At 41.7% G+C, this 113,226-nt stretch overlaps 1 protein-coding gene and 1 long non-coding RNA gene across 3 annotated transcripts; one reads left to right on the top strand and one right to left on the bottom strand.

Moving 5' to 3' along the window:
* Positions 1 to 5,726: 5,726 nt before the first annotated feature.
* On the bottom strand, positions 5,727 to 26,159 carry EMP1 (epithelial membrane protein 1). The gene is made up of 5 exons (XM_025995192.2): positions 25,698 to 26,159; positions 11,389 to 11,502; positions 9,021 to 9,117; positions 8,769 to 8,909; positions 5,727 to 8,005 (listed from the first exon to the last, which is right to left on the bottom strand). The coding sequence occupies exons 2-5, from the start codon at positions 11,464 to 11,466 to the stop codon at positions 7,839 to 7,841; spliced, it is 483 nt and encodes a 160-aa protein (XP_025850977.2). The 5' UTR covers positions 11,467 to 11,502; positions 25,698 to 26,159; the 3' UTR covers positions 5,727 to 7,838.
* LOC112917266 (uncharacterized) lies at positions 25,253 to 70,822 on the top strand. Of its 2 annotated transcripts, none has more exons than XR_003234448.2 (5): positions 25,253 to 25,352; positions 27,032 to 27,105; positions 29,842 to 30,271; positions 68,000 to 68,066; positions 68,328 to 70,822. It is a non-coding gene; the product is annotated as an uncharacterized lncRNA (long non-coding RNA). The 2 variants fall into 2 exon arrangements; XR_003234447.2 differs by lacking the exon at positions 25,253 to 25,352 and adding an exon at positions 25,663 to 25,767.
* The last annotated feature ends 42,404 nt before the right edge of the window (positions 70,823 to 113,226 follow it).

Genomic DNA, 113,226 nt, shown 5'->3' on the forward strand with positions numbered 1-113,226 from the left:
AGGAATCGTGAATGATACTTGGGTTTCTGGCCTGTGCATCTAAGTGATAGGCGGTTATTTTCTGAGACTGGGAATACAAAAGAAAGGGGCAGGACCAAATGGGTTCAGTTGAATTTGTAGTTTTTATGGGCCTGGATCCAGAAAATTGGTCTGAGTCAAGATGCAAATTTTAGATTCATTACAAGATAAGTGGTGATTAATTATATGAGTTTTAATTAAGTCATCGTGCAGAATACAGAGATAAATGACTAGAGGGTGAAGAAAAGAAGAAGGAGCAGGAGGAGGAGAGGAAGAAGATACAGATTAAGAGTATTTACTGTGCTATGAAATCTAAAGATACTGTAGGAGAGCAGCAAATGGTGAGAGTAGAAGTAGCTTGGCTTGAATGGGGCCATGAAAGAATGAGTAAGAGGTGAAATGATAGGCCACTGCCCTTAGAGACCAGGTGAGGGGACCTTCACTAGGCCTGTGCCTTCAAGGCTCAGCTCTGACTCTCCTCCAACCACACCTGTCCATTGACTAAAAGTCCTTGGGCTTGGGGCCAAGGAGCAGACCTACTGTAGCCCACACTGTCCTTCAAGATTCTATTCTGATTATCTAGGACCCCAAATTCCCTGCCAAGGTCCTCATGCTCACTTTTAGGCCTCCTTCCCCTGGGCCTAGTCCAGTTTATTCAGAGGTCAAAACATGTCACAGGTGTGCACACTCCCAGAGTGAAATGGCTGAGGAGCAATCATTTGCAGGATGGGGAAGGAATGAGGACTAATCATAGGTATGTGGGCTGGGGTTCTCATATTTATGCACTGTTGGTCTCTCATGATGAGGGATGGAGCCAGAAGTGAACAGCCAGGAAAGCAAGCTATGAGCTGGAGGCCTAGGACCAACTCTCCCCTACAAAACCATGCCCTAGCCCAGAACTCCAAGGACCCTGAGAATACTAAATTTGATCCTGACTTTCTGCATATGCTTATCAAGGTGGAACAATAGGACACATTTATTTAGCAGTTCTCTAACTTGATATATAACTTTTAAATATTTAGACATGTAGTGCACAGCCCTCCATTTGTACTCTTGCCTAAGACCCCATAAATGCCAAGTTGGGGTCCAGGAGAGACATAGACAATAAGCCACACTTCCAATGAGCATGCCTGTGAGGAGACAGCGAGACATAAATTATTAGGATAGAAAAAAGTTGTTTTGTTTTGTTTTACTTACGATGGGATAAACTCACATTTATTTAACCCACAAAAGAAAATTTCCAGTAAAGAGAGAAGTTGGAGATACAGGGAGAAAGGAAGCATCTATAAAGCATTCCCAAGGAAATAAAAGAGTATGAAATTCACAAAATGGTGGTGATGGGCATTCACCACAGAAAGAAGGAGGAGAATTCCTTCCTTCAAGTCAGGAAGAGCAACTCTTGGAATGGGTATGTTCAGGGAAAGGTCATGGGAATGGGTAGGTGAAATGAACTTAAGTTGAACCTTTAAGAGTTGTCTGCATTTACCTTTTATCTGTCCTTCCAGACAAGTATTAAATACAATGAGAAGTAAGGAATGTAAATTACTCCAAAGAAAGAAATTAGCAGTCAGTGCAAGTATGCCATATTGAAGTGAATGAGTTGGTAATTTGGCTTATGGAAAGAAATCTGGATTTAAATATTACTGCCAGAAAGATTTTAACTTTTTAAAAACAAGATGACTAAATGTCAGATTAATTAGTATAATCTACTTCCCTCATAAATCCAGTACTACAATTCTCAAACTTGATTTTGCAATGTCTAGTTACCTCAAGAGCAATTGCAAAATTGTACCTAAATACTCAAAACAGGTTGGATCTTGATTCACCTTAAAACTTATAAATATATCTTCCCTATGTCAGCATTTTGTAAGAGGGAGGAGAAGTTGTTAAATCAAACTAAAATAGTAAGATTTCATAATGCCCAAAGGCATGTTGACTACTATACTAAGGAGTTAGAATCATTCCAAAGGTCTGGATAGACTGGATTGAAGCCATTGATATGATAACACAAGTGTGAAAATTAAGATTGATTTTGAGCCATGAGACCAAGACAGTGGAGCAAGCCGTTCCAGCTTAACACCCAATTTTAAAAACTATATGCTGTGTATGTTTTATAGCCAGACAGAGTCATACTAAACTCCATGTTCTCCTACTCTCAGTGGCAAACTCTGAACATGGCTAAGGTAAAGGGAACAGGCTGCCTTGTCTTCTGAATATGGACCCATATCTATTCTCCATTCCACTCTCCATCAGATATACTCCTGGGTTTAGAAGGATAACAGAGGATTCTAGGTTTCAGAATATAAACTAACTCAGTCCCATTGAAAATAATAATAGTTCAAAAATTATTAAACTTATTTCCAGCCTAGGTTTCAAAAGTCTTTTAGCTCCTATCATAAGCAAACTAATTCTGAATTGTCTCTATGGAAAAATACGCTCTGAGTTTAACCAACAACCGACTTAGGAAAACAGCTTTTGGAACCTGACCCATTCCTATATTGGGAAGGGCTTAACAGTTTGGTCTTGCTTCCCCACCCCCCACTGCTTGTTCAGTTTATCTCTTAATATAATAAAGTCCCTCATTTGTCATATGAAGACAGTCATTCTTGATTTGAGACTCACTCTATAGCCCTTGTTGATCATCATCAGTTAACCAGAAGATTATGAACCTCCCATAAACATTGGCCGTCCTACATGGGAATTCTGGTCCTCCCAGCCCTGGACTGGCTCCCTGGCAGTGATAGAGAAGCATCCATCAACAGCCATCCATCCGGAGAAGTTGGAGAGAGTAGGTGGAGACTAGAGGCCACTGGAATGTTTCCCACCTGCACTTATTCAGATGGAAGACAATGAGAGCCTAGACCAAAAGAATGGCCTTTGGGGCAGGGAGATTTGGGTAGGTAAGAGATGCAGCAGAGGTAAAATCCATAAGGGTTGTCAGCTAATTTCTCATGGGGTGGGATAAGGGCCATGATGAAGAGATGAAGACCTGAAAATCTTCCATCCTCCCCTAAGTGGCAGTGTCTCCATCTCCTCTGTGCTCCCAGAGGATCTCCTTCCATTTTCTTTAGGTATGAGTCTTATCCCCAGGCTAGACTGTAAATGAGATGAAGACAGAAAACATGTCTGCTTGATTTTTCATTCCCTGGCCTCTAGGTACAGCACCTAGCACCCAGTGGTTTATCAATACAAGTGTTTTTTTTTTTTTAAGATTTTATTCATTTATTCATGAGAGACAAAGAGAAAGAGAGAGAGGCAGAGACACAGGCAGAGAGAGAAGCAGGCTCCATGTAGGGAGCCTGATGTGGGACTCGATCTCAGGTCTCCAAGATCATACCCTCAGCGAAAGGCAGGGGCTAAATCGCTGAGCCACCCAGGGTTCCCCTATCAATACAAGTTCTAATGTTCGCCCTCCTGCCCCATGAGGAGGCCCCACATGTTTCTCTTTCAGAAACAGGACTAGGTGAACTCCCAAACACTCCTTTCCTTGGACTCCACATGATCAGCGTACATCCTTCCCTACCTGCTCTATATTCAAGAACTGCATGCGCTCTTGGACTGCAAATACCTCTTTAAAATGAATCAATCCTCTTCAGAATCTACTCCAAAATTTCCAATAAGCTTTTCTCTTTTCATCCTGCTTCCCACACCACTCTACCTCATTCCTCTCTATTCCCCAAAATCTAGCCTTCTTTTAAGCTCAGGTATATTTTTTTTTGCTAGGGAATTTTATCTGTATTTTGTTATATCCTGACTATATCTTGGTAAACATAGGAGAGAGAGCTTCTCTTTTTGTTTAAGTGTGGAGTCCTGTACAATATCCCCTTAGTTTTCATATGCCTTCCTTCAGGGCCCTACTGAAATATTCTTGTGTGCTTTAAAGCCAGTAGGGTTTTGCACTGGGACTGTAATGGCTGAGTCCAATGCAGAATGTATTCCTATTAACCATTTGGCACCTCATGTTTATCACTTATATAAATAAACAAGTTGTCATTTGCCTGCACATCTCATTCTTACATAGTAATGGAGAGCTCTGTAGCTCATCTTCCCTATATTCATGATTTTGAGCCAGTTTCACTTAAGAATATTTTCTTAACCACCTTAATTCAATTTGACCCTATCTAAGACATTGAATCTAACAAATATTTATTAAGCTGCTCTATAAAAGGGACTATGACAACTTCCTGTCTTTTTATAGGATATCCAAGATCATCTTTGAGCCAAGTATCACCTGTAAACATAAAGATTTCCACTGTTTAAGCTTCCTTTAAATTATTTCTGAAAATGTTTGGTAAGCTGGTGCCTTATTCTTAATTAGAATGTTTCCTCCACGATGATTAATTTTATGTGTCATATTGGCTGGGCCATGGTGCCCAGACATGTGGCCAAACATTCTGCTGGATGTTTCTGTAAGGGTGTTTTGGATGAGATTAACATTTAAATCAGTGGACTTTGAGTAAAGCAGATTGCCCTCTATAATGTGTGTGGGTTCAATCAGTTGAATAGAACAAAAGACTGACCACCCCTTCCCTCCAAACAAGGGAGAATTCCGTCAGTAGACAGTCTTTGGACCTCTTACCTGGGTCTCCAGCCCGCCAGCCCTATCCTACCTGCAGATTTTGAAACTGCTTGCCTCCATAACCATGTGAGCCAATTTTTAAAAATAAATTTCCTTCTACGTATAATTTATACATCCTATTGGTCCTATTTCCGCGGAGAATCCTGGAGTAAGACACTGCCATTCACCATTTAGATCTTCGAGATGGAAGATTTCATCTTGGCAGAAGAGAAACTTTGAGTAGTTTTGAGAGCTTATTGAAGATTCTGATTAAAGATCTATAGAAGGAAAGGAAGAAAGGATGCTCTGGAGGTCTGATCCATGACTCGGCAAATGACAAGGAGAAATGAATCCCAGGGAGAACTAAGGGAGAGAAGTAGCCTCTTATGATAGTATCCCAGAAGAGGGCTAAGAAATTACATAGGTCTCTGAGAGGGTATCAATAATCAATGCAATTTGATTAACTGACTTTAAAATATGTTAGAGTTTTATTTTCAGGTTCCATTGTGTATTTTTTGTGTAATTACTCTGTGCAGTTATATTGTCCGAAACCACAGGGGACTGACAAAGCACCAAATCCACATTAAAACCATTTGTATGATCGTGGTGTTTACATGATGCTAGGGTACACAGTATCCACTCTGCTTTTCCACCGTTAATTCCAGTCCTTATTGCTCGCAGAAAGTAGTAAAACTTTCCTTTTCTCATTGCCCCATACAGATATGCCCAATTTATGCAATGAATTGGTTTCTGCAAAGCTAATGTGATGTATACCTTTGTGAATTGCTTTGTATTTTGAAGACACATTAGAGGTGTTGACTATTTCAAAGAAATTTTACAAGTATCTCATTTCTTAATGTCATAAGTCATTCTGATTCAAGACCATAACATCTTCCTGGTGTATTAGCTTATGAAGTTCTATTTTTTGCTTTAGAGGTTTAATTAAAGTAAGCTAAAACTATACCTAATAACATTCATTCGCTTGAAAGAGTTATTGTAGAAATGCCTAATGTATTACCAGAAAGTAGTTTAATGTCTCAAATAAATGCCAAGTTGTTCAAATCACACTGATTTGACAACTTCATTAGGTATAAATGTCATTATTATCCCTACTGTCCTGCATTTTTTAGGAAGAAAACATTCACACAGGGAAGGGAATCAGAATCTATTTTTATATCCCTAGAGTTATAAACATTTGTATCAAAATATTTACAATTATAGTATATGAAATATCAATCTATTAAAGAAAAAGCCAAATACAGTACTAGAACAACCCACCAATGTAATGCAAATTACATGAGACATAAATGTCACAGAAATAAAGTAAAAGACAAGGGAATACATGGTTCATTCCAGTCATAGCTTGACTTTTCAACACAATGTGAGTATCTCTTTTGGGTATATCTGATATGTAAGTATACTTCTGAACATAAAACAGCCTTCTATAATCATGTGATAATTAAATCATAATTAAAAAGTTCATCATCCTACAGTTTTTGCTTGCCATCTCTCTACCCCCAGCCCAGGTAATCTGGTGGCCTACCCTCAATATTCCCTTAACCAGAATGAACATAGAGCAATATACTTAGTCATAGTCCTGTTACATAAATACCAGAAATCATGGCATAACAACTCCCCAAAAAGGAAAGGTATGCAAGAAATGGGATAAGGAGAGCTAGGAGGAAAGTAGGCAAGATGTCTCAGATTCTCCCTGGGGTAGATCTTCTCAGGTAATAAAGGAAATGTCTTCCCAAACCAACACCTTTAGACAGAATCTGAGATGGCTTGAAATAGCTGCTCCAGGCCAGAGCAATGCCTGCTCAACCAGGAATAGCATACTGCTACTAAGTCCTATATAGAAATGCTCCTATGGAAATAGCCCAATTACCAACTGACTGGACACCATAAGAGTTTTTGCTTTTTACTTTTTCTCTTAAAGAAGATATCTGCCCGTCACCTATATCTTTATTTATCTTGTGGGAAATTTCTGATTCTCCTGGGAATGCAGGCACTCTGTTCTAATCGTGACAGGAATCTAGTACGCTTAATACTTGACAATTATATAGCACCTTTCACCAAAGGATCAATTTGGTTTTGGTTTGTGTGTGTTTTCTTATGCTTCCAAAATTGCCCTGCCTCACCTGTGAAATGGGATAGGCAGGGCCCCTGAAAGGCAACAGTTCTAGCCCATGTCAAAGTGAGAACTGCCACTGAGCCTAGGAGTCCTAATCCCCAATGTGGATAATTAACAAAAATGTACTCAAGAGTTATCATTAGAGGGAGAGCAATAAATCATCTTACAAGGAACCATGTCCATTCTCTCTCCCCATATGTTCTTAAAAGAAACACTGACTACATGGACAGGGAGTCCTAAAAACATAACCGTACTGTAGCACTGTCACAAGATTGACCTTTGGTCCTGTAATTTGTGTGGTTCTTTCACCAATGAATTGGTCACTAGGGGCTTTACCAAAATGCCAGAAGAGTTGCTTTGGTTTTAAGCAAGAGGCCTAGCAAAGTCCATAGCAAGAGGTCTCCGTGAGGGGCAGCTGTGTGAGGTCTGGTCTGGGTTCTGACCATCCCCCAGGCCCTCCACTGTGAAAAGTTCTTTCTTGGCTTCACTAACCCACTAATTTGGCCTTAGGACTATATCTCTTTCTCCCATTTCGTCACAAATACCACTGAGTTCCACAGAGTTAAATATCTGTTCTAAAGAGGGATAATGGCTCACTAGTCAAAGCCCTTGTATAGGTCCTTCAGACTGGAATGTCATGTTTTGCTTTGGGTCAGAAAGGCGGGATGGCTTCCAGGCAGGCTTAGCATATTCAACACAAAAACAGTATCTGCTCTTGCTGGAACTTGTACCGCTATTTTAACTTGATGCAATGGGTCTGAGGACCGCAATGCAAGACCCAGAAATCAGCCTTAGGAGTGGAGTCAGTGGTGTGGCAGCCGATGGGGCCCCAGGCAGTGTGTGTAACTGAGAACAGCTGGAGGCCAAGTCTGGTGGCTGGAGAGAGGCTCTCCTGCTGCATCAAGGGAGCAGCAGACTACTAGCCAACTACTTTCTCCCAAGGGCAGGGGCTCGACAGTAGAGAACCTCCTCAAGAATGGTTTGAATTTCAGCCTCTCCCACCCTACTTCCCCTCCCCGCCCCCCCCTCCCCACTCTTGGATTTTCCTGCATAGTATCTTCCACTTCCCGCCCAGATCCAATGGCTTCTTTCTCCCCACCCCCCAGATCCCTGTGAATTTGTTCAGCCTTATTTCTTTCTCAGGACTAGATAGAGAACGCCAATGATGAAGCTAAAGCAGAAGCAGATCCAGGTCAGGATGAAGGAGTAGCCGTGGTGACTGCTCGGGTACTGAGTTCCATAACCATTGGCATAATGATGAGTATAGATGGACACCCCGACCATAATGCACAGCCCTGCAAGAGGAAAAAAAATCATTTGGTTTGTTTGGGCTTTTTTTTTTTTTTTTTTACATTAAAACCAAGAAAACAAATTGTATAACTTTTAAAAGATCCTGTTTTCCTCACTAGCAAAATGGGAAATTTCACTGGGAAAATAAAATCTGGCCATTGAGCCCCAAACCATAGTCTTGTTGATATGCCTTGAACCAACCTCGATAGTTGTATTGATAAACTAGAGGTGTTTGGGTTCTCACATCTGCACTGGTTTGTGTAGCTAAAAGTGTAGAGTAAAAAACACAGACCCTCCTGTCCCTCAACCAGCTTTTCCTTCTGGACCCCAGCATATGTAGGCAGGCCGCCCAGAATGCAAAAGAACACAGCCTTTCACCAAATGGCGTGTGTTTGGGAAGAATGGCAGAAGAATGAGAACAGCACTGCTGGCAAGCCCTGTCGCAGTGGCTTTGTCTCTCTCAGGACTCCCATCCTCCTGCCCTCGAGTGTCTTGTATACAACCACTAGCAACAGATGTGGCCCAGCCACTTGGTAGTTACCAGGGAGCCCTAGGTTTAAACATGGCCATCTGTTTAAAGCAGGTGACAGTACTTATTCCAAACACTGGCAGGGGGTCTCAAAAAGAGAACAATCAGAGGAGAAAATTGTCCAAAGCAGCTTCACTGAGCCATGTGGTCATCTGTCCAAATGGCCAGAAACACCCATGGTAAGACCTACATAAAAGCTTTTCCTGTCTACACCAGAGCCTGCCCCTCAGGATACTCACAGCACACCAGCATGGTGGCCCCGGATAGGAAGAAGCGGTTTCCTTTCTCCATGGTGAAGAGCTGGAACACAAAGACCACGAGGGAGATGACGGAGAAGATGATGGAGAGGATCATGAAGGCCTGCACTGCCTTGAGGGCGTCTGGGGATACAGGATGAGAACAGCGTTATTAGACGGATCCGTCCCCAGCAGGCTGCCTGCTTCCCCAATCACACGAATTGTCGGTACTGAATACGGTCCTTCCATACATACCTTCACTGGCATAGGACAGGACATCATCACAGCCACCACTGGTGCAGTTTTTCCAAAGACCTACTGATGCTTTTGGAAAATCTGAAACCACCCAGACCTGCAACCAAAAGGAAACAAGCAGTTGTTCAAAAGCTGACCCTCTGCTTCTGAAGAAAAAGAAATGGCATTGTCAGATTGGTGTCAGGATCAAATCTTAAGCAATACCCCGTAGTGAGTCACAAATACGGCTGAGCCCCCCATCTCTTGGTGGAAATGAGATCCGGCTAAAACTGAAGTCACGTAAGTCCCAAGAGAAAAGATGCAGGATTGTGTGGCCAAAGAAAAATCACTTAGCTGGGATCCCTGGGTGGCTCAGCGGTTTAGCACCTGCCTTTGGCCCAGGGTATGATCCTGGAGACCTGGGATCGAGTCCCACATCAGGCTCCCTGCATGGAGGCTGCTTCTTCCTCTGCCTGTGTCTCTGGCTCTCTCTCTCTCTCTCTCATAAGTAAATAAAATCATTTTTAAAAAATCACTTAGCATCTCTGGGTTTCACATCCCTGTTACTTAGGGAAAAAATGAAATAATTCAATCACAGTGGCTTAAAATTCTGAGTTCTAAGTAAAAGAAACACTAGATGAGGTGATTGGTTTTAAGTATGCACAACCATACACTCTATCAAGACCATTTCAGGGGCACCTGGGTGGCTCAGTAGTTGAATGCCTGCCTTTGGCTCAGGTCATGATCCTGGGGTCCTGGGATCGAGTCCTGCATTGGGCTCCCCAGAAGGAACCTGCTTCTCCCTCTGCCTATGTCTCTGCCTCTCTGTGTGTGTGTCTCTAATGAATAAATAAATAAATAAATAAAATATTAAAAGAAAAAAAAGACCATTTCATGTAAGGGACTATGGGTGTTATAAAAAAAAAAATGCTCATCTGGAGGCAAATAGGAAGCATATGGACCACTAAGAAAATAGCAGTGAGTTTGGGTGTCAAGAAGCCACTTCCATCTAAACAGAGGGAGGTGGGGGCCCCTGAAAGTAGAAGAGTAATCGAGATGTAATTCCCAAGGCTCACTGTGGTACCACTGTCCCTTCCCACCCAGCCCAAGAAAAGCAATTATTCTCCTGGGAAACACACACCTACCTTGTCCACACAGAGCACCTGTTAGAATGAGCATTGCTGGAAAGACAGGGCCAAGGATGTGTGATCACCTGCCCTCAATTCAGTAAACAACTGTATGCCAAGCCCTATATAGGGGCTGAAAATTCAGTATTCAGCACTCTAGCATCCACCAGGACAGTCTGAAGTCATTTCTCAGGCTTGCTATCCTGAAAGACTTGGGGGCTGGTGCACAGAAAGGCTAACCTGAGGTCCGGAGGAGGCCTCATGGGCAAAGATTCTTAAATTAGCCTTGCTCATGACCCACATCCACCAACGTTAGCAAAACTCTCCTATCTGAACTTCAAAACCCATCAGTCCTTTAGTTGTAACATGGACCTGAACAGATCCTAGAGCCACCGTTTCCCCGTCTAGTGATTGTTGGCCTTGATTTTTGCCTGCAAGGAGCTGTCTTGTTTCTTTGAGAAAAGCACAACAAAGGCAAATTTGATGCTATAAACTACCACTAGAGGTCAGAGTAGCTCAAGGTTCAGAGAGAAAAAGCTACTACTGCCTTCATATTGTTACTGCTTTTTTTTTCTTTCTTTCTTTCTTTCTTTCTTTCTTTCTTTCTTTCTTTCTTTCTTTCTTTCTTTCTTCTTTCTTTCTTTCCTCTCTTCCTTTTCTTTTTGAACTCAAGCTAATTCTTTGGAACCAGGTTAATCTTTCAAAATTCCACCTGCATATGCTACTCGCTACTCAGAATTTGAATGGGTCAGTGTGGCAACCAAAGCTTCTCATCATCTCTCTCCCATCTATCCTTCTAATCAAGGTTCCCAGAAGAAGGAAAGGAAGTTCTGCTCCTGCCACATAGGTGTCCCCATTCTGCCCTGAACAAAGCCTCTCCCTTTTCCCAGGGGACCTTGGCCAGCACTCCTGCCCGGAATGCATCCCTGTGCTCCTTCCAGGATTCATCTTCTGCTAAGAGACCCCTCCCATCTGCCCATCCTCCAAGCTCTACCTCCCGAGAAGGTTCTGTGGGAGACTGAAGAAGCCTCATTGCCTTCTGCAGCCTCTTGATGCCTACAGCCCTGGCAAGGTCACTCGCCAAAGACATTGGCTTTTATCCTCCTGCTATTTGTTTGAAGTGCAAGTGTGTGTTTATTTTTTTTCCACAACTAAACTGTATATTCATGAGGGATAGGGATTGTGTAGCACTTGGTAGCACTTTGTGTAAATATTCGAATAACTTCTGGGTGAATGAATGAACAAAAGAACATGTTACTCACATTGGCAATGGTGGAGACAAATAACATGATGACAGTGGCGATGTGGACCACAAAGATACCAGCCAGTAGTACCAACATCTTGGCTTTTTGATGCCTCAAAGAGCAATGAGAGTTCTGAAAAGAAGAGAAGATAAAGGAGGCCAAAAAAAGGTTACTGTCAGATTCAATCAGACAATTCAGCTTTCCCACACATGTGGACTGTCCACTAAAATCAGGAGTTGCAATAAAAACCATGTCACAATTTCATTATAAATTCCTGAAAACATCTTGTTAACCTAGTTTCCTAAATGCCTATTCATCTATTTATATATATCTAAATATAAACATAATTCTGCTTCTCAAGTATTTATATACTCATCTCTCTAATACAGCCTGTTTGGGGAAAAATTTTTAAAAAACACATGTAATCACTGTTACTGTTTTATTTTGTTTGTGTTTTAAAAACCAAAATAAGACTTGATTTTTAGAAGGCCTTTTCACAGCTGTAATTTCCAGGTTTCTGTGCTACAATGTCATATAAATCCCCATTTTCCACTAGGGAAGTGTCCATGGCTCTATCAAACTGCACATCCAGCGATATTAATAGATGTGGATGCCTTCTGAATAATAGCAGCTATTACTCAGTGCCCATAGACTGAATAGGCGACTAATTTGATCCCAGGTGATATAAAAAATGTGAGAGCCACAACTTCTGTTATTTATAATGCTGTTTGGTATTCAGCAATTATAACAACCTAATTATGGCATAATGGTCTGATTACCTACTGCTTAAACATTTCAGATTTGTATTACTGCACCTGAGCCTTTTGGCTGGATGTGCCTCATGGTGGGGACTCTGCTATTGGTCTAGGGCAACTGTTCGGCCATAATCTCAGCAGAGGAGAAGAAGGGAGCCCACTGATCATTAAGAAAGTATGAAGGATGCACATGGGAGTGCCTATTCCGACTTATGTCAACAGCAGAGGGAGTGCTTCTTCATGCCCAAGATAGTTAGAGTTACGGTGCAATGCAGTCTCAAGGGACTTCAAAAGGAAAGAGCTGGAGGTTATTCACACCGGGGTGGATGTGTGGATGTCCCCACCTAGGGAGGAGATGGCTGGACACATCCTGCAATTGTCCCGCTTCTCCCTCTCACTCCACCTAATTTAATTGAAGCTTTGAGCATGTTTGAGCCACTTTCCTACTGTCCCAGGTATCTAGTGGCAAGACTAATGCTATCATCCCAACATTTCGAGTGCCTTTATCTCCTCTCACTTTCCTCATCAGGTACTCAAAATTAAGAATGCTCTTTCAAAAAAAAAAAAATCTAGAATGTCCTAACGTACACGAAGGGGTCCTGCTCTTTACAGGCCAAGAATTAGAGTCAGACTTTGGCTTCCACCATCTATCCCAACCTGTACCAACAGCCCCTGCCTTCCTTTCCAGTCCTAGTATTTCCCTCCAACCCAGGCTACTTTGTAGGAATTTGTCCAATGTCACTGTGAATGACAAAAATCATGAAGTTTATCCTGCCACCTCAGGGGAGAGCTTGGAGCTTTCATGCCTGCTATTAATAATCTCCCTGCGCATTCAAATATTCAAATTCATTTTTGTTTTCTGCAGATTCGTGCGTACCTCCACAATTTTCTGCTTGACTTTAATGTACAGTGAAAAGAGGTTTTGAATTAAACAGTTTCAGTTAGAATCATCTAGTCATTTTCTTCCATTTTCAGTATCCTCCTATATAAAGTAGGGGCTGCAGTGCTGATCATACAGGGAAATACAAGGGTTATGGACCATGTTCATGAAACTATCACAGTGTCTGCCACATGGTACTAATGGGGCTGCTTTGCTTGTGGTTATTAGTATTACCATTATTAGTCTGTGAAACTGAGAGTAGCTGTTGTCAACATAACAAGTCAGTTAGTCACCAGGCTACCCCTTGTTAATACAAGTAATAGGATACCTGCTACATACTTCACCAGGCAGTATGTATAAACCATTTTGGTCCTCTTAGAAGTTGCCGTTATGTCTAATCCCTGCCCCATGAGTGGGGACACCACTAAGAATACACCCTTGAGAATCAGGAGAAATCTCACTCTTCTCAGTCCTATCCTGACCATCCTCCCTACACCCCCAAAATTCACAACACCACTGGATCCTGATCTTGCCCTTCATGGGGAAAGAAAGAGGCTGACTCTAGGGAATTACAAATATTACATAACAATTTATATGTTTGATCTTCCTTGGTCCCTATAAATGTCTTTTTTATTCCTTTGGCTTCTAACTGACAAACATCCTCCTCCTAATAGAGGGAAGTGATGGAGAGGCCAAGAACAGAATACAATACACCAAGTGAGTCCTCTTAAATGAGGGAGAAGAAATGCTGTGAGTTTTCTGCCTTACATGCTTTTGGGAATCCAGCAGCACTTTCTGTCTCCTTGGTTTGCTATGTAATCCTCTGATTGCTTTCATTCCTGCTCACCCTTTCTATTGGGATGACTTGATTGTTATTGCATTCCACACACCCTTTTCTTACTGCAGCTCACTTGAGCCCATCCACTGCACTCCCAGGCTCTGGATCTCACTCCTGATCTAGAGGGTAATGGCCTTACGAAGGAGAGGAGAGGTTCGACAGTGCCCTGCTGTGGAGTGTCCCCTGTTACCCAGGGCCTGGCACTTCCCCACGTGTGTTGCATGTGCTCTGCTGCTTTGTCCTGGCCACTTTATCCTTCAGGCCAGTTGTCTGAGGAGGCTCTCTTCGCCTGACATGAGAACTGTTTGATCCCTGGGCTGAATGTGGCACATTTTAATTAAGTGTGCTCTGGTCTGCTTATGAAATGAGACCGTTGCCACTGCTCAAGAACCAAGGCTGAATCTCACTCCTGATCTAAACCGAAGCCCCACCTGATCATTATTCCCCTGCCTGCTGCCGGCTAGAGGAGTGGGTGGGAGAATCAAGCAAAGAAGTAACTCTCTTTCATCTTAGGTTCCTGTGATTGTGTCACATCTATCTACCAAGGAAAGGAGAAAATGTCTTGGATTAGCTGGAGCTCTTAATACAGAACACATAATTCCCTCTGCTTTTGGCTGCTGCATCCAGCCAGAAGTAGGGGCTATTTAGCTGGAGCTAGTGCATAATGTACGTAGCTTCTCCATCTTTTCACTGCCCCCAATTTGTCAGGTTTTATTAGTATCATCCATTGTCAGCTTAGAGGTGCTTCCATTGTTTTCAGTGACCCTCCCCAACACCTTTGGAAACAGAATGAACAGTCTTCTTAAATTTCTGACCTAGATTATTATTCTTAGTTAGCCAGACCCTAAAGAGTCCCCAGCAGATTGAAACTCTCAGCGAGAGGTGGGGTACAAGGGCAAGTTTTTGAGATCTTTATAGATAACCATGAGAACTACCTAATAGGTGAATGTCTAGAGATCTATTGAATAGCAGAACATAATAGGGATAAAATAAGGCCTCAGGCTCTTGAAACTTCCACCCACCCACTACTTGCAGCATAACTTACAGGGAGACTCATTCCCTACCCTGGTCTGTATCTTGCATCATACAAAAGCACTGAAAAGAGACCATTTCTGCACATTCATATCATTGGAAGTATTGACTGCTACAACTTTCTTTCTTGGCAATTTGTTTCACTAAACCAGTAATTAGCTACTTCCTCACACCTCTCTAAAATGCTTTGGATGGCACTCTCCAGTGGAAAGCATACCCTTAGTCACAGCTGGGCAACTCAAACCAGGAAGTACAAAATAACAGTATTGCAATCCTGAATACTTTGGTGCAATGCCTGCCCCTCAAAGCATTTGGTGCACTGGGCAGTCCCAGTTTGTCAGTTGGTTATTGGGAACTCCCATAACGTCATTTATGGTACTTCAGCTCTCAGACTCCAGCCCACAGAGCTAGTCCATTCACAGGGTTCTTGAAGAATAGGACATCCACTGATTATTCTATGTGAGGTGCCAGGAACACATTTCTCCACCCATCACTGTAAGCAGAATAGGACTTCTTGGGAGAGGAGTGCTCAGGGCTATCATTGGACTGCGTGAGAAACAGAAAAGTAGAGGAGGCATGAATGTGGACTCTAGGGAGAAATGGAGTATTAAGAGAAAAGGAAGTTAGAGACTTAGAGCCACACCTCAGCTTTCTGATATCCCTTTTCTATTGTTCTTTCTTCCAAATGCACAGGCCAGCCAGTTCCCTTTCCACCACCACCATTTTTTATTCCTGCTCATATTTCTCCTTTTTTTCTCGAATTGCCCAGCCCACAGAGGACAAGCAGTCTCTTTATGCTCCTAGTCCCAATGCAAACCTCAAAATCGCTGACCATTCTAGATTTGGATTCAGTTCTTTCCCCAAAGAAAATCATTATAGTTAGTGGAAATGACCTTGAGAATTACAATTGCTGGTGATTGGAGGTGTAAATGACTAAATAATATGGGGGGGGGGGGGGAATAATTGTCATCTCCACTTGTCTCCATTCACTTAAAACTTAAAACCTTCCTACTCCCCTAAAATATGAAAGAATCAAAGAAACGTAGTTCTGAGACTGCCTTGCACTTCCTCTTTGCCTTTTTTTTTAATGGTACTCTGACCATGAGAAATCAATCAGGACCCTGTGAACACCTTTCCTTTTCTGGTGAGTACCGAATACTGCACAGACCTTGAGAATAATGGACTTCTAAAGACACAGTAGGGGAGTTTAGATGTTCATAATTTAGCTCCATAGTTGTTAAGCTAGGATCAGATAACTTCTTCCTGCCACAGAATATGTGTGTTTACTGAACAGCCACTACCAGAGTCTGGGGGATGCATATCTTTAAGAGTGGTTTAGGTCACAATAATTGGGAACAATACAACAGAATAAAACAATCAAAAACCCACTTCTCCAGCAAAGGAAGTAGTGGAAATCCTGGGCTTGAATCGCTGAAGAAGTAGCCTGAACCTGAGGGTAAAACATAATAGAAAATGGAGGTGGAGGGTGGGAAGGGCAGGGAGGTGGAGGGTGGGAAGGGCAGAGGGGGAGTCTCACAGAGCTCAAATGTTCATGATTCATTTGAGAGTTGGTAAGATTCTCCCAAAGGCACAGTGGAAGCATCCTCTACCAGATGGTGCAAGAGAGCCTTCTGAGAGCATGTGAATCAGCTGGCTAGATAGAAGACAGTTTAGTCATTTTCCTGACCGCCTTGGATAACCCGATCTTCTCTGATGAGAAGAGAGCAGTAATAGTCAGCTGCCAAATTCCCCGTCTCTCCTTCCGCTCAACCCAATTTTATTGCCCAAAGCACAGTCAGGTCATGAGTTCTTCCTTTATTATTTATCCCTCATCTATTCCTTAATTCCTGCTCACATTGTCCTTGCCCAATTCAGATCCTAACCTAGCCCAAGCATCAGCCTCTCGCAGGATCCTCCTTCTGAGCTCCTCCTTCTCTGACATATCTTCCACGCCACTGCATTATCTGAACTTGTCACTCCTCTGCTCAAAATCCTCCAAACATTTCACCACCCCCTCCACCAGTCACTAGGCAAGAGGCTCTAAACACCTTACTCTAGCCCTGGGAATGCTGATAATGTGGTTTCCAAAGTTTCCAAAGACAGCCCTGCTGTCAAGTGTCCTTCCTCCAGGAGCTATCAAAATTTTTTCAAGGAAACTCAAATCCTGCCTCCTCTAGGAAGCCTTCCCAGATACATAGGTCAGAAGTAGTCATTTTCCCCACTATCCTATTATTAAAACCACTAGTGGCAGCCTGCCTGGTAAACTTTTGGAAATATTTGGCTTACCAACCCCTAAGATTCTAAGTTTCTGAAGAGAGAGTCTTATCTATGACAGGTACCAAGTAAACATCCATTCGGTGAGCAAATAAATGTTATTAAGAAGGCAATTTTGTCTTACATACATGAACTTTAGTCCTTAAAATTTTTAGAAATTACGTATACATTACTATTGTTATTTATACATTAATTTAGAATTACTACTAGAAATTATATATTACCACTTACATTATTTCTGTAGAAATTATTTATACATTACTACTATTGCATCTTATTAAATGCAAACTCTGTGTTACATATTCCTATATAAATGCCTTTGTAAACATATGAATATTTCCTGAGTAACTTTGACATTTTAATACGCAAGGGTGTATATATATATATATACAATATATATATTGTATATACTGTGTATATATATAGTATATATATATATATATATATATATATATATATATTGCCTTTTATTTAAGAGGAAATAAGTAGATGCAAAGAAAATACCTTAAATTTCTAAAAACTAATTTGTCAGCAGATTTAACTTTTCTATCTCTTTAAGTTATAGAATCATTGGACTGAGAACAGGGGCCTTAAAATTCCTTCCCAATATATGAATCTCAACTACAAACCTACACCACAGATCTATCTAAGTTATGCTTAAACTCCTCCAATAACAGGGCGCTCACTACTTGCTAAGACCCTCCCACCAGAAAGTCCTTCTGACGATGAATCAGAATTTGCTCTTGGCAAATAACACTCTTGATCTTAGTTCTGCCCTTAATCTAAAGCTGCCTCTTCACACCTTTCCTAGAATGGTCACCTTCTCAGCAGAACTTTCAGGTTACCAGAGAATTACCCAAAGGACATCACCTTAGATCCCCAAATCTCAATCACATCATAACACGGTCTTGATTTTATTCAACCGTTAGATTTTATTCAACTCTCTCTTCTCATTGATTTATATTTTCCCGATTACGAAATCTCCATCTCTTTCTGGAAAACTGTAAATTTTGAAAAAAGTTGTCTCACACCATCTGACCAAAGACATGGTGCTTCCTTCAAGGCACGAGAAAAGATGAGAGACAAAGCTGCCCCTGATCACATGCGCTCCATGAGTCAGCCCCTATCTCTGTGCCATCTCCCTAGCGTGACACCCAGCAGCTGCCACTTCTCCTTAAGGACACCATGTAGAGTGGCAGCACCAACGCCTTTCTATGGTCTCAACCTCAGTATCATTTTGCTTTGGTCAGTTTGTTTTTCATGTGTCTGTGTCCCATCGAGGATCATTTGGGTTGGCAAAGTGGATGTCCATTAAACACAAAAGCAGAAAAGGAAACACTCTCTTTTGGGAGCAGAGAGGATGTATCTGGAAGAGGAAAAGGCTGGGATTAAAAGCAGGTTGAGTGGATGAGACCTTGGATGAGCTTTTCTGGCCATTGTTATTGTTATTTTTTGTCGGGCGTACTTTCCATTCTAAATATTGTTTTTACGTAGGGGTAGGAGAAGGGGATGTTAATTTCTCCGTGGGAAACAGGGGGAGAGAAAGGATCCCAAAGGAGCATTTCCTCCTGCCTCTGGATATCTGATGTTTGGTATGGAAGGAAAGAATTTCAGGTTGTACCTCACCATATCCACGTCATCCTGGGGCCTGATGTTTTTACGTACAGGGCAGTTTTTATGAGCAGGAGAGATATCAGGCATCAAGCCACAAAAGTAACTACATTTTTCCAGGGAAAACAACTATTTTTTCATGGTCTTGGGAGAAGGGAGTTCCATCTCCCAAATGTGGTCTATCAATAATAAATGGAGGTATTATAGAAAGAGTAGTGTGTATCTGCTACTGGTATAAATTAGCACAGACTCTCGCATAATTAGGGATGAAGAACCAGGGGATGGGGAGTGTAGGAACAAGCTTGCTATTAAAAAAAAAGAAAAAGGGAAGAAAGGAAGGAAGGAAGGAAGGAAGGAAGGAAGGAAGGAAGGAAGGAAGGGAAGCACCTATTAGAAAATCAAAATCTCAAAAAAAATTCTGCCTCTGAGTTACTGCTGACTCTGGGAAAATCTCATACCTCTGGCTGGTGGCTCCTACGGAGATAAGAGTACATAGTAGTAAAGAGCATGGGTGCCAGGTTCAAATCCTGCACCACCATTTTTTTTCATTTCAGTGCTGTTGAGGTATAATTGACATATTAAAATTGTAAGATATTTAAAGTATACATTGAGGGGATTTGTTGACTCCAACACTTCTTAACTGCCATCTATAGACCTCAGAGGGCTAGTGTGAGGATTCATGACTGATGAGCAAAGGCTCATCAAAAGGTTGTTGCTTTTTCTTTGATTTCCTTTAAAATGAGAGGCTCCAGGCCAGCAAAATGGGCTTTTAGCTTCTCTGGCAGAATCTGAGGTCCAACACTTATGCTAAAGGCAAACAAGTGGAATGAACCTTGTTTTTGCAAATGCTCCCAAGGAGAATAACCGTTCTCTCTCTCTCTCTCTCTCTCTCTCTCTCTCTCTCATTTCCCCCTTGTCCTCCCTTCCTGTCCAAGGAGGGGGTGGATCTGGCAACATCTGCGAAGGCTCAGGCCAGACCTGGGCCTCATGCCTCTGCCAGCCCACGCCCCCAGACCGCAGCTGGCCAGGCCACTGGGTGGTGTCCCCCGAGGGTGAGGACAGAAGCTGCAGTTGTCCTCTGCTTCTGACACCAGAGGAGTGTTCTGGCCACCAGGACGTCTTCAAGGGAGAGATTGCCAAGACAAAAACCAGGGTTTGGGAGGAAAATCAAGGTGTGTCCCAGGCCTGGCGGCGCTTGGGTGGGTCGACAGTAGGTGGCGACAACATGCTGCACCCAGCAAAGCCGCGGCCCAGCAGCCTGTGGAGCAGGGCGGAGGCAGCCTGCTACCAGAGGCTCTGGGTGGGTGGCAGGGGCTCCTGCTCTTGAGGGCACTTGGTTATTTAGGGATTTAGAGGCATCGAGGTTATTTAGTCTGATCCCTGAACAAAGGAGGGAATGGACCTTCCCTGGAGCTGAACCAGAATCAGAACCCAAGCCTACAATCTCCCATCTTCCATGCCGGGGCCTCTTCCACTCCAGCATGATTTTCTCTCCCGGATTGGCCTCAGGATTCTGCAGACATTCTAGAACCTCTACCAGAGCTACCCTTCACTCTCTTCCTCCCACCAGCTCCTAGTCAATCAGAGGGTCAACACAGCCCCTCAAAAAGGTGCCAAGGGCAGCTGCTTCTTTCTGTCATACAGCTGAGGAGGCCCACCAGCAGAGTCAGCTTGCCTGGCCACCAAAAAGCCCAAACCAGATCCCCACAGTGCAAGTTCTGAGATGTGCTTCCAGCATTCTGTCCTGGCCCCACCCTCAGCACCAGGGTCCCTTCCCCACCAAAGCCATATCCCACAGAGGGAAGATGGAACGCAATCACCAGCCCAACTCACTGTTTCAGGGTAGCAAACCTCTCTCCAGTTCCCCATCATCAGCCCCCTAGGGAGGGACCTTTGATTATTTGAAAGAAGTCAAAGGATCAAGGACTTCATTTTGCTCCTAGCTCTGATCTGACTCTTCTGAAAGGAGGGAAAGCATCAAGGGAGATCACTGCTCTGTTGGCATAAATATCCAATGGAAATTCATATGACACAGAGCATGTATTGACCAATATTTTTTCCTTGGGCAACAAAGATTCTTCAAAGGGGACGAGGAAAAGAATATTTGGCACTACGGACTGTTCTGAAACACTGGGTGGGGGGGGGGGGTCCCCAGACAAGAAGGGAAGGAAATAAGTGGAAATAAGTTGGTTAAGCTTCCACTTCTTGATCTCAGCTCAGGGCTTGATCTCAGGATGGTGAGTTCAAGCCCCATGTTAGGTTCTACACTGGGCGTGGAGTCTACTTAAAAAACGGGGGCAGGAGGAATAAGAGTGGAATCCTCCTCATACTTCTCCTTTACTCTTTGGCTTTCTCCCTGTCTTTCACTTTCCACTTCACTCTTTCTCCCTCTTCTAAGGCTTTCCAGGGGCACCTCTTCTCTCCCTCCACATCTAGGCCTAAGGAAACCCAAGCATTTGCACTTGATCCCTCTCTCCTCCCCTCCTATTCGTTCTCATCCACACCTTTACTGCCGCACCCTCCTGCTGCAGGGTCTCCCTCTCAGAGAAGAGGGTGGAGCTCCTTTCCCAGGACCAGCTCAGTTTCTCTCTGAACCTGGTTTGGTCATCGGTGAATCTCTTGTTGTTGTCCGTATCTTAACAGGCTTATATAAAGTGCCTCTTCTCATCAGAGCTGGCACCCTGGATGTTTTATTAACCAAACCTCTTCCTTGTCTTCCAAGAGCTGGGTGAAATGCTCATTGCTATCTGATGATAAGGCCTAAGGAATCTCAGAGTGGATGAGCAGAGGAGGCTGCCTGGGCCCTCAGTCCTCTGGAAAATGCCCTGCAATGCAACAGGATGCCTCATTTAACTTTTCTACCAATTCCTATGGATTAAACTATTAGCATGAACCGAGGGATTTCTCAAAACGCAATGATAAAATCCCGGAACACTGGAATCTCAAAGTCATGAGGGGCCTTGGAGACCATCCAGTTCAGTGCCTTCAATCAAGAAGACAAGGGATTTGCCCATGCTCCTAAGGCAAAGTCAGGACAAGACCACAAACTTGCCTTGTGCCCTTTCCATCTCCCTATTCAGCCATCTTGCGTTTGCCCTGAGATTCTTGCCACCACTTTCAACCTATGCCTATGTTCTCAAATTTAATGACCCCACTGGAGGGAGAATTCATGAAACAGACTCAGGAAATACAAAAGCTGCCACATCCACATAAAACCCAGCACCAAGAGCAAAGGAGTCCATTTTAGTTCTAGGAAAATGCCTATAACCAGAAAAGGGAAGAAAACGCTGACCCAAATATTTTTAAAAAGGAAGAGAGAGAAACAGCGATCTCCACAAAGGTTTGTACTTTTATCTTTATGCTTATGTCAGTGGATGCCCCAGTTAAATTAAAAGAAATTATTTTACCCATTCAGGACACTGGGGACTGAAGTATTACAAAGAGTGGTCTCCAGACATATGTGTTTGGGGGCTGAGGAATTGTGAATTCAAGTAAACTTCTAATCAGAATAATATTTGGGTTCCTTTGATTACTGACCAGAAGTCCAGGATCATCTAAGCAAAACTAGGAAGAGTACTGGAAAAGAGAAATTTATGATCAGAAAATCCACACTAGCTAAAGATCAAGGACTGACCCATTTTGCAGGCCAGCAATCAGTCTGGGGTTACAATGGTTTGTCGGCTTGTTCTTGTAGTTATCATGACAGGGGCCCCATGGTAAAATGGTAAAAATGTGAAGGTGTGAGCTACAGGAACTATAAACCAAGTTATAGGATCACCCCAACAGGGCCAAGTTAGAAGCCTGCGTCTCTGGTATTGGACTGATTTAACCATGACCTCGTGGGTAGCAAACTGGGTGTGTCCCTCTGAGTGTGCACATCCAAGAGTCCTAAATGTCTCCAAGCTTTTGTGTTAGGCAGCCATGTACATACATGTGGTAAGTGAAAGACAAAGCCATATTCATGTGTGTAGAAAATGAAATACCTCAGAATCAAATCATGTGTGTATGGCTGACACATGTATAGTTTCAAAGCTTTAAAAACACTTCCTGCTATTTCTAAGTCTTAGGTAATAGTAATAAAATTAATAATAATACTGACCCATCAAGTTTTACCATTAAATATTGTTAAGTGTTTAGAGGATAAAGGGCACTGGGTAGAGAAACTACAAATACAGAATAGATCATTTCTGCAGGCCCAGGACTGCAGAAGTATGAACAAAGTATAGAAGTTACAGAGATGCCACTTGTGCTGAATTTAAGAAATTCTAGTAATTAGAGCTATCTAGCAATGTGGTGCCAGGGCAGGGGTGGGGGGCCACAGAGGCACACTCTGAGGTAGGGAGCTCCCCTATTCTGGATATTTTAAGGGAATGTAAAGTGGCCATCTGTCCAAGGAGGGGTAAAAAATAGGATTTCTGCATGTGGTAGGAGAATGAATAAATCGTTCTTCAAATTGAGAATCCTTCCCGAACTGAGAATTTGATGCACGAAATTCAAGATAGAACATAACTAAACTTGCCTTGTGTCCTTCCTGTGGCCATTTTTCAGATATACTCCCCACCAGGCTCTGAGGAGTCTATAGAAAAACATTTTGCTTCATCTGTAAGCCTTCTAGGTCTCTGACTGCTCTCTCTCCACTGATCCCAGTGCATCTGGCATCAACTGAGGCCCCAAGAGCCCCCAGACCCAGCCAAGAGGGTCTGCATTCCAGGGTCTTTATAGAGCCTACTCAAGGCCCCTTGGAGTCTAGAACGCTCTTTCTCCCCCCAGGACCTGGATGGGCCTAAGCTGGTCTCCGGAGGGAAGCAGGAAGAGTTGAGAAAGTCACAGTAAGTCTTTCTGGTCAGTGGAAGGGATGCTTTTCCTTTCCTCAGAGATGTGCCCTGTACTCCTGGGAGGCAGCCAGCATCTGTTTGGGATGTGGTCTGCTCCGGGTTGGCCCCTGATGGCCCTCTGCCAACTCCCAGGACAGTGTAGTGCCCTCAAACAATGTGAAATCTGGGGGGTCCTCTGACCAGGACGCCAGACCGGATGTCCTGCAGCCCTCCAGACAGCACTCCACCCCCGCCCCATTCTTCTGAGTCTGTGGTGGAATTCAATCCGCCTCTGAGGGTGGGAGGCAGCAGGGGGAAAACAGAACCCTCACATTTCAGTGTTTTCAAAGACTTACAGCTGAAATCCAGAAAAACTCCTGCAGCTAAGGAGCTCCCTCACTCTTTCTCTGAGGCAGCAAGGAAAGCAGGAATTCAAAATTGCCCTCAGACTCCAGGAAATAACATACAGCATATTTCCTCACTTAGGGAGCTACAGTGTAATGTGAAATGTTGCACACACACACACACAAAAAAAAAAACAAAAACAAAAAAAAATGCGATTCAGGATGGTCTATATCCCCAGATTTGTCAGTATTTTCTGCCTGTTGACTGGTTCAATATTGCTTATAGTTTTAACTTGCACAGAACTACAAGAAGGTCCGTACTAGATTCATAGAATACCACTACTATCAACTTAATAATGGCTTCCCTTCATCCACATCCATGTAATCTGGAAATAATAAACATTTTAAGCAAATGTGGGAGTTCCCTGCATCTTGAAAAGTTTCCCTTGCACTTAGTTAATCATCCCCTCGAGGGCAGTTTTACGAGGCGCCTTGTCTGTACAATGTACACAGGCTGATTACATTCAAATCTTCTCTTCTAACGAACGGCATTTCTAAAGGAAAAGCCTAATTTTGTCAGACAAGCTGAATCCTGTCATTCCCCTCGTCTTGTTTATGTAGGGAAAAATAAAGCCAGTATCTATGTTGAAATGGGCCACACCTCAAGCAAAATGCTAATGTAAAACAAAAGCAAATAGAAATCATTCTTTTTCCTTTCCCTCCAGATTCACTTTATGATTAGCCCGAGTGTTTGCATTCGCACAACCACATGTTGGAAAAGTGAGAAGATGAATAGTCCAAAACAATCACCGCCTTCCATGCGGAAAAATTCCGCATCCACCTAAAAAATTATCTTATTGTTTCTAATATGTCATCTTTTCACTCAGCACTAAAATTCAGCTGTTTCTGGGGGTGGAAGCACAAAGCCATTCAATATTTATTTTATTTTATTTTTTTATTTTTTATGGGAGCAGATGAAGTTCCCCAACCCCACCTTCTCTTCCAAATCCAGTTTCCCTCCTGCCTGTCCACATCCTCTATCTGGCAAGGAAGGAGAGAGAAGGAGCTCTGGAATCCACATCAGGCTGATTTGCACCAAATGAAACTCTCCCGCATTTTATTTGAAAAACACTAGTTGATATTCACTTCCCCACCTCTCTGTTTTCTTTAAACAAACCAACCCCCTCCTTCCATCCTGAGGGGAGGAAAAAAAAAAGATCTAAATTTTAAGCAGAAGTGAATGAACAAGCTGAAAGAGTAGTAAAAAACTGTAAAAACAATAGCAAAAGTAAACTGAAAAGCACTTATCTCTCCACCACCATCCAAAAAAGACCAGCAAACAACCAACAAGAGAAACAACTCCAGTCCTGAAGCAATCTGAATCAAAACGGACAACCTGGAACACATCTGGCAAGTCAGGATGCCCTTTCAAAGGTATGTAGTGTTTCCTCCATAAAGACTATCATACCCTGGTGGGTTCCAAAGTCCCTGCTCCGGAGCAGAACCCGGTCACTGCAAAGCATAACCGCAGCCCAGTCCTGCTGAATTGCACGAGTCTCCCAACCCCCATCAAAAGGCATTTGTCTGAACCTCATAGAAAAGGTCTGTCTGGGTATCCACTTTTAGCCAGAAGTTTCAAGAGTCCAATTCAGAGAATCGTAGAAAAAATAGCAAAAGAAAAAAAGAAAAAGCAAAGCTTAGATGACTAGGTCAGAAGGACAGCGGAGAAGGAAAGCGAAACTTTGCTGAGCTTCCCCGCAGCTTTGAAAGCTTTCCTACCTGAGGATCCAAGGGACTGATGTGCCCTGAGTGGCCGGAGCTGGTGGCTGCCTGGTCCGCTCTTCTGGAGGTATGTGACCGCAGTGAGGGGAGGGACGTGCCTCCCGAGGTTATAAGTTTCCAGCGCTGGTGTGCTGGGGTGTGTGATGGGTGGTTTCTTTTCACTCTGTTTTAAAGGAGTTTCTATGAATCAGTCTGACTTTAAAAAAAAAAAAAAAAAAAAAGATTTGTTGGTAAAGCTACGCCCTGCTAGGTTGGCAGTTGGTCAAGAGAGGCTGGGAGTGAGCCATCAATTCAAAGAGCCTGTTTAGGCTCTCTCTGACTCACACACATAGACCACAGTGGAAAAAGGAGTGACACTGCTTCAAATGAGTAATAGGAGTCACACAAATAGATCTGTTTACCGAAGCCCATTCCTCCTCACCAAAAAGGAGACTTGGTTACCATGGGCATAGGCAAAACAGAAGTTATCTGTCCAAATGTTCACTTGGGGAGGGGGAGAGAGAGAGGGGGACAGGGCCCTGCCCATTGAAATCCTAGCTAATCATCAAAGGAAATCCTCATTCCTCCTCTCCCATCTAATGCATTGGTAGCTGTCCACTGTCAGGAATGATCAGATTTACTTCTGATTTTCTTCCCCACCTAATCCTGGTGCCCTGTCCTATGGGCAGTTGTAAGACAAGGCCTGGGAACCAGTCCAGAAGAGGACAAGCCGAGATCCTTCATAGCCCTGCCTCTGAATGATGGAGCTTCGGTAAAACAGCACGCTGGTCTTTAATTATACTCTGTGAGTGAATGCCCATGTGGACTCCTCACATCCTGGAGCAAGTGCTCTAGTTGAGAACTTTGATCTCTGGTCTCCTCGTAATAATCATCTGGACCTTGCTCCATACTTGGGCTCCACCGGGAGGGGCCCTGGGAGTCACCTAATCCTACAGCCGAGGCATTCCCAGGAGACAAGAGCTCAGATGCCTGAGTTCAAGCCCTGCTCTCCACTCACTAGCTGTGTGGCTGCGGGCAAATTGACCTCCCCAGGCCTGTGTCCTTGTGCATCAAATGGGGGCAGAACATACCTATCTCACAGAGCTGTGGTTAGAAATACATAGAGAGAGCTTATAATAATGCTCAGCACCTAGAAGGGCTCAATAAATGTTAACTATGATGATTTTACTGAAGGAGAAACTTAGGCCCAGAGAGGGGATATGACATATCCAAGGAGACACCGTGAATTAGCAGAGCCAGCTTGGATCCAAGTTGGCCACATCCAGGCAACTCTATTTCTGTTCTCTGCTGCATTGTGACAACCTATTTTAATTCAAATATTCTTTTTACAGTTACGCGTTTATTCAACCAATACATCTGCACAATGCCACGCATGAGGCACTGTTCAGAGCATTAGGTCCCAGAGGTAAGCGCACGATCCCCGTCCTCCTGGAACTTCTATTCCATAAAAGAATAGGGGATGGACTGTGGCTATTTACCAAAATTTTGATAAAATTAGATGGCAAAATTACAGGTGAATTTCAGTTTCTTCTGGGTCACATATCTGTATTTTCCAAATCTTTTGCAATGAGCCTACATTTCTTCAGTTTTTAGGGAAAATATTTTAAAGAGGAAAGAAGAGAATATTTTCTGAAGTGTGTGCTGGAGAAAACACCACACACACACACACACCGATTTGCTCCTGTATCTTCCCAAGTCCCTGAGAACTGAAGTCTGTCCCTGGAAGGCTGAGACAGTGTAGGTTTTTCATTAAAAACTGGTGATGTGAGGGGGATCCCTGGGTGGCTCAGCAGTTTAGCACCTGCCTTTGGCCCAGGGCACCATCCTGTAGTCCCAGGATCCAGTCCCACATTGGGCTCCCAACATGGAACCTGCTTCTCCCTCCTCCTGTGTCTCTGCCTCTCTCTCTCTCCCTCTCTCTCTCTATCATAAATAAATAAATAAACAAACAAACCAACGAATAAATAAATAAATCTTAAAAAAAAACTGGTGATGTGAAAAAAATATATAAAATATCAATCAATCAATCAATCTGGTGATGTGGGACGCCTAGGTGGCTTAGCAGTTAAGAGTTTGCCTTTGGCCCAGGGCGTGATCCTGGAGTCCCAGGATCCAGTTTCACATTGGGCTTCCCACATGGAACCTGCTTCTCCCTCTGCCTGTGTCTCTGCCTCTCTGTGTGTCTCTCATGAATAATTAAATAAAAACTTTAAAAAGAAAAAAACTGGTGATGTGACACAAGATTGCATCAGTTTCTCATATCTTTCATCCCCTCCCCCTCCCCCATCACTCATTTGATAATAAACGTGCCTGTTTGAGAAAAGCCACTCCCAGGAGTGGGTTAAGAGGCCCTGTGATCTCTGAGCAGCCTAACCCTCCGGGAGGGGAGGATGGTGAGGCCCAAGAATCCTCTCGGGTTGTCACGGCAGAATGACCAGCACATCCTCTTGGAGCTGCAACCTGCCAGGCCTTCACCTCCAAGGCCCTTGGCCAGTTTCAAACTCTGCCCACCCCCCCACCTCCCCCCACCCCCCCACCCCCCCTCACCCTCCGGCGTCCCCTTCCCTCCCCGCAGCATATGAGGCAGACTGGTCTGGGGACAGGGGAGTAGAGTGCTGGGATGCTGAGGAGTATGTGGTCTGGTTGTATTTTTTATAGAGAAATCTGGAGCCAGGAAACATTGGAGAGGAAGCACTCTCTCCCTTGCTTCCCTCTCAGGTTAACAAAGGAGAAAGGCAGAAACTTCACTTAAGGTATTTTGGTAGAGGAGCCATTTGGACCTTCTGGATGCCCACACTGGGTTTGAAAAGGGAGGACAGTGTCCTAGAGACAGGGGTTCTACTTTTCCTCTCCCACACTGCCTGGCAGCAGGGTGACCAAGTGAGCTGCCCTCCTGTATTTCAACTGCAAAGTGAGCCTGTCCTAGCCTTCCAAATGGGCCTAATGAATCTCACCTGCCTGTACACTTTTGCAGATGTTTAGTGTTTGGAGAGAAAAATCTTAAATGCTTTAAGCTCTTAAAACACACACACACACACACACACACACACACAGTGGTTTCATATAAAGCTAAGTTGTGTAAATATTGTTAAAAGATAAATGCCAGGCCAGGATCTCTAAAGGTTCATGATTAACCCTTGAAATCTCACTGAATTTAGTTTATAAAACAAAGTTATCAAGTCGGGGAAGGAAATCAGATCTGTTCTGGCTGAAACTCCAGCTTACTATGCCTCTGGATGTGATTAACATGTTAAGTCTGATTCTTTCCACAGCCATGAGCTTAAGACTGTGGATAGAAAGAGGTCAGGAGTCTAAAAACACCTGGGACCGGAGAATGCAACTCTCTGCTATCTGCACAGATGTTTTTCAAACACTTTGGGGTAATCTGCCTTTCTGCTCTGTGCCCCTCATCTGGAGGGTAGGTTAGACACTTTCATTTTCTGCACAGGTAAAGAACTGGCCAAAGTTTCATTTGACCTCAGTAAAGTCATATATTCTTGGGAAGGAATGTCCCCTCTTGCCCAGTGCCACTGCATTACCCTCAAGTACAAGAATCTCTTTCCCTCCTTCTGAAGCAATGAGAATCAACTTTGGGCACAATGCCATTTGGGGCAGATTTTCAAGTCTGAACTGGTGTAAACACTTTTAATGAATGTATGAATCAAGGGCTTTTAATGACGAGATACAAGGAGAGATCTCCAAAGGTAGGTCTGGCCCCTTATGGCTCCCAGAAAAGAAAACTGCTAAAACCTTAAACATGTTTTCGCTCAAATGCACTTAGCCAAAAGGAATCCCAGCAACGTACCCCAAAGCCATTTTACATGCGGGGGATGTCAGTGTTAATATTAGAAAACACTGCTTGAGAGGTAACTAAGTCAAGAGAAAGATATATAGTGTCTTCCAAAATCAAATGAGTGTTTGTTCTTTGCTACTCCTACTTGAAACTTGAGAATTTACCAGAAATTTCTTCTCTTTTTCCTTCCTGCCACACTTCTGTCCTTAGTTCTCCTTCAGAGAGAACTTTCTTCCCGCCTGGATTGTTTCCTTTCTCAGATCCTTCTCAGTGACATGTAATTCTGATATAATCCCACAAAATGGGAAGGTTCTAAAACCCTCTTAGGCTCCCCCTTTCTTGTTTCAGTGAGCTTGTCCCGAAACTGCTTTTGAAAGATAAAATTCATGAAACTCCAAGAGTGTTCCAAGAATGTGGGCCCTCGGCCTGGCACTTCCAGCCAAGTGGAAAATCTCGCCAACCCAGCGGTGTGATGCTGTAGAAGAGGAAGGGCTGTTGAAGACATCTGAACTTGGCAGGGGAAAGGAGCCAACCCTGCCACCTTGGACAGTTACCAGATTGCTACTAATTACTGTCTTTAAATTCTATGGGCAGCTGGGATGTGTATGGATGTTGGAAATGACTGAAAGAACAGAACTCCTGAGCCGTATCCATATCCCTGCAGCTTCAAAGCCAGAGAAGACTAACTAGCAAACAAATAAGTGGTGATCAAAACAGAAAGTGGAAAGTTCTTTCTCCAGCCGATGGCAATAGCAGTACCAGAAGGTGAATATTAAAGGTATGTTGCCTTCTTCACTTTGCCCCTCATGTTACTGAATGCATTATTACTACTGCTTAACAGACCATTTCAGGTAAAGCACTGGATATTTGTAAGTAATTAAAGAGTGACTATCCCACCCTTTGCGTACAGTAGTGGGAGTATGTCCAGTAAGTAGAGGCTGGTTACATAGCAGTTACTCCATTAAAACCTAGTACGTTTAATTAATGAAGTGTCAGATCCCCAAATCAAAGAATCTCCTGTCCTCCTTCAAGGTTTTCCCCTCCAGTTCGGATGCTAATCAGAGCACCCCAAGGCTAAGCTTCCACAGATGTGAGAAAGCAGTTAGCACATAGCTTTACATTTGCCTGAGGAAAATTGCCAGGGAAGGGGGCACAAGGCAAGACAGCCCAGCCTAGGGCTCTACTGGGACTGTGTGGTCAGCAGGGCATACAAGACATAGTGACACTCTAGAAATGATCTTGAGACCAAGTTAACACTTTCAAGGACATGAATTGTTTCTTGGTGGAAGCAAACAAACGCTAAGTAAAGTGACTCCATTATTCAGCCTCACTGGAAAATGGAGTATCCTCTCCAGTTAAATTTTAGGATAATTGAATATTTTCAAGTCTTACGGGACTAAACAGACATCTTTCAAATCCCTAAGACTCGCACACGTGTGTGCACATGTACACACACAAGATGGCTTTTGCTATTCTAAACACACGGATGCCAGGTCCACGCTACTCTTTGTGGGTGGTATGTAGGAAGGTCTCTCAAGGCCCTGGAACCCGGCAGAGCCTGTGGCCATGGGATTCACAACCGTTCTTCCCTAGCAGGCTTGGTAAATGCTGACAAATACGCAAAGCTCCTTTTCCAACCCTATACTGAGTTTTCAGCCTTCGTTAGCTCACGATGCCTTCAGGCAAATTACAGTGTTATCCAATGCGACTAATTCAGTTTCATTTTGCTTGTTATATTTTTGCTTTAGTTATACTTACATGTGGCTACACTCAAGCATCTTCTTTAGTAAAAGTTAGGGATTTCTGATCACTGCCACCTGTTTGTTCAGGGTGGTCACATCCACAGAGTCTCAAATCAACCACTCTGTTCTTCCTAATTTTTACTCTTAAACAGAGACGTTTTATTAATGTTGTAGGGATATCTTAATGTACCTTTGTACTAACAATTTCTATTTGAAGATCCAAGGCATCATGTGCTCCATGATGTCCTTCCTTCTAGATTGTGTGTTAAGTAGCACTTGCCGATTGCTGAGGGGAAAGCAACTATAAATGAACCAGATATGGTTCCCTGCAAACCTTTGGACTTCACTCCCACCATCCTGAAAACCTCTGAAACTGCAAACAGATATCTGTGATAAAGCGGAGAATGTCCTTTTACTGTTTGGTTTCAGATTATAAAAAAATAATACATGATCTTTGGACGAAATTCCTGCAGCGCATGAAAATGTAAGAACATTAATATTATCCAAAACCTCACCTCTGAGATAATTATTGTAAACATTCTTTCAATAAACATTCTTTCATATATACACATATATAAAATTTTACCCCAGATGGCATACATGCTGCATTGACATGTGCTATCATCACACAAAAGAAAGTCACAAGGGTCCCTCTAGCTCCTCCCCACAGCTTTCCATGTCAATAATAAAGATCTACTTCATTATTTGTAATGGCTACAGACTATTCCATCATGTGCATCTACCATAATGGATATGTGTGTTGCTTTGATTTTTTTGTCACCATAAACAATACCATGGTGAAACTCTTGCTATATTACATATCTGTACACATGATGCATATTTGCCATCTTTTTGAATATTGTGTCCCTCATTCATTGCACTGGCACATAGTACTGATTTTACACTCAATTGTGTACATCGAAGAAAACTTACTTAAGTTCTCTGGATCCTATTCCTCATGATTTTTAGGGTCTCTTCTAGTGTCAACATTTTTTGGTCACTTTGCCAGTTTTAAAAACTTATGCAAAACATGTATAAATGGATGCCAACCAGCTGTCTCTGACCTCTTCCCTCTCTTTTTTTCTTGAGATAAAAACAGTAATTGACAATTCGTATTGTTGTTCTTCTGATCTTTCATCTGAGAACATGGAGCCAAATAGGACTGCCTAACTCTACAGATATAGAGTTGGGTGATTGCCAGGAATTTGAGATTTAAAAGATTCTTTAGTTCTGGCTAAATCTCCATGGGCTGCTCCATTAGTGTTCTCAACTCGACACACCCATTTCCCAAAATTCCAGGCTCATGGCATCATTTCACCCTCATTGTATGTCTTAATCCCATGGCTCAGGATATGACCCTTGTCAGCTCCACAGGCTAGAGTCACACAGAACTCAGAGGGGCAGCAGGAGGTGCATTAGAGATCCATCCCTAATGAACTCCTGGTCCCATGGGATTCTCTCAGCAAACTAGGTGCACTGAAACAAACAAGTCTGTGGTGGTAAAGCTTTTGCCAAGGAATTTCCAATCTTAGCTCAGAAGCAATAAAATGCAAGCTCCGTGCTAGCTGGTAGAAAGCGACAGCTGTACAGATTCCTCAGCCCAGTGCTGACTGCCTGATAGATGCAACAGGGGCTGGCTCACTAGGCATTGGCTGTTGGATGTCTTCAGCCTGTTGAAGGAGAGCTCTTGGCACAATTCTGAGGATTAGGCCTTCATAGTATAAACTTCAGAAGGGAGGCTTGCTAAAAATAATAAGAACAGAGGAGCATCTGGGTGGATTGGTTGATTAGTGTCCAACTCTTGATTTCAGCTCAGATCATGATCTCAGGGTCACGAGATGGAACCCTACATCGGGCTCCATGCTCAGTTCAGAGGCTGCTTGAGCTTCTCTCTCTCTCTCCCTCTCCCTTTGCCCTTCCCTCCTACTTGGGTATGTGCTCTCACTTGCTCTCTCTCAAATAAATAAAATTTTAAAATAATAATAACAAAAAATAATAACAGTAAAGACTTACATTCACATGGCACCTTATGAGCATACATTCCTTGTATTTTAACCTCTTTTTTTTTAGGGCAAAATTTAGGTTCAGAGAGGCCTAATTGTTTGGTCAAAGCCACAGAACTATTGAAGAACAGCGCCTAGTTTTCTTAGGTTTTGGGTTTTGGGTTTTTTTTTTTAACTCTTTGATTTCTGTAAGTTTCTTCTTTCCTCTATATTACTTACCTTTCTGTAGTTCATGGAAACTATAAGAGTTCTGCTGAAGATCCAGAATGGTCCAAAAAAGGTGAAGATTTTCCAGATATGTGATGTGGTTTTGAACTACTGCACTTGGGTGCTATCCAAATTGGAGCTTCCTAGACGTTAATGGAGCAGCTTATGACTTTAAGAGACCCCTTCATCCATGTTCTCTGAGTGCAGAATTCACTGAACCCAAATGACCCCTGCAATGGCTTCTAAGTTCCTCATCCCAGGGTTATCTTTCATTCCCATAAAGCTGGTGAGAACTAACCTCCCTAGGGAAGCTTCCCTGAGTATCTTGCCCCACCAAATTCAGTGAACCATCACAAGCTCGGATTCCAGATACCCTTTGACCATACCCAGAGACTTTCCCCCAGAAAGGATTCTTACTTGAGGACAAAGAATTTAAGGTTATAAGGGCTTTACGACAGAAGGTGTATATCTGGTTAGATTATTGACAAAATTTAAAGTCAAAACATCTTCTAAAAAGAGGACAAAAATTGTTTTCAGGGCATATAGAGGAGCTTCCATCTATGGAATTCCATCTATGGGATCCCAACACATCTAGTTGGGACAGCGGAGCTCCAATTGCCAGTGTAAGGAGATGTTATGCTGTCGACAACCCATGCTAAGAGGATGAAGAGGCTCACCTGATGGAGAACACAACCCCGCTTGTGTGAAGGCTGCAGGAAATATTCTTCTGGCTGGGAGGGGGCCACTCATCTGTGAATATCCCTAAAGAGCAATACAGAAATCAATTATTGCTAAATACTGAGGCTGCATGAGAGTAGGAGTCCATACTTATTCATAGATGCATCACAAGCAGCTAGAACAGTTCCTGGTGCCTGATAACGATTTATTGAATGAATGAAGCAAAACCTTGCCTAGGCTTGAAAAAAGAATATGGGATACTCTCAGGAAGAAGGTGAAGTGACTAAAAACATCTCTTAATTAACCCACCAGACAGTAATAATAATAAAGTAATAATACCTGAAAGAAAGCAAATCATTCACCACAATAGCAATGAGTAAGCTAAAAATAAACAATCAAACAAAAAAAAAAAAAAAAAGAAAACAAGCCCAGGTTAATTTTACAAACATTGCAACGCCTCAGGTGAACAGCTAATGGGAAGGGACCTGGGGAAGACTCCCAACCATGTACCAACTTATGCTGACCATTTTAGTAGAGGACAAAGGGAAAACAGGAGTACAAGAAAGAAATGTGACATATGAGTGAGCAAGCCATCTGGACTTTTAACTATCACAAAATGAAAAGCATCACGGAGTGTACCTGTTCACAGCAACAGCGGGGTTGAAGATAAAGGCTCAGGTCAACAAATCCAAAATCAGATCTATGATCTCTCTCACACATGCAGTGCTCCTGTATTCCTTATCAGCAGAGGCTTCCCTGCCCCCCTGCTTCGTAAGCCTGGGAGGCGTGCCCCCCCATACCCTCAAGTCTCTCTGTGCCTGCCTTCCAACAGACCTCCTCACTAAGTTCTGAGCTCCTTCACACCAAGGCACTGTGTCTTATTCCTTGCTGTATTTCAGCTTCTAACACAGTATCTTGCATATATAGTAAGTAGTTAATAAGTAATTGTCCAGAAATTAAACAAAATTAATGGCTCCATCATCTACCCACTCAACCAAGACTTCTCCCTCTCTTACCCTCCATGTCCAAGGTCACCAAGTCCTAGTTAACCGACTTAAAATGTGTTTCAGGCCTGACCCCTCCTCTTTGGTTGGGTCTTCTTTTGCCTAGACTCTTACAGAGTCCTCCTGACATTGATCTCCTTGCCTCTGAGCACTCTCCATTCCAACCCATCCTCCATAGCACAGGTGGCAAACTAGTAGCCCACATACATAATTTGTTTAGCCCTGAAAATCTTCTAAAAATAATATGAATTAGTTTCCTACATTTTAAAATCAGGACTTTTCAAATAAAATTTTGGTTTTACAATTTCTTTAAAAATCACAGTGACTAGAAACAAAGGCACTTGATTCCCATAGGGCTGCAATGAGCTAGAGGGAGCTGGAGGCACGGAGCCTGCACCCTCCAGCAGGGACATCCCCCTCCTTCCTCCTTGGCCTGCTTCCTTTGGCTTATGGGCCTGTAGGCATGGATGCTTGTGGTACCTCCTCTGTCCTGTCACTGGAGCTATCTGTAAGAAACACAGAGCTCATCAAATTGAATCACATGACTACAATCTAACTTTGCTGGCAAAATAAAATCGTGGTGTACATTCCATACCTATCACACACAGGCTCCATCCACCTTTCAAGCCCAGGCCTTCATTTTTCTCAGCCTGCACCTTGAGTGTGCTGGGCACTTTCCCCATCTCTGAGGCTTTGCTCAAGCTCTGTTCTCTAGCTTGAGTGCCTGGCCGTGTGCTGTAGTGGTCAAAAGAACATGCTGGAATCAGACTGCTTAGGTGCAAATCCTCTCTAAGCCTTCCTTGTCTGTAAAATGGAGATAAGACTAGTTGATGCTTCATGAGGTTATGGGGAGGAACAAATAAGTAATATTTGTAAAATTCTTAACACAGGGCCTGGCACATAGCAAGAGCTTAACAGGTGATCCCTGTGTTGTTGTCACTGTTGTCCTGCCCTTCTGTCCCTGAAGCAATGCTGTTCCACCTCCATAGCCAGTTCAGATGTCACCTTCTCAGTGAAGCCTTCCTCATCCTTCCACCCCACCCTAAACAGAGTGAGTAATGAGAATTTTGCACATAATTCTAGGATGGCACTGGCCACATCCTCTCACCTTTAGCTGTACTGTGTCCAGCCCCTGTGTGCACCACTCACTCCCTAAGGGCTGGGCTGGACATTTTTTAGCATCCAGTGCCCAGACAAGAGATGTGCAGCATTTCTGGAATGAGTCGGATTGGACGTGAAGATAGAAATAGCCAGAGGGTTGTGGCGCCCAGGCAGTTAAACATCTGCCTTCAGCTCAGGCCATGATCTGGGGTCCTGGAATCAAGCCAGCTTCCCCTTCTCCCCACCCCGTGCTTATGCGCTTTCTTGCTATCTTTCTCTCACTTTTTCTCTCAAATAAATAAATAAAGTCTTAAAAAAAATAGAAACAGCCAGAGGGTCCGTTTTTTTCCCAGAGTTCTATACACCAAAGATTGTCATGTGATGCCATTTGTCACCTGAAGGCAGTCAATAAAGGACAATAAAAAGGAAAAGGGTACATTCAGAGGACCAAGAGCAAACCACAACACTTAATTGTGTGACTTTTGTTTCTCTGACCCTCAGTTTTCTGACCTGTGCAATGGAGATATTAATGTCTTTCTCACCTCACTGGAAGATACAAGGATATAATGAGGGTAGCCTAGGTACAAACATTTGCAAACTACAAAATCTTTATTCCAGTACCTGACACAACCAGCAACCCTTACTTAACTTACAAGAATTGGAGAGTACAAAAATGAGCTTTCTAAAGGACTTGGATTATAACACACAGTTATAAAGTGTGCATGTGAGTAGGAAAGGAAAGAATTACACACAGATACACACACACACACACACACACACACACACACACACACACCACAAAAAACACCAAAAGTCTATGATGGGACTTCACCAAGAACACCAGGGTTAGGGACGCCTGGGTAGGGCTCAGCAGTTGAACGTCTGCCTTCGTTTGGCTCGGTGGAATCCTGGAGTCCTGGGATCGAGTCCCACATCAGGCTCCCTGCATGGAGCCTGCTTCTCCCTCTGCCTGTGTCTCTGCCCCTCTCTCTCTCTCTCTCTCTCTCTCTCTCTCTCTCATGAATAAATAAGTAAAATTTTTAAAAAAATAAAAGAAAAGAACACCAGGTTTAGATTGAATGCCAGCTTTGTCACTCTGGGCAAGTTCTTAACCTCTTTGAACCACAATATCTTCACTCAAAAATGAGGATAACTAAACGCATCCCAGAAGGCTGAGAGGGAGATGGGATGACATGACATACATGGAAACCTTGAACGGTATTGGCCACAGAGTCTCTCAGGAATGTCCATAGACTCCGTTAGTGATACTCAATCAACATTAGATATAAGAAAGTTAGAAATACCCATTTGAATTTAAGTATGATACTAATAACATTAGAATGAAAGCATAATATGTATTTTCTTATTTGAGATGGAGAGTAACTGAGGGTTTTAAAACCCTTTACTCAAAGCCCTTGCAGCCCTGCTCCCTGACCACTCACTGAGCCAAAATCAAGAGTCAGATGTTCAACTGACTGAGTCACCAAGCACCTCTCATCTCCTATCCTTAGGAACTTACTGTTACAGAGAGTGAAGTCAAAACTTAAGTGATGGTAGATGTGAGGCTCTTTAGCATTGTGTTCAAGCACACAGACACTGGTGTTAGACCGAGGCTAAGCTTCAATTTTGGCCATATTACTTACTAACTGTGAGGCCTAGGCATATTGTGCAACCTCTCTTAGGCTCTGTGTCCTTCTCTACAAAACAAATATAATTAGGGTACAGGTTTCATAAAGTTTTTATGGCAATAAGACAAGATGATGCAGGTAAAACACAGTGCCTAGCATATAATAAGTGTTCAATAAATGTTTAAAAAAGTAAATTAAGGGTTAAGAAGTCCTAGTTACTGCCTTTTGATCAAAGAATCAGCAAGGGTTTGAATGGCTGTCTATTGGACCTTGGGATGCAAAGAGAGGCCCAGGTCACCAGCATGATAGAAAGAAACTCTAGATGGTATGTGAAAGGTCAGTGTAGAAGGCCACAGAAATATTTGTCCTCTATGCTGAGAGCCAGGCCTGAGCTCAGAGATGAGCATGCCCAGTGGCAAAGCATCTTAAACACTCCAAAAGCTGAATGTGGTATTTAGGTCCTGGTCTTCTTATCACCCAGACTGCTAGCCTCTATCACACATCATGGACTTTTAATTTGCCCTGAATCACTCAGCTTCCTTGGCCCCACGCTTTTTCCCCCAACCTTCCAAGTGCCTCCTGGCCTTCTTGACTCACTTAAGTTTTGACTTCCTCAGGTCATATTCAGGCCAGTTTTAAATGCCTGAAACTCTCATAGTGTCATAGTTTCATTAGGTTTTTATCACATGGCTTTTGAGCACTCACATGGGTGAGCAGTCAAGATCAGTAAAAAAAAAAAAAAAAAAGGAAGAGATAGTCCATAAAGAGGGCAAAAGTCTCAGAGCCAACTCTCCCAAGGTCCAGTTCTAAGTGACACTCCCAGGGAAGGACTGGTGGGTAATCTGCAATTCATGATGCTAGTAAGCAGGTACCTTCTGTAGGAAGGAAGGCTTCCAGGAGCTCCTGGCCCCTTGGTTGATGTCTGCTTTAGTCCTACACCACCCTCTCTGCCTCTTCCCAACTCCCCTGTCCCAGCGGCAGCCCTCAGGCCCTTGATACGCTCTTGTAGGCACAGGTCAGAGGATGAGATCCAACCACACTCCCACCTCATGACAGGGACACATCACTTAACCTCTCCGTGTCCCCCATTTAGTCATCTACCACAGGCAGAGAGCTCCACAGTTAAATCTGAGCTTCACTGCTATTGGTACCCCTTGGACTTATGACAAGATCCCACAGCAACCACAGGGTGCCCGTCATTTTATTTCACAGCATTATGTGATATCCTGATAATGATAATAATGGGTATGACCTTCTGAATGCTTTATATGTACCTCATGACAGCCCTGTTTAAAAAAAAAAAAATGTAGTGTTCCCAATTTAGAGATAAGGAAACTGAGGCTCAGGGAATTACGTAGCCTATCCAGTCACAAGATTAGGAAGTAGCCAGGCAAGGCTTGAACCCCTGGCTCCTAGCTGAGGGCAGAGCACCTGCTCTTCCACCCCCGCCACCTCTCTAGAGAACACTGCTAGAGCAAGGAACACTCCCGCATCCGCGCTGCCTACAAGTTCCAGACCCTTGGACATTCCTGGTAATGTCTCAATGCTGATATGTCTGCCTAAAGGGGATGTTAGGCAGTAGGACTGGTTTTCTTTAAAGTGTGTAACATACAGGACCCAGCTCAGAGAACACGTTCACAGCAGTGTACCGATTACCGAATTTCAGTATACCAATTTTGTCCCTTTCGTCCCTTCTTCTAATTAGATCAAGCTTTTTCAACTTTCCAAGGTTTAGATTTGACTTCACCCCCTGCATTAATTTCCTCTGGCTACTCACTGACTATCCCCTCCGCTAAGTACTTAAGTCAGCTTGGACCATGCAACCCCAGTACTTGCATCTTTCATGTTTTTACTCAAATGTCACTTTCTTAGTAAGAATTCTTCTGGTCACCTGTTCTAAAATTGTAACCCTTCCCGACACTTTCTACCCTGCTTTGCTGTTTTCCTAAGCTATCTCCTTATTGTTCCACATACTAGGTACTCTACTTATTTCTCCAGTAGAGCACAAGCCCCCTGAGAGCAGGCATTGGTTTTCTTTATAGCTGCATTCCCAGAGCAGTGTCTGGTAGGTGCTCAGTATTTACTGATTGAAAGAGTGACATGTTTTGTTTCCAGTTACTTCCACTGAATTCGTTGTTCTCATTTATTAACTACAAAGTCCTCAAAGATACTAAACAGATCCTATGTATCTTCCGTATCCCCACACATGACTGGAGGTGCCAGGAACATAGAAGTTATTTTAAAATCCACTTGCCTGATTGAGTAGCAAAATATGCAAAATTGAGGGCCATAAGCCCAATACTGAGGGATGTGGATTTTTTTTTGTCACTGTGAATTTACTTCTGTTTGGAGAATTTTAATTTACATGGCAGGGCTAGAGTTGGAGTGCTTCATGGTAAAAATTGATTTCTTCTTCATTCCTTCAGATTAACTGCTGGTGACCCTTTGTACCTTCCCAAATTAGTTTTCTCTTCTCCTCATCCTGGAGGACAACTGGGTTCTTTCTGTACCTGTCACTCTGACAGCTACCTCTGCTAGGAATGGAATTCAGCATGTTGTACAAATTTTTGTGCCTGCCAGGTCTGGGTGAGGATACACATTCCCCAGGCCACAGCAGGGGTGACTGGCTCGGAAGGCAGACAGGTTTTACCCCTGCCCTGCCTTCCCAAGCCAGAATGGGCATGAGCTGCCTGCACTGTGCCCAGGTTGTACCCGGAGAGACCACGGATTTCCACAGCTGTCCCACCCGCAGTGTGTATGTGTGTGCACATGCCTTCGCACGTGTGGGCCCGAGCACGTGTGTGCCCAGCCAGCTCTGCCTGATTCTCTGCCCTCCTGAGATGAGGCTAGCTCCTCTAGGAGCACCAGGGTGTTGAAATCCGTGGGAGGGACCAGCTTTGACCCTAAAAGAATTCTCAAGGTGCAGAGTCAGAGGATTAGCTGCATCTGCTACCACCCAAATCAGGCCACAAGTTGCAGTGGTTAGACAATGAAATCATCTTTTTCTTCTGGTTTTGGTGGCTACTATTTTTAACTCTGTTGAATGGCCAGGAAGAACCTGAGGGGAAGGTAGCCAGAGCAGCAAAGACCAGTTTCCTGGCTGAGAAGTCCCACAGCCCAGGGAGAGTTTCCTGTTTGCTGGAGGAGAGGTGTGTGTGTGTGTGTGTGTGTGTGTGTGTGTGTGTTGAGGGGGGGCATTATTCTCTTACAGTTTTTAAGGTTTTGCAACATTTTAAGAAAGAGAAATAAGAAATCTTTGCCTCTGCCCAGGCTCAGCCTTCATAGCAATTATTTTTTCTGTTGAGGAAGGAGGGTGTTGATGAGCAGCAGAGAGCAGAAGAATGAGGGAGAGCAGAATGGGGGGGAAAAGTCAGCTTTGGTGGAACAGGATGTACTTAAAATTCTCCCTGTCTGTTATCCATCCACAAACTGGCCTCTCCATGGGTGTGGGAGGCCACTGCAACTTCATACATATTTATAGTATCTGACAGATTTGCAGAGCCCAGTTCTAACAATGTATTTTAAATGAAGCTAGATGAAACGTATTCTAGTCCCTGGGAAAGTTCTTAAAGTTTTTTTTGTTTGTTTTTTTGGATGTAATATGGTGCAGAGAGATGGTGCTGGCTGAAGTGTGATAATCACAGTGTGTGAAGCTGACGTGAGTCTGGGTGGGAGCTGGGTGACCCAGACTAGCATGGGCCACCCTGGAAGAGCGCCAGTCCCTCAAACTAGCCTGACTATTCCCAGATCTCAGAGCCCCCAGAAGCAGAGTGTAGCTGCAGGATCCCACCAGGTTTCTATCTACCATGCTTTCCAAACCCGATTCTCTCTACCCGTATTAGCCCCAGGTGCAAAGTACCTCTTTTGTCCCCACAAAGGTCTCTGAGGATCAGGGCTTCTCGGGGGTCAAGTTTTCTGGAATCAGAATGTGACATCATGAGCCCAAACCCAATATGTCTGAAGCTCAAAATATATTTATGTCATTTTCTAAATTAAATCCAGGCCTAACTGAACTTCGCTGGCCCACATTTTTCTCTGCATGAACAGCTTCTTTACTAGGCCTTTGGTTTCATTTGCAAAGGAAGAATATTGAACTCAGGGCTATTCCAATTCAAAAATTCCAAGATTCAATGGAAGGGAAGGAAAAATAAAATAAGAAGAAAACAGAGAGGGAGGCAAACCATAAGAGACTCTTAACTCTAGGAAGCAAAGTGAGGGTTGCTAGAGGGGAAGGGGGTTGAGGGATGGGGCAACTGGGTGACAGGCATTAAGGAGGACACTGGATGGAATGATCACTGGGTCTTAGAGGCAACTGATGAATCAGAATCACTAAATTCTACCCCTGAAACTAATAATACACTATATATTACCCAAATTGAATTTAAGTGAAAAATTTTAAAAATTAAAAAAAATAAATACATTCAACAGCACTCCTCCAATACCAAAGCTTCTTTTCTGTTTGGCTGTGTCCTGTTAATCATTCCTCTGCGTTACTTCTTGTTTTGTGGTCTTTTTTCTCTATTCCAAAAGTATCAACACTAATTCATCTTTTAAGCTTCTCAGTGCTAGATTGCTAGGTCTGTCTTCCTAGGGATTTCTTTGGTTTCTGTGTTTTTTTATGTTAATTGATACCACCTAAACTCCTCAGAATAACCAGCTTCAAAGACCATTTCATATCCAATTCAGTACATGTAGATGGCTCCTTACTTTCCCACCCTCCCCTACACCCACCTCAACCCCCTCATCCTCCACTACCATACAACATGGCCCTATGGCTCTAGCCGGGTACATTTCTTTTTTCTTCTTTTCTTTTTTTTTTAGAGAGAGAGGCAGAGACACAGGCACAGGAAGAAGCAGGCTCCACGCAGGGAGCCCGGTGTGGAACTTGATCCCAGGTCTCCAGGACCAGACCCTGGGCTGAAGGCAGTGCTAAACCGCTGAGCCACCCAGGCGTCCCTATCTGGGTTTATTTCTTATCCAGCCCTCCATTCCTTGAAGAGTCTTACTCCTTTGTCTTCACAATAACATTCCCAAACTGTTTCCCCTTCTCTCCGAACCAGTCTTTGCCCATCCTTCCTTCAAGCCTTGGCCTGGCTCCACTGCTGGGAGCCTGATGCTCATTCCTTTGATGTTCCCTTCATGCTCTTTTCTTTGCCATTTTGATCAAATACCCTTGTCACGCTCCAATGGCTTCATGTTTATTCAGTGACCCCCTCTCTCAGGAAAAGTATATTGTACCTCCCCTTTCTTCTGTACCAGTTAAATGTTGCCATGTCACAGCTCCTGCTCCCTCTCCTTGGTGTCCAACTCAGTATGTTGCATATAGATGTTCAATATCATTGTTGGAGGATTGGCTATAATTAAGGAAACCTAACTGACCTTGAATTTGCAACTGATTCAACAGCAACTAGACTTGCTCTATTTCACTAACTACATGTGTCCATGGCAGGAAAGGTACATATCAAAGGCTAGGAATACAGAGGAGGCTCATGGGCTGAACCCGGGGCTTGGCTACACAGACAGATTGAAGGAGGCTGAGCTCCCAACGTGTTTTGCTTGTTCTGCAGCTAGTGACCTCTCCTGGGTTTTATTCTCATCTCTGCAAATTAGGGGTAAGATGACTAAGCCAAGAAATCCTATGATGAAAGGCTCTCCACAGGGGTATCATTGTATTTCTGTAAATATGATAGTCTCTGTAGAATCAACCCATAAGGCCATTTATATATAATGATAAGGATTCCAAGATGTTTGCTCATATTTCCTGTGCAAACATCACATATAACCTAAGGAACAAGAGGCTTTTGTCTCCCTCCTCTAATAGCACATCCATTATTGGCAAAAAAAAAAAAAAAAAAAAAAAGACCAAGAGGGGATCCTGGGAAGGGTATGGCCTTCTTTCCTTTATTTCCACTCAATAAAGGATGAAAAAACACTTTCCCAAAAGTTTGAATGCTCACAAATTACACCCTTTCCTCTGCAGTCTTTCTGGATTTAATAGTCTTCTTGAAGCCACAGGAAAAGTCTTCTGTGCATCCTCCAGAAATACCATCTCCCATGAGAAGACTGCAGAGTTATACTGTGACTTTTAGCTTTAGTGCTTCTGTCAGAGGACTTGTTTGATCCCCCAGAATTGTCTGCAGGGCTCCAGAAACAGGGCAAATGTGTGGAGTCTCATCACCAAAAAATAAAATAGCCCTACTGCTTCAAATGCTCTAGGGAAGGAGTCAGAAGGGGATAAGTCTACACTTGACCACACTTCTACTCTATGCCGACATGGGCTTGTCCCCTGGTGGCCAAGAGAGGTTGTTCTTGAAGGTATCAAGGTATGCATAAGAATATAAACTTGAGGGAAATGGCTTATATTTTTTTCTAATAGGAACACTATCTTGTTACAAGTTCTAGAATGAAAGTCTGCACTTAACAACGTTTGATGATAAAATGAGTCTTCCATCCTGCTGTATCTCATCCAGATACCTCCAGCTCTGTGCTCCATCACCAGGGCCTACCAGCTAAAGTTCTGCATTTCCACAACCAGGGTCATGAACCTGGAAGGAATCTCTGCAAGCAGGTTCGGCTACAGAATTAAATCAATTCACCAAATGAAACAGGTGGTGGCAGGTTCACGCACTTTCAGCAAAAGTCATTCTGAGGGAAACTTATTAGTAACCTGAAATCTTCCTTTCAAGGTTGAGGGGCTGATTTCCAACCTTTCAGGCTACAACAGTGTATTCTCCTTTTCACCTCATTATACCACCTATGAAACATGCAGGCATTGTTGTTTTTAAATAAAATGAATGAAAATAAATTTGATCTGGGAATTTTAGAATTTTTTGAAATCACAGAGGGCCTCCTGGGGTAACCTGAACCAGACTAGATGTCCACGAAGAAGAGGCTCTGGAGTTGGATGAACCAGATTTATCTGATTTCCAGCTGCAGGGCTTTGGGTGAAGCATTCAGCTTCCCTGAGCCTCAGTCTCCTCATCTATAAAATGGGGATGATGCTACCTAACTGATTGAGTTGTTAGTAACAATAAATATGATAAATATAATTGCTTAGAACCCAGGCATAAAATAAATGGTAGATTTAATCTAAAATATGAACATTAGAGGAATAGATGTCACAACATGCAGGAAAAGACTCATAGATGGAGAAAAGTTCATTGCTGAAACATTTTCTCTACCTTAGGTCACCAAAGGATTAAATTAACACATGCAAGAGGGTAGAGCTAAGCATAACAGACAGGTGAAAAGAAAGGTAGAGAACAAATCAACAGAAAAGAACATTCCACAAGAAATTACACCTTTGGAATCCAAAGACGGGGGCTGGGTTTTTGAGCTTTAGTCACTGCTGAGAAGCAATGAGCTGGGGAGTGCATGGTGCAGTCCTCTCAGGCAGGAAGTCCCTGCGTCAGGGGCCTGAGCTGTGACAGGAGAAAGGCCATTTCCACCCTCTCTGGAAAGCCCTCCTGGCACCAGGGAAGGAAGTGAACCCAAACACCATGTCTCCTGCCATAGATGTGTGACTCCAGACTGGGAGGCATGGGAAAAGCCTAGAAATACAAGAAGGAAAATCTCTGTAATCCTGATGCCTGAGCAGAATGCAATGATTGAAGTCCTCCTGTGCAGCATTTTGGAGCAAGATAGGCTAATTGCAACACAGGGCTCTCTGGAACCTTTTCAAAATAACAATGAATATGACCAACTTACAAGAACAAAATAATATACCTTTGCCACCACAAATGTCAGACAGAAATCTAATTCAGAGGTGTGAAACACACCAAGTTTGTAGTTAAAAGCCAGAATAGGGAACACCTGGGTGGTTCAGTGGTTGAGCATCTGCCTTTGGCTTGGGGCATGATTCCGGGATCAGGTCCCACATCAGGCCCCTTGTGGGGAGCCTGCTTCTCCATCTGGTTATGTCTCTGCTTTTCTCTCTCTCTCTGTCTCTCATGAATAAATAAATAAATAATCCTTAAAAAAAAAAAAAAAAAAGCCAGAGCGAAGTATTTACATTTTCCAGAGCACATAATTGAACTAAACCATTTACTTATTCATCAGTTTAAACCATTTCCAAGTGGGCTTAAGTATAAAAATTTAAAGATATGCACCCTAGTGAGCCAGGACAGAATCAATTTCATAAAACTGAGTCACGTACTCATTGGAATATCAAAATATGCCTAAAATCAAACCATAGCTTGAGAATTCAAATCTGATTAGATCAAAACAAAAAGAAAGAATTCACAATTAGCCAATAGTGATGATGCTAATGATGCTGTTAATGAAACTACTGTACTTCCTGATACTTGATTCCCAGAGTAATGACATGTATCTATGTATCCAGGGTGCACTGATCCGGGGTTTGCCCTTCAACGATCTCAGTACCTTCCAATTAGATCATTTACCTCTGATTGGTGTGACCTTTGAGAAATGTGTTGGGCTACAGATCACAGGAGATTAGGTCCCACAAAGGAAAACAGACGATAGCTAATTAACTTTTCAACTAAGCAATTATTAATGATATTGCTAGCATACTGGCCAGAGATAATATTGGGACGCATGCATGCACGTGCACGTGATCAATATGTAGACACTGTTGCATATGCACATGTTTTAGTAATATAAGTAATTAGTAACTTGAATTTACTCATTTTGTTGGAATGTGTTCTTTAGATCTTGGGAACCTCTAGAGGGAAATAAAAATGTGAACCTCCCCCTCCCTCCTCCTAGAGAGGAAACCAGCACAAAGTGAGTTATTTGTGTTGTGGAAAAACATAGGCAGAAGTAGGAATCAAAATCATACTTCAGAGTGGCCCAGAAATGGAGACTCAGGACAGTGCACAGAAGAAAAACAAAGTAGGGACATGTGGGAAGGTGGGGAGACATACCCCTGGAGCAGCAGTTCACAGATCTGCCCGGAGAAGGCACAGATGCCAACCAACAGAGGGAAAGAAAGGAGTTTTATGCCATGCAGCCAGGCGTTTGACAATGGCTCAGATTCTTGGAGATGTGACAAGCCATGATGACGTGGCTGCAAGACCTCAGTTTTCTGTGGTTTCAGATGTACTCATCTGAGAAACCTGGGACCTCCTCACCACTGTGAAGGAACAACCCAGGAGATCCCCAAAAGAAGGAGCTGCTGATTCAGAACCGGAGCAGGAGAGGCCCGGTAGCTCCTGGCTTCTCCGCCTTCCGCATTCTGGCCTCACCTCTGTTCTCCCCAAAGACCCAGAGCCGGTCCTGCCTGCTTGGCCGCCTGGGCTGGGAAACCTCGAAGGGGCCCAATCAGATTCACTCAGGTCTAACCCCAACCCAAACACCTTTAGAGTTTGCTGTCCAGCAGCACATTCTGAGGTGTGGCCTCCATGCGCGGCGCAGATTTCAAAGGTCAGCCCACGTGGGAACAATTCCTTCGAATTAGTCTGGCACCACGTTGAAGAGTTTAACTTGGATTCCATCTCTCTCATTTTGTTTCTCTTCCCCTTGTCCTACTTTCCCCTGTGGCTGAGAGCGCTTTTTCCATTTCATTTTGCAGACATGTGAGGCATCTCAGCCCCCCTCCCCCACCCCGTCTTCCACACATCTGGAAGAGCAATGTGTACATCTGGAGACCATTCGCATCTGGACAGATTTTTTTTGTGGGGGGGGGGGACATTCTTTTCTTTGAAACTCAATCCATGTAACCTCTTGTTCAAAAGGGCCTCTGAACTACTGGAATCATTTGCAGAGGCTCAGGAAAAAGTCCTCAGTTTTGTCCCTACATGGTGGAATTTATGACTCAAACCAAACCCAACATTGTTTCTGATTGCCTTTTTTTTCTATAGTAATTACTTTTCTGAGCTTCACATTGAAAAGGAGTGGAAGTTCTAGCCTAGGTCTATAGAAAAGGAAGGTGGAAAGTGAGATGTTCAGTAATCACAAGGATGAGTCCAGTTCCTAGCTCTATGATTCTGAATATGATAGTCATTTCCTCACCAATAAAATGGAGGTTTATTGCCGAAAGTCAGATCAATGAATATGCTTTGTTATCCCATAAAACTGTTTGAGGATAAGGTGAGATAATATAGTGAACATGCCTGGTCTCACACCCTGGGTAACATAAGGATTGATGGAGAAAAGGGAAAACACAAAGCTATTGCTCTACGGTGCACCACTGAGCACAGAAAGGCAGAAGTCTCTGGAACATGAATCCTGATGTCAGCCACACCTGTCATTCTAACTAAGTTGACAGTAGAGTATTTAATCAGTGGTTTTCAGTGTGCATATAAATTACCTGGCCATTCTGACAAAATGCAGATTCTGGTTCAGCAGGTCTGAGGTGGGACAGAGGTTTGCATTTCTAACAATCCCAGTAGATTAGGATTAAGACAGTGTAGATGCCTACACTGTCCCCAGACATGGTGGGTACTAGGAAAGTAGATTCCCCAACCCAAAAATTCAGCAAGTGAATCTGCCATTTCTGCAGTGCCCCGTCTAAACCCCCAGCATGGTCAGTGGGAAGAGAGGTGTAGAAAGAAATGCAATTCACATTCCTGAAATGCACAAAGACCTATTCAGCTTAACTTTGACCCTCTCCTGCCCCAAGGGCCTTTGGGCGTGAAGGGAAAACTAACTGCCCTACTTCACCCCATTCCCTGCCTTCGAGTATTTCCTCTCCTGAGTCAGGTTCAGGCCAAGTGGAGAATGCCACAGCTATGGATGGTTGCCTTTGACCTTCAGCGTGGTGCTCACTTCCCAGCCAGGCTGCTCCAGGAGGGAGAAAGACCAATGCTGTTTCCAAGGGGCACTGGCTACCAGCCTCTCTTGCCTCCCTGCCTCCCCCGCCCCCAACTGTGTTGCCTGGCAACCAGAGGGCAGGAGGACCAGAGGAATGGGAGTCGCTCAGAAGGCAGGGAGGACATAATGGAACAGGAGAGACAGGGCTGAAGCCATCTGAGAGCTGTGGTCACACAGACACGCACACCCAGCAAGGAGGAATGTTGTTAGAAGCCTCAGAGGGAGGGTCCAGTGGGTGTGAACCTAGGAAGCAGGAGACCAGAAGTTTACAAACATTCATTTTTTCCATTTTATTATTTTAAAGATACTAATAAAAGAGGGAGGAGGGGAGAAAGAAAAAATCCTACTTCTTAGAGGAGTTGGCAAAGCAGGAGGAAAAAACTGAAAAACTGCTTATAAAAACCAAGGGAATCATTAAAGGGTGTGGAGGGGAGTGAAAAGAAGTTGGTAAAAATCCTGTACTGAAAACTAAAACATGTCTTGAAAAGTGGCCAAGAAATGGTTTATACTAAGGTTTTACAAAGCTAAAATAAGATGCTGCCTGGGGAGGGGGAGTGCGGAGCGGGGGCTCCTAGTGGCTCCTGAATGAGAAGAGGTGGGAAGATTGCAAGTGGCCCACCAGCGGCCACCCCTGTGCCCCTGGGCAGGGTCCACCCCAGGGCGGCAGTGAACATGGCACCAAGATTTTCTCTTCTAGTCCCAGGTATGGAGCTTCCATTTCCTCACAAAAAAAGCCTCAAACGCCTTCCTTCAGGCCATCAAAAGTCTCTTAAGATTGTTGTGACAGTCTCCGCTCCGCGCCTGCCTTCCTGGAGTCCCCACATTTCATATCCTACCGACAGGATGTCACCATAAGGAAGAGCCTTCTAAAACACAGATGGAGCCGTGGCTCAAAACTTCTCATGGTTCCCGCCCCCTTGCCAACAAAGGAAATTCCAAACTTCTTAGCATGGTATTCAATGCTTTCCACAGCCTTGCCCTCGTCTACTTTTCCAGAGTCATCTCCAGCTTCTCCTGTCAAGCCCAGCTACCCTGCAGTGTGGCGCACTCTAAGGCACACCAGTGTCCACCAAACCCTGAGCTCTTGGCTCCTTCGGTCCACTGCCCTATCTCCTCACCTGGCTCATCTCCCGAACGAGCCCTATTTCACCTTTTAAAAATACAAAGAAATAAAAATGTAAACTTTTAAAAGTAAAACGTGCGCATTTTTAAAAGAGCAGAAGATTTCAAATGCAATGAAACAATCTCTCACCTTCCTCCTCCCTCCCAGGCCCTCTCCCTCAACCAAATCACCTCTTTTACAGTTTCTTTCCTGGTGGTTCCCTTCTCTAGAAACTATTTCTTGCTTTATTTCTTATTTCATCAATTTTACATAGGCTTCCCTTTTTTCTTTTTCTTTCTTTTTTCTTTTCTTTTTTTTTTTTTCCTTCTGACTCTAATAAATGAGTGTTTGGCACACATAGAACATATCTTTATTTTTATTTTGCCAGTGGAAACTTTTAATCACTTTAATATCAGTGACGAGAAGAAGCAAAATATGATATAAGAGTAAGGGTTCAGGGTAGGAAGTCATTCTAGCTGGGTCCAAATTGCTAACTAACGGCTTACTATCGGTGTGATCTTGGCCAATTGACTTAACCTTTCTGTGCTTATGATGTCTTCATAAGTGGCAAAGGATACATATTAGTGTTTCCTTCATGGTAAAATATATACTGATCTCTCCCTAGGCCTTCAGCAAGACTGTCATCTGCATTTCCTTCACAGCTACTCAAGGCTGGAGGGGCTGCTACTTCAGAACCCAAGTCCCCCTTCTTGGCTGGTTTTACTCCCTTGTCTTCCAGAAGTACATTCTCCAGTGACTTCCTTAGAGTGATGTGTAGCGTTAAGACTTTCCACATCTCTGTCTGAAAATATATTTTCTTCAGGCTTCAAAATTCACAGTGATTTTTGCTGAATATAGACTTCTAGTTGAAAGTTATTTTCTTCATAATTTGAAGCACTGCTTTATTATCTTCTAACACCTAGCATTGCTCTTACAAGTCTTGGATGCCTACTTATTTGTGGATTGTTGTTCATTTTTCTTCATTTCTCTCTCTCTGGAAATGTTTATGATCTCTCTTTCATTATTAGTGTTCTGAATTTTTATGTTGCATCATGATGGGTACTAAGGAAATACTTCTTAACTTTTGCATCCTTCGACTCTGGGAGATTCTCTTAATGCTTCTTTAATAATTCCTTCCTACATATTTTTCTTTGCAGCTCTTCTCTCAGTGGATTTTGAGCTCCTGGATTATTCTAAATGTTACTTTTTGTTGATAATGGTCATATTATACTCCTTTTCTTTCTTCTCTATTTTATCCCCTATCTTTTTAGTTGGTATTTCACAGCATCTTTTTCTTATTTAATTGATGTGATGTCTTCATGAATATCTCTGCGGATACAAGTTCATTTCTTTCAACTGCCTTATTTACCTTGAATCATCTCTTGTTTTTTTATGGGATCATTTCTCTATTTCGCAATGTTTCCTTTTCATGTACCACAATTCCCTCAAATCCCATTGACGGGATTAGCAAGTCTGACAGCCAACTCAGTGTACACCAGCAGGCATTGGTTGAGTATTGGGCTCCATTTCAAGATGAGTAGAAGTGGCATTAGCTCCCAAGCTAACAACAAGTTGTTCAATTTTGTTAGAGAGAAACGATCCTTCCCCATGACCATAGGATGGAGAAATCCGGAGTTTCTCTCAGCCCAAATCTCCCTCTTGCTCACCATCAAATCTAGAGATTTTGAGACCTGAGCCTTTCCAGGAATGTGCAAGAACAGTTGCTCTTGACAACTGCCTGTACTATGTATATTCTTTACTGCATCTTCCTCTGTCTACCTCACTTCATCAGTTCCCGGTCCTCCTCCTACTTCCTACAATCCCATACATCACACAATTGCTTATCCTCCGATGACCTCTCCGCAATCTCTTCATTGCTGGTAGGTTTTTGTTGTTGTTGTTGTTGTTGTTTTCTTTTTTCTGGTAGTTTATACCAGTTTTTATTCCTTTGCTGTCATGTCATGAGGGCTCAGAAGGTTAAATTAATAATAAATGTGTGTTTCAAGAAACCAAAAATAAAAATGACAATTCTAAAAGTTTCCAGAGAGAAGGTGAAGATCTGAAAAGGAACAAGAATTCTCAATATCAACAATACATGCTGGCCAAAAGAACAGTTTTTCCATAGTGTTGAAAGACAAGAACCATCAACCTAGAATTTTAACACTGATTAAACTATTTTTAAAATTTGGGGCAACTTAATGATATCTCAGGCATATGTAAAAGGTCTTTTAACATTCTCTTGCAAGAAGTACTCTAATAAGAAGAGGAATAAACGTGAGAAAATACTATGAGACTCACATTAATTAATAATAAATTAACAAGCACAATAAATGTCATTTTTTTCCTAAAAAAAGGAACAATAAAATGTTAAGACACAGAGAAGTAGAATTGAAAAGACTCACAGAGTGTTATATAACATAGATAAATGGGACCATCCACACCTAGACACAGTGAATTTATAAAGTATCAAAATTGGAAAGGAATTAATTAAAAGTTTTCATAGATAAATAGACATTATAGAAATTAAATTATCAATCACTTTATAAGGCTAATAAGTATAACCTTGATTCCAAAACAGGACAGGAACACAAAACAAAGTCACAGTATCCATACATGGATAATTACATGTCTAACATATATAGGAAACTCTTACAAATCAGCATGAAAAAAGATTGGAAGCCCAAAAGAAAAATGAGCAAAACATGTAATAATACACAATTCAGGGAATGGATTCCAAGTATGAGATAAGATATGTATTTCTAGGAAGGCCTGGAAATCAGAGAAATACAAACTTTAAAACAGTGATATACTACTTCATATACATCCAAGATACAAAGATTAGTAATACCAAGTGATGGAGAAGACTCAGGGAAGTAGATGTATGCATGCATTTCTGGGGCATCCTTAAACTGGCACAGCCATTCTGGAAAGCAACTGGGGAGTATTTAGTGAAATTAAGTGAGCATGTACCTTATGTCCAACGATCCCCCATGCTGGGTATATGCTCAGGGAAGCTCTTGCAGAGATCCATAGGAGCATGCGTAGAAGTGTACTTGTCCTATCATTAGAGAATCTCGTGTGTGTTGGAGGTTGATGGTTGGCGAGACTGGGAATGAGAGAGGGGAAGAAGGGAACTGGGGATGAAGATCAGGGATGAACAGGAAAAACAAATAATGAAATAAAGCCAGAATGCCATACAAACTAAAGAATGTGTTCCACTCAGCTCTCTGTTATCTGAGGCTCCACGAACCAAAACCCACAATGTCTCAGCATCCTTCTACCATCTGGTATCCTATCCTGAGTCAAGGCACTCATGGTAGGAAAATCAATGAGCAGCAGCTGCCAGACTGCATCACTTGCTTTGACCAAAGACGTGAGCTATGGAGTGGTTGTCACCTTTCCTGTCCTTGACCCTCCAGCAATCTCCCTCATCTCCATTCATCTGGCTTCATGGAAAGAAAGAGAAGTCCTCACCTTCTGTAAATAAACCCCTCCCTGGCCCTCATTGATCTCTAGGCTTAGTGTTTCCCACCCAAATCTCATTTCCTTCAACAGAATCCTTTAGAGTGGATTGCTCAATCCCACAGTGAATGCCCACTTCACCCGGGGTCACATTGGAGCCGTGCCAACATTTGTCCCTGTACTCACCAGGGTGGCCCTGCAGCTATCTCAAGGGTCTCTGGCCCTTGTGCAAAAGAACTAAGGAAGCAGATGAAGGCAAAATCTGTGCTTTCTGGGGGAAATGATTCCCAAAGCTTACTTCTGCACCCTCCTAGGTAATAAATTACGCAACTAGATAAAGAAACCCCACCTCCCACAGATAAGGATCGGAGTGGACTTATTGAAATGACACAGTAATCCAGGCAAGGCAGTACAAAGGTAAACTCAAAGAGCCAGTAAAGTTACAAGAGGCAGATTTTCTTTTTAATGAGCACATGACTGGCCCATTTTTTCTGCCACACATGCCTGCACCAGATTTCTCTTTTAGGATCAAATCCTCAGTTTTTCTATTTTCCCTAGATTTCTATGCCATGGGTCTTGCCTCACTTCATTCCTCAGCTCAGATGCACACACTAGACCGTCTTCCCCATCTTCCACCCACCTGGAGCGGGGACCCTCAATCTTGGACTTCTCCAGACTTTACCAGACCTCAAAATGGCCCCAAATCCTTTCCAACGTCCTTGTCCTCAGCTATCAAATAGATGATCAGTGAGCAGCACCCATGAAGCTTACCCTGTGGGCCAAGCAGCGTACTGAGGCCTTAAGGAGAAAAACTATAGAAACAGAAGTCATAGATGTCATAGATATGCCCTGCCCTTATGGAATATGACTTAGTGTCTGTGGGTCACCTGTTAAGTGAAAGCCATTATCCTCAGCACTTTTTTATACAGTCCTTAATTTATCATCACCATGACCCCAAAAGCGAAAGCCTCATTTTCTCAGTTTTCCAGATGAGTAAACTGAGTTTCTCAGAGGTTGAGCCTTTTAAGCAGCAGCTGGCCAGTGTCAGGTCCAGGACTTCTACCTCCAAGCCCAGGCATTTTTCACATCATAGTTGCATTAAAGAGAATCAAACCTACTTGGGAGTACAGAGCACTGTGCCTTGAAATCAACTCAAAGTATTTTCAAAATAGACTGTTAGTGAGAACTGATGGGTGATAAACTCTGAGCTTGAGTGATCTGGTGTCTTCTGTGGAAAGGAAGGGTTCAAAAGAGAAAGATTGTCCTTTGCCCATTGACTTATTTCACTCAGCATAATACCCTCCAGTTCCATCCACATTGAAGCAAATAGTGGGTATTTGTTTGTCGTTTCTAAAGGACAAACATTATATGGTCTCATTTATTTGAGGATTATGAAAATTAGTGAAAGGGAATAAAGGGAAAGGAGAGAAAATGAGTGAAAATATCAATGAGGGTGACAAAACATGAGAGACACCTAACTCTGGGAAATGAACAAAGGGTAGTGGAAAGGGAGGTGGGCGAGGGGTTGGGGTGACTGGGTGATGGGCACTGAGGGGGACACTTGGCGGGATGAGCACTGGGTGTTATGCTGTATGTTGGCAAATTGAACTCCAATAAAAAAAATAAATAAAATAAAATAAAAACAAAAGAGAAAGATTCCTCACACGAGGAGACCTTTGAAATCACATGTGAAAGAATAGAGGGCTCAGGGCACTTGGCTGGCTCAGCAGTTGAGCACCTGTCTTTGGCTCAGATCATGATCCTGGAGACCCGGGATCGAGTCCCACATCCGGCTCCCTGCATGGAGCATGTTTCTCCCTCTGTCTGTGTCTCTGCCTCTCTCTCTGTGTTTCTCATGAATAAATAAATAAAATCTTTTAAAAAAAAAAAAAAAAGAAAGGAAGGAAGAACAGAGGGCTATAGATTGGCAGGGAAGAGAAAATAAAGCAGGAATAAGCATCTTCCCTTATGGTTACTTAGACATTCCTCCTGTCTCGGAATGAATTTTCCACTCTGTCTCCCAGAGTAAGAGGAATCATGCTGAAACGTGGCAGGGTGGATTCAGGTTAAATAGACTGAAAAAAAAAAAAAATCTCTGGTGATGAGGTGGTTAAATACCAAACTCTTTCACTAAAGGAAGTGGTGAAACGTAGATTCTTTTTTTTTTTTCTTTCCCTTGGATGATTTTGGCTTGCTCCCGCTGGAGACGCAGGCTCTAGAAACATCACCTGAAAACAGCAATCCTGCTGCTCCAGGATTACCTTATTATGCTCACATAAAGAAGGTTCAGGACAACCTGTGTAACAACAGCAGTTACCCAACCCCAGACCCTCCCAGAGAGCTACTACTGGGAAGGCTTTTCTCACCTTTTCTCCCTGGTTCCCATACTCCGACAAGCATGAACCAGAAAGGGCCTGAGTCACTGGGTCACGTGACAGAAAGTGCACACGGGGCCTCTCCACACTTGGCACAGCCTCGTGAAACCAAAATCACCGGTGCCCTGGGAGCTGAGGAGCACCAGCCAGGTACAGGTCTGCTGTCGGGAAACAACCCAAAGCAGCCATCCAGCCACTCCAGCTTTAGAGGAAACTCATAAATGGAAATGATTGATTCTAGGGCCCAACAGCCTGGCTGAAGGACCAGTTCAGTGGGCCACTTAAGGCCTGTTGTCCACACTTGGGGTCTGTGGGAGGCTGCAGGGCCAGGCGTGCTGACAGGAGGCCCCAGCACCACACACTGTTTTCCACAGCAGGAGATGCTCAAAGTGGCTCCTTCCCGGCTCTCTGGCTGCTGCCCAGGTATGTGTTAGTCAGGCCATCAGACAGTTAGTTGATTAGTTAATTGGTCGGTTAATTAGTTAGTTCTACAAATAGCATAAGGGCACAGCCCACCACCTAGAAAATGAGTTTCACGGGCTCATTAATGATTTCACTGCCCGTAAGGGAAATCAGAAAACAGCCTTGAACAGGAAGACCTCATGAAGAAACTTTTCTCCTCCTACTGTCATGATTTCCATTTTTCTAAGAACCATAGACTCAGAGACTGTTCCAGTTAGTCAGATCTTAGGAATCACCTAGCGTAAGCCCATTGTTTTCCAGGAAAGGAAGCCCAAGCCCAGAGAGATGAAGTGACTTGCCCAGGGTCACACATCTGGTCCGTGCCCTTCACCTGGGAGCAGACCAGCACACATCCAAGGTGAAGGAGGAGGAAGCAGGCCATTTCCCTCTTGTATTTCAAGTAATAGGGTTTGCCTAATATTGACAGGTATAGTTTTCAATGTTTCTGCCTCCCGTCCATGTCCCAACCACCACCATGGTCACCAAACACACATAAATTGCCTGCTCTACTGCTTCTAAGAACTCACTCAGCCTTTTATTTCCATGAGAAGATCTTAAATTTATAGGTGCCATTCGTTCCCTCTAGCAGAAATGGGAATGGCTTCCTGACCTACAGAAGGGGGTGGCTATCCTTGGCAAATTCAGGCTGAGTGATAAATGCCACCCAGAGCCTCCATCCACCCCTTTTTTCTTTCCCATTGTTGCCTCCCAATTTCCAGAACCCACCTCCTCACCACTAAAGTGAATCAATCAGGTGTAGACATGTGGGTGGTTGAAAAGAATTAGGAGTTTCAAATCAAAAGACTTCCCTACATGTTAGCTGCATGACTTTACTCAAGACATTTAACAACTGGCATCTTCAGATTGAGGGCAATAATGCCATGGCACCATGAGAATGAAATGAGATCATATTTTGGGAAAACCCTTCTGAGATTGTTGAGAGGAAATGCAAGAGATTTTCATTACTGCCTCTGAGCTGCTTGATCATGCATTAGAGTTCACAGCTGAGAGGAAGGGTGTTGGCAGCTGGGCTGGGCCACAGACAGGGCTGGACATTGGAACTGTGGTCTCTTCCACCTGTGTGCACAGGAAAGAGCCCCTTCCCACAGTCCTCAGAGGGAGCTTGGCAGAGGCTGGTCATATCTGGAGCCAGATGTGAGCACAATCCCAGAATGCACTGTGATTGCTGCTGTGTGTAGGTCCCTCTAGGTGCTTTTTTCTCCCGCCCTGCCCTAATTTGAGTTCTCATGGCTTCTGGAGCATTTTAAAGAGGCCATGTTACTACTGGCCTAGACAACAGGCAGTTTGCTCTAGGGCAACAACTCATTTTTTTTCTTAGTCTGAGTTTATGGAAGTGGAGAATATTGGGGATGTGAACACGTACTTCCTATGTCCTTTGAGCACTCAGTTCACCCCCTGACTCCAATATCTTCAGCAGTCTTGACAAGAAATAATAATCTCTTCTCCAGCTGAGAGTGATATCCTCCATCTCAAGACTTTGCTCCTTTCAGAAAGAGTGTCCTCTTTTAGTAAAGTCAACCACACCACCTATTTGGTCACTTCTCCCCAAATGCTCCCCTTATCCCCAATAAGCATGGCTGACCCCATTCAGCAGCCCCTTCAATTTCTCCTCTCTACAGACATTTTCTCCTCTACTTATGAGCATGTTCAGATTTCTGATAATTTGACAAATGTTCTTTGATGTTTCTTACTCAATTTACAATCCTATTTTCATATTCTTTGCATTGCTACATTTCTTAAATCAGTGATCTATAAAAGCAGTCCTTTCTTTTCCTAAAATCAGTATTTTGCCTTACCTTGTGCTCTATGAAAACTTGACTCCTAAAGGTCACCAGGGTGTTATCTAAAGATCAATGGTTAATTTTCAGTCCTCATTCTTCCTCTGTAGTATGGATGTTCCACTCAGTGGGATTTACTTCTCCCATGACTTTGATGGCCATGCACAACCTCACATCCCCATCTCTCTGCCTGGTTCCATGTCCCCTTTGTCAAGACCTTTTCCTTTTACTGGCTCCTTAATATAGTCATTTGTTAGGATCTAGTTCCCAGGGCCTCTGCTATTCTGTTTATTCTCTTCTCCTTGTTAATTTCATCTACTCTTTTAGATGATTGTTAGTTTCATTCTGAAAATATGTCCAAAATCTTAATTTCCATATACCTGAAATTGCCAATTGAATGTTGTCTTCCTTAGGATGCTTATAGTGATTTGATATATCTGAAATTAATTTTATCATCTTTTTGGATTCTGTGCTTCCATTAATAACACAACTTCCCTCTTAATTCATCATTGAAGTGCTGAACTTCAGAACTATTCCTAATTCCTCTACCTTTCTCATCCCCATTTTTAGTCAATTACCAAGTCAAGTCAGTTTTTTTTCTAAATAATTTTGCAATCTCCTTTTCTTCTTATCCATTTCATTCATACTGACTTCACCTTCCCTAATTCAGAAAATTCATTTTTTTATTTATTCATTTAACACACATGCATTAAGTGCCTATTCTGTGCCAGGCTCTGTGCAGGGAACCAGGCAAGCAGAAACAAACACAGACTGCCCTTGTTCCAGCAATGGAATTACAGTCTGGTAAGAGAGACAGATATTGCTCAAGAAAACATTAATGAATATATGACTGTAAATTGAAATGAGTATTCTGAAAGAGAAGAACGCAATTAAGGTTTGAGACACGAAGTATGAGTAAAAGTTGATTAGAAAAATGAATGTAACATGCTGAGAGAAGGAAGAGAGTTGCTCAGTGATGAAATAATTTATTCATGCTATTTGATCAAAAGGAACATAGTAGGTTCAAGAAACTGAAAGAGGCCAGTGAGGCTTCTGCTAAAAAGGCAAGGGGGAAAATGAGACTAGGAAAGGAGGGGAAAAACCATATCAGCCCCGGTCAATCAGGTAAGTTAATTGCTTGGACTCCATCTTAAATTGATGAGGAGCAAATGAAGAGTCTTCGCTATTACTCACTTTGACTATAGCAAAGGCCTCCTACCTAAGTCTGGCTTTCCTACTCCAATCTGTGCTGCAAGTCATCACAAGAGTTTTCATGAGATAAAACTCCAACCTATCTAGATTTATTTCCCAAGACCAGCTTGCACAACTTGTACATCACAGGCCACTGCGACCCTTTGATATCTGGGCTATTTGGTGCTTTTTGACTCTGTGCCTTTGCTTACCTCCACATGTGCTTCAATTGCCATCTACTGCTCCTCTCTACTTTATGGCTACCTACCACTGAATGGACTATTTAAATCCATTATTTTCTGGAACCATAAATATCCCAAATAAAAATGGCTCTCCATGCACTCAACAACCACTATACTTACCACTTACACATTGCAAGAGCTTGAGTTTTAGAGGTAGAAAGTTTTGGGTTGAATCCTGGTTTGGAGTAAATTTATTTAATTCTGGAAGCTTCAGATACCTAATCTATAAAATGGATAAAGCCATTGTATTTACAGGATTATTGGGAGAATTAAATCAGAACACATTTCTAAAGTATCTAAAAGGGTACCCGGCACATAGAAAACATGGATACTTGTTAATCACCTAGTCTCTTTTCATCTTACTTTCCTAAAGCAATGGTAAGCTTTCTAAAGAAAGGGATTGTCTGTTATTTATCTTTGCATTTTTACATTTAACATAGCACCTGACCTATAATAGGTATCCAATCAATAATGGTAAATGGGGCAGCCCATGTGGCTCAGTGGTTTAGCGCTGCTTTGGGTCCAGGGGCATGATCCTGGAGACCTGGAATCGAGTCTCAAGTCAGGCTCCCTGCATGGAGCCTGCTTCTCCCTCTGCCTATGTCTCTGCCTCTGTGTGTGTGTGTGTGTCTCTCATGAATAAATAAAATCTTTTAAAAAAATAATGGTAGATGATTGAAGAATTGTTTAATAAAATAAATTCAACATCAGAAAATCTTTTTTTTCATCAGAAAATCTTTTAATTAACAAACCACAAAATCAGATTAAAGGGAGGAAAAATCTGATCATTTTAAGAAATGCAAAACAATCAGCCAAAATTTAATTTGGCCATGAAAAAAATCTTAACAAAGAATAAAATACAATGTGTTCATCCAAAAAGTCTCTTCATCGAGATCTTATACATAATATATTTGATGGTAAATCTTAAAAGCAATTACTTTAAAGTCAAGAATAAGACAAGAGTGCTTGTTATAGCATTTCCATTCAGTACTAGAAATTCTAATCAAGGAAACAAGACAAGATTAGAAATAAGTATACAAAATAAAAAGGAATTTACAAAACTGTCACTACTGATGGAGGATATGATTATCTATAGAAAATCCATATAGAAAATGAATATCAATAAAATTAACACAAGCATCCTGAAATATCCTTCTTTAAAAGTGACATATAAAAGTAAATAGACTATACACATACAATAAAACAGTATTCAGCTGTAAAATGGAATGAAGTACTGATATATGCTGCTTCATGGAGCTACCATAAAACATTATGCTAAATGAAAGACAGTCACAAAGGACAACCTATTATATGGCTCCAGTCAAATGAAAATTCAGAATAAAAAATCTATAGAGACAGAGAGTAGATTAATGCCCTTTTGGGGCTTGTGGAGTGGGGAGAAATGGAAGGATAAGTAAATAGCTTAAACATACCAGGTTTCTTCTTGCGGTAATGAAAATGATAGAAAATTATGGTGACAGTTGCACATATTTTGAATATCCCAAAAACCATTGAATTCTATACTTTCAATGGATGAACTGCATGGCATGTGAATTACATCTCAGTAAAGGCATCAAAAAGTTGAGAGATATCTATTCATAATAAATGATGAGAAAACGTAATGGAAGAAATTTCATTCACAAAATCAATGAAATCTGTAAGGTGCCTAGAATACTAACAAATATTGTGTAAAATCTTTATTGAGAGAATTTCAATATTAAAATGCATAAGAAAAAGAGGGCACTGGGTGGCTCAGCAGTTGAGCGTCTGCCTTTGGTTTGGGTCATGATCCTGGGGTCCTGGGATGGAGTCCCACATCTGGCTCTCCACGGGAAGCCTGCTTCTTCCTCTCCTATGTCTCTGCCTCTCTCTCTCTATTTCTCATGAGTAAATAAATAAAATCTTTTTAAATGAATAAATAAATAAATAAATAAATAAATAAATAAATAAATAAATAAAATGCTTAAGAAAAGACCTGAATAAGTGGAGAAATAAAACATGTCCATGAATGGAATATTCAAACTGCAAAACATCAAGTCTCTCTAAATAAATCCATAAAAGGAATATGATCCCATTCAGATACTATTTGATCTTAATATTCACATGGAAGGGAAAGGAGCTAAAAATAGCCAAGATACTCCTGAAGTGGACAGAGCGAGAAACAAGATTTACCCTACCAGAGATCAAGACTTCCTATGAAGTAGAATCATTGACAAGAGTATATTCGTAAGGGATGGGCAAATAAGCCAATGCAACCAAATAGACAGCTCAGAAACAGATTTTAAAACTTGGTGTATGAGAGCACGGATATTTTTTTAAAGGTTTTATTTATTTATTCATGTGAGACATAGAGAGAGAGGCAGAGACATAGGCAGAGGGAGAAGCAGGCTCCCTGCAGGGAGCCGGATGCAGGATCACAACCTGAGCCAAAGGCAGATTCTTTTTTTTTTCTTTTTCAAAGAGCTAGAGAAAACAATCAGATAATTTTTATTTTTTTATTTTTTAATAATAAATTTATTTTTTATTGGTGTTCAATTTGCCAACATACAGAATAACACCCAGTGCTCATCCCGTCAAGTGCCCCCCTCAGTGCCTGTCACCCATTCACCCCCACCCCCTGCCCTCCTCCCCTTCCACCACCCCTAGTTCGTTTCCCCGAGTTAGGAGTTTTTATGTTCTGTCTCCCTTTCTGATATTTCCTACCCACTTCTTCTCCCATCCCTTCTATTCCCTTTCAATATTATTTATATTCCCCAAATGAATGAGAACATATAATGTTTGTCCTTCTCTGATTGACTCATTTCACTCAGCATAATACCCTCTAGTTCCATCCACGTTGAAGCAAATGGTGGGTATTTGTCGTTTCTAATGGCTGAGGAATATTCCATTGTATACATAAACCACATCTTCTTTATCCATTCATCTTTCAATGGACACCGAGGCTCCTTCCACAGTTTGGCTATTGTGGACATTGCTGCTAGAAACATCGGGGTGCAGGTGTCCCAGCATTTCATTGCATCTGTATCTTTGGGGTAAATCCCCAGCAGTGCAATTGCTGGGTCGTAAGGCAGGTCTATTTTTAACTCTTTGAGGAACCTCCACACAGTTTTCCAGAGTGGCTGCACCATTTCACATTCCCACCAACAGTGTAAGAGGGTGGGAATCCTCTCCAACATTTTTGGTTTCCTGCCTTGTTAATTTTCCCCATTCTCACTGGTGTGAGGTGGTATCTCATTGTGGTTTTGATTTGTATTTCCCTGATGGCAAGTGATGCAGAGCATTTTCTCATGTGCGTGTTGGTCATGTCTATGTCTTCCTCTGGGAGATTTCTGTTCATGTCTTTTGCCCATTTCATGATTGGATTGTTTGTTTCTATGGTGTTGAGTTTAATTCTTAACCACTGTGCCACCCAGGCATCCAAGAGTAGGGATCTTAAAAAAAAAATCTGTGGAGATTTTTTTGAAAGATGGGTTATTTAATAAATAATCCTGATATAATGAATTACCTACAAAATTTTATCTTCCCCACCCCACCAAACACAGAAATAAATTCCAAATGACTTAAATACAAATTGGAAAAGAAAATTTTACAAAGATAAGGAGAAAATTGGGAGAATGTCTTCATGATCTCAGGGTAGAGATTTCCTTAAACAAGCAAAAAAGCATTAACTTTATATGAAAAAAAATGGATTGATTTGATTAAATGGATTTTTCTAAAATTCTGCAGTATTACAAATATAAAAACAAAGTGAAAAGATAAATCACAAACCGAGAGACTATATTTTCAATGCATATAATCAACAAAAGATTAATGTCTAAAAAATATGAAATGCTTATTTAATTCAATAAAGAATAACCCAATAGAAAATGGTCAAAAGATACAAATAATAAATATATAGGAGAAACCCAAATGGCCAATATACTTATGAAATGATGCTCAACCTCATTAGAATCAGGAAAATGGAAGTTTTTTTAAGAAAATTAAGACTTGTCGGGACGGCTGGGTGCTCAGTGGTTGAGCATCTGCCTTTGGCACAGGGTACGATCCTGGGATCTGAGATCTGCCTAGGGCTCTCTGTGGGGAGCCTGTTTCTTCCTCTGCCCATGTCTCTGGCTCTTTTATTGTGTCTCTCATGAATAAATAAATGAAATCTTTAAAACAAAAAATTAAAGTTTTTCAGTACCAAATCTTCTCAAAAATGCAGAAAAATAAGACCTTTCATAAACTGCTGGTAAGAATGTAAATTGGTGCAACCCACTATGGATTAAAATATGGAAATACATAGTAGAGTTAAGGATATGCAGTCTTCAGGACAGAAATTCTCCTTCTAGGTATATACACTTTAGAAAAACTATAGCACAAGTGCATAGGAAAGCTTGTTTTTAAATTTTTTGCATTAACTATAATAGCAAAACAAAAACAAAAACAAAACAAAACTTGAACAGAAGAGTGAATAGTTACGATTACATATCTACAGCAGTTAAAGAGGATTGCCATGGATTAATCCAAAAAATTACCTTGGATCAAAATAAAAGAAAGAAAAACCACCTCCTAAGTGACATACAGTATGACACCATTTATATACATTTTTAAAACATGAAAAACAGGGATCCCTCGGTGGTGCAGTGGTTAGGCGCTTGCCTTTGGCCCAGGGCGTGATCCTGGAGACCCGGGATCGAATCCCACATCAGGCTCCCGGTGCATGGAGCCTGCTTCTCCCTCTGCTTATGTCTCTGCCTCTCTCTCTCTCTGTTACTATCATAAATAAATAAAAATTAAAAAAAAAAACATGAAAAACAATACTCTGTGTAATTTATGGTCACATAAATGTGTAGTAAATACAAAAACATACATAGAAATGGCAATCAGGGGTGCCTGGGTGGTTCAGCTGGTTAAGCATTCTGACACTTGATTTCATCTCAGGCCATGATCTCTTGAGTTGTGAGATTGAGCCCTGAGGTGGGCTCCATGCTCAGCAGAGAGTTTGCTTAAAGGTTCATGTTTTCTCTCTCTCTCCTCAAGTAAATAAATAAATCTTTAAAAAGAAAAAAGAGGGACACTTCGGTACGGACAAAAAATAAAATTAAAAAAAAAAAAAAAAGAAATGACCATCAGAAGCATAAAAAAGGTGTGCCTCGGTGGCCCAGTTGTTTAAGTGTCTGCCTTTGGCTCAGGGCCTGATCTTAGTGTCCTGAGATCCAGTCCCGCCAGGTTCTCTGCTCAGTAAGGAGTCTGTTTCTCTTTCATTCTCTCCCCACCGCCCCCCAAATAAATAAATTTAAAAGAAAAAAATTTTAAAGAAGCATAAAAAAGAGCTTCTTGAGGTGAGGGTAGGGGTTGAGGCAAGCCAAGAGTGGCAAGTAGGGGTGAAGTTCCACAGGGAATCCAATTATTTTCTTACTGTTTTGCCAAATATGACAAAATTTAACATTTTAAAACTAGTGGTGAGTATAAAGAATTCTTATAAATATTCTCCATTTCTATATGTTGAAATATTTAATAATAAGAAGAAGAAGTAAAAGCTGAGGTTGTTACAAATATACCAAACAATAGGTTAATATCTTTAATATAAAAAACCTCTTGCAAGTAAATGAAGTCAAAAGCATCCACAATAGATATATGAAATAATAACATGAACAGAAAATTTACAGAAAATAAAGTATTATTAATAAACATTTAAAAAACCATTATCAAATAAATTCAAATTAAGAGTAATTGATGTTATTTTCACATATTAGCTTAATATGTGAAAAAATATTTTTCTTAATGTTGGCAAAGGTGATTCCATGTACACTCATATGACGCTGGTAAGCTATAAATTACTATCAATAAGCTAAAAAAACCTATTTGGCAGTTTGCATAAAAATGTCCATATTTTTTTATCTGGTAATTACACCTCCAGATATCTACCAGAAACAAAAGCAGGAATGTAATGAAGATTTGTGTTCAGAGATGTTATTTATTGTACTGTTCATAATAGTAGCCAAAAAAGGAAGAAAAAAAAACACAACATAAATATCCAAAATAAGGGAATGCTTCAATAACTTATAAATTATGGTTTACTTATAACATAGACTATTATGTAGTCTTTCACCTCTGATGACACTAATCAATCATTCTCAAAAATACTGAGGAATGACTGTGATGCAATATTAAGTGATATGTAGGGCATAGACCTGTGTTACAGTGCTGCCCCCACAACGTGAATATACACAGGGGTCCTCATTATCTATATATTCATTATCTAAGTCTCTGTAGTTGAAAGATTTAATGAAATAAGGAGAGGGCACCTGGAGAGCTGCACAAATCACTAGCAAATAAAAATCTTGAAAGTTCAATCAATAAAAAAAAAAATCAAAGAGAAAATTAGCAAGAATGATGACAAGATGGACCAAGCAAAAGAAAATAATCTATTAAAGTATTATGAGAGGCCATTCAGGACACTGACCAGCTCTTCAAACATCTTTGCACAGTTGGTCCTCTTTATAATTGTGCTATGAAATAATCAAATGTAGAGTGAAAGATGTAGTATTAAGCTATCTTTCATTTTCTTTAGAAAAATCATCCCATACTCTTCCCCCATCATTTTATTTATTGACATTTTTTTCTAAGATTTAGTATATAGTTGCAAGTAGAACCTAATTTTTTTTAAGATTTTATTTATTCATGAGAGACAAAAAGAGAGAGAAACAGGCTCCCCACAAGGAGCCCAATGTGGGACTCCATCCGGGACCCCAGGATCATATCCTGAGCCAAGGCCAGACACAACCACTGAGCCACCCAGATGTTTTGAAACTAAACTTTATTTTAAAGGTTTATAATAACATTATTTGTACAATTTTTATTGTATCCTCAAGATAAAAATCACAATCTACTTATGAAATTTGATTCTCATTTCAATTGATTAACCAGTTGATTCTAGGTTAACAAAGACTTCCTAATTGCTGTATATAGAAAATAAAGAATAGAACAGCACTGTCCAATAGAAATATAATGTCACCCATTTGTATAATTATGTGAAAGTAATTCTAATGGCATACTGTACTTACAATTATCCAAAATATAACAATTTCAACATGTAATCAATATAAAAATTAATGGGATTTTTTTTTTTACTAAATCTTCAAAATCCAGTGTATTTGACACAGCACATCGCGATTTGAACTAGCCATATTTCAAGTATTATATAACTCAGGTCTAGAAGAAAATGTACCAAAAAGGCTTTCAAAAATGTTTATAAAATGGTCTCGCATGAATGGAGGGATTAAATTTAATTTAATTTTAATTTTCATAATTTAAAACTTTTAAAGCTTTGGCATTTAAGTATCCCATATTTTAACCGTTTTAGTTTATGAAGGGTAATATTTTTCTATATCTGTCATTCATGGCTTAAATACTTAAATAATTTTTTTCCTGTTTCTCTTTATATCTTTTGCTAGTTACATTTCATTTCCTGCTTTAGCTCTTCTGGTTTTCTCAGCAAATTATTTCAATTTTTGACCATTCTTTTCACTGGTTGCCTGGTGAACTTCCACTTCTGAGATCATTTTAAAGCAACCCTTGACCCTGCCAAGTTAATTTCTTTCTCCCCTTCCCTGCTTTCTCATGGATCAAAATCTTTTTTCTTATGTTATTAAAGCCATATTGTTTTATTATGAAACAAGCAGTTCTCTTAGACCTCTTTGTCTTTTAAAAAAAAAAAAAAAAACCCTGCCCAGGGGACCCTTTAAGCTAGTGGAAACCAGTTCATTGATTATCATTCTTTTTTCTCCTACTGGTTTCCTTCCTTCTGTCCTTCAGAATCATACATTTATAATATATAAATGTACAGTCACTTTCAACCAGGTTGATAAATTTAAATTTTCAAACAGTTATTCCCTGAACATAAGTATCATATCAAGAATTGTGTTTTCAATCCATTGATTTGATTTCTCTAACACTTGCCATAAGGGGCTATTTGTCCTACATAAGCCTGAGAATTCATTCACTTTATGCCATTTTCATGCTGTCTCCTTTCAAAGAAGATATATGCAGAAATTGTTCCAATACTATTGCATTCTGCATTGCAAACTTTGGGTAGGTTGTTCAAAAAAAACTGTGGAGCTTGCTCAAGAGATTATGTATCATTTTCTTAGGGGCTAATTGCTAAATCTCACTTTTTTGGTGTCCTTCAAATCCTTGAACTGGAGTTTTAAGAAAGAAAAGAACTGAGAAAAGAATTATCAATTTATGTATGTTCTAAATAATTTTGAAATCTTCCCTGGATATCAGGCAGCTGGCACTCATTACTGTAAGAAAATACATGCTCAGGAACTAGAAGAGTTTGTTTAAACAATAGCATTGAACTGAAGGAAAAAAAAAACAGTAATAGTTGGGGGGAGAGGGAGTGTACCCAGGTGGTAGCTTATAGAATAACTAACAGTTTACCAAAGTGATCCAGTCAAATTCACAGATGCTGAAATCCAACTCCCTGAACATCTGCTCAGAAACCCTCACAGGCCACCCACAGAAAACGAGGATTTTTTTTTCTCCCTCCAAAGGTGGGAGTGATGGATTGTGGATAATAACTTCTTAGGACAGGAAGTCGAAAAATAAAATGGAACAAAATGGGGTGGGATGAATTAATGATCATTTATATGTGAGATGCATTGTGAATAAAAGTGGTGAAATGTACAAATGGAATGAGGTTATTTGGGGAGGCTCATGATCTGTTTATATTCTGCCCTCTTCTGTATAGGCCTTGAAGAGACTAGAAGACAGTCTGAAAACATTAACATTCCATATAGGTGAATGCATGGGAGGAGGTAAGAAAACAAAAAAGAAAGAGGTGGAGGGAACGAAAAGGAGGGATAGAGGGAGGAATTGCAGTTAAGTGCATTTCATTTGTAGAATAGGTTTCCTGGAGGGGGAAAAAGACAAACCCAAATATTGGTTACCATGTGATTAAATTAAAAGACATCTATTGAGTATTTGCTCAGTGCTAAGAAGTATCCCAAGATGAGTGGGGTCATTAGATCTCTTCATAAGACATATATGTCCTCCCTCTCATCACCACATGCCCGCAGAAGATGGTCCAGTTCTTACCTCAACACAAAGCGGGAATCCACACCAGAATGGAGCCCAGTGCCAGGCCCTTTCAGAGGCCAATCTGGAGGAACCTCTAAAGGTAAGAAGGATTCTAGAATTTATCTAGAATTTATCAGCCTTTCAAGGCTGACCTTAATCTTGAGTTATTGTAAGCTCATTAATGAGTCCTTCCCAGGTCCTTGGTCCTTCCCAGGTCCTTGGTCCTTCCCAGGTCCTTGGTCCTTCCCTGGTCCTTCCCAGAACTCACTGTCTTCTCATTAATTTCTAAATGGGCTAGATAAGAACTCCTGCGAATGATCCAAATCAGAACTGGATGTTTAGGGAGAATGTATAAAGCATTATTTTTGTCTCAGTGAGTTTCTTATATCAGGCCACTCTCTTCCCCAAGAAAGAGCAGAGGAGTTATCGGTTAAGGGAAACTCTACTGTCTGGGGCTGAAGAAAGGAGCCATAGGGTCAGAAGAAAATCCAGAGAATCTGGCTACAGGTACCAGTTGCTAGCTGTGCACTACTAAACAAATTGCTCAACTTTTCATGTGTTCATTTTTTCACCTTTCAAACAATGGTAACATTACCTATGTCACAGTGTCACATGGATGATTAAAGTGAGATAAGACACCCAAACATTCTGGTAATATCTAACACAGATGTTAATTGATATTTATAAAATTATGAGAGAGGTACCTGGAAGGTGGGAGTATAGATTTCTAAGCAAGTTAGGGGAGTAAACCAGAGAGACTAGACCTCTAAGAAAGTCTCTGGAGATAAAGGATGACACTCAGAAAGTTGGAAGGATACATCCAAGCCAGTGATGGAAACTACCTAAATAATCAGATTCTGCTCTTAACTTATGAACTTGGGATCATATTTTTATAATCCTATTGAGCCTACATGCTGCCTGTGATAGAAGGACAACTGAAGGACACGGGAAGACAGCCTGAAATCCACTGCTATCAAGGGTTTTAGAGACAAGGAGTGTTGTGTTCCGGAAGCCGTAAACATGGGAGGGACAGAGCTGGCCGCTTACAGCCATCTGGCTACAGTCCTACCACACCCTCTTCTCCATCCTGTCTGAAACCGCACCCCTGGGGCCCGCCTGAAGCTGGACCAGATTCCATATAAATTGGGGGGCAGAACGCCTTTCTTAGACAACCTCTCAGAGAAACCCTGTTTCTTCTTGGGTCCCAGTCCTGGGTTTCTTTTCTCCTTCTCTTCGTTAATTTTGCAATTTACTTTGTTGTATCTTTTAACCACACAATAAAGCCATGAGGAGACAAATGCTGAATTAACAAGCAGGGCTGCACAATTGAGCTATGCTGGTGGGTGTGAAGTAGCATCACACTGTGGTTTTGATTTGCATTTTCCTGATGACTAATGATGTTGAGCATCTTTTCATGTGTTTAATAGCCATTTGTACATTTTCTTTGGAGAATTGTCTGTTCAAGCAGTCTGCCAATTTTTTAATTCGGTTATTTGTTTTTGCAATACTGAGTTGTAAGAGGTCTTTATATATTCTAGATATTATAGGTCTAGATAGATAAGAGGCCTTTATATACTCTCAATCTAGATATCTAGACTCTAGATACAGGATTCGCAAATTCTTTTCAATTCTGTGTGTTGTCTTTTCACTTTTTTAATATTGTTTTTTGAAGCACAAAACATTTTAATTTTGATGAAGTCCCACTTATCTATATCTTCTTTTGTGGCTTGTGCTTTTGGAGTCATAAATAAGATTCTGTTGCCAAATTCAAGATCAGGAAGACTTACTCCAATGTTTTCTTCTAAGAGTTTTATAGTTTTACCTCTTACACTTAAGTCTTTGATCTATTTTGAGTCAATTTTTGTATATGGTGTGAGATAGGGGTCCAACTGCATTCTTTTGCCTGTGGTTATCCAGTTGTCTCAGTACCATTTGTTATAAAGATGATTCTTTCCCCCAGTGAAGGGTCTTGGCACCCTTGTCAAAAATCAGTTAACGTGGATTTATTTCTGGACATTCAGTTCTATCCCATTGATCTACATGTCTATCATTATGCCAGTACCACACTGTCTTAATTACTGTTGCTTTATAATAAGTTTTCAATTTAAGAAATATCAGTCCTCTGACTTTGTTCCTTTTTTTTTTCAGGACTGTTTATTTATTCTGGGAGTATGAATTTAGAATCAGCTTATCTAAGAAGCAAGCTGGAATTCTGATGGGAATTATATTGAATCTATAGACAAATCTAGGGAATATTGCCATCTTAACAATATTATGTTTTCTGATCCTTAGGAAACCTGAGTGGCTCAGTTGGTTACGTGTCTGCCTTTGGCTCAGGTCATGATCCCCAGGGTGCTGGGATTGAACCCATTGAATGGCTTCCCGCCCAGTGGGGAGTCTGCTTATCCTTCTCCCTCTATCCCTCCCCATGCACGTGTGCTTTCTCTCGCTCTCTCTCTCTCTACCAAATAAATAAAATCTGTTTTTAAAAAGTTGTTTGATCCATGAACATGGAATGACTTCTATTTACTTACAGCTTATTTATTTCAACAATGTTTTGTAGTTTTCAGAGTATAAATTTTGCACCTCTTTTGTTGAATTTATTCCCAAGTATTTCATTCTTTTTGATACTACTATAAATAGAATTGATTTCATTTTCAGAGTGTTCATTGCACATATATTCTGCAAACTAGCTGAACTTATTTATTAGTTATAATCATTTTTGTGAATTCCTTAGGGGTTATTTTGAGAATTCCTTAGGGATTATTTATATATAAGATCATGTCATCTAAAAATACTTTTACTTCTTCCTTTCCAATCTGGATGACTTTTTATTTCTTTTTGTTGCCAAATTGCACTTGCTAGATCCTCTAATACAATGTGATAGCAGCATCCATGTCTTCTTGCTGATGTTTAGGAGAAAGTACCTACCTAGCCTTCCAACATTAAGTATGATGTTAACTGTAAGTTTTTCATAGATGCCCTTCATATAGTTAAGGAAGTTCCCTTATATTCCTAATTTGTTAGTGTTTTATCATGAAAGGGAATTAGATTTGCCAAATGCTTCTTCTAAATCTAGAGAAATGCTCATGTGGCTTCTTTTTATTCTGGTGTATTACATTAATTACACTGATTGACCTACCAACATTTTGAGCTCACAAGAGATTCTGAGCACAAACCAACCAACTAATCTGCTCCTGAATTCCTGAGCAACAGAAACTATGTAAGATAATAAATACTTATTGGCTTGTAAGCTACAAAATTTTAGGATAATTTGTTATGCAGGAATAGATAACTAATACAGTATTTTTATCTCTGTTTTATAGATGAAGAAATTGAGGTTTGAAGTATTTACCTGCTTCATAACCCCACCCTGGGTTAAAGAGTTAGAAGTGGAAGTGATTTGAACCAGGTCTTCTGCCTCAAATAGGTTTTCCTCCACAAATTTCTACTATATTTGATGATTCAGTCCAAGTTTACTGCAAATTGTTGTCTCTGGTTGGTAAGCCCATCTCATATGGTTGGGCCAGTAGTTCACTGCATAGGGGCAATGGCTGAAGGGGCAGATGAGGACTGGTATTTAGCCTGAACTTTTCCTACCAAGCTGTGGGCCCCAGCTCAGGGCTGCATCTGCCCAGAGGAAATGGCCCCCTTTCAAATGTGTCCAGAGGCACAGTCTGATTGCCAAGTGACATATGCCCAGAGGGCTAATAGCCCCATAGAGATATTTTTCTAATTTGCACAGAGGCACTATAGGCACAATTAGGTTTACTCCAATAAAATTATATAACTGGAAAAAGTCTCCTATTTCCATGTTTACTAGTTTTACATGCCAATTAGGCAATATCAGTCTATGGAACTATTCCCAGACAGTTTTAAGTCTGTGACAAGATCTATTCTTGCCACCCTCTCCTACCTCCCACCCTCCAACACCTCTTCCTTGCTTTGGGGAAGGAGAAGAACAAGAGAAAGACTTCCTAGTATTTGAATGTCTCCCACGTGCCACTACATGACTGGTCATCTTTCATACTCAATATCATTTAAAGCTGATAATTCTGAGAAGAAGATATTATTATCCTCAATTTATAGATAAGGAAACCCACTGAGAGAGGTCAAATAATGTATCTGAGTCACACAGATGGTAAATAGCAAAAAAAGTTAAAAAGTTAGCCTGAAGTTAAAACTCAGGCTCATCTGACTCCAGAATCTATGTTCTACCCACCACAACTTTCCAACAAATCTAAAGAGGCTATCCTGCCAGGAACATCTGCATTCTCACAGATAACAAATAACATCCTGAACGAATTGCATTTAAGACCCTAAGACATGAGATTATTGTAGGCATTAGGAAGTACCAACACTCTTCAACATACAACATAAGTCACCACAATCTGCACAGTATAATCAGACAATCCACTGAAGTCCACATCCTGGATCTCAGAGGTTGGTGTACTTTTTAACTCTGAGGCCAAAAAGGTCTACTAATACCGGAAGGCAGATGTTCATTTATTCCTTCCAGCAATATTTATTGAGTGTTTACTAGGTACCACTAGAATGTGGCAGGGAAAGAAGATACAGCAGTAACCAAGGTAGGTATGTTCCCTGATCTGGTGGAGCTTAGAAGATAATGGGGATCCTTATGCTGCCCCTTCTCATTTTTACACACACACATACACTCCACATCATACACACAGCTGAATAGGAAAGAAACTATACACTTGGGTGCCTGGGTGTCTCATTCGGCTAAGTGTCTGCCTTTGGCTCAGATCATGATCCTGGAGTCCTGGGATCCAGCCCCCATCAGAATTCCTGCTTAGTGGGGAGTCTGCTTCTCCCTCTCCCTCTGCCCCTCACCCAACTTATGCTCGCTTTTCACTCTCTCTCTCTCTCTCTCTCTTTCAAATAAATAAAATCTTTTTTAAAAAAAAAGAAAAAATGAAAGAAAGAAAGAAAGAAAGAAAGAAAGAAAGAAAGAAAGAAAGAAAGAAAGAAAAAACAAAACCATACACTTAACTGTCATAACTCTTACAGTGGAAAGCTCAATTGACTAGGGTAGAGATGGTGGTTTAAAAATAAGCAATAGCTGAGAAAGCAGGGGTGATGCTTCCAAGAAATCTTCCTCTTATCTTCTCAAGGGAACAACAACAGCACGCACACAGATGCCTCTAAGCAGCCATTCATGGGGCCAGAGGAAGAGGCTCAGACAACCCTCCCCCTGACCTGAGGGTGAAGAGAGGGGCATGGCAGAGAAGGAGCACTTCTCAGAGAAGGAGGAGAAATGACCTTTAGGAAAAGTTGGCTTTAGAGTCAGGAATGTCAGCTTATTATTCCTATAATTTGACCAGAGAATCTCGGAAGGTGGCAGAGTTTGAGTTCATTTCAGAACAACATGTAGGAAGAATTAACTGGCCACCCAAAACCTTATCTGAACCTAAAATGTCTGCAAAATTGGGCAACAACATTCAAAGAAACAGCCTTTTCCTTGCAAGCTTTTAGTGCCAAGAGTCCTTCTGGTCCAGTTGTAACTGAGTGAATATAGAAGCCAAGAAAATTAAATGGAATTTTTGGAACTTGATTCTGGGTGTGCTGCAAGCTGAAGACAGACATATTTGGGTTTATGAAAGTGGGGTGTAGGCTTATTTGTTTTAGGGTCCTTCCCATCCTCCAGAACCTTGGCCAATGTCACAGAGTCAGGCTGGCTTCCAGGCTCCTTGCAAAGACCAAAGTTCAAGGTGATCAATCCAAAAACTTCTCCATTTACAACATATTATATAGAGAGCATTTGCTGACAACACCCTTGTAATATGTTCAAAAACTCCATATACCAGAAAAACTGGTTAGAAAAATGGAATTTGATACCATATCAAAGAAAAAGATGCATAGGTACTGATAAGATAGCAATGTAGGCTGTCTCAAGGGCCCCTGCATAAAGCAAAAAAACGGACAGTGTGCAAGGATCCAGGCCATGCCTCTCCCAGCTAGAACAGCTCCCTTTCCCTCCTCATAAACTGGAACTCTGGAAGGCATTTAATCTAGGGGAATAAGGTCCAAATAGAGGAGACAGACAGGTAGACAGATAAAATATATAAAACATGAATGAATGCTGATATACAATAAATGCTGCATTCAGAGTTAGGAGGCTGCCCTAGCCCAGGCCACCACTGAGTCCCTATATGGTCTTAGGCAAGATCATAACTTGTAAGTCTTAGGGTTGTTTCAACTGATAAACTCTCAATTTGGTCTAACAATTCTCTAGGGACCATCAGCCCCAACAAAAATTGACTCTGATTGTAAGGAAGCTCTAGACAAAGCTTCCAGGTGCCTTAATGACCAGAGCTTAAACCCTACCTTGGTCTCCTCCTCTTGAGAAGATGGAGTTTCACATGGAGATAAACCTGAGAACTCTTGTCATCTCTATTCTTAGAAGACCCTTATAACTGAGCACAGAACACAATTTAGAGATGAAATTAGGGATCCCTGGGTGGCGCAGCGGTTTGGCGCCTGCCTTTGGCCCAGGGCGCGATCCTGGAGACCCGGGATCGAATCCCACGTCGGGCTCCCGGTACATGGAGCCTGCTTCTCCCTCTGCCTGTGTCTCTGCCTCTCTCTCTATCTCTCTGTGACTATCATAAATAAATAAAAATAAAAAAAATTAAAAAAAAATAGAGATGAAATTAGTGCTTCATACCGTAGTGCCCTGGGCCATAATAATAATCTAGCACTCATAGTAATAAAAGTTTACTGTTACTGAGGATTCACATGGGTCAGACCTGGGGCCCAGCATTTTATAGATGTTGACTTCTTTAATCCCCACAACTTAGAACTATTATTTTTCCTGGGGTGCCTGGGTGGCTCAGTCAGTTAAGCAAGCAACTCTTGATTTCAGCTCAGGTCATGGTCTCAGGGTCATGGGATGGAGCCCCATGTCAGGCTCCACACTCTACTGGGAGTCTGCTTGAGGTTCTTTCCCTCTCCCTCTCCCTCTATCACTTCCCCTTGTGCATTCTCTCTCTCTCTCTCTCTCTCAAATAAATAAATCTTTCAAAAAAAACTATTATCATTCCCATTTTAGAGATGAGGAAACTAAGTCTCAACAAGGTTAGGTGATTTATCCCACACATTGCTGCTCAAATAGCAGAAGCGGACTTCAATGCCAGGCAGTCTAGCGTCAGTGTTCCTGACCACTATGCTGTTCAAAGTGGAGACCAAGATGGAGGCTTTGTTGACATTTGAAGACTCATCAGGGGAGGAAGGAGAGGGTGTAAAAGCAATGACATACATGGTCTAGCAGATACGTAGGTACTCAATAAAATCCAGGGGGATGCCTCAGAGATACTTCAGAACAGATTTGCCAAAGAAACAGAGGCCCAAGGGACAGAGGAGAAAGATAGACTGAAAAGTCGTTCTCAAAATAAAATATGAAGTCAGGCCAGTGACCACTGGCAGAATGAGGACTAGATAAACAGGGAGGCCCCTACAGACAGGGTGAGGGAGGCATGTTGGTGAGAGGAAATTGCTAGAAACTCATGCCAAGTGTCCAAGAGCCTGTCTCCATTGCTTAATGGTTCTGGGACTGTTTGAATGGGTCTTGTACACTGCATTCCTGGTTTAGGTCTGAAAAAGGGTCAGTACTGGGTCAAATGAGCTGAGAGGGCTCTGCCTCCACCCACTGCAGTACATTTCCTCTGTATTTGTGTTGATTTCTTCAGAAAGGGGTGAAAAGGAAGGGATATAAGCTATCATTTACTACATGCCCCCTATAACATTGAACTAAATCTCCCAGCTATTCCTCTTTCCCATTGCCCTGCAGCCTTCACCTTCTAGTCCAGGATTTCCAGAATCCCAGTCTTTCTCTCTGCTCCCCAGTCTACAATTGAGCTTTAAAAATCCTTCACAGCTTACTTCTTTTGAGAAACTTTCACATCACAATTCTTACTGTCCCAGGCAACAATGAAGCATCACCATCCCTCAAAAAGGGTATGGAAAGGCTAGTCTGCAGGACAGAGAGAGGGGGGCAGTTGTGATCAAGAGCCACTCCCAGGACAGAAGCCAACAAGGAGCAGATGACAGGCACAAGTCCTACCACACATGAAGGACTCAGGTCATACCTGTTGGAAGGAAGGGAAGGAGGCAGAGAGCGAGGAAAAGAAGACAGAAAAGATGCTTCAATTGAGAGTTATAGTTGATTTGAAGATTTGGAGACCTCCAGATCCTACTCAGGACCTGCCAACAGCCAGTGAATTTTTATTTTATAAAATGAATCAGATAACACACTTCTATTGATGAATTTGATGGCTGCTTCGTACATAAATTATGTTCATCTCAGCCTGTCTCTCACTAAAGTACAAGCTGCTAAAGCCTAATGTGTTAAAAACATTATCTATTTCTATTTGCTTCTCCTTTCTCCACACTGTTCTTGGGAGGCTGAGCTCTGCCCTTGCATCAGTGACTTCCAGTGGGTTCTCCAATGAGAAGTACAGATGGAAAAATGGAGGATGGGAAAAGAGCATCTTCTGGGGAATTAATTCCTAGCTGCTAGGCCATGTTTGGGCAGTGGCTGTGTTCTTCTACCAAGCACCAAAACTCCTGGTAAATAAATGGCCCTTCCCCAAAAGCCGTAGCCCTCTCCAAGGCTGATAGCCACTTTTTCCCGTGATACCTTCAGACTGAGAGGTGACATGGGTCTTCCACCATGTTCATGTTCATCCTGTACATTGTACCATCCCTTCCTGGTTCTCTAAACCATATCCCACAGCTTTGTAAGTTGTCCTTTCATTAAACCTCCATTCACATTTGTATCCTTATGGATCAGTCTCTCAGTATGGAGTTGACACTGTGCTAGGCACACACCAATTTGGTACTGGAAATGAGCTCTATTTCACCTCTTCCTCCTTCCTGCTAGTGCCAGGGAACCCCAGCCCCAGCCCTACAGGGGTAACTCCTACCTAATTCTTTTCCCTTTAATAAAATTTTATTGTAGATGATGAATATATCTCTGGGTTTAGGCTTAGAAATCTCTCTTACAATGTAAATACGACTTCTGGGAGGAGCACATTCTTATCTTGATCATTATGGAAGTGAATAACCTTCTCTGACTTATTGGGGAAAGTGGATAAATATAACATGTTTTGAGAGTCTGATTTATTAGCCATTATTTAAGCGTTATCACCTACACAACTCCCTAAAGACATAGTACAGCAAATGTTGCTTGATGGGGACAAAGGAAGGAAAAGATTGTTCATTGCACGCTAAGGAGGATGCTGAGGGTGGGTGACTAGAGGAATGTGAGGACACGGAGGACAAGTAAAGGGGATTATGTCCAAAGATACGGAAGGACCCTAAAAAGAAACTGGATTCTTTCACATATTTGTACAGGGCTGGGCTGGCCCCACCTATTTCCTTCCTCCTTCTCTCCACCCATTACTGCTCTACTTGAACTGCTGCTTCCTCCTTCTCCTCCTCCTCTTTCCCTCCTGTGTCCTTGGGCTCCACTTATGTATTGCCTAGGTTGCAGATGAAATTCACGTTCACAATTGGCAGAAAGATCCCAGGTACCTCTGGTGTACCATTTAAACAGATGAGGGCCTGAGGAAAGGTAGGGAATCTGAGAGAATGTTTCCATATGGGCCCCGACATTTGTGGCTCTGCCTACAATGGGTATTATGTGGATGAAACACCCATAGGCAGGATTCATCCATCCAGGAGGCCGAGGACATCCATTCACCCATATTGGTGTTCTCAAGATACCTGGGGGACTGGTGAATTGGCAAGCAAGGAGACGTCTCCCTTCTTCAGCATTTAAATAATGCCAGTGCTGATCACACCACACGAGGATAGGAGTTAATAACTCTCTAGAAGGGTCCCTACAGCTACATGATTCTCTGAGATACAGACTTTTTGGTTATCAAGGAAAGGAAAGGGGCAAGGGCATGTCAACTCTGATCACATGTACAGTTCTGGGCTCTTGCTCATGGGATTTATGGCAGAGGCTGCTACTGCCTACTGCAGTATCTTTTTACCTCATCAACTGGAGAAATGACATTTCCCAGCCTCTGCTAAGTTCTGGCCAATGTGTGATTAGCAGAGGCAATACATAGCAGCTTCCAGGAAATCTCTTTATAAGACAGCTGTCAGGTGCTATTTTTCCCCTTCTTAATTGTCCCTCCCTTCTTTCTGCTGTTTAGAGTGTGGATGTGATGGCTAGAGCTTGTGTAACCACCCAAGACCATGAGATGGGAGCCACATACAGAGGATACCAGAATATTAAAACCAAAGTCTGGGTCCTTGACTGTGCATGACTGTACCAATCCTAGACTGCTTACTTCTAGACATCTTATATTTGAAAGGAAAATAAATTTCTATCTTGTTTATAACACTGTAATTTTGGTTTGTTATATGTCACCTTATCTGATCCTAATTGACAAAGCATCTCTCCAGGCTTTAGGTATAACACCAAAGCCATCTTGAATAAATTCTAGTCCAGAAATTCCATTGTCATTTCCTTAATTTCTCTGGAGGTGTCTAAATATGGAACTCACTTTCCCTTTCTTTTGAGGGAAATGAAGAAGACAATATTCCCATGGTCCCTGAAGATGCCCATCTCATGAATGACAAAGCAGAAAGTGAAATAGCATCTGGGTTCCCATCCAGGCCAAATTCTGGTTCCCTGGTTTGCCAAGAGCAGCTATCCCACAGTCAAACTATGAAATAGACACAGGAAACCCACTACATTTAGGGCCACAATCAAAATCAGTAATGATGCGTGTCTCCAGATGACTTGGTGATCCTTGGATAAAAAGAGGCTTAGGAAATAGAAACTCATCCTTGTCCTCAGCTAGAAAACAGCACTCCGTGAGTCAGATCCGGCGCAACAGAACTGAGGCACAGAATGGTGCATCAAGCCACTTCAGGAAGTAGTGAACAGTAGGAGGAAGTGGCAAGTGATGAGAAGGGAGGGTGGAGAAGGTGGACTGCCAGAGAGTGGACACAATGTTTCCAATCACTCTTTCTTCCAGCTGTGCCAGCCACATGGTGTGTTTTGGTCCCTTCGTGATCTTGTGATGAGCCTCTTTTCTCATCACTCTTCACCTTCTCCACTATCATCAGGCCTGCCCCAAACATAAATTCTAGATCATTCCCTAAAGAAATTATGCTCTCCTATAGCTACAGGCCTCTGTTCATGCTCTTCTGTGTGTTTATAAAGCCTTAACCTTCTACCACTTGGAATGATACCTCCTCAATAAAGCCTTCTTAGATTTCCTCAGGCCAAGTTAGAACATTTTCCCCCTTGCTTTCAGAGCACTTTATACAGTCATATGAACTTCCATTTTAGGGATAACCAAGGGGCTGTATCATATGTACATTTGACTTGCATGGATTTAACTACACATGCTCAGTAAACAGAAAGAGGGAAAAGAAGGAGAAAAGAGAAAGACATATTTTTATTCCTAACACTCTACAAAATATAGCTTCATAAAATTTTTAAAACAATTTTTAGGGGTGCCTAAGTGGCTTAGTCAGTTAAGCATCTGCCTTCAGCTCAGGTCATGATCCCAGTGTCCTGGGATTGAATCCCACATCGGGGTCCCTGCTCAGCAGAGAGCCTGCCTTTCCCCCCGCCCCCCCCCCACTGTTCCCCCTGCTTGTGTACTCGCACACTGGAGCTCTCTTTCTCCTTCTGTCAAATAAATAAATAAAATCTTTTTTAAAAATTGCTTTTAAGGAAGTACTCACTAAAATTGAAAAAAAATGAAGGAAGTTTCTTAGACTTGATTTTAGGGATTTTTGTGGGGGCGATTTTCTTGACTATTTGTTATTTCACTTTATATGCTGACTTTGGACTAAATCTCTGAATGAAATGTGACTCCTCTGCATAGCATCACGTGGTGACTTCTCTAATTGTCCCAGACAGACTGTTCCATGCTATGTGCTTCTGAAAGACAGCAACTCATATCATTCATTTTGGATTTTCTGAGCCTAGCACAGTGTCTAGTAGACAGTTAGTGCCCAATAAACATTTGTTGAAAGAAAAGTTGAATGGCTCCAGCATTTCCCATTGGCTACTACTTAAATTGAGTCTGAGGGAAACCGTCTCACTCCACTCACCTCTACAACACCCTTTCCAAACTCTCACTGAGCCCACCTTTGAAGGGACCTAAACAAGAGCTATTCACTTTGCAAAGCAACACACTTCCCTGCTTTGTTAGAAAATGTCTAACAAAGTCCAATTATTAAGAAACTAGGACAGTCGGGAGTGCTCATTGTGGCACCGTGAGTGACAGGGAACTTAATGAATTCTGCACTGCCACTACCACCAATAAATTTAGCTATAGGAATCAGAAGCCTTTCATTATTGAACTCATAACACTGGCTTTCTGCTTATTAGCATTGAGAAATTGAAGGTCCACTTCACTTTCAACTATGATCCTGAGAACTGTCTCTACTGTCTCAGTTATCCGGAGGCCAGCCTTCAGGAATGCTCAGAATGGCTGTGAACCTGGAAGTAATGATGGAGCAAAACAACGAAAAACTTTTCAGTGGATAAATCAACTTTTGAACACCCATCATAATAGATCAGAGAGACAGGGACCTGAAGATGACAGCAGATGCCTGCTTGGCTGAGTCAGGAAGAAAATGAGCTGCAGCAGCTGCTGCTGCAGAGGACACATCTTTAGTAAGGAGATATATCTTTGGTAAGGAGAGGAAGAAATCATGGCTCTGTACAATCTCTAGCCCAGCCTAATAAATTTATAGAACATGCATCAGATACCAGGTAGTAGCTAGATAACTTTGAGTCCAAGTTTTAAAGAAGCCAGCCTCTGTCAAGGGAGGCTGATTCCTAGAAAATAACTGTGGACATTGTATCGATTTTATGAGAGCGTAAAGCAAAGATTCAATGTCAAAGAACCTGAATGGGACAAGGAATAAAGAGACAAGAAGGGTGGTTGGGTAATTTCTCAAGCAGAGAAAACACTGGTGCTTTTTGGTTTTTTGTTTTGTGTGTTTGTTTGTTTGTTTTGAGACATACTCTAAAATCGACTCGGAGGGGGTAGAGTCAAGTTGCCATATTTTTTTTAAGGTTTTATTTATTTATTCATAAATAAATATGTGGAGCTTCCAATAAAGTGGAGCCACCCGGGTTGCCCCACTGATGCTTTTTGATGGCAACTCAGAAGAGAAGATCAAGACGTCAGGGGAGCAATTTGAGAAATGGTAGAGGTGAGCTCAGGTGGAAACTAGATAGAAAAATGTAAGAATAAGAAGCACAGCATGGAAACTTACTCTTGGAGATAAGGGTCCTTTTGTTGGCAAATGCAGAAAGTTTTAAAGAACTAGAGCCCAGAGGAAAAAGAGGTAGAAGATCTAAATAGTATAGAACTCCAGAGAAAGGGTATGGACACCCAAACAGGAAGAAAGATGACCCAAAAAACCTGGCCCTGACCATTTTGTGACTACAAGTGGGAAAAAAGAGCATCTGCCTCAGGAGATATTAATAGAAGAACTGTTGGTGAGAGAAAGAAAGCTGGGGTGACTGGCCAAAAACTAGGTTAGCCAGAAAAGAAAACTGGAAGTGAGAGAGAAGCAAGAAGGTAGGTAGTGGTGTAGAAGTAGATTAAGAAGGAGATAGGGCAAAGGGAAAGTGGACATTTACTAAATGAAGTTATAAGTTTCGCAGTGATGGTCAAGCCATTGGTGAGTTTGGAAGAAAATGCAATGTTGCCAAGGGGTAGATGCTTATTCTTATAAAACCATTATCCATGGAGAGCAACTATAACCCTCCGCATGACACCTGTGTTAGTGGTCTCACGGACAACAGATGGATGGACCTTGGGATCCTACTTGACATGGCTCTTCATAGGTTGTCCAGTCCAGTGGTACTCAAGAAACCTGCACTAGAATATAATCACGAATAGCTTCCTTCATCTAGAACAGAAGTTGCTAAATTACAACCCCTCCCCCCACCCTCAAGCCACATCTCCCCCCACTGAACATTTCACACCTGTGACAATCTTTGTCAAAAGACAGAGGAGGAGGAAGGAAGGAAGGAAGGAAGGAAGGAAGGAAGGAAGGAAGGAAGGAAGGAAGGAAGGAAGGGAGGGAGGGAGGAAGGGAGGAAGGAAGGAAGGGGAGGGAAAGAAAAGTTGTGTTGGAACACAGCCATACCCTTTCGTGTTTTCCATGGCTGTTCTGGCACTACTAAACAGCAACATTGAGTAATTGTGATAGAGACTGCCCTGCAAAGCCTAGCATATTTCCTTTCTGGCCCTCTGCAGAAAAAAATTGTCAACCTTTGATCTAGAGGTCATCTTCAAGAATGTTAACAGAACCTAACAGTGTGCTTTGTGACACCATTGTTTTAAGCTTTGGTGCAAGTTCCTCACTGATGATGGGCTAGTAGTCATCTGTGGACTGACTTCTGTGGACTCTTTGAGTAGTGCTGTCCACAGAGCAGTAGGGAAAGATAGGGACTGCTTACCTGTGAGTTCAGAGTTTGGGCTCTAAGGAGGCAGAGCCATCATTCTACCTCCCTAAATGCAGCCACCCAACAATGCAGAGACCTAGAACATACTGACATCCTAGACACCATATTTAAAAGATGGGGGATATTCAGAAACCTCAAAACAGAAGCTCTGCCTAGAGGTTATTTTGATGAGAGAAGCACTTATGTGTATTTATGCTTGTTTGTCTTCCTTATAATTAGACTGCTCACTGCTCACGGTAAAACTTGCCTAAACATAAACTTCTGAGTGTACACTGCATTACTAAGGGTAAGCCACCAAACTCTTTACTAAGACAACAGTAAATATTTATTTTTATTCTCTGGAAACTTTTGTGAAGTAATGAGCAATAATAATGTGGGGATGATTTGCCCAATTTCTCCCAATTTTAGCATCTGATTAATTTCCTTGAATCTGATTGTATGAGAAATTCTAAGCAGGGTAGAGAACTGTTTCCTTTGTTTCTTGGGGTGTGTGTGTGTGTGTGTGTGTGTGTGTGTTTTAAATCAGGGATGGCAAGTAGTTTCAGAAAAATAGTTTATTATAATGGTAAGAGAGTAGCAAAGAGGGTAGCAACGAATGAATGAACCTAAGTTCATTCATTCGTTCAACATTGCTGAGCCTCATGCCAGGAGCTGCTCCAGGTATTAAGGGTACAATGATGAGAAATACACAGAGAAGAGGTGGAAGTCAAAGTAAATTGGATAAGCAGAGGCCTCATCTGTGGATTGATGCTGGCTCTCATTCTGATTCCATATCACTTGTTTAATTCAATCATCTTTGGGCCCAGTTCTCTGACACTGAGATGACCCTGTCTGAACATGGTCACATTCTGACCCGATCCCTCTGCTGGGTCAGACTCATCTCACAGCCCTGACACCCTTGGTATACTTGACTCATTACCTCGACCAGGCTACAGGTGACTGTGGATGCCCAGAGGAGCTCTCCCTCAGTCACACCTCCTCCAGCCTTTCCAGAAAAGCCCTCAAGGATTTCTGCAACCAGCCCTTCCAGTTGGGCAGAAATTTCCTGCCTTGGCAGTCAAAAGGACTTGGCAATCAAGAGGCATTTTGTTTTGTTTTATTTTAAATGCACAGTACATCCCCAGGCAGCCCCACCCTCTGTTCTAATTCCATTAAATCTATTCCTTTTGGAGCTTTATTTTTCTCCATTAGAAAGTGGGACTGGAAGTGAGGTAGGGAGACAGGTTGGCAAAATGACTGTCCTCTAGAAACATGAACCTTGAGGGCCCCTTGCACCTCTGTTTTACCTCTTTACTTTCTCCTCCCTCAAATCTGTCACCTCCACTCATCATCAAACACCCAAGTTTGTGCCCAGTGTCCTCACCCCAAGGAGTAGCAGGCTGCCTTAATTGAGCTGAAATATATAATGTCACAGGAGCTGGCAATAATTAAAGGGTAAAGCAGACATCTGTGTCTTCAGAAAATAACACATATGCATACTTCTCTTAATATAAAACTAATAACAATGTCATGCTAATATAATTAAGGCTTCATTTATTAAGTCCAATGGGGAATGAACTGTTCTACATAATTGATCCTCCCAGATTCCTGGAGCCTAAAATTTGGGGAATCAAATCATTTAAACATTTTTCGTTGTTATGGAAATCTTTCTAAATACGTTGTGTTATTCACTATTTTCCTAAATTAAACTAACCCAACGTATTTTATTACCCTCTGGAAGGACAGAACCTTTTCTAGCATTACATACCCAGTATCTGGTGGAGTACTCAGGCTCTCGATACGTATTTGTAGAACAAATACATAACCTCCAATATCAGACTTTCTTGTCCGAAACAAATGAACTCTTGGGCTTTGGAATTACAGAGAGCTCTTTGGCCTCATCTCAGATTGTTTTTTGCATTTTTATTCGTACTTTTATAATTCCCCTGTCTCCTCCTTTACTGTAAAGTTGCCAACTTCTTCTCTCGGTTTCTAAATTTCCTCCCTGCCCAATTAATGCACTGACTGTAATCTGCTCTAAATCAGAATTAAGCTTATTAGGTCATGCCTGAAATAAAAGTAAGTAAAAAAGGCAAAGTAGCTTCTATGAATTTTTGATGCCCATACTGGCCACACAAAGGCTTTTTTTGCTTTCTTCTGGTTTCTCAGCTGTGCTTCAGATGGCTGCTCCTGCTAAATGAGTAATTCCCAGATAAGTCAAGTATTACCATGAAAGCTACAACAGAAACTCATAATAAATGAGTCTTACTTGGGTTAGAACCTCTCACCATATGTCATCCAGGAAAAGATTGCCGCTGATCATAGGATCTCACATCTAAATTAACTGGTTCCTCCACACTTGTGAAGTAAAGCCAACAGAGCTCACATTCCGGAAAAGGGTGAAGGATGGGGAGCCCCTGACTATAATATTTCTCAAAATTCACAAGTAAACCACTCCCAGGATATGCCAAATGGATCTCCCATTTGGTGGTGCTTTGGGTCTAACAGGCTTTCTCTCTGGGTCCCAAAGACTCCAAATTTATTGCATAAGCAATCCAGTAGGAATGAGAATTTCTCAGTTTCCTTGGAGTGGAAAGAATCTCTACTTTGTGCTAAACAGCTCTCTGAAAACACAAAGCAAATGGGTGAAAAACCTGATTTCAAGTTTACCAAGAAATCATTTGGCCTTCAATAATACATTCTGTCACTCACAAAGAGCGCAATAAAGATAGCAATGAACTGGCTCAAAATAGTTAGGGAGGAAGTGAGGAAATGAGATTAGCATTGAACCATTGGATCCCACCCTTGGTGTGCCTCTCATACCATCTTGGCTCCAAAGCAAACTGGTTAAGACTTAAGTTTTCTTCCCCTTCCACAGGCCGGTCTAGGGCCAGAGAGTTCTTTGTTGGTTGGAGTAAGTAAGGGAACCAGGGGGCAGAACTCAGGCCTCACCCTTGAGTCAGCAAGGGCCACACCAGGTGACCTCGGGCAGGCTGGCTGAGCCCTTTTGAATTCTAACTCTCAGTCTGTAACAGCAGTGATGATTGTACCCCTCTGGTCCCAGCATGCTGTGAGACTTGGTTAATTGGTGCTTGAAAAAGCTTGTATCTTTGGATGAAAGCATTTACAAGTTTTGAGCTCTGTTCTTAAGCTGAGTCTTTGTTCAGTTGGATTTTCTTGACTATGGCAACGGAGCTTCTATAATTTCCCTTTGGAGAAACTAATTCCTTAACCCTAAGAGTGTGGTGGTGAACAGATGCCTTTATAAACCTCTTATGGTTCTCTCTGACTCATTTTTTTTTTTTTTTGTCTCATACATGATCAACACAGACTGCTTCAACTCTAAGAAAAATTCTTTGAAAAGTTTTCATTTTAAAAGTATATGGTATAAACTAGATTTTTTTACATCAAATTGTGGACTAAGAGCAGTAGTAAATGTCGCTTGCTTTAAAAAATTAATTTTGAATTTTTAGAAAATATTATATTTTTCAAGGTGAAAATGCCACCTTCTGATATCACCTTTTCTCTTAACAGCTGTATTGAGATATAATGACATGCAATAAAATACACTGTTTAAATTGTATGATTTGAAAAGTTTTCATATATATATATATATATGTATGTATATATATGTATATACATCCATGAAACCATCACCGTAATCAAGATAATGAACATACCCATTACCCCCAAGCATTTGCCTGGATTTTTTCACTTGGTAAAATTATTTTGAGATTTATTCCATACTGTTGAGTGTATCAGAGTTCATTCCTTTTTATTGCTAAATAGTATTCCATTGTATGGATATATCACATTTATTTATCTTCTCACTGTTTTTTTTTTTTAAGATTTCATTTATCTGAGAGAGAGAGGGATAGAGAGAGAGAGCACAAGTGGGGAGGAGAGAGAGAAGCAGACTCCCCACCAAGCAGGGAGCCCAATACAGGGCTCAATCCCAGGACCTGGGATCATGACCTGAGCTGAAGGTACAACGGACTGAGCCACCCAGGTGCCCCCTATCTTTTCTCTTGTTGATGGACATTTGAGTTGCTTCAATTTGGGGATATTACAAATAAAGTTACTATGGATTTCCATGTACAAGTGTTTGCATGGGTATAACCTCTCATTTCTCTTGGATAAATACCAAGAAGTGAAATGGCTAGGTCTTATGGTATAATATTATCTTCTGAGTAGATCCTGAACAAATAGATAATGGGTTAGGAGAAAAGCAGGATATATATGAACCCTTACATACAGTTCTCTTGATGCCTACAATGGTTTATCATGGAACAAAAAAAAATTATACTTTCTTCTAAGTTATTGTAATAATTGAAAGAATTTGCTTTTGTTTTATACAATGTAATTAACAAAATGCTTGTGCATATATTACTGTCATATAGCCTTACAAGTAATTTCTTCTCTTTCTCTGATTCACTCCAGTTGATTGTCTCCCTACATAACAGTAACACATTCCAAGACTGAAGTATTCCAGATATGTTCTTAAAAGAACTACATATCCAAATTGCTTTTGCTCCCTTGTTTCTCAAATGGCAACACTTACCCCAAGTCATACTCCCTTGCCAAAGGCTGGCTTGTCCCTACTGCAAAAGTGAGTCAGCAAGGTGCAAACCAGATCCTCCACTTGTCTGCTCTCAACTGCTACCTTCTCTCTCATTCCATTCATTACAGACTCATCAATCACTAATGCTGCAGCTCGTATTTTACAAACTTCTTATCTTGACTCCAATTTTTTCACAGATGTCCCGGCTAAGATGATCCAAAAACTGCTCTTTACGTAATTCCCAAGCCCTGAATCATCTTACCATATTGTTTTGGTTAGAAAATAATATTGGGGAGATACTATTGAAAACCAACATTTGACTTAACACTTTCTTTTATGCCAGAAATAACTTCATTCGGTGGTTGCAGAAAAATCGCAGCAAGACCTTTAGAATCTTCACTACAAATGTCATCCTATCTCTCTCTATCCCCTTCTCCCCTGCCTACTTAGTCTTACTGCCTTTTCTCTCTTTGCTCTCCCAGTTTCTTCCAAGATTTGAAGGAAACTGTCAGTCAAAGATTATAGGAGATAATTCTAAAAAGAGTGTTTAGCTTTGGGACAACTGATTTTCTGAATGCAAAAGTTAGGTTTTAGGCTCCACACACACACAAAAATGTCATTTAATATGGATTTACAAATTAAAAATAGAACTATCAAAGCACTAAAAAAATATGGAACTTTTAAAGTAATATTAGATGGGAGAAGTCTTCCTAAGCAAGACATAAAATCTAGAATGCATAAAGAAAATTAATGATAGGTTGGCTATGTAAATTTTCTATTTCCATATGTGAAAGCTATCATAACAAAGTTAAAGAGTAAGAGGCTGACTGGGAGAAAATACTTGCAATACATATATATATAGAGAGAGAAAGATGACTAATCTTAATATATAAAAACTCCTTACACTGAATCATACTCTTAAGATGTGTGCACTTTGCAGTATGTAAATTTTACCTCAAAAAATAATAAAGACTATAAATAAACATTAAATCCTGTTGTTGGTAAGCAACTGAAATATTTAGTGTACTGATATCTGCAATTCACTTCAAAATGCACAAAAATAAGGTGGATTGATAAATGAATAAAGGAACAAATGGATGAAAAGATATATGATAAAGTAAATATAGAAAAATGTTATCAGTATAGATAATAGGTATATGGATGTTTAAACTACACAGTTCCTTTTCTTAAATTTGCTTATTTGAGAGAGAGAGAGCAAGGGGGAAAGAGAGAGGGAGAGGGGAGAGAGGATCTCAAGCAGACTGCAGTGATTGTAGAGCCCAACGTAGTAGTTTGATCTCATGACCCTGAGGTCATGACCCTGAAATCATGACCTGTGCCAAAACCAAGAGTCAGATGTCCAACTGACTACACCACCTAGGCACCCCTAAACTCCACAACTCTCAACTTCTCTGTGCTTGAACATTTTCATAATAAAATGTTGGAGGAAGACTCCTAAAACGAATTTTAAAATACATATAACTCTCAAGAACAGTAAACAAAATTAACAATTTGAAATTTTTAAATGTATAAAAGAGGATTTTTAATTTCATTTGGAATAAGAAAAAATTTCTAAAGCTTGATAACATACAACAAAAATACACTCACAGAAAAAATATATGTGTAAAGATATTTATTGCTTTTTTGTTTAAAATAGAAAATAGAAAAGATAAGAAAGGAATGGAAAAAAAAACAACCCAAACACCCCTCCTTGAGGAAATGGTTAAGTAAATGACAGAACCTTTTCAGCGGTGACACAATATGAGGTAGTGCTGACTATACTGACATAGAAGATATCCAAGGTCTGTTGTTCACAGAAAAAATAGACATTAAAAAATACATGGCATAAAATTACCATTTACATAAAAATAATAATAGAACTATGTTGTATACAAATGTACAGAAAAAGTGCCTAAAAGCATACATATTCAACCCGTGACTCAGAATAGAGTGAAATTGGAGGGAAGAAGAAAAGACAGAAGACATTTCCACTTCTAGTCTATAGACTTCTACATTACTTGGAGTGTTTACAATAAGCCTGCAATCCTTGATCACATTTTATTTTCCTTAAATTGATCCGAAATGCTATTAATGACTAAAATCTAAATATCCCTAAAATGCCCTTTGAAAATTGCAAAATTCAGTCAGGAATTCACATGTTTTTCCCTCCTAACATCAAAAGCCTTAAGTCTTGCAGACAAAACATCTGGTGATCTTTTACAGGATTTTTCTCTACTTTTCATCTGAATGTCTCAGCATTTATGCCTATGAGTGAAACAGTCACAAGCCTATAAATCATGTGAAAGTTCTTTCTTCTCCCAACTGGATTCCCCTGGGGCTTCACCCAACTCTGGATGCAGTCTGCTCCCAATAGAAGCCCCATTGACAGAAAAGTGTTCTTAAACATAATGGAACACATTCTGAGCTAAATACCAAAGACTAGATGGGTCAGACAGAGGAGAGTTTTACAAAAACACTGCAAGCCAAAGGAAAGAGAAGCACATTTGAGAAGTGAGAAAAGCAGAAGGAAGGTGGAGGTGGGGGGTGCAGTGGGGAGAGAGAGTAAGTAGAGTTTTGATGTTAATGTTTGCAGCATTCTGACCCGTGAAAGAATTCAGAAGGAATTTTGCCACCTAGGCACGCACATATACATGCACAAGGAGCTCTGTTCAGGAAATCAGAAGAGACTTTCTGGAGGCAGACAGAATGGTAAATCATTCCTTCAGAGTGAGAGTTCTAGCTTTACAGATATGCAGACATGGAAAGAGGAGCGGGAAATGTTGAGTTGGGATACATTCTGAAAGATCGCATGCCTCCGAGGAACAGGTTTCCTGCCCACAGAACACCTCAGAGCATTTTACAAACATTCCTGTTGTGAGTGGGAAGGGCATTCAGTTTCTTGCCCAATTGCAGCTACTCTGGTGGGGACTGGATGGCTTGCATCTGGAATCTGGGAAAAATACCTGTACTCAGATGAAGACGGAATGTAGCCTAGACCAAAATGTTGTTCACAGAACGTGTTTCTCACTACTGCTGCTAAAGGAATACTCCCCACCCCACCCCGTGCTTCTGAGAGGGACAAGGGTGCCCTGTGCATGTATGTCCTCATCTGGCACCTCATTTAGTTCACACACACATATTGGGTGCTTCATTCGTGCCAGACACTCTGCTTTGCTCTGGAAATGCAAAAATGAGTCATAGGACCCTCTCCCCAAGAATCCCACAGTCTGCTGTGTAAATATTTACGAGGATGGATGTTTGTAAAAGGCACAGCGACAGCGCAAAGTCAATCTAGACCAACTGCTGGGTAGGAGAAGAGATAGGCCCAGTGTCACAGAAGATGACCTCTGAGCTGTGCTTTAAAAATGAGTAGGAGCTCAAGAAAATGAGAAGATAAACCCAAGCCTGGGAGAAAATATTTGCAAAAGACATCTGATAAAAGACTCTTAACCAAAATATACAAAGAACTCTTAAAACTCAATATTCAGTAAATAAACAACCCGATTTTTAAAAGGGCCAAAAGACCTGATCAGACACCTCACCAAAGAAGATAGACAGATGGCAAATGAGCATATGAAAAGGTGTTCAACATCATATGCCATTAGGTGACTGAAAATTAAAACAATGAAATACCACTATACACCAATTAGAATGACCCAAATCCAGAACCCTGACAATACCAAATGCTGGGAAGGATATGGAGCCACAGAAATGCAAAATGGTACCATTGTTTACTGCTGGTGGGAATGCAAAATGGTACCACTACTCAGGATGGCAGTTTGACAGTTCCTTATAAAATTCAACATGCTCTTACCAAATAATCCAGCAATCGCACTCCTTGGCATTTACCCAAGGAAGTTGGAAATGGATGTCCACACAGAAACCTGCACATAGATGTGTATGGCAGCTTTATTCATAATTGCCCAAACCTGAAAGCAACCAAGATGCCCTTCAGTAGGTGAGTGGACAAACTCTGGTTCATCCAAACAATGGAATATTATTTATTGTTAAAAAGAAATGAGCTATCGGGATGCCTGGGTGGCTCTGTTGGTTAAGTGTCTGCCTTCAGCTCAGGTCATGATCCCAGGGTCCTGGGATGGAGTCCCGTGTTGGGCTCTCTGCTCAGTGGGGAGCCTGTTTCTCCCTTTGCCTCTACCTGCTGCTGCTCCCCCTGCTTGTGCCCGTGGTCTCTCTGTCTCTCTGTGAAATAAATAAAATCTTTAAAAAGAGAGAGAGAGAGAAAGAAAGACATGAGCTATCAAGCCATGAAAAGACATGGAGGAAATTTAAATGCATATTGCTATGTGAAAAAAAAAATCTGAAAATGCTACATACTGTATGATTCCATTATGACATTCTGAAAAAGATAAAACTATAGAGATAGTAAAAAGATCAATGGTTGCCAGGGGTTGGTGGGAGGAAAGGATGACTAGGCAAAGCACAGAGGATTTTAAGGCAGTAAAACTATACTATATGATTCTACAAAAGTGGATACATGTCATCATACATTTCTCAAAATTCATAGAATGTACAACACCAAGAATGAACCCTAATGTAACCATGGATTTTGAGAGATAATGATGTATCAATGTTGGCTCATCAATTGTAATACCTGTACCACTCTGGTGCAGGATGCTGAGAGTAGAAGAGGCAAAAAAGGAGAGGTAGGAAGTAAATGAGAACTCTTGATGTTTTCCACTCAATTTTACTGTGAATCTAAAAGTGCTCTAAAAAATAAAGTTTATTTAAAAGAGAAAAAAAAGAATGAATAAGAGGCATAGCACCAGCTACCACACTCGCCAATGTGGGTTCCCCCTGTAGGTAAGAGACACAGGCAAAGTCAAGCCCTCTGGATTACAAACAAAGCACTTGTGTGAATAAATAAAAAATATATTTTAAAAAGTTGTAATTGGTTTTGATTAGTTCATCCACCTTAGGTCAACCTTCAGGTGACTAAGGTTGGAGAGAGACAGATTATGAACGTAAAGCACCAAGTACCGAAAACAGTATATTGTAAATTCCCAATACATGGTGGCTGTTATTATCATCCTCCCTCGCTGCATCATTATCATCATTATTAACAGCATTCCAGGGAAAGGGAGCAACATGTTTAAGGCACAGAGATTAAAAACAAAACAAAACAAAACAAAAACCATGAAGCCATTGAGTCTGTAGAGAGTATCTCTGGAACACAGAAATCAAGGTAGAAGCAGTGAGGAGACAAGCCAGGTCTTGCAGAGCCATAATTATTCCCAAAGAATTTTGGGTGTTATCCTGTAGATAAACAGAGATAGTCTTAAGCAAGGGAGTACATGAGATCAGATGTGCCTTTCTGAAAGATTGGGAATGGGAGTCCATTGAGGCTGCTGCCATTGTCCAAGAAAGGAATTTATTGCATGTTGTTCTGGAACAAGTAGCAGAAATAAGAGATGGAGATGGAGATTAAGCTGGTAGGATTGATAGACTTTGGTGACCACCTCAATGTCAGAAGGAGAAGAAGAGAGAAAAGTCTAGGATGGCATTTGGGTTTTTGGTTTTAGTAAATGAAATTGGCAGGGACATTAAGGGGAGGCACAAGTTGAGACGGGGTGGTAAGCTAAGGAGAAAAGAGCAAAGTATATATGAGTTCTCTGTCCATAAGTATGTCCCAGATGGTCATGGGCATCTTGATACCACCAATGACCAACATAGGTGCAGGAGGCACTAAATATGGCCCTGCCACTCTGCTTAGTGGCACCCACATTATCTCATTTGATCCTTCCAACAATCTTATGAAATACATAGTGCTGTTATCTTTGTTTTATGGATGAGGAAACCAAGGCTTACAATCTTGCTCAAAGGCTCACAGTAAGCAGTGGAGCAGAGATTAAATCCATGTCTCTCTGACAGCAAAGCTCATGTCCTCTACACCAAAATATTCTATGATCTCACTGAAATGCCACCACCTCCAGCCCTTTCTCCTCGTGGCCTAGGACATGTGGCCTTGTCCTCCTAGCACAGCCAGTCCCCACCAGGATGCATAGCTTCATGAGAGAGCCCACCTCTCTCAGCTGGGGACTCTTGGCAGGCCACAGACTGCACAGCTATACATGGTGGCCCTATATCCCATTTCCTAAGCATGCTTCCCTTGTTCTCATCCTGAGGCAGGACTGGGACAATCTGAAGACACCATAAACCCACAAAGGGATTTCAGCTGCTAGAAGAGGGTCATATTCTACTTTGGCTAAATGGAACTTCCCAGAGAAATTGTCTTTTTCTCTATGTGCCACTATCTCCCTTGTGTGCATTGCCCTGAAACTAAATAAGCCATCATGATGAGGTGGAGTTTTCACTTTAAAAAAAAAAGTACAAATAGGGATAAAAATTGTAACAAGAGGAAATAAAAGATGGATGTATATTTGGTACATTTGTCATGAAAACCTTCAGGACTCTGAAGTTTGCTTTCCTTAGCAATGTGGAGCAATGGCAATTGCTACAGTTAATTAATGACTCTGACTTTTAGCATAGTAGTTTCCAAATGCTAGTCCTCAGGCCAAATGACTCCATAATGAAGTGTCACTAGAAGGTAAAATGAGAAAAATAAGGGCACTGCAAAATGCTCGTGTGTATGCAGGTATCTTACATAAATATGTACATATCAGTATAATTTTTCTAATATCTTTCTTGGGAAAAATTCTCCTTTATTCTGAGACCAGTATTGTCCCATTTTTAGAGCATGTTTTACATTCTAAACAGCACCTCCAAAATTCTGGCACAATAATTGCAGCTAGCAAGCCTTATTTAATCATTTAACTAACATACATTAAGCATCTGGTCTCTGTCCAGCTCTGGGAATGTCCCAGAGAATAAGTGCCACTAACTGCAGCTCTTAAAGAAATCTCTGGGAGGAAAGACAGATATTGAAGAGGTCAGCAGAGCACAAGGAACACCATGAAAGAGAAGCACAAGGCATTATAGGAGCATATGACTGGCAGCCTTGCCTCACTGGGGAGATCTGGGAAGATTTCCCTGAGAAAGTGGCATTTAAACTAAGTAGGAATGGGTAGGATGGGTAGGAATAAGCTGAATGAAAAAAAAAAGGAATAAGCTGAATGAAGTGGTCCAAAGTGGCAGCAAAGAGTGAGGCAGTTTTGAGGAACAGAAAGAAGGTGGTGAGGCTCAAGTGCTAGGAGGCTGGCTATGTCACAGGAACACTTTACTGTTTACATCTAGACGGTCTGTGGCTAAAAAGGAAAGTTCCCCCAGCATAGGGCAAGCCTGAATAAAACCCAGAGTCTGTGCCTCCCAAGGATGCTCCCGACTGCTTGCAGCAAAGTCACCAACTAATGAATGTCTGACTGCATAGTATCAAGTACTGTTTGATAAATAAGTGTTCCATGAGTAAGATTCTGTTACTAGCTGAGAAGGCTGGGCAAATGGCTTACTTTGCTGACCACTCTGTGCTTCATTCTTTTTTCTCACGTCTAAAATTAGAGAGTTAGATGAAGATTTATAGTCTATTCCAGGGCAAACATTCCATAATGATAAATATATAACAGCTACCATTTGTTGAGCATTTAAAAATTGAAGTCACAGTGCTAGATGTCATATCTTTATTATCAACAATCCTCATCACAGCCCCATGAGGTACATGTTATTACCATGATTTTATAGATGAGGAAATCTGAGACATAGACCAAAGTTCCAAGGTCATGCTCTAGTATATAGCAGATCCAGGATTCAAACCCAGTTTTATCTGACCCCAAAACCCATGTTCTATCAGTTTGTGCACACTCCCATGAAGCCTTGTGATTTTCTGTGATTCAGGTGGTTGTTCTATTGGTATTCTTCAGCCAGAGTCTCTTCTGGACCACTCTTCCTCCCATTCTAATCACACTGGCCTTGGGGCTGATACACTATACTCATCCCCCTGCAGCACTCCGCTTAGGACGTTTATCCTTGTTCTTCCCAAAACAAACTCCTTCTCTTACTAGAATGAAATCAAGTAAGCAACTGGACATGACGCAGAAACAAAACACAATGAATGAATGGCTCATACAAGCACACAGGAGTAGATATTATAGGAGAAAGTATCTGAAGTTCAACTGGGCCTATGGAGGGAGTGACAGATCAATGTCTTGGTGGGCAGATCAGCACCAAGAAGTTCAAGAAGTTCCTGCAAGTGTGACAACTGGATCATGTATGGTGAAATAGAAGATACAAAGGTCTGGGCATGATGCTGGCCAAGAGTGACTCAGAATACAGCAAAGAAATTTCTGGGACAGTGGAACTCAGTGGAGGACCAAGGCAGGCACTTCAGCCCTGAGGAACAAGACAAGAAATATCACAAGAATGGAGCCCAAGACTGGGGCTTGGCCCATGGGACAAAGACAGAACCCAATCACTTATGATGGATGCCTCATATGAGCCAGAACAGCAAACAAGATAAGGGCTGGTCTCAGGTGTTGGGACAAATTTGAATTTGATGTCTTAAACAGGGGACCAGTGAGATCATTATATTTATCCAGCTACTTTGCTCCTAACCATAGCCCTGATGTTAACTAGGTGAGCAACCTTGAGCAAGCTAGAAGACAACTCTCCATGAGTCTCTCATAAGTTCACATGTCTTATGAGAGAGGCACTGACTAGTCTGTTCCAGATTTATCTTTTCAAGGTAATTTGTATATTGAATATATTTGGAAGATAGAGTCTCCCTTTGGAACAAAATTCAAGAAGGCTTACTGCCCATTATAAAATATTTGGGTCTCCTAAGCTCAAGATGCCTCTTCTCTAGTGAAACCCACTTCATGTGTAGGTATCATCTGGACCACTTTGCATATTTGCTCAACAATTTATATTCCTTCCACTACCTCTTTCAGAGAGATGGTACAGGGATTATAAAAAGAGTTCACTGTAAATGCCAATGTGCTCCATTACTAATCATTGTTATTAACAATACAAACTCTACAACGTCCTCAATTCCCTACATATTTGTCTCCATTTTGATCTTCTCAAATAGGTATCAGGACAGAGGTTAGTCATATAATTTATACATACTGTCAAAAATGTTTATGATTACCTCTTGACTGTTATTTTTAGTTCCCTGACTTGATTATTAGTGTTTGATGACAGGGATCATATCTCCCACCTCTTCTGGATCGGGCATCTATACTTATGGTAAAGATGACCAGAAAACACTTGTAAATTGATTGAGTCTCATATGCCACTGTTCTACATACCTATTACCATGAGAGGCTTAAGAAAAGTCAAGAGGAAAGAATGTTAATTGCTTTTCATCAGTTTTACTGTCTCTGTGACATGGGCTTTATAGCCTGAAGAGAGGACAAGCTGATAAGAACTCTTCATGGGATGGCCAGCCCATTGGACTTATCTAAAAGGCTGATTTAGCAATTAATATGTTCATAAGATATTTGCATCAAGTGTGTTATTAAACACAGACTTAACTATGTATACATACAAAGCAAATTGCAATAATTCATACAAGTTTTTTTCCAGCAACTTGTCATGTGGAACAAATCGTCTGCCCACCCACAGGAAATAGTCAAATCTTTGCCCTGCTCCTGGGATCTCTGGGCCACAAAGCATGGCCTCTATTTCAAAAAGATGTTAATGAAATTAAATTCTGAGCTATTATGTCTAGCAAGCAATAACTCTTCTGAGCACAAGCAAAACTAAAGCAATAAGAACCAAAATCAAGTCAATACTACAAATAGTTGTTATGCTGTTGCCATCATTATACACATTTGTGGTATCATGCAGTTTATTTTCTCCAAGATTGTTATCATACAGGGTGGTAGAGGTACCTTGGTCATGGCCTCCTAGTCCAGTGGTTACATATCTCAGACACATGGTTAGTAAAGAATTGAGAAGGCTCTCTCAATTAGTTATGCTAAATACACTAAGTTGTTTCTACAGAGTCCCCAGTACAAATCCAAACTGCTACTGTCATTGGATATGATAGTCCACAAAGTAATATGAATCTATCACTTCACAAACGTGCAAGTGAGGATTGGCACTCTCAAAAAGCGCCCACATGTGCAAGTCTATCAATGTTAGAATCTGACATTTCAGTATTTTCATCTCCTATGAGTAAAGAGAATAGCAGAGGCCCTACAAAGAGAATCTTCTGTCCTTTTCTGTTCTGGTCTGAAGTACTCATGACCCACCATGTTCTTTACTTGGATTTTCAAAAAACAAAACAGGGCTTTCAGGTAACATTACAACCCCATATATTAAGTGAAATCACGTTTGTAATGTTTTTGATTCAACAGAAGCATTCACTGAATGTCCATTCACTTCTTTTTCCCTTCTCCCTAAATGAACCGGAAATTAAAGCTAAGAATGTGCCACCAAACCCAAGAAGTCAGAGACAGTGAGACACCACAGCTGGCTTGGTCCAGTGCCACCTCCAAACTGGCCAGCCATGCATAGGGGGAAGGGCAAGAGGAAAACCCAAGCCATCTGCTGCCACTGGAGATTAAAACACTTGCCTCTAAAAGCTTGCACTGTGATGAGATCCATGCAGATAGGTTCAGGTTATTTCTAGCAGATGACACACCTGAGAGTGTTCGCATGGGACATCAGAAACAGATTTTGCCATCACTTTCGCTCACCAGTACGTGAAGGATTGTTATGCCACCCAGCTAGACTTCGAGCCAGCCTTCTGCCCTTCATGATTGTGCATGTGACAAACCCCCACATTCCTTGCTACCAGGTCACTCCCATGCCAACCACACTGTCCAGAGAAAGCACCAGAGCAGACCTCCAGCACATCCGTGATCAATGAACACCACAGTGTTAATTAAAAATCAGGAACGATAGGACTGGTTGCACGAACCAACATATGATTGTTATTTGTTTCCGCCCAAGAGGTGAAATTCTAACCTTGGGCAAGTCAAAATACTCTCTCTATAAATTAAGTACAATTATACCAGGCAGCAGATATCAGATATGTCAAGGAGAAATAGCTTTGTGATCTGAAGATGAAAGGTCCGATTCTCTTCACCCTGTGTGATTTATTCTATTATTCACAAGAATCCTTTGTTATTGCATTTTTCCTCTTTTGCCCTGTGCCTTCTACTTGCCCTCTCTGAGGACACAGAGCTCAAGGGGATGTTCAGAGCCTTGTCTCCAGTTTGCTGGAGGGAAAAGAAACATTGCGGGAACTCAGGGTGAAGTCTGAATTTAATTCACTGAAATTTAGAGATTACTTGGAATAACTCACCTCTTAAAACCAAACTTTCAGATAACAAGCAATTTTATGCAGTGCTGTATCCGAATCACTTGTTGTACCTGCCACACAAATGTTAATGTTTTAATGAGTGCTTTTGCTTCTTCTAGTCAAGGGCCTTGGAATCCTTTAGGATGAAAGGTCCCGGGATCCTGAAAGGGATTAATGACAGGCTTTGGGTGTCATTATCCTCCCACAGAGACACCTACAATCTCGAGGGCAGAAGGTGAGTTTTCAGCCTGAAGCACTCAGTTGACATGCAGTTTTTGCTGCTTCAGAAAACCTCCCCAAGAGTGACCAACAGCATCAAGCGGGGGGGGGGGGGGGGGGGGGGGGGCGGGGGGAGGAGGGCTGAAGAGCAAAAACTCTCATAATAATAACAGCATGGGTGAGACTTACCACGTGGCTAAATGCTGTTCTCAGTACCTTCCATTTAATCCTGATGACAACAGTTTTATTTTACATTTTCCAGATGGGGAAGCTGGGGCAAGAGAGTGATTAAGTAGCTTGCTCAAATGTGAAGATCTTGTAAGTGATACAACAGAATTTGAATCCAAGTAGTCTAATTCTGGAAACTAAGCTCTTGCCAGAAAGAGAGACAAGGTGACATACGTAATCCTGTCCATTTCATAAAAGACCAGCTCAGGTGGGAATAGAGCCCCCATACTCCTGCTCTCTGTACCTCTGGTCTCAATGTTGGTGAACACCAAGCCTATCCACAGTGCCCAAGAAAGTACGTAAAAGAAACCTCAAGAAAATAAGGGGGTATCTGCTGAGCCTTTGCTCCTCGAGTCTAAGAAGCTGCTGTGTAAGGATAGATGGAGAGATCTCATTGCTGGAGGCGGAAGGAGGACCACACTGAGCTAGCTCTGGGCAGACACTTTCAAATACAGACCATGTGGAACTCATTCAGAACAGGCAGGATGCTGAAAGAACAGGAGACTATACCAAATAAGGAATTGCTCAAGGAACTGGACATATTTAGCCTAGAGAACAGACTCAGAAAACAGAAGAGCTATCCTCAGATACCTGATCTGTTCTCCTGGGAAGTGGGATGAGACCTTGCCTGATGTTCCCAAGGGAAGAATTTACATAAGGGCAATGAAGGCTTATTTTAGCTAATGCTCAGAGCTCTGCAAAGACAAACGCATTACCTAGTCCCAGCAAAGGTGTTTGAGTACAAGCTAGAAGACCACTGGCGTCCTTATTAATAACACATCCTCTCACTCTCAAGAATCCTGATTCGGGTCTAAATTACTGGTCACCAGAAAGAGGCAACACAGCCCCTGAGCTTCCAGATGACTTGTGTAGGTTTTAAAATATTTCCAAGCATGTTATTTTTAAATTTGCATAGACAAGATTTTTTTTTTTTGAGATAGTAATCCTAGTAATGATTTGTAACTACAAGGATTACGCTTTGTATCTACTTTTCCATCATTTCCATTGTGGTGATTGAGCCTGTTCTTTCCCAGGACTGCCCCACTTTCCTGTCTGTGAGCTCCAACCAGCAAAGGAAATGAGCCCAGGAATGTCGCACTGAATGGAAAAGGCAGGAAAGTTCTGTTTGACTTGGAATTCCAGGGCCTGTGGCAGCAGGGTGGAGAAGTGACTGAGCTCTCTGAACAGGGTGTTCTGTGGGGCCCAGAAGACTTGGTGAAGGAATCTAAGTTCAAAATAAACAGAGGACTGGAAGGGTGGAAGGGACAGGCAGGGACCTGGCCCCGGGTCCCTATGTGCCTGGGGGAAATAGTGTTGGTTGGGGATGTGTTGTCCTTTGGTATTGCACTGCTGCCTTATTTGTTTTGTGCTTTTCCTTTTTTAAAGAAAATACATCATGGGCACGGGGGGGGGGGGGGGGGGGGCGGGTGGGCTCAGTGGTTGAGCATCTGCCTTCAGCTCAGGGCATGATCCTGGGGTCCTGAGATCAAGTCTTGCATCAGGCTCCCTATGGGGAGCCTGCTTCTCCCTCTGCCTGTCTCTGCCTCTGTGTGTGTGTGTGTGTGTGTGTGTGTGTCTCATGAATAAATAAAACCTTTAAAAAAAAAAGAAAGAAAATACAACACAATACATCTTTTTTAAAGAAAATGCATCACCATCAGCAAGCTAGGGACTAAAGTAATTATTTGAATTACAGTTTAGAGGGAGGGAGGGATTAAGAGGAAAAAAAGAGAGAAGGAGGAAGGGAAAGAGATCTCAGAAAAGAGAGTCATCTGAAAAAGAGAAGTAAATAAAGCCTCACGCAGTCTGGGTGCCAGGCAGATGCTGCCTCCATCCGAAGACCAAGGCAAAAAGCTCTCTCTCAAGTTCCTTCTGGTTTGTGACATGTTTATGATCACAAAGAGGAGCTTCTGTTCCGTGCAGTGTAGGAAAACAGAGAATCCTGGGCTGGGGTCACCTTGTCCCCTCTTTGGCTCCGGGGCTTAAACAAAATCGCCTCACCATTTTGAGCTTCAGGGTGCACAACTGTCCACATGAAACCTCTAGGGCACCATGGTTCCAAGGCCCCTTCTGGTTATTGCCCAGGGAATGTCCTCCAGGTAAAGAAAGGAGATGGAGAGAGGGGCAGGAAGGAAATTTACCCATGAGGGTGATGGGCTGGTGAAAAGGAATCAAGTCATGAGAAACATAAGCAGGGAAGCCCCTAGATGTTTCCTAAGACACTCCATGCCTACTGATCGCCAGGGGGGACAGGCAAAACCAACCTCAGATTGACCCCCTTCTTCTGGAAATCTCCTGGAGAAGCAAGGTGATGGTGACAACTGATAGTGCCCCTTCTCCTGAGGGGCCTGAAAAGGCACAGACAGGAGGCCTATGTGGCATCAGCAGCTTATTTTATCATAAGCTAGTTCACACTTCAAACTCCATGGACCAGGTGTACAAGTGGGTCACCCTGCATGGTGAGTTAAATCAAAGAACCTAGAAGGAAAAATCTGGCAAAAACGTGTAATGAGAGGAGAAGCATCACGGTAGATATATTTTTGGGAGACCCTGAAGGCCCCCAGGAAGCCAGAACAGCTAGGGACTAGTCACCTTCCCACCTGGAAATTCTGTTCTGGTCCTCAACACATCCCAAACACAACCAGTTGCCACCTAGATGCCTGCCCATAGCCACATGGGCCCTGGACAAAACAGGGACGAGTCAGTGCACACACACGAGTGTTGGAGTGAGAGGAACATATCTGAGCACATCCCTGTCTGCTTCTGGAGAGCCAGGTCTGGGTCTGTGTTGTTTTGGAGCAATGGACAGCCCAGTTTGTGAGCAGAACTAGGACCACTTGGAGGGCAGAGTACATCCCCTGAATTGCTCTGTACAGCAGTGCCTCCTGAAAGCTGAGGAAGCATGTGATACTTTGAATATAGCTGTCATCTCTCGGCAAAGAGCCACCAATAAGGACCCACGCCCCTAGGTGAGTGACATCATAATAGTACCTGTGTGTCCCAAAGCCTGTGGATCAGGCTTTACAGTGTGCATAGCTTTGATGTGTGCTATCTCATCAGATGCTATAACAACCCTGGGAAGTAAATACAACTGATATCGTCACCCCTATTTTAAGAGTAGGAAAACTAAAGCTCAAAGGAACCTAATGACATAGCCAAGCTCCCACGGCTGGGGAGTGTCAGAGCTCACATAGACCTCCGTGTAAACTAACGAAAGGCAGTACTTGGAACAAGAAAGAAAGGACGCATAACCAATCCTCTTTGCTTTGCTTTGGAATTTACTTTAATTCGTGCCACTGTGGATGTAAGGCCCAAAAGAGAGAAGTATGTGTGCTTTCCTGGCAAATCATTAGCCTCTCCCTGAATACTACCCTCCCATCCCCGCCACACACACACACACACACACACACACACACACACACTATCCACAACTCCCCAGAATCACACTGGGTGGAAAAGTTCATAACAATCCTTGCCGCACTCGGGCACCAATTAGTACCTTATATATTGAACACCCACGCAATCCTCACCAAGCCCTGCAGGTCTTTATGGTCACAGAGAAAATGCTGTCTTTAGTCTCAAGGAATTTATAGTCTTAAGAGGAAATAGGAGAAAATGCATATCAAATTACTCATGGTATAAAATGCTTCACAAAATGCCAAGGTTAATGGGAGTACATGAAGTCTATGTAGAGGTGGACAATGTCTGGGGGCTGTGGGGGGCCGCATCATCAGGGCTTGGTCATACTTCTATGTCTACAACTAATGGTTTGAACCAGCATATTTGCCTTGCTCACTGTCATTAGAAAATAAAAACATACTTGCATATTTTCAAAGGCATATTTAGGTTTCACAGCCTTGCATTCACTATTACTTTAGCTAACATATGGCATACTTTCTTTTACCCTTTGAAATTCCTTTTATGTCAATTGGGACTATTAATAATAATAGCTTCCAATAATTAGATGTTGACTCTGTGCCAGGCAATGTTAAATGCTTTGTATTTGTTACCTCCTTTAATCCTTTCTAAGACCCTATGAGGGAGGTGTCATTAACTCTACTCTTCAGATATAGAAACTGAGGGCCAGAGAGATTTTGAATAAACCTGCTTAAAGTCATACACAACTTGTAAGGAAGAAATAGATTTGAACCAAGATCTGTCTAAATCCAAAGTTCCTAAGCTTAATTTTTTTTTCATTTTAGCTTGATGACAGTCTTATGATGCAAGAAAGAAGGTTTTACTCACCCTTAAGCATCCTGGGATGGAGTCCCACGTCAGACTCCCTGCTCAATGAGGAGTCTGTTTCTCCCTCTGCCTCTTACCCTGCTTATGCTTACTTCCATTCTCTCTCTCAAATAAAAAAAAAATTGTTTTTAAGTTAACAAATTTAAAGATGAAGAAAGAGATTTGTCCAGAGTTTCAATGACTTATCTAAGAGTTTTAGCGCTAACCCTGCAACTCCATTTCACTTAGCAATCTAGCCCATTATTCTTCCATAGTACCAGCAACTTCTTGGATCAAGAGGGAAAACCAGAATATTATAAACAGTCTTGAGTACAAGCAGGAATGCAATCCATGCATGTTTAAATTATTTGTCACGTGAGTAACATCACATCCAAATGTTAAAAATTCTATCATTCACCCAGTAGAGAAGGCAGATGGTTTGGACTCTTCAAAGCCAAGCTGGAAATGACCTACATTAGAGAAAATTCCTATTGCTGGGCTCTCTCAAAGCCACACTGTGCCAGAGATGGTTGTAACCTTGAGCAGACATGCTTGAGCACTTACCACTCAAAACTAGCAGTTATTTTGGAGTCACTGATGACTCAGACCCCAAACTCCCCTGGAATCCCTCCCTTGCAAGCCTGTCCACTCTCAGTTTGCTTCCATGGAGAGTCACCTTCTCTGAACTCCTGCCATGTTTTTCAGTCATCCTAGTAAGTTGGACAGAATTTGTGTCTGGGCCACGGTACTTGTACTTGCACAGAACTCCCCCTGAGAACTGTAGTCCTGCTGTAACTTATCAGAAGGTCAAGGGTCAGCAATCTGTATAGTCATCTCCTCAGGTTCCTTGTGGATAAAATAATGTTAATAAACCCACCTCACTGTTCATTGAGACAATGACAAAAAAGCCCATAGCACAGAACATTGTAAGTAGTCCATAGATACTAGGTAGGCAATATTATAGTGTATTACATCACATTATACTGTACTGCATTATGTTATTAATAATGACAGAATATTATATTATTATTATAACTCATGAGGAGTTTGAACATATTGAATTTAATCAAGGAGAATATGACTAATCGGTATATGCAACTAGATTTTTTTTCTTTAAAACATTGAATTGGATCCTTTCTCAGCCAAACAATGGATTAAGAAAGAAAAAGACAAGAGGCAGAATTATTCATATAGTTGGCTTGGATCATGTCGTGCCTGTGATGTCTGAATGGATCAGGGGAGGAAGGCAAGGTTGAGAACCACCTATCTTTATGTATCACAGGCAACAGAGGCTTGCAGGAAGAGGTGGTATCTTTTGGACCTTTGCCCCTTACTCACAGAACCCCCACATATTCAATGTCCCTCTTATAAATTAAAAGCAACAAGGCTCAGAGAAGATATGCCTTCCCACGAGTCTTGTGTATAAGGTGGGGGCGAGGATGAAAGTCAAAGTAATTTCCTTTTCTACCACTGCATTCATTTCCTGTGGCTGCCTTAAAACAGCAGAAATTTACTACCTTAGATTTCTGGAAGCCAAAAGTCTGAAAGCTGTTCCACTAAAGCTAAAAGCAAGGTGTCAGTAGGGCTGCATTCTTTCTGAGGGCTCAAGAGAGCATCCTTCTTGCCTCTTCCGGTTCCCAGTGGCTGCTGGATTCCTTGGCTTGTGGCCACATCATGCCAGTCTCCACCTCCACGGCCACATTGCCTTGTCCTCTTCTGTGTGTCTAGACTCCCCTCTGCCTCCTTCTTATAAGGATACATGTGATTACATTGAGGGTCCATCTTGATAGCTGGGATCATCTTCCCATCTCAAGGTCCTTAAATTCATCATTCCTGCAAAGTCCTTTTTTTTGGTATTGTTTTGGTTTGGTTTTGGCATATAAATTAACATTCACAGGCCCCAGAGATTAGGATGGGAGTATTTGGGGAGGTGTGGGTGGAGGAGTGTGTGTTGAGCCTACTACAAGGACTTTTTCTATTAAACTCTGCACCCAGTTCTGTTTACACCCCTGTCGCCAGATCCAAAAGGGAAGATCTTGGAGCTGTTGCTACCTAGGCTACTCTCTTTGACTTTGAAGAGGTTTTTCTCCAGATCTGCCCACAGAAGCTTCAGATACCAGAACAATCTGGTCTTATTCAACTCATTTCAAGTCAGCAAATGAGAACTGAGCAAGCATCTGTGTTTCAGGCACCGCGGGAGTTTCAGAGATGAGTAAGGTATATTCGCTGCCCCCATAAATAAACCAGGTGGAACTAGAGAAACAGTGGTTCCACTTTCCTTAATGAGCAATAACAGAATAAACAAAACATCAATACAAATTAAGACTGAGAGTCACATCTGGACAAAAGCCCTGGTCACAAAAGGATCTAACACCAGCTCTGGATATATTCATATCTACTCCCAAAACATAGTTGAGAACTGTTTAGGGATCTCTAGACACTTTTAGTAATTATTTGGGGAGAAGGTAGGAATAGTTTAAATTTATGGGAAAATTGCACAAATAAGTATAATACAAAAAAGTCATTTACCCTTTTTCCAAATTTACCTATAATTACAATTTTACCTCATTTGCTTTATTATTTGCACACTTTCTTATTCTCTTATACTTAAATAAATTTTTCTAAACATCCCAATAACAAATTCCTTACATCATAATCTTTTGCTCCTACTTTATTGTAGGAGAATTTTTTGTAAGAATGGGAATTTTTTTTTTACATAAGGGTAATACAGCTATCAACTTTCATAAATTTGGCAACGATATAATACTTTAATCAACCATCAGATTTCCAATTATGCCTGTTGACTCCATAAAGTCCTTTATTTTAAGTTTTTCTTCCTCTAGGAAAGAATCCAGGCCAGGATCAGGTATTGACCTTCATTGTCATGCCTCTTTAATTTCCTTTATCTGGACTATTTCCCTAGCTTTTCTTTGCCTTTTGTGACATTGACATTTTTAAAGAATACAGTCCAAATTTTTTAATAGACTGCTACTCATTTTGGATCTGTTCAATGTTTTCTCATGCTTAGGCTCATCTCATACAGTCGCCACCCAAATCTTACATAAGCGATGCAATATTCTTCTCAGGGTCTCACCTCTAGAAATGCATGATATCCATCTGCCTGTTGTTGGTCAGGTCAATTTTAATCACCTGGCCAAAGGGTTATCCAATTTCTCTACTGTACAGTTACTTTTTCCCTTGCAATTAATGAGCAATGTGTAGGGAGGCACTTTACGACCATGAATATAGCCTATTTCTCATCAAAATTTTACCCTATATTGAGCATGCATTAATGATTGGGTTTAAACCTGTTTTGTTTTGCTTTTGGCACATAAATTAACATTCACGGGCTCCATAATAATTGCAAAATGATGATTTTTTTCAATTCCACCATGCTCTCCGCATTTACTAGTCAGCTCCTTGCATTGTTCAGTAAGCAAGAGCCTTCCCTTGTTCCTTATTTGTATGTGTACCTATCCCTATCAGTATAGACTCATTGATTCCTGTTTTCTTCCAATGGTTTATCATTCAGTACTGTAGTTAATTGTTTTGGTGCTCAAATTGTACCAGATTTAACCAGTAGAGATCCCTTCAGGGTGGCTCCTATGCCCTTGTGAAATGCCCCTCATCATTTTTTTTTTCAAGTAATGACTTTACTTTCTGGACTAATGTTCAAAGTTCATCTTGTAACTACCTTGTTCCATCTCTGGGATTGGCTATTTCTTTGAGGACCTTTTGATATTAGAGGCCAAGATTTGAGTGTTAGGTGCTCATTGCTAGTGGGTAGTCTTTACTTCTAGGCCCTTTCAAGTAGAAAAAACTAGAAAAAATATACATGTATTTCCACATATACATACAAGTGTAACACACACATACATATTATACACACATGCACACAAATATGTACATATATATTCATATGTATTTGTATAGATATATGTGTGTATGTGCCTATATTTCCACTGATGCCTCTAAGTCCAGTCTACACCAATAAGTTCCTTCTTGCCTTCTCCCATTCTACATTTTGATGTCACTTTCCCATTTGGGAATTCAGCTCCCAACAGCGTTAACACATGTCCATTTGCCCAGTGTCCCAGTATTTCCAAAATGTTTCAAAACTGCCTGACACATGCACCACAAGATGAATTAAGTATATTTACTAAAAGGAGTTCAGGAGTGGTTGCAATTCTCCCCAACTCAACCTCATCCAAAACAGAAGGTAAGTAGCCAAACATTGTGCCATGAGTTACTTGGATTTGATATTTCTATTCCTTTTCCCCCTTCAGTGTGGTTGTAGTGTTTATATGAAGTACAATTGCCTTCATTTGTTTCAGTTTGTTTTCCATCTTAGATTTTTCTTTCCTTCCCCATCTTGTTTTAATTTTATTTTTGAATGTGTATAACATTTATTAACATGCTTCCAAAAGTCAAAACTATACAAAAAACATTGTTCTCAGAGAAGTGTCACTCCCTCCTGAATCACTTCCATCCCCTCCCTCCAGTAAGTAATCAACTTCATTATTTTTTGGTTTATCTTTTCTGTGTTTCTTTGGTAACAATAAGCAAATATTTGTATGTTTTATTTGCCCTTCTTTCTTACATAAAAGATAGCATAGTATATATCCTCTCTTGTGCTTGCCATTGTCTCAGTTGATATTTCCTGGAAATTATTCTATACCAGTTCATGGAAATCTCCCTCATTTGGTGTTTTTTATTTTTATACGGCAGCACAGTACCCCATTGTATGTGCCATATTTAAGTCAAATACTCTACACTTGGAGATTCAGGTAGTTTCCAGTATTTCATGATGACAAAGAGCACTGCAGTGAATAACTTTGTACATATATATTTCCATATTGTTGGAGGCGCATCTTCAGGGTAAATTCCTAGAAGTAGGATTTCTGTGGTCAAGGGATAAATGCACACATAGTTTTGTTAACATTAGATATTGCCAATTCTGGGGCACCTGGGTGGCTCAGTGGTTCCAGCATCTGTCTTTGGCTCATGTCATGATCACGGGGTCCTGGGATCTACATCGGGCTCCCCACAGGGAGCCTATTTCTTAACCCTTTACCTATGTCTCTGCCTCTGTGTCGGTATGTGTATCTCTTATGAAATAAGTAATTTTTTTTAAATGTTGCCAATTTTCCTTGTGGCTGGTACCATTCTGGATTCACACCAACAATGAATGAAAGTGCCATTTCCCCAGAGCTTTATCAACAAAGTATATTGTCCAGCTTTTTAATTTTGCTAACTTGACAGAAAATGATATCTCATTGCTGTTCTATTTTTTAAAGATTTTATTTATTTATTTGAGCACGAGCAGAGTGGTGTAGGGGGAGTAGGGAAGGGCAGAGAGAGAGGGAGAAGCAGATTCCCCGATGAGGTCAATCCCCAAACCCTGGGATTATGACCTGAGCCAAAGACAAACACTTAACTCAACTCACTGAACCACTCAGGTGCCCCCTCATTGCTGTTTTAACCTGCATTACTCTGACTATAGATGAAGTTGAACACCTTTTCATATATTTAGGGCCATTTATATGTCTCTTCATGAATCACCTCTTCCTTAATTTTGGCTCTTTTTCTATAGTAATTTTTATCTCTTTTCTCCCTTAATGTTTAAAAAGTTCTTTATATAGTAGAGTTAGTAGCCTTTTATCTGTCATATGTATGGGTCATATTTTCTCCCAGTTTATGATTTGTTTTTTATTTTGCTTATGGTGATTTTTGCTATGGAGAAGGTTTTTGTTTGTTTGTCTATTGACATAGTCAAATTTATCTTTTCTTATCTAGTATCTGGATTTTTAGCCATCATCAGAAAGCCTCTATTGCCACCCAGATTATACTTTGCTCATGCTTTCTTCTAGCACTTTTATAATTTCATTTTCTACATCCACATCTACAGTCCATTTGGAGCTTATTCTTGTATATGGTGTAAAAAGTGGGTACAATTTAAATTTTTCTAAATAGTTATCCAGTCTGACCCAATGCTATTTGTTAAAAAAGACCATCTTTGCCCCAGGAATTATAGATACCACCTTTGTCATATCTTAGATATCTCTACTTAGCTATGTTTATTTCTGGACTTCCGCAGTGCCACACTGTCTTCCCTGTAGAGGCGTATAGCCTGCTTTACTCAGAGCTCCCTCTCTCCAGTATTTCCTAGCTAGTCTTGTGCATGTGTTTTCCGAAATGAACTTTAGTATCAGCTTGTCATGCTCTTTAAAACGGTTCATTGGTATTTGTATTATGGTCACATTAAATTTGTAAATTAGAGAGAACTGACATCTGATCAAGTTGAAACATGCAAGCACAAGACATGTAAATTCCCTGTGTTCAAGTTAGTGATAGATAATTTCATTTATTTTTTTAAGATTATCTATTTATTTATTCATGAGAAACACAGGGAGAGAGGCAGAATCATAGGCAGAGGGTTGAAGAGGCTCCCTGTGGGGAACTCGATGTGGGACTCGATCCCAGGACCTGAGGATCATGCCCTGAGCCAAAGGCAGCGCTCAACCACTGAGCCACCCAGGTGTCCCTAGTGATAGATAATTTTAGATCTGATGTCCTCTCTTAGACTTTTCCTTATGTATCTTAGCTAGTAAGAAGCTCCCCGTCATGCAGCCAGACCATACACGCTATGCAAGATCAAAGGGAAGAAAAAGAGGTGAGAGCTAGAATAACAGGAGAAGACTCTGAACTGAATTGAAACTGGAATCATGTATCCTGAAGGTTGTATAGGATTTAGGTCAGGTGTCAAAGAAGGGTAAGGAATCCCAGTGAGGGACACCCAGGCAAAGCTCAGGGGTGCATCTGAGTGACATGTCTCACAGGACAGAAAGCCCCCAGCCAGCCTCTTAGCTGGAATACTGGAGAAGACACTACCCCTCTCTTCAAGCCTCAGAGTTATATGCCTCAGTGTAAATAGCTCCCAAATCCTCATTATGGGGGCACCTGGGTGGCTCAGCGGTTGAGCATCTGCCTTTGGCTCAGTTGGCGATCCCAGGGTTTGGGGATTGGGTCCCACATTGTACTCCCCACAGGAAGTCTGCTTCTCCCTCTGCCTATGTCTCTGCCTCTCTCTGTGTGTCTTTTATGAGTAAATAAATAAAATCTTTTAAAAAAAATCCTCATTATGTACTATTAAAATTATGTTAGTGAACATTGACTAGGTTTCCAAAAGCAATTTCTGTACATTATTGCCTTTTCTGGGAATGCTCTAGAGCTATGTCATACAATACAGTAGCCAATGGCCTCATGTGACTATTGAGCCACATAGGTGGCTAATGCAACAAAGGAACTGAATTTCTAATTTTATTTCACTTTAAATTGTAAAAGTGGAAGCAGTGTCAACTCTTTTTCCATTGAACTTCTGAGGAGGACTACATTTTACTTTAATTATACCACTACAGAAGATATCATGGCTGTACTGCAACACGTGGTCCATTTTACTTTAATGTGGCTACTAGAAGACTTTTTTTTTTTTTTTTTTTTGGTTACTAGAAGACTTTAAATCACACGTATGGCTTATATTCTATTTCTCTTTGGCAGCACTGGTCTCGAGTCTCACAACTCAGTGTGGTCTGGGCAGCATCACATAGGAACTATCACAAACCCTCAGAATCTGCTAGCTTACAAGGATCCCCCCCCCGCCCCGGTGATTCTTTTTTTTTTTTTTTTTTTAATTTATTTATTTGCGATAGTCACAGAGAGAGAGAGAGAGAGAGAGAGAGAGGCAGAGACACAGGCAGAGGGAGAAGCAGGCTCCATGCACCGGGAGCCCGATGTGGGATTCAATCCCGGGTCTCCAGGATCGCGCCCTGGGCCAAAGGCAGGCGCTAAACCGCTGCACCACCCAGGGATCACCCCCCCCCCTCCCCCGGTGATTCTTACACACAGTAACAGAAGCTATGATTTGGATGATTCAGAAGACATCCAGGCCTCTGATAGGTACCCCAGAGGGCACCCCCCCCCACCCCATCCGTCCTTTGGAGGATGGCTAGAGGCAGCGGGGGTGGGGGCAGCAGTGAGAGCCCTACCTGCCACTGTGATGTCACAGAGAAAAATCTCTTGTGTCACCCAGCCCCACCCAAACTGATGTCCTGGCTGCAGCATAACCTTTTACACCTTCTCCAGCCCACCTCACACCACCTGCCCCTCTGCTGGCAGGAGGGGCCTGATTCATCTCCCCACTAGATATTCATTCCACGCAACCGATCAAGGCCAAGCAGAAGAGAAACTGAAACACCTTTGCCTCAGAGCTTCAAAAGTGAATGAGCAATCCCTCTCAACTGACTCAAAATGTTTGTCTCACCCAGAAGGTAGGTACTCCACTTTTTTTCTTTAAGTTTTTATTGAAATTCCAATGAACATACAGTGTAATACTAGTTTCAGGAGTACAAGAAAGTGACTGGACACTTTCATACAATAAATACCCGATGCTCCTCACAGCAAGATGTTTGGACTCTCGTTAACTATTTCCTGTATCGTATCCTTTATGTTGGATTTGTAATACGGGTTATACAAAGTCACCAACTGGAGAGAACACTGTAAGATTATACAAATGGGAATAGAAATCTGTTCCTCAAGCCCCATTTTTATTGATCAACCTGGTGATGTCATACCTCGGCCTTTGGTTTTTCATCTTCTGCTAAACTTTTGTTTCTGCCTCCTTTGCCTTCTTCATCAGATTTTTCCTCGCTGTTCCCAAGACTGCTTAGAACCCTCTAGCTCTCCTTTCTCCCTCCCCTCTGTATGATTCCTGTTGCCAAAATCTGGTTCCTGGTAAAAGGCCCAGTGGTGGTGGCAACCACGATATTAAGAGCAGATATTAAGTTCTCTGCCAGAGAATGGTGAGGCCCCCCTCCATGGTCCTGCTGATAGCCAGCTATGGTCTAAAATCTACTGGAACTAAGGAGAACACATCCTTAGTCGTGCTAGTTTCTTCTTTCTGGTCTCAGAGAATCTTCAAGTATCCTTCCAGATCCAGAGAGACCCTCAGTCAGCAAAAGATGTGTCTTGGCGTGTGTAGGAGAACCCACATCTGGAAATGACTTGCCTCCCATCTGAGATAGTTGGGAACGGCCAACTTTCAGCTCAAAGAGTTACGGAAAAAGCAAATGTTGTTCACTCTCATACTTCCTGCCTTTCTCAGGAGAGAAAAATGAAGCTTACAAGCAGACAGGGAAATAACACACAGACACGCACACAGAGCACTGTGGTGTGCTGTCCATTGTCTGGTAGTTAGGGATCACAGAAGGAGAGCACCCAAAGTGAAGAGATCATACATAAGAGAACCACAGAAATGGGTAAGAAAGTGATAGAAACAGCCAAGTGTAGTAAATTCTATTATCTATTTAGGAGAGACCGAGGGAATGAGGGAGTATTTTTCAGGATATATCTGAAGTATAAAACACTTAATCCATTGCCTCATTCTGTGTGTTTCCATAATCTGTCGTGCAATCCCTGCCTTTTGTTCAAGTGGCTGCACTTCCCCTTTCCTGCCCGGCAGCCTGAGGATGAACCAAGAGGTTTTGAATATTGACTCCCATTCTCTAGCGCTGTGGCCTTGGGCAGGGCAAACGCTCCCTCCTAGAAGGAAGCGGCCACCTGTCCTTCAGGCTGATCCTGCCCACTACCGGAGGAGTCTAGCGAGGGGTCTGGAGCTCGGCCCATTGCCTCCCCCTTCCTCCACCTCGCCGCTGCCTCTCGGTGCTTCGCAGCAGGACTGTGCGGGACCACCCTCTCCCTGCTTCTGAATCACCCAGACAGGTCCTGCAACGTGGCCAAAACCACTAGTGCAGTCGCGGGTGGGGCAGAGACTAGAACCCAGAGCTGCTTGAGGATTCGCGGTCTCTGGGTGTCCATCTCCGACCCACGAAAGGAGGCAAACGAAGTCTCCCTTCATAGCCCGGCAACCAGGATCTGGTGGACCTTTAGGGGAAGGGCGGGGCTGGGAAATGCCGCCCTGGGGCTCCC

The sequence above is a fragment of the Vulpes vulpes genome, chromosome 8 (assembly GCF_048418805.1).
Source record: "Vulpes vulpes isolate BD-2025 chromosome 8, VulVul3, whole genome shotgun sequence".
Taxonomy (NCBI): domain Eukaryota; kingdom Metazoa; phylum Chordata; class Mammalia; order Carnivora; family Canidae; genus Vulpes; species Vulpes vulpes.

Excerpts from the sequence above, each read along its gene's own strand:
- EMP1 (XM_025995192.2), bottom strand. The coding sequence starts at position 11,466 with ATGTTGGTACTACTGGCTGGTATCTTTGTGGTCCACATCGCCACTGTC. Across the intron at positions 9,118-11,388 it reads TTGTCTCCACCATTGCCAAT|GTCTGGGTGGTTTCAGATTT; the intron begins GTGAGTAACATG and ends TTTTGGTTGCAG. Across the intron at positions 8,910-9,020 it reads CCTGTCCTATGCCAGTGAAG|ACGCCCTCAAGGCAGTGCAG; the intron begins GTATGTATGGAA and ends CTGTATCCCCAG.